Source organism: Nyctereutes procyonoides, unplaced genomic scaffold (genome assembly GCF_905146905.1).
Source record: "Nyctereutes procyonoides isolate TBG_1078 unplaced genomic scaffold, NYPRO_anot_genome, whole genome shotgun sequence".
NCBI classification, from domain to species: Eukaryota; Metazoa; Chordata; class Mammalia; order Carnivora; family Canidae; genus Nyctereutes; species Nyctereutes procyonoides.
The window spans coordinates 17,026,169-17,170,347 of NW_026575034.1; the positions used below are offsets into that span (position 1 = coordinate 17,026,169).

At 43.5% G+C, this 144,179-nt stretch overlaps 2 protein-coding genes and 1 long non-coding RNA gene across 11 annotated transcripts; 1 reads left to right on the plus strand and 2 right to left on the minus strand.

The window, feature by feature from the left end:
* Positions 1-1,369: 1,369 nt before the first annotated feature.
* Positions 1,370-7,536, minus strand: LOC129504703 (uncharacterized). Its single transcript, XR_008663414.1, has 3 exons — positions 7,200-7,536; positions 1,911-2,021; positions 1,370-1,528 (listed from the first exon to the last, which is right to left on the minus strand). It is a non-coding gene; the product is annotated as an uncharacterized LOC129504703 (long non-coding RNA).
* A 182-nt stretch (positions 7,537-7,718) lies between these two features.
* RNF141 (ring finger protein 141) lies at positions 7,719-41,565 on the plus strand. Its single transcript, XM_055317527.1, has 6 exons — positions 7,719-7,839; positions 18,511-18,705; positions 21,171-21,279; positions 28,180-28,361; positions 35,775-35,882; positions 41,202-41,565. Exons 2-6 carry the CDS (start codon positions 18,563-18,565, stop codon positions 41,350-41,352), a joined length of 693 nt encoding a protein of 230 aa, XP_055173502.1. The 5' UTR covers positions 7,719-7,839; positions 18,511-18,562; the 3' UTR covers positions 41,353-41,565.
* Positions 41,566-46,075: 4,510 nt separating this feature from the next.
* Positions 46,076-92,969, minus strand: AMPD3 (adenosine monophosphate deaminase 3). Of its 9 annotated transcripts, XM_055317521.1 has the most exons (16): positions 92,323-92,473; positions 91,111-91,222; positions 82,320-82,545; positions 71,453-71,657; positions 67,887-68,049; positions 65,277-65,496; positions 63,314-63,443; positions 59,015-59,209; positions 57,608-57,739; positions 56,933-57,096; positions 56,093-56,219; positions 53,368-53,531; positions 51,933-52,053; positions 50,621-50,794; positions 49,083-49,193; positions 46,076-47,980 (listed from the first exon to the last, which is right to left on the minus strand). In XM_055317521.1, exons 3-16 carry the CDS (start codon positions 82,538-82,540, stop codon positions 47,804-47,806), a joined length of 2,304 nt encoding a protein of 767 aa, XP_055173496.1. In that variant the 5' UTR covers positions 82,541-82,545; positions 91,111-91,222; positions 92,323-92,473; the 3' UTR covers positions 46,076-47,803. The 9 variants fall into 9 exon arrangements, with proteins under 9 accessions (XP_055173496.1, XP_055173498.1, XP_055173495.1 ...); XM_055317523.1 differs by lacking the exons at positions 91,111-91,222; positions 92,323-92,473 and adding an exon at positions 92,781-92,969; XM_055317520.1 differs by lacking the exons at positions 91,111-91,222; positions 92,323-92,473 and adding an exon at positions 92,645-92,773.
* Between the last annotated feature and the right edge of the window lie 51,210 nt (positions 92,970-144,179).

A 144,179-nucleotide genomic window follows, 5' to 3' on the forward strand; every position in this document is an offset into this window, starting at 1 on the left:
TGCCAGGTATTACTGTAGTTGTTATTGCCTGACACTAGTGCTGATGCACTGGAATCCTTAAATTCCCAAAGTTAAGAAATGTGTCTAGATAGGCTTGTGAGATTTACCAAAACAAATACCAGAGAATCCAATTTCAGAAAATTCAGAAAATCCAAATTCAGAAATCTGAATTTCAGTCAATAACAAATATTTTATTGTAAGTATATCCCATATATATGTGTGAAGTAATGTTTTGTGCATACATACCAAAAATTATTGTTTACCTGAAATTCAAATTTAACTGGGTGTCATGTATTTTATCTACCAATCCTAGTGGATGATAAGAGAATTAGTACTTCTCATTCCATTTGTGCTTAACTCTATTAGAAATGGACCAGAGGGCAGCCCTGGTGGCTCAGTGGTTTAGCGCCACCTTTGGCCCCAGGCGAGATCCTGGAGACCAGCATCAAGTCCCACCTCAGGCTCCCTGCACGGAGCCCGCCTCTCCCTCTCTCTCTCTGTGTCTCTCATGAATAAATAAGTAAAATCTTTTTTAAAATTTTTAAAAATGGCAAATATATGAAATTAGCTCACTATTACTCATAATAAGAAAAGTGAAAATTAAAACTAATCCCTGCTATACCAATTCTATCAGATTGGCACAAATTCAAAAAAATATGATAGAATATTCTTTTGACCCAGGTATGCAGAGCACTCTCATGTATTACTTTTGAGAATCCCATAGAGAGGACTTTGGTAATATCTGGGGGGAAAAAATAGTTAAATTACTTACATAAAAGGTCATTCACTGTTTAACTCTATGGGTAACAGCAACCCAAACGTCCATCAAAAGGAGTTTGGTTGAAGAAACTATGATAAATCAATAAACTGGAATACTCCATACTTGTCAAAAAAAAATGAGGTAGATCTCCATTCTTTAATTATACTAATACTAAGTGATCTTCAGGATATATTACTAAGCGAAAAAAAAAAGGAAGTTACAGAACACTATACTTAGTGTAATGATAGGACAGCAAACACAAACATTTTTATTTCTATTTATATTTGTGTATGTATTCACTTATATTTACAAAAATCCTGTAAACAAAGACTAAAATGTTTAAATATAGGAAAAGGAGGTAACAGAGGACTGAGAATGGGCATGATACTTCTCCAAATATGCCTTATTATGTAGTTCTAACTTTGGAAACATAGAAAACTTTGACATTTCAAAAGTAAACTTAAGCAATTTCTAAAAATAAAAAAACAAACTGAGGAACCACTAAAAAAAAGGAGATTATTTCAAGGAGCTCAATCACAGCTATTTTGACTCTACATTATTAGTGATACATGCTTTTTTTAATATTTTATTTATTTATTATGAGTGACACAAAGAGAGAGAGAGGCAGGTACATAGGCAGAGGGAGAAGCAGGCTCCATGAAGGGAGCCTGATGTGGGACTCGATCCAGGGACTCCAGGATCACGCCCTGAGCCATAAGGCAGACGTTCAACCGCTGAGCCACCCAGGCGTCCGTAGTGATACAAGTTCTAAGGACAAATAGAGCAGTAAGTATATATAAATTTCATTTGGTAACCAAATAGCCAATAGTAATATTGATATTTTTATTTTGAATCTATTTTCTTATAATATAAATAATTACTTAATGTTATTAGGTAATAAGATTTGCAATGTGAGATTAAAGAGATACAACTATTAAAATCAGTTATATTTAAAATCTTGTAATATTAAATTTAAATTAGGAATAGCAGTATAAACTCTAAACTGTTATTTTCTTCCAAATGTATATATTTCCAACAAACAAACAAAAAATATATATTCCCTAGCTCTGCCTTCTGAAAAGGACTAAAAGTAATGACAGTCCAATAGCTATAAATACATCTAGCAACCAAGACTGTGGTCTCTAAATACCATTCCCCATTGAAAGAATCCAGAACTCCTTGGAGGAATGGCTGGTTCCAGGTCTAAAACAGGAAATATAGAAGATAAGCCAGGAAGGAACCAAAATGCAAGAAAGCCGTCCTGTCAAAAAAAAAACAGTATGATGTGGTTACCACTTGCCAAATATGGAACTACATAACAAAAGTCATACTAAATGCTATCAATCAAGTATATAAAACCCATAAATTTGCCATTATACTAAAAACAATTAAATTCCACACATTGGACATCATTGCTAGTAAGTAGGCACTAACTCTTAAAAGAAAGAATTGGCATTTTTCTTGCCTTTCCTGAATGGACAGTATTTCAAGGTAACCAAACAGCCCCAGTTTATACAGAAAAGTTTTTTACAGAAATGACACTAATAAATAAATAATTAGAAAGTCACCATTTTTTAATCCCTAATAAAGTGGATTCAGGCTACCATCCTAATGGATAAAATGATTAGATAAAATATTGATTAGAACCCCCATGATAAGTCTTAAAGTGAGGACAAGCAGATATTGTGGGCTCTCTGATATAACATGAAGCACACAGTACCACTTATAAAGTATTCCGGCCAGAATAGTCAAACCTCTAAAGCCAAACTGCATTTATGAAAATATGAGGAGAAAAAGCACAAAGTAAATAACCCTATAAGGAAGAAAACAAATAAATCCAGAATATAGGAATAGTCCATATAACCCAATCAACCCAATGTGATAGTCTTTATGTATCAGTGTGGCTAGACTTTAGTCCCTGGTTATTCAATCAAACACTAATCTAAGTGTTGCTATGAAGCTATTTTGTATATGTAAGTCCATAATCAATTGACTTTAAGTTAAGGGAGATCATCCTACATAATCTGGATGGGTCTGATTTGATCAGTTGAAAGAATTTAAGAGCAGAACAGAAGCTGTACAGAAAAATTTTATCTGTGCTTAGTGGTTTCAGTTCAAAGAATTTAAGAGCAGAAGGCTGTACAGAAAAATTTTATCTGTGCATAGTGGTTTCAGTTCATGCCCACAAATTCCATTTCTATCTTGTCTTACCAGCTTTCCCAACTGAGCAGGCCAATTCTTTGTAATAAATCTCTTATTATATATCTCCCACTTGTTCTGTTTCTCTGGTCGAACCCCAATACATCCAGTTTCTGCAATAACTTAATCGTATGAAAAAAGGAGGGGGGGAAGACTGCTCTCAAAGGAAATTTCAAATATAACAGTCAAAATGTAATGAGAGGATCTTGTTTGGATCCTAATTCAAAACAAAGTAGTAAAAATTTACTATCTGTAAGGATAGTAGATAATCTAGGAAATTTAATTATGAACTGGCTGCTTCTAGGCCTTGTTTTCCATGTAGCAGAGTGATAAAACTGAGCTGGGTTTTGCTGTCTGGAGTAAACTGTGTCATTTCCCATTGGCCTGTCTGTGGCAACAGGGACCCAAACAACCAAGGTGGATAGTTCCCAGCTCTTGAAATTTCTGACTTCATTCCCCCTGGCCCTGTCAGAAAACACTAGCTTGACCTTTCCTTGTTATACATGATAATGGTAAGGTTTGAGTTTTGCACTTACATGAAGAGAAATGTGACTTCTTTGATCCTTAGGTTATTAGGCCTAGCTGGCTTGGGGGGAAAAAAATAGACTTACAGCCAGAAGAGTTTAAAGGAAAGAGATGTCTGATTGACAATATTAAAACACTGATGTGACAGGATGTGACAGCTAGAGAAGAGAATGTTAACTTGTCTCCTAGCCAAAAAGGTTGTCAGGGAAGTGGATTCCTGATTTCAGTAAAGTAGAAAGTGTTCAAAGGAAAAGCAAATAATGGTAGAGGTGTTGTTGGCTGGAGAATGGGAATTCCTGAGGTCAAACTGAGATAGCTAAAGCAGAGAGGAAACTAGCCTGGGGTGAGTGAAGGCGAGGCATGCCAAAAGAAAGTGGGACATAAAGAGTTTCAAAGATCAGTGGTCATAGGACATAGCAATAAAGGATTGTAGAGAGAATGGGAGGTGGTATGGAATGACAGGATAACTATGGGGGCAGGTAGTATATACAATGATCCCCAAGATCCAGGTAGATCTTTGAGACAATGAGATGGTTACATCATCCATTTAAAAGGAGTTCCCCGGGCAGCCCTGGTGGCCCAGTGGTTTACCAACGCCTTCAGCCCAAGGTGTGATCCTGGAGACCCGAGATCAAGTCCCACATCAGGCTCCCTGCATGGAGCCTGCTTCTCCCTCTGCCTGTGTCTCTGCCTCTCTCTCTCTCTCTCTCTCTCTCTCTCTCTCTGTGTGTGTGTGTGTGTGTGTGTCTCATGAATAAATAAATAAAATCTTTTAAAAAATAAAATAATAAAATAAAATGAGTTCCCAAATACTGGGGTCCATTTTGTTGATATGACCTGGCTAGTATGAGCACCAGCACCTTTATGATATAGATTTAATAAATATAATGTTTTAAGTTGCTTGGTCTGCCAGCAAGATACAAGATGGACTGAATAGTAAATATGTTTCAGAATAAGTTGATGGCTAAGATGTTAGTATACTAATCTGTCAAATAACAAGGAACTTATACTGAGATGATGGTATGGAATTGACAAGAACAGGTTAAGCCCAAGAGTAGAAATATAATGTATAGCTAAAACTTGAGGTTCTGAAATCAGATGGTAGATTTGAATCCCTGCTCTACCACTTATGAACTAAGTGACCTTGGACAATTTATTTAACCTCTCCAGGACCATTTTCTCTTCTTTAAAATTGAGATGATATCGACATTTTTTAGGGCTGTTGTTAGACTTACAAGTGAGATAATACATATAGAATACTTTTGGTATCTGACACACACGCTAAAAACTCAAAAAAAATATGACAAAAAAATAAAACAAGGAGAAATTTTAAAGAAAGTACAGGATAGGGGATCCCTGGGTGGCGCAGCGGTTTAGCGCCTGCCTTTGGCCCAGGGCGCCATCCTGGGGACCCGGGATCGAATCCCACGTCGGGCTCCCGGTGCATGGAGCCTGCTTCTCTCTCTGCCTGTGTCTCTGCCTCTCTCTCTCTCTCTCTCACTGTGTGCCTATCATAAATAAATAAATAAATAAATAAATAAATAAATAAATAAATAAATAAATAAATAAATAAAGTACAGGATACCATGACAGAATGCTTTAGGAGACAGAAAGAAATCTCTTCATATGATTTAGTCTGAGAGACCAGAAGGAATGCTGAAGCTCCTTTGACACAGAAATTCTTGAATTCAAATGCCCATTATTGTGGTATATTCATTCCTCTGGGAGATATTCTATATAAATATGGAAATACAGGACTGGGACAATAATGAAGGATAACAATTAACGATGTTGATTAGGAAATCATCTGAACACAGGGATGCCTGGGTGGCTCAGTGGTTGAATTGTCCTGGCATAATTGTTGCAAATCAGTAAGACAATAATAAGGATTATCTTAAAAACTGTAATAGAAGAGATTAGAAATTCTGAAATAGGAATTATGAAGTTATTTTGTAGCAGGCAAAGGAAACTTTTATTTTTCTTACATATAAAAAAGATGTAGGAAAATGTTTGTAAGAAATAGTTGTAAGTAGGGACACCTGGGTGTCTCAGTGGTTGAGCATCTGCCTTTGGCTCTGGGTGTGATCCCAGGCTCTGGGGGTTGAGTCCTGCGTCGGGATCCCTGTAAGGAGCCTGCTTCTCCCTCTGCCTTTGTCTCTGCCTCGCTCTCTGTGTCTCTCCTGAATAAATAAAATATTTTAAAAAGTATTTTTGATTGCAAATACAGTGTTATTTCTTCCTTTCCAATCTGCATGCCTTTTATTTCTTTGTCTGGTTGTATTGCACTGACTGGAACCTCAAACTATATTTAATTGAAGGAAAATTTTATAGAGAAATACTCCTGACTCCCAGGCCCAGATTAGGCTAAACTATAGGACTTTGTTGAATTTAATTAGATTTCTTTTTTAATTTACTAAATCATTACCTATATCTCATTCTTGGGCTTGGTTTCTCCAATGTTCCTATCTTCATCACATCTTCAAATACTGAACAACTACTGCAGGCCGGGCTCTGTGCTAGTTGTCAGGAAGACAATCCTCAGAACCTTCTCCATAAGGTATAAAAGTACACAGACAACACAGACCCTGGCCCTGATGACATCTTACCATCTTACTGAGGCAGTTTACAATAAGAGTTAAAAGCATAGGCTGATGGTTCAGGCAGCACGGGTCTGAATACAGCTCTGCTCCTTAGCTGGTTGGTTGACCTTGGAAAAGCTAATTGACTTTCTTATTTCTTCAACTGTAAAATGAAAGTATTAACATTACCTATCTCATTCGATTGCTGTGAGGTTATTAATTTATACCTTTATAGTATGTAAAACAGGGGCGCCTGGGTGGCTCAGCCAGTTGGGCATCTGCCTTTGGCTCAGGTCATCTCAGGGTCCTGGGATAGAGCCTGCTTCTCCCTCTCCTCCCCACCTCGTATTCTCTCTCACTATCTCCATCACTATCTCTGTATCTCTCAAATAAAATCTTTTTTTTTAAGGACTTAAAACAGACTTGTTTTTTTTTTTTTTTTTTAGATTTTATTTATTTATTCATGAGAGACACAGGCGGAGGGAGAAGCAGGGTCCATGCAGGGAGCCTGATGTGGGACTCGATCCCAGGTCTCTAGTGTCAGGCCCTGGGCTGAAGACGGCGCTAAACCGCTGAGCTACCCGGAGCTGCCCCAACAGGGCTTGTTCTTTTTTTTTAATGATAGTCACAAGAGAGAGAGAGAGAGAGAGAGACAGGCAGAGGGAGAAGCAGGCTCCACGCACCGGGAGCCCGACGTGGGATTCGATCCCGGGTCTCCAGGATCGCGCCCTGGGCCAAAGGCAGGCGCTAAACCGCTGCGCCACCCAGGGATCCCGAACAGGGGCTTGTTCTAATGGTCGATAAGTATCATCCATTATTAGAGGGCAGGATTAATGCATCACAGGACACATCTACAAATGATTGAAGGACAAGTGTCCTCATATGAAGAATCATAAATAGTTTAATTTAGCTGCTAAGTAGCTTAATTTAGTTTAACCTACCATAAGTGGTTTAAAACCCGAGGTTAAATCCTTGCTCTGTTGTTCACTAGCTACGAAACTTTGAGCAAACTGCTGAAACAAGGGCAAGGCCTGTAAGGTGACCTAACAGAACACTTGGCACACAACAGATGCGTAACGGACGGCAACAATACCGCCGACATCCTCGCTCATTGCTGCCACCTTACGAGGGCTTACCGCTGGGGGAGCCGTGCTACCCGCTTTCCACGGTCTTTGAGGCTTCTTGACCTGGCCAGGCTATCAGCGGCCCCACCTCACGGTAGAGTAACAAGATTACCTTTGTGTAGCTACGACCACTGGGAGGCTGGAGGCCTAACAAGCGGTGGCTTGGACTGTCCAAGCCCCGGCCAAACCCAGGATGTGTATACAGGGCGGCCTTTGTCAGCAGCTGGGCCCTGCACAGCTGCTCGGGGGATGGCGCCAGGGGAGGCGGCAGTCGGCCAGGCGGGAGCCGGGCCACCTCACGGGGCCGCGCCTAGAGGAGCCCGCCCGGCGAAGCTCTCCGCCGCCTCTGGGCGCGGCCCCCTCTCCTCTCACCGGGCCTCACGGGCTCAGGCGTCGTCGAAGGTCCGCACACTCAGAGGCGAGGGACACCGGGGAGCGCCCGGCGCCTGGGAGAGGTTGGGCGCCGTTTCCAGGCAACGCGCTGGGGGCGGGGCGGGCCCTTGCGTCACTGAGGCGCGCCCCGGGCGCAGGCCGAGCGGGCGTCGCCGCCGCCGCCGCCGCCGCCGCCTCCGCCTCCGCCTCCACCTGCGGGCCTGAGCCGTGGGCTGAGGCGGAGCTGCTGCCGCCGGAAGCGCGATGCCTTGAACCTGGGGTGAGCTGCGCGGTGCCGTCCTTTCGCCGTTCCTCTTCCTTGTTGCTCCAAGACCCCCGGGCTGGGAGGAGAAACGTGGGCCAGCCCTCGGCTGCCGAGCGGCGCTTCACTGGGCAAACAGGCCTGGCCCCGCCACCCTTTCTAGGCCTCGGCTTAGGGCGCAGCGCTGGCTTGGGAGGCGCTTCCGCGGACACTCCGGCCCCACCCCGGCAGTTTCCAGTGGCCGGGGCTGCAGATGGCTTGTCCCGTGGGAGGTGTGATTCCGGGGGAGCCTGGAGAGAGTTCATCCTCCCCGAGCCGGGAACAGCTTTTGAATCTTGCCGCCGGCGCCGACGGTGGGCCAGCGGGCGTAGCTGTTGGCCGAGAGCGCAGGTGCGCTGGCGGAGGGCCGAGGCACAGGACGGCCCGACGGCGGCCCGCGTGCGGGGAGGAAACACGCCGAGGCCGCGCTGGACAGCCCGGGTTAGACACGCCCTGCAGGGCCGCTCGCTCGGGAATGGCTCGGGAATGGCCGGGGCGGTCTGCACAGCCGGCCCTCCGTTGCCAGGTTACCCTACGCTGCCCGTCTTCCCAAAGGGTTGGTTTGTCGACCCAGCTACCTTGGCCCGGTCTGAGACAAAAATGTTAACCTTGCTGATGATTGCTAGTAGCTCTTCCCAGAAAGGAAGCCTTCCGTGTGACTTTTTTTTTTTTTCTTTTTCTGTTACTTGTGATGTGTTACGAAATGTGCATTAACCGCTGCTACTCAAATTGAACCCCAGGCCTGCTGTTGAGTTTCAGTCTACGTTCTGTCCCATTTCATGTTGCCAGACGGTTTCGTTCTTGCCTCTGGTGTATTTATAAAGCTGCCTTCGCGCGTACTATGGTTTGTTAGTCTTGGACCTCGTGCCTAAAGCTAATTCTTTTCCAGCTCTCCTCTGCCCATCCGGATCAACAATCCTAAATCCGTGACCTCTGTATTGAAGTCACTCCTGAGAAGTGATGCTTTCCGAATCCAGAACTCCAAAGTAGTACGGATTTTTCTCCTTTCCTTTGATTCTGCCTGGCTGCAGTTTCTAAGTAGTTTCCTCCAGAAATGTGTTTTTTTTTTTTATATTTAATGTGTGTAGGAGCCCGATTCTTCTTGCTCCATATCTAAATATTTAACACACTTCCCTTCCCCTTCTCCCAAAAAGGCAGGGAAGGTCCGGAGAGAATTCTTACAAGTCTAATTAGTGAATTTTTCTAGATATGAAATATATTTGTAAATACAGCAATGCCGTCATAAATCCATAGGCTTCATCTCAAGTGCCCTCTTTTTGTAGTTTTTCTTTCTAATTAAGATCTTTGAGCCCAGAACAAGCATTGTAGCTCCTGTAGTAACTGGTCTAATTATTTTCTTATGTATCTGTTAATAGCTGCTATTAATTTCTTGTTTTGCAGAACAGCTGATCCCTGCTTACAGATGTAGAGTTTGAGTAAGCAGTGAGTAATAATATAAGTAACAGTCTTAAGGATCTAGTTTTTAGAACTTAGTTTTTATCACTGATGTTAAAACTGACTTAACAGTGAAAGTAGTTTGATGATTATTTCAGTTATAAATACCATTTTTGTAAGTACAGTTGATACAAAAATTCATGGAGAACAGGTTTCAGAGAGGTTTTCTAAATATCACAGTACTTGTCAACTAGTCATTTTACTGTACTTCCAGGCTTCTTAACTTTGCTTTAATCCTTTTATGAATGGATATAGATTAAATGTTCATGGAGGTTTTTTGCTTGGTTTTGTCTTTTGTTTTGCCAGTTACCCATGATGTGGTTTTTATATCTTTGTAATGAATATTTGAACTACAACAATTCATTTGTTAGAAAAAGAAGTGATCAAGTGTATGTTACCACCCACTAGAGAATGTGGCATTTTTGGAATCCTTGATATTCTTATGAATTTCAAAATAACATTTGTTCTCTATTGAGAAAATCCTTCAATCCTGGTTTTTTGAAAGCATATTACAGGCATACCTTGGAGATATTGCAGGTTCAGTAATAGACCACCACAGTAAAGTGAGTATTTCAGTAAAGTGAGTCCAATGAATTTTTTGGTTTCCCAGTGCATTAAAAAGTTATGTTTACACTATCTTGTAGTCTATTAAGCTTGTAACAGTGTTATGTCTAAAAAAAAAAATTGTACATACCTTAATTTAAAAAATACTTCATTGCTAAAAAATGCTAACCATCATCTGAGCTTCCTTCCAACAAGTCATAATATATATATATATATATATATATATATATATATATATATATATATATTTTTTTTTTTTTTTTTTTTTTTTTTTTTTTTTGCTGGTGGAGGGTCTTGCCTCAGTGTTGATGGCTGTTAACTAATTAGGGTGGCGGTTGAAGGTTGGAACAGCTTTGGCGATTTCTTAAAGACAGTAATGAGTTTGCCTCATCAGTTGGCTCTTCCTTTCAGGAGTGATTTCTCTCTAGCATGTAATGTTATCAAAATTGGAGTCAGTTTTCAAATTGACTTTCAAACTGTCAAATTGACTTCTCAAATCCTGCCACTGCTTTACCAGCTAAGTTTATGTAATATTCTAAGTCCTTTGTTTTCATTTAAATACTTCACAACATCTTCACCAAAAATAGATTCTGTCTCAAGAAACCACTTCTTTTGTTCATCTAAAAGAAACAAGCCCTCATGTGTTGAAGTTTTGTCATGAGATTACAGCAATTCAGTCACATCTTCAGGTTCTACTTCTAATTCTCATTCTCCTGCTCTTTCCACCACATCTGCAGTTAGTTATCTTATCCACTAAGTCTTGAACCCCCTCAAGTCATCCATGAGGGTTAGAATCAACTTCTTGCAAACTTCCATTCACCTTGATATTTTGACCTCTTCCCATGAATCATGAATATTCTTAATGACATCTAGAATGGTGAATCATTTCCAGAAGGTTTTTCAGTTGACTTTGCCCAGATCCATCAGAGGAATTGCTATGTGGGGTGGTTATAGCCTCACAAAATGTTAACTAATAAGACTTGAAATTACTTCTTGATCCATGGGCTACAGAATGAATGTTGTGTCAACAGGCATGAAAATAATACTAATCTCATTTTACATCTCCATCAGGGCTCTAGGGTGACCAGGTGCATTGTCAATAAGCAGTAATAATTTGAAAAGAATCTTTTTTTTTTTTCTGAGCAGTACATCTCTACAGTGGGCTTAAACTATTCAATAAGCCATATTGTAAACATATGTGCTATCATCCAGGCTTTATTCTTCCATTTTTAGAGTATAGGCAAAGTAGATTGAGCATTTTTAAGGGCCCTAGGAAGATCAGAATGATAAATGAACGTTGGCTTCAATTTAAAGTCACCAGCTGCATTCCTCCTAATAAGAGAGTCAGCCTGTCCTTTGAAGCCAGGCATTGGCTTCTCCTTTCTAGCTATAAAACTCCTAGATGACATCTTCTTCCAAGAGAAGCCTGTTTGATCTACACAGAAAGTCTGTTGTTTAGTGTAGCTACCTCTGTGGCTTATTGGAGCTAGATCTGGATAATGCGCTGCAGCTTCCATATCAGCACTTGCTGCTTCACCTTGCACTTTAATATTACAGAGATGACTCCTTTCCTTATAAACCTCATGCTAGCTTCAAACTTTTCTTCTGCAGCTTCAATACACTCAGCCTTTGTAGAATCAATGGGAGTAAGGACCATGCTCTGGATTAGGCTTTGGCTTAAGGGAATGGCGTGACTAGTTCAATCCTCTATCTAGATCACTAAAACTTTCTCATCAGCAGTAAGGCTGTTTCACTTTCTTATGATTTGTGTTTTCCCTGGAGTAGCACTTTTAGTTTCTTTCAAGAACTTTACTTTCACATTCACAACTTGGCTAACTAATGCAAGAGGCCTACCTTTTGGCCTATTTCAGCTTCCAACATGCCTTAATTTTTACTAAGCTTAATTAGTTCTAGCTTTTGACTTAAAATGAGAGATTTGTGACTTTTCCTTTCACTTAAACACTTAGAGGCTGTTGTGGGGTTATTAATTGGCCTAATTGCAATATTGTTGAGTTTCAGGATATAGGGAGGCTAATGGAGAAGAGAGGTTGGGGAAACAAATAGTGGAACAGTCAGGATATATGCAACATTTATCAATTAAGGTTGCTATTTTATATGGGTGCAGTTCATAGCACCCCAAAACAATTGCAATGGTAACCTCAAAGATCGCTGATCACAGATCACCATGATAAATATAATGATAACAAAAAAGTTTGAAATATTGCAAGAATTACTAAAATGTTACAAAGAAATGAACAAACGCTGTTAGAAAAATGGTGCCAATAGACTTGTTCCATGCACGGTTACCATAAACCTTTAATTTTGGGGGAAAAAAAAGGTAATATCTGTGAAGCACAATAAAGCCACGTGCAATAAAACAAGGTATGCTTTTATATTTTACCAGAAAGTACTAAATTATAGGTGATATAATAGTATGACAGCTGCTAGTTCCTTGAAAACTTTTTTTTTTTTTTAATTTATTCATGAGAGACAGAGAGAGAGGCAGAGACACAGGTAGAGGTAGGAGCAGGGATCCTGATGTGGGACTCGATCCCAGGTCTCTCCAGGATCACGCCCTGGACTGAAGGCGGCACCAAACCGCTGAGCCATCTGGGCTGCCCCCTTGAAAACTTTTGATGGGAGATTTATCTTTCTCTGAATTCTATGCCAGTAGTTTGCAAATTATATTCCTATGCTATACTACTGTTCCATGGTCAAGAGGGAATTATTTTGATAATATCAAATAATGAATATTTCTCTATTTATATACATATTAACTCGGATAAATTTTTATGATTTTGTATTTTTAGTTCGTGTATTTTTAAAATTTCAACCTCTCCAAATAATTACTAGATGAATGAACAAATTAGCAAGAGTCAAAAGAATACTAAGTGAACAATAATAAAACTGTCAACATTTACTGTATCTGTTCATAAACATTTATTGCATGCTTATGTATTTACCAGAAGAGAGAACACAGCTTCTATCCTCAGGAAGCTCACAGAGGGGGATGGTCAAATGACCTAACTGATGATATGTGCTCTTTTATAAAAGAATGTGCAGAGTCACCAAAGAGAGGAACACTGAAAAACTCGTGCTGGGTGACTAGAGGGTGGCCACAACAGACTGTTTTTGTGAACATGCACCCTTGGTTTAGGTTTTATAATGCATATAGATCACAGAGTTATATTTTTATGCTAGTGATGGACATTAATATTTATCATTACCATTATTTTATGGTATTCAAAATTAACTGAAAATACCAGACCCTATTCACTGAACCAAATTAGGAACCACTGCCTAGGCTTTCTTGTATCTAAATAGTCACCTTTTAATCAGAGGAGCTAGTGATTAGGTTTCCCAGATACCAAGTGCAATACAGGATAACAAGTTAATATGTAACATGTTGCCTCAAATTATAAACCTTATTCAAAGTTAGGGCATCAGATCAAAACAATGCAGAAATAAAAGGGACCATTTTCTAACTCAGTAAGTGCAGCCTCTTTATAAATACCTTTTTGGTAGGCACATTGGTTAAATTATCGTTACATATTTTACACTAAATATTAAGATCATGTGTTTCAAAAGTTTAATTTTTTCTTTGTTAAGGAATGTAGGTATAATATAAAGTTTTCGGTCTGATTGGTTAGAATTTTTGTTGCATTTGAATTGGATTGGTCCAGGAAAGCTAGAGGGAATTTAAGTTTCACTTTGAGAATGAAATACTAGGTTAGAAGTCACCCAAGCAAAAATATTCTCTAAAATTTATTCATTAGATGAACTTCTGATCTTTATTTAAACACCTCCACAGGGATCCCTGGGTGGCGCAGCGGTTTGGCGCCTGCCTTTGGCCCAGGGCGCGATCCTGGAGACCCGGGATCGAATCTCACGTCGGGCTCCCGGTGCATGGAGCCTGCTTCTCCCTCTGCCTGTGTCTCTGCCTCTCTCTCTTTCTCTCTCTCTCTCTCTCTGTGACTATCATAAATAAATAAAAATTAAAAAAAAAAAAAACACCTCCACAGTTTGAAAACAAGCTCACACGTAAGACAGCCCGTAATACCTTTGGATAATTACGGATGATAGAAATTTCTTTTTATTTATTTATTTATTTATTTTTTTAATTTATGATAGCCACACACACAGAGAGAGAGAGAGAGAGAGAGAGAGAGAGAGAGAGAGAGAGGCAGAGACACAGGCGGAGGGAGAAGCAGGCTTCATGCACCGGGAGCCCGACGTGGGATTCGATCCCGGGTCTCCAGGATCACGCCCTGGGCCAAAGGCAGGCGCCAAACCGCTGCGCCACCCAGGGATCCCAGAAATTTCTTATTTGACCTGAATTTGCCTAATTACACTTACTGGCCATTCTTTCCACTGTAGCTATATATGATAAATCGTACTTCATCTTTTACATGAAATCTCTTCAAATGTTTGAACAAACCTGCTGGTTGTTCAGAATTGTTCTCTAGAATAAATCAGTTTCATTTTCTAGATCCATAACATCTTGTATACTCTTCCAGTTACGTTCAAATGATTAATGCCCTTTAAAAGAGTAACTGCTTAGGGCACCTGGGTGGCCCAGTTAAGTGGCCGATTTCTTGATTGTAGCTCAGGTCATGATCTCAAGGTTGTGAGATGGAGCACTGCATCGACCTCAAGGTTGGGTGTGGAACGCTTAAAATTTTTTCTCCCCCCTCTGTCCTTCCTTCCTCGTCCCCCTGTAAATACACACACACACACACACACACACACACACAGCTTTGAGTGCCAAGAGTTGATTACCAAACTTCAGTGTGGTAGACCCATTACAGAGCACAATAGGACTAGGGTCTTGCTCTAGACCTCTGCTTCTAGCAAGAGTTTAGGATTATTTTAACATCTTTCTTGTCTTTATTTTCTGTTGACATATTTTGACTGAAACTCTCAGACTTTATATTTTAGCTGCTTTTAAGCACATCTATGTGCAGTTGGCTTTTCAAAACATATTCAGGATTTAACTTTTAGTCATTTTTGACATAACTTATTCCAGTCTAGAAAATCATTATCAATTTCATTCTTGATCCTAGTATTCAGTGGATGCTATTCATTCATACCAATTTTAACCATCCACTTCCATGGGCAGACATGCAATCTTGTTTCAGGTCATCAGTAAAAAACAGTAAACAGACCATCTCTTGGTATACCAGTCTCCCTCTGCCTCTGCTTTAGTCACTGTAGCCTTTTTTATTACCTCAAAGGCACCATGCTCCTTGCTGCATTAGACACTTTCTATAGCCTCTGCCTGAAATGTCCTTTCCTCTCTATGCCTCTGCCCCTATTTAGCTAACTCCTGACTGATCTCAAATCCAATGTTGCTTGCCCAGGGTCTTTCCTGACACACCACTAACTCAAGCCTCTCTTTTATAGGCTTTTGTAGTACCCTGTACTTGTTTGGCTTAGCTTTTCTCATCTTATAATTATGTATTTATTGGTGTGATTGTGCCTCTTCCCCACTGAATCAGATGCTCCCATGATAGCAAGAACCATGTCTCTTTTGCTCACTGTTGTATTTCCACAGCCTTAAAAAAGCCATGTACCACAGTGGTTTCCCAACACCAATTTACAGCCATTGGTTCCTGAGGATGATTTTTTTTAACACATTTGAATTACAATAAGAAAAATAAGGACAAAACATACATACATATATATATATATATATATATATATATATATATATATGTAGTATACATCAGTGTGAAGTTACTGCCTTGGGAAAGACTTTTTAATATTTTTCTACATTTCAAGTTATAAAAAGTTTTTTTTAATTTTTTATTAAGTTTTGGGGATATTTTTGTCTATTTTTGGAAACTCTCTTTACTCAGAATAAAAATAAATGTGCAAACCATGGTACTTTGATATTTTACTAGACTGTGAAATCCAGAAATCACTAATGTTGAATACCCTAGAGACCGTCTCTAAACCAAGATCTTTCTCTTTGGATACAGTTGCTATGAATCCACTTGGCTATATTTAAAATACATAATTTCGCCTTCAGAGATTTTTTGGTGACCTGGATCTTCCTCAACAACTTCTTTCATTTACCTCTCTAATGTAATATTTATCACTGCCAAGTAGGCTTAGATTCAAAACAGTAATTGTTGAGTTTTCTTTTTTAGTATAACTCTACTTTTCCTTTGTTTAATGTGACTAAAAGAATAAACCTCAAATACAGTAACTTAAATTGTAATACCAAAAATAAATGTACATATTTAGGGTTACTGAGAATTCTTATTGTAAATGCTTTTATATTTCAAAGTTACATATATTTTATATTTTATAGTTAGAGCTTTCTTATTTTTTAATTAAAAATAAAGCAGACTTTTCATATAAAATTGTTACTATTTTAACTTGCTTTGTATGAATGTTAATTTGTGTGATAAAAATGATAGTTTTGGTGAGTAGATAAGATGAAATTTCTTGGGGAGAGAGATTAGATTTTTTTTTTATTGTAATTCATTTTACTGCTCTTATTTTAAGATTTAACTTCTTTATTTGAGAGAGAGAGTGGGTGCGTGCCAGCACGCACCAGTGCATGGAGCAAGAGGAGGGAAAGTAGGAGAGAGAATCTCAGAGTCCCCACGGGGGAGCCCAAGGCAGGGCTCATCTCACCACCCTGAGAAAATGACCCCAGCCTAAATCAAGAGTTGGCCACTCAACTCACTGAGCCACCCCAGCATCCCTGCTTTTTTCTTCTAATTTTTTATTACAAAGAAAAATAATAACATTAGTTATATGACTATTGTTTTAACCTCTCTGTGCTTGTTTCCTTAACTATCCTGTTTCTTCATCTATGAAATGGCTATTACAGGGATTTGAATGAGTGAATTTGTGAATACCCATAAAGTGCTTAGAAGATTGTGTGCTAAGAAGATCACAATGGGAGTGATAGAAAGTATTAGCTAAAAACAAAACAAAAAAAAAAGTATTAGCTGCTTTTACTATTAGTAATAATACTATTTGTGTTGAATAGGGATTTTAATATTAAATTACAGAATAAGTCAGCGTAGACAAAAACACTAAAACTTTATTTTCTATTTTAACTATATTTTCAATACTTGATATTCTGATAAGTCCTAATTTATAGAATAAACACATTCAAGTCTTCTCTAGCCACAGTTCATAGAAATAGATCTTTCAAGACTTTAAGTAGTTGTTAAATAAATGTTTTATAACATTTTTAAGTCAATTCAATAACTTACTGATCTATATTAGTAGTAGATTATAAAAGCAGTGATCTAGCCTTTTAGCTGAAGTATCACCTTCATACTTAGAAAACAAATTATATAAACTCTACATTTTGTTTTGTTTTGTTTTGTTTTGTTTTGTTTAAACACTGAGTTTAAAACACATGAAGAGGGGCACCTGGGTGGCTCAGTAGTTGAGCATCTGCCTTTGGCTCAGGTCATGATCCCGAGGTCCTGGGATCCAGTCCTGCATCAGGCTCCCTGCAGAGAGTCTGCTTCTGTCTTGGCCTTTCTCTCTCTCTCTCTCTCTCTCTCTCTCTCTCTCTCTCTCTCTCTCTCTCTCTCTCTGTCTCTCATGAATAAATAAATAAAATCTTTAAATAAGTAAACTAAATTAAATAAAACACGTGGAGAAGGGGTGCCTGGGTGGTTCATTTGGTGAAGCATCTGCCTTCCCCTCAGATCGTGATCTCAGGGTCCTGGGACTCTATGTTGGGCTGAGTCCAGCTCCCCACTCAGCAGGGAATCTGCTGCTCTCCTGCACTTGTGCTCTCTGCCTTTCTCTCAAATAAGTATTAAATAAATAAATAAAGTCTTAAAAAAAAAAAAAAAAAACAAACCTGGAGAAGTGAGAATGCCAAAGTGCCGTCTTTTTTATTTTCTAAGCAGAAAATGTGAGGTGGTTAAATTATCTAATATTTTAATTCTCTTAGGTTTTCAAACCAAAAACCTGTTTAATTGGCATATATTTTACAATTAAAATTAAGGTGCATATTTACAAATAAAGTAATTCAACAGCAAATGTTATTTAGCTGATGTAATTATTTCATGATTATATATCTTGGTATATCATAGTGGTTAAGAATATGAGCACTAGAATCTGAAAGCATAAGTTCAAAGTTCACTTCAGCCACTTACCATTTAATTTTAGATAAGTTTTACTTAGCTCTATTTCCCTATCTATAAAAATAGGAACATAATAATGCCTACCTCTTAGGGTTATTGTAAGAAATAAATGAGGTAATATATGGGAAGTCCTTAGTTAGGAGTCTGACATGTGGTAGGTAATCAGGAAATGTTCTTGGGAAATTTATATAAATAAGCTTCCTATTAAATACAAATACATAAGTGTGTGTGTGTGTGTGTGTAATGGTTTTGAGTTGGCAAAATTAATATAAGTGAATTTTATTTTTTCATTTAGCTATATATGTTCTTAAAAAATAGAAATATAAATCTTTTCTTTAAAAATATAGTCATTTAAATAAATTCCACCTTAGACTTACTTAAGTCTACTGAACTCTCACTTAAAGGTATTCTTAGTTTTTCTTATTTTCTTGAAGGGATGGGTATATTGCTGTTTTAATAGTGTATATAAAAGTATATAAAAGTAACTTTTATGTATATTTGACAGATAACTATGTGAAGCAACACTGTTTCTGGATTTCAAAAGACATCCTTTCATCATGGGACAGCAATTTTCGGATCAGACACAGTTGGTTCTTAACAAGTTACCAGAAAAAGTAGCAAAACATGTCACATTGGTTCGAGAAAGTGGCTCCTTAACTTATGAAGAATTTCTTGGGAGAGTAGCTGAACTTAATGATATGTAAGGCTTGTTCTTTTTCATTCTATTTTTTTCTCCCTGATATATGCCACATATGCCATGACTATCTAAGATGTAACCAGAAGTATTGATGGTAAGACTGAATGTTTCAGCATCAGTTAGCAAATATTTATTGAGTACCTATGACAAGACTTTCTATGTGGCTATTTTTAAATATATAATAGAAGCAAAGAAACCAAAGAACCTTGAAATTGAATTTTAAACACAGACTTATAAATCAATTCTTATTTGAAAGCACTAAAGAGGTACATAATAGAAGAGAATAATCCAATTAGCTACTCTAGAGAAAGATTTCTGGGATAGTCAGAAGGGGCACCCAGATTTCTATACATCAACCAATTCATCTGGTTAATAAAATAAATAAATCTGTGTTCACTGAGCATTATTTTTGCCAGAGAAATATGTAAATAGTAAGAATTCGTCACCACTGAAGAATGAGGTATTTTGTTTGCTAATATTTTCTAATTAGCTACAATCTTTAAATATCTTTAACTCTTGAATAGATTTCTAAGATGGAATTTAAATTTCTCTGCCTTCTTAGTGTGTATCTAATAGAACTATGCCTTTTCTTTGTGATTTAATCTTTATCAATTTTTATACTGATCTATGTAGAAGTTATTAAAATAGAATCTACTGTTATTATCCAGTCATGAAGAATAGAGAATGTCTTAAAAGTTAGTTATCTTAAAAGATAGTTTCTTTTTTTTTTTTTTTAAGATTTTATTTATTTACTCATGAGAGACAGAGAGAGAGGCAGAGGCACAGGCAGAGCGAGAAGCAGGCTCCATGCAGGGAGCCCGATGTGGGATTCGATCCCGAGACTCCAGGATCATGCCCTGGGCCAAAGGCAGGCACTAAACTGCTGAGCCACACAGGGATCCCGATGGTTTCTTTTAGAAAACATTAGATTTCATTTAAAAAAAAAAAAAAAAAGAATGAAAGAAATCCTGTATGGATGTAATGGATGGATCCTGTATGAATATACATGTAAATGCATAGAAAATGAACTGTAAGTATATGTACTGTGTTTCTGGGAAATTGGAAATGGCGGGCAGTGAAGGGAGATTGTACATTTTATTATGTATATGAATTGTCTGATGTTTTGTAATAAAAATATAGTCATAAAACTCTAGCGTTTTACTTTTTTCTTTTTTTAGATTATCCAAATAGTAGTATTTGAGACATTACTTCTGGGACCATACTCTTAAGGAGTAAATATGGATTAAGAATTTAATAGTATCATGAATGGAATGCTTTTTTGAGTTTATTGTTTCGACTTTTATGAAGAGTAATCAATGTCATTTGCCATCCCTTTAGAGTCTTGGAACTTATATACATAAACCATCTGTTCTATAAAATTTTGCTTTTTGGTCTAAAAATATCAGATATATATGTCATATGAAAGGATGCACAAGCTAAACTTACTGTGTAATATAGAAATGATGGTAAAAAAAAATGATGGTAAAGAATGTCTTCCTTTGATTTATTTAGCATAGGATGTTCTGACTGGATTCAGTTCTTAAAACTGATTTCCATGGGTCAGAGTTGGGCATTTCCCAAGGGCAGTGCTGTCTGAGAATTATAAAGTTAAACCTATACAGAAGAAGCATGGCTTGATAACTAGAAAACAACTGGGAACTGGCACAGACGAATTACTTTCCCTGGCAGAATTTGCTATCTAGGGCTAGTTGCTTAATTTTCAGTGGCCTCTATTTAGCTGTACATCATTTCGTTCTAAGGTGATCTCTCTGTTGGTGCTCAGAATGTGACTAATGATAAAAGGGAGCCTCAATACTTGTAAGTCTATCTTTGATCTAATTTAAATTGGCATTAATGGGAAGATACTGAATTATCCTCTAAAAGTTATATTTTTATGCTAGAATCCTGTGACTCTCTAAATTAAAATTACTCTGCTTGAGGAAAACAGCAAAGGTATATTTAAGGTGTCTCAAAATCTAGGTATATTTAAGGTGTCTCAAAATCTTAGTCTGATCCAGTCCCAAGTTACAAAAAAATTTTTTTCAAAGAGGTGTATGTTGTTGCTTAAATTAGGACTCAACCAAGAGCAAGATTTTTTTCATACTTTATACATCTGAGGCAATAGTCAAAATGTGGATAGGTGAAACCAGCTAAACTTTTAAGTACTTGATTCTTTGGATGTGTTTTTTTTCTAGATGTCTTTCTTAGACATTTAAAAACCATTGAGATGTGACATGGAAAGATTTATAAACATCATTCTGTTGATGTTAAAAACTTAGTTGTACTTTTATAATCAAAACATTCTCTATCCCTATGTTTTAAGAATCTAATTATTGCGATCATGTGTGTCCATGTATTTTCTTCGAATTTTCTTCTCTGTTTTAAAGTATTTCTTGAATCTGGTTTCATAGCTCTGTTAGTTTGTAAGACTTTTTATAAAATTAACAATTATGTTTGTCTCTTTTCAGAACTGCTAAAGTGGCTTCTGGCCAGGAAAAACATCTTCTCTTTGAGGTACAACCTGGATCTGATTCCTCTGCCTTTTGGAAAGTGGTTGTACGTGTGGTCTGTACGAAGGTGAGAATGATAGGGACATCTAACTCTGAACTTAAATTCTTTTGGTGATTAGAGCCGCATTTGATAGTGTAATATAGTACAAATAAATGTTAAGAATTAGCAAATTATTAATAAATGTTAATCCAATAATTTGCTAATTATTAACATTTGTTGACATTTATTTGTAAAACACAGTTTTGTTAGTGTTATTGCCTTCCAGGTTAACTGTTTGAATCTCACTTGTTATGTAGTTGCCATATAGCAGAGATTTTTATAATCAAAGGAGATGATAGTAACATCTTATCCTCATATGATTTTGGATTTTAGCTGTCTGTGGAATCCTAAGGTGACACCTATGTAGCTCTAAGATGACTCCTTAAAAATTAATCTTAGGAGATCACTTCTTTTTAAGAATAGGTTTCATTCACTTAATAATTTAAAAATCCATTAGAAAGATTTGGGTATTTTTAGGTTTTGTGTTTTGGTTTTTGTATGGTTTTTGGTTTGTTTTTGTTTTTAGAAATTTTTGGTTATAGAATGGACTTTTCATCATCAGTACTCCATCTTTTAGTTGGTTTTTAAATTTAGATAATTAAATGCATCAACTATGCTGAAAAATATAATGGCAGCTGTCATAGAGTATGAAGATTCGTCCACCAATGGGTAGATTACATGGATGGTTATTAACCTTTTGGAGGCCACAAACCTTTTGTTGAAAATGAAAGAATGAATTTTACTAGCCCTTCTCCTACCCCAACTCCTGCTCTAAAACAAGCAATAAAACCATCCATATGTATGTAAACAATAAATTGAGCATTCATAAATGCCCTGAATTCCATTCCTAATAAACCCTTAAAGAACTACTTACTGAGTAAGGATTTTTCTTTTGTGTCATCGACCCTAGAGTTACCCAAATAATATGGCTTGTTTTCCCAGTGGGTCGATTGCCACTACTATGCTTTAAGATAATAGGATTGATTGTGGATATTTGATCAAATTAGACATTCTAATCACCGTAAGTAGTAAGAGAACCTTACAAAGTTTAGAGAAGCAGAGACAGATGTTAATTCCAGACTTGACTAAGTGCCTGAAGGTAAATGGTACTGTTAAAGTTTACAGTTGATTTAGAGAAAATACATAGCATAGTTTAATTCCGTTCAGCTATCTGTCCACCCTAAGCATTTAGTGTGGAATGTAGGGTCTATCCACACCAAACATTTACTTGGTTGATTATTTTTAAAAGTCCAAAGTTAAAGAGCAATATAATAACCATCAGAGAACCATCATTAAAAATTTTTGCATTGTTTATCACAGAGGTAGCTAATGTGGTACTAGTGTGGGCAGCAGTGTAACTTCATGCAGTGTATAATGTGTTATAAATCATAGTAACAGAACACACATTGAAATACCGACAGCTTGATCCAACATCCTGTTATTTATACTTCAATTCCTAGATTCACAACTTGTACACCAATCACATGTTTTTTCCATTTTCTGGTTTTTTGCTTGTCTTTATTTTTGGGTTTATATTTATGTTAAATTCATTAGGGTTTTTCCTTCTTACAGTGTTATAAATACACGTACTCTCAAAAGAACTCTGGAAATCTGCAACTTTTGACTTTGCAAAGGAATAAAGTAAAGAAGAAATGAAGAACTGAGCTAAAAACTTATAAAACCCATTCAGATAGGCTCAGTATATCCATATTCCCATCATCCCACAACAAATTTATACTGCACATAATGTTCAGGACTATTTGAAAGTCAACTTCAAAGGACACAAGGTGAATTTATAAGAACTCTAGTCACAAAGGTTGTTTCTGAAAAATATACATTCTGACTCCTTTTCTTGCCTTCTGCATAGTAATTAGCTACCTGATCTTGTCAATTTTACCTCTACCCAGGTTTCACTTCCAGTCTATTCATAAGACAAATGCCGTGCCTTCTAGGAGACTGTAACTATAGTTAAGGCTCCTCTTCTCAATCAGATTACCTTGGATTCTGTGATTAATCTCCACACCTCCTGACTCTTCTCCTAATTCTAATCGAGATAACCTTTCTAAAGCACAACTCTCATCAGATGACTTTCCTATTAAAAACTCCCCAACAATTCTTCATTGGCTACAAAATAGTCCCAGCTCTTTAACCTGACATTCAAGATCCTCAACAGTCTATCAATCCAAACTATCTTTTCCGTTTTTTAAAAAATATTTATTTATTTAATCATGAGAACAGATAGAGAGAGGCAGAGACAGAGAAGCAGGCTCCATGCAGGGAGCCCGACATGGGACTCTATCCGGGGTCTCCGGAATCACACCCTGGGCTGAAGGCGGCACTAAACAGCTGAGCCACCCGGGTTGCCCCTATCTTTTCTGTTTTATTTACCACTATCACCTTTTGCACTCCACAGTCTGACGAGGCTTTAACTAATTGAAGGCCTTATAGCTGTTACTTTCCCACCTCGGTGACTCTGCTCAGAGTTCCCTCAACTAGAATGTCCATTCCTCTGTCATTTAAGTTGCCATCAGGTACAAGTCAGAAAACTCCTGTTACACTAGTTTAAAGAAAAATGGTATGTATTTTCTCACTTATTAAGAAATCCTGATATAAAGCAGCTCCTGGATTGGTTAATTCAAAGACCTAGCAGATCTTTCTTCTCAACTCATTGGATCACTATTAGCTCATGTCCCTTTCTTACACACTGACCGAGGAGCTGCGGTTACTACGATTGATGTAGGTTAGATTAACAAGGACTGACTTGTGAGTCATTTTAGGGAGTGGTAGACACCAAAACAAAATCAGGGCGCTGCTGGCAATGAAAAATGGGAACAGTGTGTGGGTAATCAGCTAATAGTTTCTGCCACACCTTTTTATTTCTGCATGGCTAAATTTGATGGCTCTTTAAAGGTCCAACTCAAATCCCATCTCATCCATAAAGTCTTCACTACAAATTCTCCTACCTTTTCTAAACTCCAATAGCATTTTATTTATACTTCAGAATTAAATTCTACATTAAGAATAAAATTATTTGCATTCTTAGCTCTCCTAGTAGATAGGAAACTCCTGAAGGCAGGCACTCTATCTAGATTCATCCTTGTATTTCTTATGGCCTGTACTGCTTTGCACATGGTAGGAACTCAGTATATGTTGAGTGAACAAAAATCTACAGAGGAAATACTCATTTTAAATGACTAAGATAGATTGAAGTTTTTCCTTGTTGATTGATACAGTATAATACCAAAATTACATTCTCTCTCCATCTTTACCTCATAAAGTACTCAGCTGATATCAAAGATGCCAGTATAAATTGTAGAGAGCTGTGGGAATACAAATATCTGGTATCTGATCCCTTGGTATTCTGTTGCTCCTCTTTAGCAAACATGGAATTAATGTTTAAGATGTTTTATTTACTATTAGTCAAATTCTTTGCACCTTAGTATCTCTAACCATTACATCTGTGTGTGATAAAACACCTTCCTTAAGATTCTAAATAGAAAAGAACAAGTTTTAAAGATATAGGCAGGGATGCCTGGGTGGCTCTGTCAGTTAAGTGGCCAACTTTTGATTTCAACTCAAGTTACAATCTCGGGATCATGGGATCAAGCCCTGCAACAGGCTTCAAACTGAGTGCAGAGTGTGCTTGAGTTTCTCTCCCTCAGATAAGCAACAGAGCTCTCATTTGTGTAGTTTTTCTTGATTTTAAGTCTACTCTAGGGGCATCTGGGTGGCTCAGTGGTTAAGCATCTACCTTTGGCTTGAGCCATTATCCCAGGGTCCTAGGATCGAGTCCCACATCAGGCTTCCCACAGGGAGCCTGCTTCTTCCTCTGCCTGTATCTCTGCCTCTTTGTCTCTCGTAAATAAATAAAATCATTAAAAAAAAAATCTGCTCTAAAGAAATGTTTTATTTTCATTCCCTGGGTTCTTTTTGAAAGAATCTATGAGAAGTCAGTGTTGATATTAGAAAAAAAGAGTTGAAATCCAATATGAAAAACTGAGAGGAAACTTCATATTTCTTCATCTTAAGCAACTAAACAACTATACCGTAACCTTCTGTATTTACAAAAAGACCTTATCTTGACTGTTTGCCATCTACTATAATGATTATCTTCAAACAATATTTGATTCATTATTAAAAATAATCCAGGGATCCCTGGGTGGCGCAGCGGTTTGGCGCCTGCCTCTGGCCCAGGGCGCGATCCTGGAGACCCGGGATCGAATCCCACGTCGGGCTCCCGGTGCATGGAGCCTGCTTCTCCCTCTGCCTATGTCTCTGCCTCTCTCTCTCTCTCTCTGTGACTATCATAAATAAAAAAAATAAAAAATAAAAATAAATTTAAAAAAAATAAAAAATAAAAAAAATAAAAAATAAAAATAATCCAAATGATGTTTAAATGAAATATTTTATGGTAATATTAGAAAGATTAATGGGCTAATTAAAATTATGGACTAAGATGGCTATTAAACTTCATGATTGTATTATTTTCATCCATCTTGTTACTTAGACCAAAATCTTGGCACCAGCTACTCTTCTCTTTTTCTCTCCTATCCCACAGTCAATCCATAAGTGAATCCTGACAGGTTTTTCTTCAAAATGTATTAAAAATATGACCAGTTTTCACCATCTCCACTACTACCACCCCCTAACTGGTCTCCCTGCTTCTGCTCTTGTTCTTATTATTCTATCTAGTCTCCGTACAACAACCAGCCTGTTCCACTTACATAATATGAAATGAAATCAAATCATATTACTCCTTAGCTCAAAACTTTCCAGTGACTTCCCATGCATTTGGAGTAAAAGCCAAAGTTACTACTATGATTAAGTGAAGTCCTATATGTTCTGTCTCCACCTCATCCCCCTACCCTTCCTTATCTTCTACCACTCTCCTTCCCTCTCTCATTCTAGTCCAGCCACCCTGAGCTCCTTGCTAGACTCCTTGTGCTCCTCACTAGGTGCACTTCTACCTAACAGTCTTTGCCCTTACTTTTCTTCCAACCTGGAATGATCTCCCCCAGATAGCCAAATGACTCATTTCTGCTCCTTTTCCAGTACTTAAATATTACCTTCCCTGTGAGGCCTTCTCTACAACCCTTCATTATGTCCTCTTCTTTGTTTAACCTTCTCCATAACACTTATTTCCATTTCATCTAATCTGTATTTTGTCTCTCCTACCTATAGAGTAGCCTCCATGAGGGCAAGGATTTTGTTTTATACACACTAGGTCACCAGTGCCTAGAGTAGTACACATAGCAGATAGTTATATGCATAATATCCACATAATAGGTACTCAGTAAATATTTGTTGCATGAATGCTTGATTACAGTAGTTTAGTTGGATAAACCTTGCTATTAAACACCAAGTTTATAGGACTTATTCCCTTATTTCTTCTGAAGTGTGCAGTTATAAAAGAAGATGGGCCTAGTTTCCTCAGCTCTGAAAATCTGTTATACAAGCCTCTGTAAATGCCTATCACCTTTAATTCTATATATTTGTCCTCTATCTCATATATAATTATTTATTACAAAGAATCTAACATTTGCATCTCCATATAGATTTTACCTCCCCCAAATATAATCAGTTTTAGAGATAGGTCTGCCATTTTCACAGTATGGAATCTGATTCATAGTTGATTCTCAATTTTTTTTCTCACTGCCTTCTCAAATAATAAACAGTTAATAAACTTCAGTTACAACTATTATTTTCATCCCAAATATTGAAATGTTGATATAGTAATTTTCTTAATATGTATCCTATCTACTTCACCTTCCCATATCCCCATTGCCATCAACACATTTCAAAACCTACTTCGTGCACAATTTTAAGGCCCTCTATATTTCTTCCTGCATTCATTTCTTTGTAAATATTTTCTGACTTTGCTAACTCTGATATGTATTTCATAGATTTCATTGCTTCTGTTCCCAGAGTATTCCATACCATCCCCTGTGCTAAAAAAAAGTCTTTCACCTCACTAATCTGTCACTGATTACTTCAGGTTCTTCCAAGAACAGTGCCCTCTCAATTTCGATCACTTCAAAAGAAAATATATGTCCCACTCTATGACTCCCTGAGTCCTATTAAAGCAGTATTTCTCCTTACCTATTACCTCACGCTTGCCCCAAATATCTCCTCACATTAAGAATATAAGCTCCAGGGGGGAGAGTTAACAATCTGTAGGCCACTAGTTCCACTTCATATTTTAAAAAGAAAAAAAAAGTTTTTTGCCAAAACTCAAAATAGCATTCTGGAAAGAATTTAACCACTTTTTGCTAGGATTTTTTTAATGTAATTTTCTTGCTTTAGTTTGCAAGTTTTGTTATAAGGTAGAACTTAAGATATTCGGGAAAGGAATCAGTTGTTTCAGTTATAATAGAATGGCATGCAGGTATTGAATTCAAATAAATCTTTTAGTTGAATTCTTTAAGAAATTAAAAAGAATTGTCAATACTGATCTCTAAAATTCATTTTTTTAGGTCTGGGAAAGTTGTCTGTCCCCATCAACTCTGAACAGGGTGATGCCTAATCAACCCTACAGGTTTATTTTGAGTATCAAATGAGATAAATGTCTGCAAGTACTTTGAATTCCATAAATATAGGAGACATGACATTTATTATTCATTTGCTCAAACTCTTTCCCTCTTGTTAGGTAATTTGCAAACCTTGAAAACTTTGATTTCCTCGGATGTTTGACTAAATATTTGTTCCCCCTTTTTGGGAAAAATTGTTCAGAGGAGGGGGATGGGTGATATAGGTGATAGGGAGTAAGGAAGACACCGGGTGTTGTACAGAAAGTGTTGAATCACTAAATTCTATACCTGAAACTAATAGTACCCTGCATGTTAACTAACTGGAATTTAAATAAAAACTTTGAAAAAATGGCCAGAGAAATTATGAACTTTTCTTTTTTCATTTTCTTTGTATTTTTAGATTAACAAAAGCACTGGCATTGTGGAAGCATCACGGATCATGAATTTGTACCAATTTATTCAGCTTTATAAAGACATCACAAGTCAAGCATCAGGAGTATTGGCCCAGAGCTCCACCTCTGAAGATCCTGATGAAAACTCATCATCTGTAACATCTTGTCAGGCTAGTCTTTGGATGGGAAGGTACATAATGCTTAAGTACTGTTTCTCTTCTTTTCCAGTATACAAACTACTGAAATTTCAGTATACTTTTGCTAGCATTCTTTGTGATATCTTAAATCACATTGCTTTTAATCTCAACTAATACTGTATCCCAGATCAGGTTTTTGATTATTCTGGGCCTCAGGGCTCAGTTAGAGTGCTAAATTAAAGAAAAATTAAAGTGGTTTACACCAGGTAATATTTCTACCAACCCAGTTTCCATGAGTGCACTCTCCATTCTCCATGCTTGCTTTTAATGACAAAAGATATTAATATCTCTCTTATAACAGGTATTTATGTTATTAGACAATTAAAGCCCTTCAGAGAATTAGGTCCAAGAATCTGGCAAAATCATTCCAGTTTTCCTTTAAAGTATCTGACTAATTAGAGCATTAAAAATTGTAAATATTGGCTCTAGGACTTGGCAGTCCATTCAGGAATGAACAAGGAGTTGGTGCACATACTGCATGTACTGAATTAACAGAAGGAAATGAAGTCAGCCAGGATTTTCTTTGATGGTGCTTGTTTACTCAGGCCTAATATATTATTGTTCTATCTAAACTTTCTTTTCCTTCTCTGTAATACTCTTGGCATGTGAAAGCTTCCACCTGTTGCCATTTGACAACTGTGACCATAAGTTAAATTTGTAAATGCCTCATTGGAAAAAGCCTTACGTGGGTCCAGACATGTTGACATCCTGTCTTATTGTCATACTGAGTGGACAGCAAAAATCTGTATTGATAGTGTCTTTTACCTTAAAATTAAGAATATGCTTAGTAAGAATTTCTCTTTTATCACTTGATTTACAGTCGCATTTTCTGGTCCATTCTTAACCAACTGGTTTCCAATACTATATTGTAGTAAAATTTTATCTCCATTTATCATTTTCTGTTTCTCTTTATAAGATTATTTGGTTTTCTAGGTTTGGCTGTACAAGTGGTACTGAAATACTGAGTGAATTTTAGAACATGATAGGCAGTGTTTAGGCTTTTCTTTTCTGTATTTTGTAAAAATACAGAAAGGTGTCTGATTTTCTGCTTTTCTTCCTCTCTTCAAAATGGTGGTTTTTTTGGTTGTTGTTCTGTTCTGCTTAAGTATCTTGAAAGCTGAGAATAGAATTTACCAAGATATTTAAACTCTGTGGCAGCAAATGAAATGAAAGTAATACTTTTTTCTTGTTGTAGTCATCTCAGTGAAAGAATTAAGGGTATTATCCCTGGAAAGTCAATGCCTGATTGGTAGGTCAGGACTACTTCTTGCCTTTGTATGATTTTTGGTTTTTAGTTATACCCTGATACTCTAGTTCATAGAAAAAGAGATTTTTCAAGTCGAAGGGGATTTTAAGAGATATTTATTTGGTTCAGTCTTATAGACATAAGAGATATTTATTTGGTTCAGTCATATAGACATACATATTTTTATTAGTGGTTTACATTTATCAAGTACTTGTAGTGTATTAGGCATTTTGATGAGTCCTTTACATGTATAAACTCACTAAATCCTCACAACCCCAACCCCATTGGGATACAATTACTGGCCTATTTCAGAGAAACTGAGGTTTATTTTTTATTTTGAAATCCATAGGTATATTTTATTGAATCCAACACAACTACTCTTTAACAAATGCCAATAATAGTTAAGAATCACAGAAATACCTCATACAGAAAAGTGGAGGTAAATAAAACATGATTTACTAATCTGAATTATATAAGATAAAACATCAGAGGTATCCAGGAGAAAAAAAATAGCCAGATTCTCCAACATGGAGAGACCTGTAGCTTTCCAAAGGTTCACAGTTGCAGATGACAACATCTGTATGAGCAAGAATCACATGAGCACTCTTGGAAGCATAGCAGTCACCTTTCACCTAATCACTACATATGCCAAGGACCTCTTCATCTTGGCCTGGAGCACCCATCACTCTCAAAGATCTGCAATTCACAGTATAAACATGGACTATACAATGTATAGTCAAGCTCTTGTACACCATACTCGCATTTTCCAGGTTGATTCAAAATTGGTCTAATAACATTCTAGAACCCAATGCTGCAGAAGTAGAAAAGATACCCTGCCAGACATTGCTGGGAAATGATAATGGGCTCTATTCATTCTATAGGTCCAAATATTGCTTTGTTGCTATTATTACTGTCTTTTTAGTTTTCAATATCTAAAAATAAGATAATAAACAAAAATCCAAATTTTCTGTTTCTTTTAAAAATTCAGAACTCAACAGTGGACAGAACTTCCCCATTGGCTACAAAGTAGCAACTGTACTCTGAAAAGAAAAGATGCATTCTCCCATTTATTCTACTTCCTACTATGTATTATTACATTTCCATGGACAGCTGCATTCACCTCCATTATTTATTCAGCTGCTATAATTCTCTTCCTTTTGAATTCTTATATAAATTTTTTGTATATTTTTATTGGAGTTTAATTTGCCAACATATAGCATAACACCCAGTGCTCATCCCACCAAGTGCCCCCCTCAGTGCCTATCACCTAGTCACCCCATCCCCCTGCCCCCCTCCCCTTCCACTACCCCTTGTTCGTTTCCCAGAGTTAGGAGTTTCTCATGTTCTGTCACCCTCTCTGATATTTCCCACTCATTTTCTCTCCTTTCCCCTATACTCCCTTTCACTATTTTTTATATTCTCCGAATGAATGAGACCATAAAACGTTTGTCCTTCTCCAATTGACTTACTTCGCTCAGCATAATACCCTACAGTTCTATCCACGTTGAAGCAAATGGTGGGTGTTTGTCGTTTCTAATGGCTGAGTAATATTCCATTGTATACATAGACCACATCTTCTTTATCCATTCATCTTTTGATGGACACTGAAGCTCCTTCCACAGTTTGGCTATTGTGGACATTGCTGCTATAAACATCAGGGTGCAGGTGTTTCAGCGTCTCACTGCATCTGTATCTTTGGGGTAAATCCCCAGCAATGCAATTGCTGGGTTGTAGGGCAGATCTATTTTTAACTCTTTGAGGAACCTCCACACAGTTTTCAAGAGTGGCTGTACCAGTTCACGTTCCCACCAACAGTGCAAGAGGGTTCCCTTTTCTCCGCATCCTCTCCAACATTTGTTGTTTCCTGTCTTGTTAATTTTCCCCATTCTCACTGGTGTGAGGTGGCATCTCATTGTGGTTTTGATTTCTATTTCCCTGGTGGCAACTGATGCAGATTATTTTCTCGTGCTTGTTCCATGTGTATGTCTTCTTGGCGAAATTTCTGTTCATGTCTTTTGCCCATTTCATGATTGGATTGTTTTTGTTTCTTTGCTGTTGAGTTTATTAATAAGTTCTTTATAGATCTTGGATACTAGCCCTTTATCTGATAGGTCATTTGCAAGTATCTTCTCCCATTCTGTAGGTTGTCTTTTAGTTTTGTAGACTGTTTCTTTTGCTAAGCAGAAGATTTTTATCTTAAATCCCAGTAGTTCATTTTTGCTTTTGTTTCCCTTGCCTTCGTGGATGTATCTTGCAAGAAGTTGCTGTGACCAAGTTCAAAAAGGGTGTTGCCTGTGTTCTCCTCCAGGATTTTGATGGATTCTTGTCTCACATTTAGATCTTCCATCCATTTTGAGTTTATCTTTGTGTGTGGTGTAAGAGAATGGTCTAGTTTCATTCTTCTGCATGTGGTTGTCCAATTTTCCCAGCACCATTTATTGAAGAGACTGTCCTTTCTTCCAGTGGATAGTCTTTCCTGCTTTGTCGAATATTAGTTGACCATAGAGTTGAGGGCCCATTTCTCGGTTCTCTATTCTGTTCCATTGATCTATGTGTCTGTTTTTGTGCCAGTACCACACTGTCTTGATGATCACAGCTTTGTAGTACAACTTGAAATCTGGCATTGTGATGCCCCCGGCTCTGATTTACTTTTTCAATATTCCCCTGGATATTCAGTCTTTTCTGATTCCACACATATCTTAAGATGATTTGTTCCAGCTCTCTGAAGAAAGTCCATGGTATTTTGATAGGGATTGCATTAAATGTGTAAATTGCCCTGGGTAGCATTGACATTTTCACAACATTAATTCTTCCAGTCCATGAGCATGGAATATTTTTCCATCTCTTTGAGTCTTCCTCAATTTCTTTCAGAAGTGTTCTGTAGTTTTTAGCGTATAGATCCTTTACCTCTTTGGTTAGGTTTATTCCTAGGTATCTTATGCTTTGGGGTGCAATTGTAAATGGATTGATTCCTTGATTTCTCTTTCTTCAGTCTCATTGTTAGTATATAGAAATGCCACTGATTTCTGGGCATTGATTTTGTATCCTGTCACTGCCGAATTGCTGTAGAAACTGAGGTTTGGACAAATAAATGACATGGCTAGAAATTGGCCTAGCTGAGATTCACATTCAGACCAGGCTGGCAATACAACCATGCCCTAACTTCTGCATTATTACTCTTTTATGTGTGCTAAGAACTGTATGACAATGCTTCTTAAACTTTGTATTCAGAGGCTTTGAGGAAGAGCTTGAGAGTCCATCAAGTTCCCACATGGTGTCACTGCTGCTAATCCAGCAATAACCCTTTGAGTAATAAGACTCTTGCCACATTTAGCCAAGTGGTAGTCCATCTTGTACACCTGGAGGTATGTGGGACTCACTGCCTCAGAGACACAAGCCTTTTCATACACAGATGGCTCTAATCACTATGAAAATTTTCCTTTTGCATTATGTTCCTCACAACAGCCCAAATCTGACTCTTGAGGCAGCATAGCCACAGACTCTAGAGCCAAATTGCCTATTTTCAAATCCTGGCTCTACTCCTAACTGTGTGCCTTTGGACAAGTTATTAAACTCTTTTTCTGCTGTTCCCTCTTTTTTTTTTTTTTTTTTTTTTTTTTTTGAGGATGATAACAATAGTATCTGCTTCATAGGTTACAACAGTGCCTGGCGTGTAATAATAATGTCTGTAAGAGCTCACTTTCATTATTTTTAAATTATTACTGTATTCGACTCATTTCAGTGGCAGTAGCCTCTGAAATCCCACCAAACAAATCTATTCTTTCTTCTAGTCCTAATATTTGTAAACATTATAAAATTATCACTGATCCTCTGTTCTGCAGGTTGAGCATCTCCAGTTCCTTTGGCTTTTGTTACATGAGTCTCTTTTATACCTGGGAGGCTTTCCCGGAAAATCCTTTATGTCACTATCTCTTTCAGTGTAGGAGGCATAGAACTGAATACTCCATTCTACAAGTGGTCTAACAAGGACAAATAGAGCAAGACCTTTTCTCCTTCCTTCTTCTGGCTACTGTACTACTAGCACAAAATCAAGTAAACATTGTACAGTTTCTACTGGCTGCTTCTGTGTTTCCTGTTCTTTCTTTTACTTCTGTCCAAAGTGATGCTCTTCTTCATAGCCCTCTGCTCCTCACTTTTAAATTCTAACCTTCAGAACTCTGTCCCTCTTTATGGGTTCAGTTATAGTGTCTTCTACTGACACCTTCCTTAGGTGTAAATTGTAAGCTCCTCAGAAGCAGACTCCAGTTCATCTGGGTCTGGTACAGAATGTAGCACCTAAGAGATGCTTAAACGTTGAACTGAGTATATCTAGAAAATGAGATGCATGTATATCTAGGTTTTCTCAGTTTCCCCACTTTGATTCAGTGGCTATATTCTTTTGTCATCAGTTTAATCTCTTAAAACATCCTGATTTGTCTTTTGCAATGGCCCTTTACCAGGCCCTAATTTTCTCCCAGGTGAATTGCTGCTGAAGTAAGAATCTGATTGGTTTTCCTCCCTCTAGAATGTCCCTATCTGCACTCCCAATTAATCTTCCTGAAGTATTATTTCAGTGGGGGTTCACTTTTCTTTTGATCAAACTCTGATTCTAGTTTGCCTATCAGAACAAGTTTAAACATATTATTTTGACATTCAAGGATCAGATCATCTCTCCTATATTTAAGCAACATTTGCTCTCAGTTTTCTCCCTGGAGCATCATGCCACGTCTTTGTTACACACATGCATCAGAGGTTTTGGGATTTTTTTTTCCTACCTCCACAACTTTATTTATTCACCTAGAATGTCCTCTGGCTATCAAAGTTCTGTCACTTTTCAATCTCATCTTTCCAACAAATTTGAAATACTCATTTGTTCCTTCTTAGCACTTACTACTTGTATATTTGACATTTGCTTATATTCTTTTTAATGTTCAAATTGACAAATTTTAAAGTGGAATATCAATGTCTTGTATAAGCACAGCAGGGAATAAAAACATATTAGAGATACCTCCTTCCTTTAAGAAGTTTATAGTCAAGTGACTATACTTTTGAAATATTTAATTTTTTAAAGATTTTTATTTATTATTTATGAGAGAACAAGCAAGGGGAGCAGCAGAGGGCGAGAGCGAAGCAGACACCCTGATGAGCAGGGAGCTTGATGCAAGGCTGAATCCCAGGACGCTGGGATCATGACCCAAGCTGAAGGCAGACGCTTGACCGACTGAGCCACCTAGGCACACCAAAACATTTAAATCTTACATAATTATGAAAGTAACACATGCTTGATGAAGAAAACCTGAAAATTGTAGAAGACCATGAAGGATAAAAGCAAATTAAAATCATTGCAAGAAACATTTACTGAGAACCTAAGACAAACTGCTTATATTCAAAGAACTTAGAGTTTGTAGATAGACCAACCAATTAACAGCCAATTAAAATTCAATATTTAAGTCCTTTAATTGAGGCAAATGTTGGTTTTTAGAGCACAGAGAAGATATTTTGAGCTGAGTTACTGAGGTTACAGTTTACCAAACTCACAAGGATATTCCAGGAAGGGAAAACACCATATGCAAAGGCACTCGACTCACTCAGGGGCACCCTACACTGAGGCTGAAGTAGAAGGCTCAACATCCTTTTCTTCCAAAAGGGTTCCTTAAGGACAAGAGACTTCCTACCCTTTGTATTTACTGTAGCACCTGATTATTAAGACTAAGTTATTCTTTCATTTATATGCCCATTATCAGCATCAGCATGGTAAGGTCCAAGGGCAAGGTCCATATTTTACAGAGCTTTGTATCCTGCATGACAAGTAAATCTATCAGTTGAATCTATTTATATAAATGTGATATGATTAAAATGGGCTGTTACTTTCTGAAAGACCTGAGTATTTCCAATTTTTGTTTGTATATTCTTTTTAATATTCACAGTATCTATTATCCAGTTTTTCTTTATGAAATTTGTACCTCTTCGTACTTATTCCCTAAATATATTTGCTATCCCAAAAAATTGTTAATTTAGTCTGATTTTGCATGAGTCATGTTTTGCTTTATATTGAAGGTACATAGATGTTTGATAATGCTTTCTAAGGCAATGGAGACAAAGTTTAAAGCATGATAACAACAGAGAATATTATTGCTCCAGCTCAGTTTTCACATTGCAGGGTGAAGCAGCTGACTGATGAGGAGGAGTGTTGTATCTGTATGGATGGTCGAGCTGACCTCATCCTGCCTTGTGCTCACAGCTTTTGTCAGAAATGCATTGATAAATGGTAAGTTATCTGCTACCCTCATGGGATAGGCAAAGGTCAAATGGGAAAGTGTACATGAATAAACTTCAAAAAAGACAAAAATATTGTGGTTAAGTATATAAGAGATTTTGTTCTTTAGTACTTTGAAATGTATGACATGCTTCCTCCTCCAGTTAAAAATATTTTTGTATTTAAAGTTTATAAAATGTGGCAATGTGTCTTAGTTTTAACAGTTTACTTTTGATATAAGATTTGTGCCTGACTTGGCTAGAATCGCAAGCTTCCCTTTTTCTTCATTTTCCTCATTTCTATATTTTTTCCTCTGTATGTGATGAAAAGGAATAACATGAATCCTTGAATACTGATTACTGGACCTGGAGGGAACTTTAGAGATCAGCTAGTCAAGTTCATTATTTTACAAAATAAGAGTGAAGCCTTTAGGTGGCTTTATAATTGACATACAATAAACTACATATATTTCAAGTATAATTTGATATGATTTAACACCTGTATACACCCATAAAAAAATCACAGTCCAGATAATGAACAAATTGATCACCCCAAAAGTTACTTTGTGCCCCACTGTAAAGTCTTCTTCCCAACCCTTCCTTCCAGTCTCTAGACAACTAACCTGCTTTCGATCACTATAAAGTAATTTGGATTTTCTAGAATTTTTATAAATGAAATCATATAGCATGTGCTCTTTTTTCATTCAGCATAATTATTTTATCCATATTGTAGCATGTTATCAGTAATCCCTTTTTTTAAGATTTTATTTATTTAATTAGAGAGAATGAGCTTGAGCAGGGGGTAGGGGCAGAGGGAGGAGTAGAGAGAGAATCCCGATCCCACGAACCTGAGATCACGACCCCAGCCAAAATCAAAAGTTGGATGTTCGACCAACTAAGCCATGCAGGCACCCCACAGTAGTTCCAGGTTTTTTGTTGCTGAGTAGCATTCATTGTATATCATAGTTTATCTATTCACCTGTAATGGATATTGTGTTGTTTCCAATTTTGGCCATTACAAATGAAGCTACCATATACTTTTGTGGACAGGTCTTTCTATGAACATATATTTTGGTTTTTTCTTGATTAAATACCTAGAAGAAGAATGTCTAGATCATATGGTGGATATATGTTTAACTTTTTAAGAAACTGCCAGCTGTTTTCCAAAGTGCTTGTACCATTTTGCACTCCCACCAGTAACGTATGAGAGTTCTAGTTGTTCTACAACTTTGCCAATACTTAGTAGGGTAGACTCTTTTTTTTTTTTTAATTTTAATTCCAGTGTAGTTAATATCAGTGTTAGCTTTGGATGTGCAATATATGGATTTAATAGTTTCACGTACTACTCAGTGTTCATCGAGATAAGTATACTCCTAGTCCCCTTCACCTCTTTCACCCATCACCCTACCCACCTCTTCTCTGGTAAGTATGGTCAGTCCTTTTAATATTAGCCATTCTAATAGATGTGTAGTAGTATTCATTCTTATTGTAGTTTTAGTTTGTATTTCCCTACTGACTGATGATGATGAGCATCTTTTCATATGCCAAATCTGTATGTCTTCTTTGGTGAAGTGGCCATTCACATCTTTTGCCCATTTCCTTATTGGGTTGTTTTCATATTAAGTTTTAGAATTCTTTCTATTGCTTCTTGGCCTTTTGGCTAAGATCAGGTGAAGTTTTAGAATTCTTTCTATATTATGAATACATGTCCTTTATCAGATATATGACTGACAAATATGTTTTCTCACTTTGTGATTTGTCTTTTCGTTCTCTTAGGAATCTCTTTGAAAGAATACGAGTTTTTAATTTTGATGAGGTCCAATTTATCAGTCTGATTTATGATTTATGCATAGTGATTTTAGTGTCATATCAAAGAAATCTGTCTAACCCAGGGTCACGAGGATTTTCTTCTATTCTTTGGGAAGTTTTATAAGTTTTAGGTTTTACATTTAGGTCTGTGATCCATTTTGAGTTAATTTTTTATAGATGGTGTGAGGTATCAATCAAAATTCTTTGTTTGCCAATGGCTATCCAGTTGCTCCAGCACGTTTTGTTGAAAAGACCATCTTTTCTTCACTAAATTGCCCCTTAACCTTTACTGGAAATCAGTTGCTGAAATATATGTGGGTCTGTTTCTGGACTCTTATTTTGTTCCATTGATCTGTTTATGTCATACCAATACCATGCTACCTTGCCTAATGTAGCTTTCTGAATCGAGTCTTAAAATTAGGGAGTGTAGGCTCTCCAACTTTGTTCTTTATCAAAGTTGTTTTGGTTATTCTAATTCTTTGCATTTCAAAATGAGTTTTAGAGTCAGTCTGTCAGTTTCTACCAAAAAAGCTGTAAGGAATTTGGTTGGAATTGCATTAAATAAATAGATTGATTTGAAGAGAGTTTTCTTAAGAATATTTGGTTTAAAAAAAAAAAAAGAATATTCGGTTTTCCAATCTATAAACCCAGAATATTTCTTCATTTATTTAGGTTTTCTCACATTTCTCTCATCAATTTTTGTAGTTTTCAGTATGGCATATCTTTGACAGATTTATCCCTAATTACTTTGAATTTTATACAATTTAAATAGTATATTTCAATTTCTGATCAGTGGTTGCTAGTATTTAGAAATACAATAGATTTTTATGTATCAATCTTACATTCTGCAAACTTATTAAACCCATTTACTAGATCTGATAGCTTTTTTGTAGATTCCATAGGACTTTCTTGAATGTCTGAACATCCTTTTTCGAAAATATTTTTTCTGGATATAGAATTCTAGATTGATACTATTTTTTCTCTCAGTACTTTAATGATGTTGCTCCACCCTCATTTTTCTTACCTTATTTCCCATGAGAAATATGCTATCAACACTTATCTTTTTGGCCCTGTAGGTAATGTGTTGTTGTTTTTTTTTTTAATTTAAGATTTATTTGTTTGAGAGAAAAATCATGGGGCAGATGGAGAGGGAGAGAAACAAGCAGACTCCCCACTGAGTGCAGAGCCCATGTAGGACTCAATCCCAGGACCCCAAGATCGTGACCTGAGCTGAAACCAAGAGTCAGAGGCTTAACGAACTGAGCCACCAGGGAATCCCTGGTAGTGTTACCATTTTTCTTTCTGGCTGCTTTTAAGGATTTTTTCTTTATCATTAATTTTGAGCAGTTTGATTATGATATGCCTTCCAGTAATCTTCATGTTCCTTGTGCATAGGGTTCATTGAGCTTCTTGGATTTGTAGGTTTATTGTATCATCAGTTTTGAAAAATTTTGAGCCATTATTTTCTTAAGTATTTTTTTCTGTCCTCTCCCTTCTTCTGGGACTCAAATTACACATATATTAGATCACTTCAAGCTGTCCCATGGTTCATTGCTGTTATTTTCCTTTTTGAAATAATTTCCTCTGTGTTTCATTTTGGATAGTTAAAATTACTGTCTTTTCAAATTCACCAGTCTTTCTTTCTGCAATGTCTAACTTATCATTAGTCCAATCCAGTGTATTTTTTGCTTCAGATATTACAGTTTTCACATCAAGAAGTTCGAGTTTTTAAAATGTCTTCCATGCCTCTATTTCATGTTTGTTCTGTCTTCTAATGTTTTTAGTACGTAGACTACAGATATGATAACTGTTAATCTTCTTGCCTGCTAGTTCTAACATCTGTGTTCACTTGGTTTTGATTGGTTTTGATTTTTTTCCTCTTCATTTGGGGTTGTATTTTTGTGTTTCTTTTTATGCCTGGTAGTTCTTGACTGAGTGCCAGACATTGTGATTTTTACCTTTTTGGGTACTGGATATTTTTGTATTGCTATAAATATCTGTGAGCTTTGTTCTGGAATATAGTTACTTGGAAACAGTTTGATCCTTTTGGGTCTTGCTTTTATGATTTGTTAGGCAGGACCAGAGCAGTGTTTAGTTGAGAGCTAATTATGCCCCCCTAATGAGGCAGGACCCTTCAGAGTACTCTGCTCAATGCAGGAGTTAGGAAGCTTTCCAGTCTGTCTGGTGAGCAGGCAATATCCCAAGCCCTGTATGAGTTTTGGGTACTGTTCCTTCAAATCCTTTTGGGTGATTCCTGAGCCTCAGGTAGTTTCCTCACATGCACATATTGATCATGACTGCCGAATATACTCTAGGGGGACCTTCAGTAGATTCCAGAATTCTCCCTTTATGCAGCTTTTTGCACTTAAGTACTTCGGTACTCTGCCCTGTGAACTCTAGCTGCCTTGGCCTCCTGAGAGTCTCAGCTGTGTCTCTTCAACTCAGAGAGTCTGCCAGGCTCCATCTGGACTTCTTCTGTTTACTCTGCAGCCTAAAACCTCTCAAGGCAATAAGCTGGCAGTTATAGGGCTCACCTTCTTTGCATCCCATCCTTGGATGATTGCCTTGTGTTGTCTGATGATGTGTTGAAAGCCTTGTTTCATGTATTTTTCCAGTGTTCTAATTAAGTGGGAAGATAAATCTGGTCTCCATTGGCCAGAAGCAGAAGTTGACTCTTAGAATCGTGACTTTTGTGCACAGAAGAGAACATGTAATTATCTTAATAAAATATCTCTGAGGAACCAGAAATGAATCTGAATAATATATGCCAGCTCTAGCTTTCACATTTAGTTTTTGGAACAGATTTCTAAATTTTTGTACAAAAGCCAAAGAACAATTGATATAATTTAATTACTTTGGTCTCACTTTTCACTGAGAAATGAAGAGAAAAACATTCTCCCTGCATCACATGTTTCTGGCTCAAATGTGGTATTTTTGAAATTTCCAAAATAATATTTGTCAAGACAAAAAAAAATCCCTTCGGAAAACATAATCTCATTCAAGTGTTCATATATAAGTTCTTTCTCTATCAGAAAAGTTATTCTGCATGTAAGGTTCATCTTCTGTTCTAAACCTTGAATGCTTCCATTCCCTTGTTTTTAGCTGCAGAAGACAGGGAAAAACTCAAATGTCCTCTGCCGGAGACTAATTAAATGAATTCTGGCCTGTCCATACAGTGTTCTGTTTAAAAAGAACAGACAGCTCTAGCATGTACTGCTACATAAGGGCCTATATGATATACTGACAAGTAAAAATAAATAAATAAAAACAGTAATGTATATATACACACAACCTTAATCATGCTTAGCCTATCTCTAGAAGAATATGTAAGAAACTAGTAAAAGTAGTTGCCCCTGGGGATAAGAATTAAAGATTAGGGTGGAAAGAGATTTATTTTTCACTGTATACTTTTGTTGCTATTTACTTTTTTTAAAGCCATGTACATGTATTACTTTTCGAACACACCTATTTTTTAAAAAGAAGAAAAAGAAAACAAACTGTTCTTTATTTGACTCTCTGATAGGAGTGACCGACACAGGAATTGCCCTATTTGTCGCCTACAGATGACTGGAGCAAATGAGTCTTGGGTGGTATCAGATGCACCCACCGAAGATGATATGGCTAACTATATTCTTAACATGGCTGATGAGGCAGGCCAGCCCCACAGGCCATGACCTTGGGGTGAAGGTCTTCTGTTGCTATTATGAGCTACAAACACTTTGGTCATGGGAGAAGAATGCAGGGATATTGTGGCACAGGCACAGAGAAATCAATTTTCCCTTACCCCCTTATTTTCGCTATTCTGACAATTTGTTCCATTTCTTTTGATAAACTTTCCATGTCTTCCATTTATAGTAAACTAAAATTTGCTACTGTTTTAGACCATATTTTTCTATTATTTATCTGTTCTAATATATATTAGAACTAATTGCTCTTGAATCCTTTGCTGAGGTAACAGCAACATTTCCAGAGGCTTCTGAAACACTATTTTTCAGGGCAGGAGTATTCTGGAATCTATTTAGTTAGGTTTAAAATAAACCTTGAATGTTAAAAAGTTGTAGCCATCTGAGAGAAAATTTGAAGTGACTGAAAATGTAGAATATATCAAAGTGCATGTTACTACTTAGTCTTTCTGCTGGAATCTAAGGAGTGTGTATGCCCCCTTGTGGTTAATTATTGCTCCTTTAATAATTTTTACTTGAAATGATCCACAATTATTTCATAACTTTAGCAGTGTGTTTTGGAACTACATGTTTTTTACTTAAAAGCCTCCCCCCCCCCCATGCTGTCTAATTTGGGTGAGGACTATAAAGCTGGGTGTGACTTTGCCTTGTAAATGGATTTCTGCTGGGGAATCTTCTTGGCTGTTCGGGAAATGGCTTTCCCACAGCTGGGAAAGTGTTTTAAATAGCTTTTGATAATGCTCATTCATCTTGAAGTTTCAGAAGGAAATTTTTCTTCATCACAAATCCTGAATTTTGTATTTCCAAATTATGATAAATCATTCAATATTGGTTCGTGGTGCTTTTATTTTCTTAACTTCAAGGCATCTTTCTGATGTTTCAAAGTCTTCAAATTTCTTACATTATTAAGAGAAGAAAATAGGGTATAGCCTTTTAAACATATGTACAATAAACACCTCTGAAAATTAGGAGGTAATTTGGCTTTCTACTATTTCACTGTACTTCCTTTGAAATACTCTGAGAAACTGTAGTCATGATGGAATTATGATTTTCAGTGACACTTCATTTTTTTAAAATCTTGCTTATAAAGTAAAATTTTTGTTTTATGTTAAACATTAACATTTTAGCATATAATAAAACTAAAACCTGATGTCTCCTTTAAAAAGGTATGTTGACATTCTATCTAACTTTTCTGACTTATTAATGGTAAGTTGCAGATATTACTATTTTCCAAAATACCAAAGTACACCTTTAAGTTGCTGCTTGTTGATGGTGGAATTTTTGGATACTAGGATTTTAATAGGCATGCAAATTAAATAATTCATTTCTATAAAAAAATGTCTGACCAAAGGTAGCTTGATTTGACCCAAAAAATACTGGTAATTAATAGGCTGACATTCATGATGGAGAGAGCTCAGTACCAAATAGCTAAACACTCACTATGGATATTTATACAGGCAAGGTATCAGGGAATCTGTCGTATCAACCTGGCAACGCATTTGATGGTTTGTGTGACCTTGAAAAAGTCCCTTCTGCTAGTTTGTTGGTTCCTTCTTTAGAAACTGAGATTTTTCTGTGGTTTTCATATTTTATTTCAGCAGTAGAACCTTTTTTTTTTTCAGGTAAAATCTTACTCAGAACCCCTACACATACATGCTACCTACCCTGTCCCACACACGCATACCATCCCTCTATACGAAAGTCATATTTTATTAATATAAATGTCCTTATGGAAATTTTATATGCCATAATATATTTTATAAAGTCAACCGAGAAAAACATGTATAATACATTGGTAATATCCAGGATATTTGGATTTGGTGAGTAATACAGCTACATGATGGCAGTTGTTTTTTAAGTTAATTTTTTTTCAAAAAACAATTTTTTAATTAAATTCAAGTCAGATTTGCAGAACCTAGAATCTCCTCCATCAGTCTTAGTATTCCATGAGACATATTTTGAAAACCTTGGGATAGATGATGTCAGACTTTTCCAGCTCTAAGATTCCAAACTGTCCTTTTGGATTAAGCTTGGTTAGTTTAACCCAGATTGCCTAATTGAAGACTGTTTCTGAAAATGAACAAAGTTGCCATACAGGGTTTTGGATCTTTCCAGGTATAGCTGATGATCTTATCCCTCAAAATCCTTCACCTTTCAAGGAATTATTTGACAGTAAACCCAGCGACTTGATGTTGCCCAAACCTTTTTACTTTCCAATATGAGCTCCAGGTCACTAACTGATCTACTGTGAAATAGAAAGTGTTTTTATTAGTCTTGTTAAATAAATGAGCACACAGTTGTTTTGCCCACTCCATTATACTGGGTGGTAATTCTTTAGATGTGAATGTTAGGTAGGTTCTACTATTATAACTAATCATAAAAGTTGTAAATTTGCTTAACGGATGAAATGTACACTTTTGGAATACTGTATAGCTTTGTCTTTTTCAAATATGAAGTACTTAAATGCACTTACTAAGATAGGAAATATGATGTGTGCCTTGTAGGATCTGTGAAATGTTTTCATGAAGTCTAAGGAATTTGTTTTATAAGTTATAAAGTTAACTAACTCAGTAACAAGAAGTTTACTCATATTGTAATGCTATAGAACTTTAGTTTGAGAAAATGTACTTGACTAGGTACTGAATTTAGAAGTTGAGAATAATGGTATCTGCTTTATTCTTAGGACAAACTGGTATATTGTGCAATAATCTTTAGCAAGTAAATTTTAGATTATTGAAGAGACTTTTTTCTTACCTAGTTTCACATTCTTATATACTAAATGTTTATATTCCTTAGAGGACTATTTTGTATTGTGCTCTGGGGAGTTGTGATGTTTGTGTGCTATGTTTTAAAATTCATCTCAAATTGGATTCAATTTCCTTATACCTAATATATATCTGAGTTATAAGGCTGCTTGAAGATACCTTTTGGTTCTGTGATTTTTAACACTGGAAAGTTGGGATTCATTAAAAGGCAATCTCCAGAATTTGTATTTTTAACTGTTTTTTTTTTTTTTCATTTTCTTCATTAAGTCAAACTTACTTTGTCTATCCAGGAATAAGAAAACTAGTTGAAGATTAGGGAAATCAGCTAATCACCCACATTATGATGGGCAACATAATGACAATATGATACAAATAGTAAATAGTTGACAACATACTTTAATTTGTTCTCATGTCTTCTTACCCTGTTGGACAGTAAAAAGTAATAGATAAAATACTCCACCCTATGGTAGTTTTGATGTTTACCTTGCAAAATCATTTCCAGAATTAAGGAATATAATTAGAGAAGCCAGTTAGAATCTTAGTGCTGGGAAGAGGAAAGCCATAAACAGTAGTTTATCATTGAATTTGCTGATGTACATCATCTGGAAGAAGTACACATTTTAGTACCAAGAGACATAAAAGCTTCCTCAGAGATATAGTTTGATAATCTTGCAGCTGTTATAGCCTTACTCTCTGACATCCTTGATCTTTCTGATAAAATACTTACTTAAAGGAAAGGTTGAAGATTTTTAAATTTCCAAGAAACTGTTTTTTCTGATTAATGTCCCCTCATTGCGGTTAGTTATATTTGTTCTTTATAACAGTCATAGTTCTGGTATCGAGTACTTAGTTGTATTACCAACATATCCCCTTCAGTTGGGTCTACAAGCCCCAAAAGAGGTGAGCATTGTTTCACCAGTGCAGCACTCAGAAACAAGCAAAGAGAAAGCCAAAGGGTTGTGCTTTCAACTCTGCTTTATTCCAAGATAAGAAGAAATAAAGGCCCAGAACAGGCCTTGGTACATACCCTCCCAGGGGCTGTGATTTGTTTTCATGTGGCAAAGAGCAATGTCGTTAATCATTTCAACAGCAGAGTTTGAAGTAATATATACATAAACTTGAGCCTTTTAGAGTAAGGGATACATGCCTGAAAATGTGTTCTTTTAGAAACATGAGCTAGTGTACACTTGCCTTTGATTCCAACTGTGAACACAAAAGAAAGTGGAGATTTATCACCACCACCCCCAAAAGCCAGTCAGGTACAAAGATGTGATGAAAGTGCAAAGCACTATTCAAAAAGGTGTCTGAAAAGATTGCAGGACAGGTAAAATCAAACAAGTTTTGGCTAAATAGACTCAAGTAATATCCAACTAAAAGGAACACGTGTGGCTTTGCTCAGAACTGTAACAGGGCAGAAGTTAGAGGAAAAAGATAGCAAAGGTTTACCTTCTGGGTCTACTGAGCTTCAGTTTAAAAGTTTTGAGTATTTCTTTGAATGTCATCCATGTCTGAGTCTTAGTAAAAGATAAATTAGTAATTATTATTGATAGCTTTTCATGATGCCCGATCTTTTTTTTAATGTTTTTATTTCAATATAGTTGACACACAATGTTACATTAGTTCAGGTGTACAACGTAGTGATTCAGTTTCTCTGTACATTATGCTCTGTCGCCACAAGTATGGCTAGCCATGCTCTGTCACCATATGACACTATTACAGTATCATTGACTCTTCCTTATGCTGTGCCTTTTATTCCTGTGACTTACTCATTTCATAACTGGAAGCCTGTTAGCTCCCCTCCCCTTCTTATGTTATCCATCTGCCCATCCCTTTCCTCTGGCAACCAACAGTTTATTCTCTGTAGTCTGATTCTGCTTTTTGTTTGTTTATTCATTGGTTTTGTTTTGCTTTAAACAGTATTAACTTGAAATAATTTTAAATTATTGAGCCATAGTCCTAACAGACTTTATTTAATAATTAAAAATAAATACTTGGTACAGATAAAATGACAATGAAAAACTATAATAATTGCTATGTTAGGACAAATGTATACAAATGGGGGCTTTTCAAAAATAATGCCTAAGGTAAACACTGGGTTTTCGGTTAATTTCATCATTAGCTGGAAGAGCACACGTCTGCCTAATAAACAGACTACATTTAATGTCCCGTATGCTAAGTTAACCAGTGGAGGAGATAAGCATTATAAAGTCACAGGACAAGACCATCTAAATAAGCATCTTCACAAGCAAAAATAGAGTTCTTCTAAGTATATAATAATTCAGAAGGGCTTCTCATAATCTGCACTTGCCCACAGAGATAGACAGAAAGGTCCTTGAGCAGCTTGTTGAATACTTGGAGCACATCTCCTTAAAAAGTTGCTAAAAGAGAAATTCATTCAGTTATTCAATGTACATTTATTGAGCACCTACTATGTACCAGGCACTAGTAACACAGATGAAGAGTACATTGGTAAAGCTTAAATTCAGATTGGTCTTCAAAAATGCTTTCTGATGAATCACTAAATTCTACCTCTGAAACTAACAATACACTATATGTTAATTAACTGATTTTAAATTTTTAAAAAATGCTTTCTACCTGGCCCCCTGGGACCACTTGTATCTTCTGAAGAAGTCTGCATGTTAGGTAAGGGAGAAATTCCACCTTTTAAAAAAAAATGCAGATGTTATAGTGATTAAAAAAAAAATCTAACATCTGTGAGGCCTAAGGACTGGATTAGGAGTGGGGAAACTAGTTCTGCTCCTGTTATTATCTTTGTGACCTCAAGCAAATTTCACCTCTCTGGCCCTAACTCTTCATAATAAAATGGTAAGTGGGCTACAATCAGAATATTAGAACTAAAAGGAACAGAGATCATCTAATCCTATGTTTTCCACAGTCCTTAGTTCAAGTGAAAATATGTAGAAGGCCCAGTGTAAAAGTGATGAAAGCAGAGTTGCTTGGAAGAAGGCAGCACCCAGAATCTCCCCAACCCTGGAGGAGGATTCACAGAACAACATTTGAAAACCACTCATCTAGTCCAAACTCTTTTCAGATAAGATAACCAAGACACAGAATAGGAGCAATTGGTTCAGTGTGCACATTTGGCTTCCTAAATAGAAAGGAGGGCAGGGGGCTAAATAAAACTGTAAGAAATTCATAAAAAATGCAAATTGTCAATAAGGATGTTTTCTATTTTAATTCTCTCAAAGTAGTTCCTTTATGAAAGGGAGCTTTGAAATTGGTTTTGTTTAAGGCAGCCAGCCAGCCAGAGGCTGAAATGAACAACTACCAACTAGCCTGCAGGGTCGATAGCGGATTTTGGCAGAAAACCACACAGACCTCGTGTCAGTAGGCACTGGACCTCGTAAGATCCTGGCCCCAACAATGCAAGCACTAGCAGTTTCAAGAGAAATATTTGGAAAATTTGGAAGGAGTACAGACAAGTGTCCAGCTCCCAGATCCCCAAGGAGGAGTCACCATCTATTACTCAGAAATACTAAACAGAAGTGGGCATGTTAGATCTTAAAGTGAACAGTGCAACCAAAATCACTAGTTTGAAAGTTCTTTAGAGGCATCCTCTCCTTGGAGGACGGTCCTAGTTTGGTATCTTGATCACTGTTAGTCACAGCTGACTTGAAATTAAACCAGAAAGTTGAAATGCACGTCCACTGCTGGACCTATTTGGTCAGAGCTGTGATCTCTTCTGATTTCATGGCATCAGACAGGAAGCTGAGCTCATTGCATAAGGTCTCATATCGGAAGGCCATCCGGATCTGAGCAACATTTGTCTTTCGAATATCATTTCCTTCAGGTCCTTCTTTATAATAATTTTGTCCCAGAAACTTTTGCTTCTCCTGTGGAACCAGAGAAGTACAAATGAAACCATATACCTTAGGTTCATTTTCTGTATCCACATGGCGACTTTGACATTAGCCACCAAATCAGACCAGTCCCCCTGAAGTTGATCCTCCACCAGGACATCATTCCCCACAGAGTTCTTAAAAATTCCTCCTGGCCTCTGTCTTCAAGGATGTCACCCTGACACCCACATTCATTCCCTTCATTTCTGACTATGCTTTCCTTGCTCAGAAGGGAAAAATAAGACCTCCAAGAGCTGCTGGCAATGAAGAAGGCAAGATGAAGGCGTGAAGACTTTTACTCCCACCTGAGAGTTGACACAGGTGTTTCTGGGGAGGCCCAGTCTTAGGAAGCAGGTCTACATAATTGAATCTTGAGCCTTTAGCTCTTCTCTGCATCGGCATCCAGTAAGAACAGCACCAATGCAGCCTCTTCCTGTACCAGTGACATCACCCAGGGGAGGTACCCAGGAGAGCCTAAGACCCCGTGTAGAGCCATGGTTCTCAAACCTGGCTCCACATCAGAACGCCTAGGAAGCTGTTTAAAAAAAAAAAATGCCTGATGTCTAGGTCCCTTCCCTACAATTTTTTATTTTTTATTCAATCTAGGTATTCTTCACTATCCAAGAAATACTGAGTGCCTTCTCTGTGCCAGGGACTATTCTAGGCCCAAAGAGATATAATGCTGAACAAAACAGTCTAATGGAGCTACTGTAATGGAACTCACATTCTAGAAGGAAAGACAGGAAAACACATAACCACATATTATAATATCGATAGTAATAAATGCTATGAAGGAAAACAGATTAAAGGGACAGAGACTGATGGCAAGTATGTGGCTACTGTAGAATGGTGATCAGGGAGGGCTTCTCAGAGGAGGTCATATGTGAGGGGAGGTCTCAGAGGGTGAGAGAGCAGCCTTGAAAATTCAGGGGTCTCCCCAGGTTTCTCTAGGACATGAGTTTCAGTGGAAAGATACCCTGCTTGTCTTCACTGATCTCAGCACCTGGAAAGTGCCTGGCATGCAGCAGGCGCCCACTGTACATGTGTTGCAGGGACAGGAGGGACAGAGGGCAGCCAGCACCATCACACCCCATACCTGATGTGAGAGGCCACTCTGCAGCACACTGTTCCTGGCAATTTCACACAGGTCACACGTGCTCAGCTTCCACACTTGAGCTGCAATCGCATATTCCTCCATAAGTGCTTCCTAGATCCCCCCCGAGAGCGAATGTATTAGATAGTAGGATATCCCTTTCAATCCCTCACATATTTCTAAAGCTAGAAACATCAGACAGACATTGCAGATTTAATCTTTCTTTAATGTCTGGCACCTGGATAACCGGACAACATTCCCACTGCCTCCCTCTTAAATGACGAACTCGTAAGAGCATTTCTGGCAAATTCTCAGGTTTCTGAAGAGAGATATATCAAAGAACACCTACACATGGACTTGCTGAACAGCACATGTCTGAAGCCCTGTGTCAGTCATACAGATGCCAGCCTCTGCTCTACTGCGACAGTCACCCTGGTCACGTACACGTTAAGTACATGCTCTATAGCTTTACTCTTTATTTAACACCACTTTCTTAAGATTGTCCAAAAATAAAAATCTGAAAGTATAAAGAGCAGGGATGGAACATAAAATAAGAATGAGAAATGATCAAATAGTGAGACAGTAATCCCAAAAGGACTTAGGTTTGGATTGTGCTTTTGCGTCATCTCCTAGGATGTGAAATGTCTGCCATTCATCACAAGCTCTTCCATTACCTGTTCTTGGACACGCAACTGCCTCTGTAACCTAGAGCAGCAGTTCTCAAAATAATGAACCAAGGTCCCCAAGGCCTTTTAAAAGGTCGTCCCTCTCCCAACTATGTATCTTTGTGAGACAAGATTTTCTTCATACACTTGGATAAAAACAAGGCATCACAACAGATTGAAGGTAGATGCAGATTTGAGAGTCCTACTGTCTTCTATTAAACCAGACATTAAGGAGATTCATAGAAATGTAAAACAATGCCATTCTCAATGCCATTTTTCTGTTTGGGGAAAATACGACTATTAAATGAGTTAATATTTTTCAATTTTGCATGAGTTAAACATCACTAGATATGTAATCAACAGCTTTCTGAGACCAAAGCTTAGCCTGTCCTGGAAGACTCAGGCACTTCTGTTTTTACTAACCAATGGCTAGTCCCCAGGCATGACTTTACCTCTCCCTTCCCCTTCCCCTGCTCCACAGATCCAGAGTATTATAATAATAATAATAACAGTATTAACAAAATGTTAGCTAACATTTTGAGTACATGCTATATTCAGACACTCTATTAGACTCTGGTTCATTTTCTTAATCCTCAACAATAAAGTAGAGGTAGACATAGAGACAATTTCATCCCTATTCTACGGATGAAGAAGAAGAAGATACAGAGATCAAGTAACTTAACCAACATCACAGAAACAGTAAATGCCAAAGAAAGGGGAAATAGAGAAGGCAAAAAATTAAACTGTGTCTTTAAGGGCTCAAGAACTCCAAAGACAGGACTCCTGGAAGGAACACTTTTCACTAACCAAGAACTTACCCTTTGCCTTCAGTGGGCACCAACCCCCACCCCAAAGGCAAACTGAGCGTGTGCTCACCTTTGTGTAGTGGAATTGCATGGGGTCATCGGTGGAGAGAGAAACATGCAGTCCCTTGTGCAGGAATTCCCTCAGAGGATTTTTGGAATATTCAAGGAACAGACTGTTGTTGCTAAGAGGAGACATGGCAATGGGGATCTGAGCCAGGTAGTAGAGATACTGCAACACCGGACTCTGTAAAAGAACCACCAAACTCAGGTGATGGGTGCCAGTAAGGGGAGGAAGGAAGGGAGGGCAGGAACATTCATCAGTGGAAACCGGGGGTCTGGATAGTGTCTGTGCAATTCCCTAACCAAGTGTGAGTGCCCCAAAGCCAGGGCACCCAGACCCCACCTCTACGTTCACCTCATATGTCACATGCCCATCTCTTCCTGGGCTGCCCTCCACTCCATCTTGGCTCCAGACAAGACCCAGCTCAGGGCAGAAAGGCAGCTGCAAGGCCCCAGGCTACCCCTAGCCTACATAATTTGCTCCCCTCCTTCAGGCACTGCCCCCACTGGGTCAGCCCAGGAGATCCCCATTTTTGTTGTTGTGTTGCTTTGACCACAAACATTCAGGCTGAGTCTGTAAATACTCTGGCTCCTCAGAGATCGGAAGGGGAAGACCTAACTGGGCTAGAGTGGTGTTCTGATGTAACACTCACCCCCACAGGATTGTGACACACCGTTAGACCTTCCCAGGATCAGGGCAGAAGAGGAGTTTGAGCAAACATCCTTTATGGAAGTGATCCAAAATATGGAGAAGACAAATGGACAGAGTTTATGGTTGTATTATTTACACAAGCAAAAAGTTGGATGGACTCTGTCCAACAATTGGAGACGAGTTGAATCAATTATAGACCATCCAAGTGATGGGTCATCCTCCCAACAGCCTTTAGAATGAGGAGCATAGATGCTATGTTGCAGCACAGAAAAATACTTATTCAGAGTTAGGAAGCAGAAACAACAAAATCTGTGCTCATAAAAATAAGCACATTAGAAATATGCTCTGGTAAAAAAGATGAGCATTATAAATACCAAAAAGCTAATAATGGCTATTTCTTTTAAAGCAATAGCAATAAGGGGCTTTTTTCTCCACCTCTCCGTCTTTGGGAAAATCCAAATTGCAATGTGTTTGAATATATTCCTTTCATAATTAAGTACAAAACCAAGATAACTACATACAGCCCAACCCAGAAAAAGGCCCCAGCCTTTTAATGTCACTGGCCAGAGCCTCTCGAGGGCAGAAAGGAGCCCAGGTGATCCACTCCCCCCTAGGGAGCCCAGAGTAGGACCATCCCTGCAGGGTCAGCTTCCATGAGTGGCCTGGTTACCTTCTTGAGGAGCAGCCCGTGGGAAATGTTGTCAGCAGTAAGGAAAGCAGACACCAGGTGGGTGATGGAGCCGGCCTCCCCGCAGTGAGGCCGGAACAGGAAAGTGCTCAGGCCTCGTTCCCTGCAGAAGTAAGGCTCTTGGTCAGCAAGGACCCCTAGTTCAACCTACTTCGGCCCCACAGGCCTAGGGCCCACAGCCCCAGCTCAGGACATACTCGAGGGGAGACGGTTGCCCATGGCAGAATGAACACAACTGACGTGGGGGGCACGCTGGAAACTACTCCTCCCAAAATACAGAGAGCCAGGTCCAGAGATCTTCAGAACCAAGAGATACCATCCCCGAGGAAGAGAAGGGGGGGACCTAGTGGTAGAAAGAGACTCTCCTCTGTCCCCATTCACTCCTCACCTACCCCTTGGAGACCAGGTGCACAGACCTTCAGTGCAGCAAAAGCCACGAGAAACCATCAAGTCCAACTACTTGGTCATAAAAATGAACAAACCCAGAGAGTAGAGTCAGGCATTGGAAACCCCTGGGCAGGTCAGCAGCAGAGCTAGAACCCAAGCCCCTACCTCCAGAAGCTCGGCCCAGACTGCCCCTCCCCAACACCAAGCCATCCCTTTTTAATCATGGTCCATCCAAAACCTTCCTACTCACAGACTACACTGGCTTAGGCTGAGCTAGCAAGGCCCCATGGCCCAGCGGGGGCAGGAGAGAGGCAGACTTGCAAGGGGAGAATGAACAGTCGAGTGCTGGCTGCCCTGGGCACCCAACTCCCGCCATTACATGCCCCCCATGTAATTTGCATTGTTTGCATTGGTGGGAGTCTGTGCAGGTAAGACCATGGGACATGAGTTCCGTGTGGGCATGGATTTAGTCTGTGTTGTTCCCTATTATATGTCCCGTGCCTAGGACAGTGCCTGTCACATAGCAGGTACAATCATGTGTTACATGCATAAGTGCAGGTATGAGCACTGTTGGTATAGTGGAAGGAACACACCCCATTTCTTTTTTTTTTTTTTTAAAGATTTATTTATTTATTTATGAGAAACGGGGCGGGGGGGCAGAGACACAGGCAGAGGGAGAAGCAAGGCTCCATGCAGGGAGCCTGATGTGGGACTCAGTCCCAGGACTCCAGGATCACACCCTGGGCTGCAGGCGCGCTAAACCGCTGTGCCACCGGGGCTGCCCACACACCCCATTTCTGTGTCATATCAGAGATAGACAGGTACACATGTAGGTGTTGGTATGTGTATGCACACGCGTGTACAGGCAGAAGGTTTTGCTGCATTGTGTGTACGAGCTTGTCTGTGGTACAGTGGCATGCCTGCATGTGCATGTGGCTCTGAATATGTGCCCTGTGTTGTGTGCTGGGGCATATCCCTGTGTGTGAGGTCTGAGGGCACACAGACATGTGCAGGGGCTGGGTGCACCCACCTGCGGAGGTTGTTGAGCACCATGATGTTGGCATACATGTAGTACAAGTAGTAGCTGTAGGGCGGGTTCTGCTCACTGGTCCAGATGTCTGGGCTGGGGCTCTTGTCTGAGAACATATGGTCGCTGTGCTTGGACTCATCATCCACACTGTCAAACCCTGTCACCTGGGCAGAAAGAAGGGTCCTGCATCAAGCCAAGGCAGATGAGCTGCCAAAGGCCTTGGCGTCCAGGCCTCCCGGGTTCATACCTCAGCTGGGGACCACAGAGCCTGAGGCCACATTTCTCCCAGGGATGGGGAGTGGGCACAATGCCCCAGTCTGTCCCTCCATGGCTTCTAAAAGTATCCAGGAGACCAGACTGGAGAGTGCCAAGCCCCGGTGTGTAGTAGTGATGAGTAAGGGAAAACTCAGGCTGGACCAGGTGGCCAGTGAAACAGCCATACCCCCTGCCCATCTCTCTGCTGCGCCAAGGAGGCAGCCAGGGCTGTAGGGTACAGAAACAGCTATGAGGGGAAATGGGCCTACTGGGCGGCAGGCTCTAAGCACTTACCACACATCAGCTAATATAACACTCAGAGCCATCCTGTGAGGGAGGGCCTGGCTGTGAACAAACCAGGCCCGAAATGCTTAGGGAGCCTGCCTATGCAAGACAACCAGGCTCTGAGCCTAAATGGGCTCTGGGTCTCGACTGGGGCTGCAGGTGGAGGATGCCCCTGGGATGCACCTTTGGGGCCACAGGAAACCAGCCTGGATTCCTCACAAGTCAAGGTGGGCCCCATCCAAGAGGGCCCCTTGGAAGGATGAGCTGCGGTTTCCGGGAGGGAGGTGCTCTGCTCCCTGACTCCTCCCTAGGAAGTTCCCCGAGCCTCCTGTCCTACCACAGCAGCTACACCTCAGCTGGGGCCCAAACTTTGCCCCTAGTCACTAGCTTCCTGGTCACCTGGTCCCAGACCTTAACCAAAGACCTATACCTACGGAAGATAGGGCGTCTCAGCCAGCACATGGGGCAGTTCTGCTAACATGTCTACCCCTTTCACTCAGCCACAGCAGCACTTTGGAAGGTGCTTCTGCAAGACTGTCCACCCTGCTCCACAACTGACCCAAACTGGGGACCCCGGCCAGGTCTGCCAGTGTCTCCCATTCCTATATGGGCAGTAGGTGCCTGGAGGAGCAAGGGACCACAAAGGTCTCGGCAGAGTCTTCCTGTCACAGAACCACGTGTCCCAGGCAATAACCGAGTTGCTCCCACAGCTCCCAACTTGGCCTGGATGGGTCTGGGGCCAGGGAAGCCATGCCTTAGCCCCATGCCTTAACTGAACTCTCCAGGGCCTGGCCTGGAGGTAACAGCCCCTCATCTGAGCTCTGTATCCAACAGATGCAGGGCCTCAAGCACAAAATTGTCCAACTTCCAACTGCTCCTCCTCCCCAAGGCTGTTCTTCCCTGACTTGTGACAGTGACCTCTGAAGGCATGCTAGACCCTTCCCTCTGGCTCACCTTCAGGCCTTGCCCAGGTGTTGTCCGTGCTACAGCTATGCCCACCTCATGTCCACAGGCCCTAGGCTGCCATCCACATATACCTCACTTGTCCTACCTGGGAGGGCCATGAGGATAATAACACCTGCTCGGGAGTCAGGCACCTGTCTACATAAATTCCAGCTCCACCACCTCTTAGCTTCATGTAATTTCCTCGTGTGTGAACTGGAGCTAGGAGCTTCATAGGGCTGTTGTGAGAATTAAATGAGATAATCCATGGAGAGCACTTAACAGTGCTTAACACACAGCAAGCACATGACGATTCTGCTTAGCATTAACCCCAATAAAATGACATGAAATAAGGTAATCATGAGGCTGAAGTGAGATCATGTCACAGCATAGATCACAGGGGCAGGCAACAAACACTCAAAAGCCATGAGCTGTTACCACCCCCCCAGCATCTCTCACTGCTGGAGGAGGGCCCCTGACTCTCATCTTGTCCCTTTCTGCCCACCTCCAGCCACCTTCTGTTCCAGGCCTTTTTCCCCACAACATCCGGAATGGTGTTTGCCTAAAACATAAAGTCAGTGATTTCCCTCCGCCCGTTCAGACTTTTCCTGGCAGCCCCCCAGCTCTCTGGAATCTTCCCTACCACCCTCCATGTCAGACCCCCAGAACCCCCACAGCATACTGAGCCCGCTTCTCACAGTCTACAGCCATCTCTATTCTGAGAACCCAAAGGGAGAGATCAGCTCCTGCCCCACTCCTACCTTTTCTAGGTAACCTCTCCTCCATCCCTTCTTCCCCTCTCCCATAACTAGCCAGATAAATCTGTGTTGTGGGGCTCATGTACTCAACCAAACATGATGTGAAAACTCTTATTCCAAGGTCAAAGCAGGAACACTGAAATGTCTGCATTTCTAAAGACCTGGGGCTGCTGCGGGGAGCTGCTGGGGGCAGGAACTGGTCCTTCCAGCCCCATCCGGGCAGGAACTGACTCCTCAGTCTCTCCCCATCTCCCCACCACTGTCTTCTTGGCACCCCACCCATGCCCCAGGGCTGCCCCCGAGGAGAAGGGGACTCCTCCCACCTGAAGCCAACTCGTTATTTTAGAAATTCTGTTTCTTGGGACCAGTCACACCATGCCTAGGGCACAAGAGGAGAGGATCTGAGAAGAAAAACCTGACCCAACCCTCTTGGAATCTTCACTTCCCTTCACCACTGTGCTCATCGCCTGGAGCACCACACTTACATATTTAAGGAAAAGATGAAGCTCCTGGTGATCTTGGGGGTTGATTGTGGCCTCAAAGAGGGGCAGGAAGATGTTCTCCAGCATCTTCCCAAAGCTTGGCAACAGCTTCTTTGACCTAAATATGTCACTGGGGGAAAGGAGAGACTTTATTATTAAAGTGAACCCAACAGCCTCCTTGGCCTGTGGGAGATCAGTCCCATCCCTTTCTCAAGCAGCTTGTGTTACCATCTAAACACCCAAAGTAGAACCAGAGATGTGGCTTGAGCACAGGTCCTTCTGCTCCTCTCCAGCTCTCAGCAAGTTCTGCAATACTGGGCATTGGTTTGCAAATTCAACACCCATGGGTGATGCCCATCAGAGAGCTTTCCCAAGCTAGAGGCCATGCTGAGAGTGGGGTATTGGCACTCAGGCTGATGCAAGGTCTGAGAGATGAATTAAATTTCTCAGTGATCCAAACTCTGCCACTCAGCTCCATTCCCCTAAACCACAAATCCCAGTCCACTTAAGGGACCATGAGCCCCACATTGGCCAGATGGGAAAGGTCAGCAGTCGTGAGTCATAGCCATGGAGAGGGCCAGCAATGTGGGCCACCACCAGGTTACTCATGCCCGGGGGCTCACACAAAAATATAATCCTTCCTCAAACCCCGATGAGAAGATGGGTAGTAGTTCCTACTAGGCTTTGCAGTTTGCTCTTCAAGCCCCCACTCCCCGCTAAGGGAAGGAGAGGCCCGAGGTGGCACCGAGACCAGCCCCACCAGCAATAGTACAGACTCAGCAGCCCATAACAGGCTGTGTCCCCAGAGGGCATGGACAGACAGCAAGCAGCCACCCCACTTACTAGATCCGGGGCACCTGGATGATCCAGCGCATGTTGGGGGAGTAGACCTTGTGCTGGATGAACCAGCGGGCCAGGTTGGGCCACTCCTCAGGACTGCGGCCGTAGATGGAGAGCCGTGGCTCTGAGTACTGGTACTTGCTCTCCTCCAGCTCCCTGGCCACCTCCTAGCACCAACAAGAGCTCAGGTCAGCCCAAAAGCACCCAGCTGCTGGGTCCTGCAGCTCCCTCAGCCGCCCGATGCCAGGCCGGGAAGACCCGATCTACGTCGGCTCGCTGCCGTGTAACCAGTCCTCCACCTCAGTAGAGGCCCCTTCCAGGGGAGAGGAAGGCCTCTGCAGTCACGCGCATAGCCAGGCCAGGCAGCAGAAGCATCTCCAAATGGAGCTAACCTGGCCCCAGCCAAACGCAGGCCACAAATGGACAGGGCAGTGAGCCTGGATGCTGTAAGCGCCGGGGGTACCGCCCCCCACCACCCCTGGGCTGCAGTCAGCCCCGGCAGCACCACAGCACAAGCCCCCTGGGCACCCCGGCCTTGCCCCAGTGGGATGGTGGACCGACAGGGACTCCAGGGCAGGGGGACGGGATCAGGAGGCCATGAGGCGCCCCCACGCTGCCGCTGCCGGCAAGGGGGTGTCAGCTCTGGGGAGGGCTTGGAGACGCCGAGGGCTCACTCGCCTTGACCATCCGAGCAAAGTACTCTCCTCCCAGGTAGTTCTCCGTTTTCAAATACAGGTCGCGCAGCTCGCTGGCCCCCACAGGGTTGTACTTGGAGTTGAACTTGTCGAAACGATGGAATGTCTGCCGGCCCTGGAGAGAGACTGCCGGGCAGATCAGCGACCATACATGCACATTTCCCTCTCCAGGCCTTTACAAGGTGGCCATGCTGACAGATGCAGGTCAGCTCCCGCATGAAAGCTTGGAAAGTCCTGGAGCCAGGACGCCTGTCCTCGCCCGGTCAGCCTGGGGGTCCTTTAGTGAGGCCCTCTGTGAAAGATCCAGGGGCCTCGCACCCCAGGGCACCGTGGCCAGGGGCACAGCTGACTGAGTGAGCTGAAAACACCCAACTACTGAACAGTCGGGAATAAAGGGTCTCAGTTCCTGCTTGGACTTCATAAGGCACTTTCTCCACATGACCTCATTCGGTGCTTTATTTGTTTTATGAAGATTTTTTATTGTGGTAACATACATATAACACAAAATTTATCATCTTAGCCATTTTTAAGTGTACAGGTCAGTGGTATTCAGTGCATTATGTTGTACAACTGTCACTACCGTGCCACTCCAGAACTCTCTATCTTATAAAACTGAAACCCTGTACCTGTTAAACAGTACCTCCCCATGACCCCTTCCTCCTGCCCCTGGAAACCAACACTCCTTTCTGTCTCTGAATGTGCCTATTCTACATGCCTCATACAAGTGAATTGTACGTTAATGGTCCTTTTGTGTCTCGCTTTTCTGACTTGGCATCATGGTTTCAAGGTGTGAGTACTTCATTCCTTTTTAGGACTGAATCCTATTCCACTGTGTATTTACCACATCTTGTTTATCCATCCACCTGCTGATGGACACCTGGGCTTCTACTTTCGGCCCTTGTGAATAATGCTGCTCTAAGTTTTGAGGTGCAAGCAGCTGTGTAGTCCCTGCTTTCAATTCTTCAGGTTCTATTCCTAGGAAAGGAATTGCTGGAATATATAGTAATTCTAGATTTAACTTTTTGAGGAGACACCATACTGTCTTCTATGGCAGCTGCACCATCACTTAGTGTTCTAATAACTAGTGTCAATAAGGCACATGGCATTCACCATTTTATAACCAAGGAAATAAAAGCTTAAGTGAATTGCTTAAGGGTACATGACTCCCAACAGATACAAGGGGAATTAGAACTGGGACCAGTCTGACTCCAGGGTACACACCATCCCCCTGTCCCGTGGCCCTGTTATTCCCTGAGGCCAAATTCTATGGCTAGAAGACAAAGAGCTGCTTACGCAGCTGGCCTCTCCCCAAGCACAACCATAGCTCTTTTCCAGGGGGCTGAGAGACCACCCAGGGTGGTGTGAGGCACAAGGGCAGAAGCTCACTCACCGCATGGACGTCCAGTGAGTCCACAGTGAGGTCATACGGGTCCATGTGCAGGCTGTCGAACACCTGCCGCAGGGTGATCTTCCGGCCCTGCTTCTCCGCCACAGCCCTGTCAGGTTCTGTCTGGTACGTGTGCTTGATGAAGCGCAGCAAGTGCTTCTGGTTCATGCAGGCAGCCGCATGGATGTGTGTGTCCACCTGCAATGCAGTGCCCACCACCCATGAGCCAGGCCACCTCCACTGGCAGTAAGAGTTGGGGTGTCCAACCCTCAAAGTGGAGTGCAAAATCTCAGCACCCGTGGCCCCCACCAATGCCTGGATCTACACCCCTCCCCCCAGTTTCTCCTCTAGACTTTGAAATTGGTCCTCCCGCTAGCTTCACTGCCCTACCTACCTCATTACAGCACCCAGAGAGCTTTTTAAAATGTAGGCTGGGTCTGGCCATTCCTCCTCACAAACCATCAGTGGCTCCCAAGTCTTTAAGATAAAGCCCAAGCTCCATAGCTTGGGATTCAAGGCTCACTTCCAACCTTAATTCCCACCTTGCCACTGCTCACTCTCTGCTCCAACTCTGATAAACCGCTAACAGGTGCTCAAGGCACTGCATCACTTTGCCCATATGTCTCCTCTGCTTGGCATGCCTTCCTTGCTCCCACCGATCATCCACCTACCCCAGATTTCTTACAACTTTCTCCACTTGGAAGCCAATCCTGATCCACACCTCGCACCCCCAGCACATTGGCCAGTTGTTCCCTCACCCAGCCAGGAAAACTAGCACAGACACTCCCATTACTGTCACATCCTCACGATTCACTCTACAAAGTCCCTATCTCCTCTGTCCCTAAACTGGGAGCACAGTCATCAAAAGACAAGGACTTCATCTGATGCATCCAAGTCTCCAACGCCTACCCCAGGGCCTAGTATGACATATTTGTTGAATCAGTGGATGGATGAATGAACAAATGGTGATATCCGCATCCTCATAGAACTCTAAGGGCCCACCGAGTGCCCCACACAATACCATTCTTCACATTGACCTCTCTTGGGGCATTCCCTTCAGCCACTAGCCCTGAGGAATGGAGCCCTCGCTAAGCTGAGGGATGGCCTGAAGTCACAGTGGGCATCCTGACTCCCCTTGCATGAGCCCAACGGGCTTCAGAGAGGTCCCCAAGGAGATGGCAGCAGGCTCACAGGCCAGGATGCTGCCAACCACCAGATTGGCTCCGTAGGCTGCCAGGGCTGGGATGAGGAGGCAGTTGACCGCTGGCCAGGGAATGCTGTCCACAGCTGGCCAGGCATCTCCAACTCATGCCAAACCAGACATTTGATCTATGCAATCTCTGTGAACATTATACAAGCCAGCGCATGTCATTGGCCACATCACCGACTCATCGGGGCCCTTCTTGCCATTAATCCTGCCACTTCCAACCAGAAAGACAGGCCACTAGACATCAGAGAAATAAAACAATTGCAAGCACAAAAAGCTAAGACATCACCCAAAGCAGTGTAAATGGTCAATCACGTCAGGGACAGGCTGGGCTCATGTGGGATGCACAAGTGGTCAGCCTGGCTTAGCTCAGCCAGACACAGCTGGACTCAACTACCTCAGCATGACATAGCACATTCTGCATTTTCTCGTTGTGTCCTCTAGCATACCAATGACACACTGCAGGGGGTGCAGCCTGTCCTTACCCCCACAAGTCATAAGATGAAGGAGGAAAACAACTGGACAATCCAGGAAGCATCCAATCCAAACTTTAGAATGTCCAAGGTGGTTATTTTAGGAACAAGTAAAAGAACTTGTCATTGGAGGTCAGTGTTTTCAATTCACCAGAAGATACAAGTGCATTCCTTGCTTTTACCTCAGATCCGGGCCTAAGCAAACAGTACGGTTTACAAACAGGGCTGGCAATACCCGGCCCCGGCGCCAACACTGACCATTTCCACATGCGTGTCAGACATCAATAATTGATTGCAGCACTTTCACTAGGCTTTGGGAGCAGCCACTGCCAACTGGTCAAGTTTGGCACAGAAGATGAAGCCTATTTGCTATGCCTGATATGACACTTAAACCAAAGTGGAGAAGGCCTAATCTTACCCAACTCTTAGGCAGTAAACACACTCAGCTCTGGTTCTCAGCTCTGAACAAAAACAAATGTCTTATTACACAGTCCGGCTGGCTGGGCCTCGTTGTGTCATAAGCCATGCCCTGTTGTGATGTTGCAGGCACTTTCATAAACACCACCCCCGGACCCATGGCCCCTCACAGCTTCCGCCTCAGAGCACGGCTCTGGCCTGTCCTCCCAACACTGACAGGTACCTTGGAAATACGGAGGCCACTCTCCCAGCCCACCCTGGGTTTCAGAAATCCAGCTCTCCTCCCAAAGAAGCTTCCAGGGTAAGATAAAGCAGCCAGGACCCGGGAGGCAAGGAGCGGCAGGCAGAGGCCTGACTTGGAACAGATCCGGCCCGTGTTTATGGACTGCTGTGGTGCCAGAGAACAGGACACTGAGTCACAACACAGGGGTGAAGGTCATCCTTATCCGGAGAACACATTAACCCCCAGACTGACAGGGAACGCCTAGGGGTAGGCAACCACAGCCCCCACCAGGACTCTCTCCCGTATCACAGCCAGAGGGCAGCTGGTTGGCCCAGGAACACCCACTGAGGCCCCACCTCAGAAGCAAACAATGTCTGAGCCAGTGCAATTGCAAGGATACCTCAGCCCCAGGCAGCAGGAAGCAATGGGCCCAGAGCATTCATACACAGGGCAGGGCTGCACTGGGCTGGCCAACGAGCTTCCTCAGACACCCACTGGGCAGGTGGGGTGCTTCAGGCAGGGCTGAGAGGAGCTGGCGTAGTGCCTGAAGCACCCACCTGTCTGAACACCTGAGGCTGGGAGAAGAAGCTGTGTTCAAAGGTGAAAATACCAGGCAGGTGATTTCTAACACATCCTCTCACCTCTGCCTAGAACCCCCGAGACATATCCAAAAGCCCCATAGCCCATGAGCTGAAGCCAACTCTCTTAAGGTTCCATCCAAGTGAGAGTCCATGCCAGACCCCAGGCTGCTTCACAGAAGTAACCTCGGGGCCCCCCTGGAGGAAGCCTTCTGTTCATCACTCTGGGTATCCCCGAGCAGGTCAGGGAGACCTGGACTCCACATCCTCCCCTGACCCACACTCCCTTACCAGAGCTGACCCCAGGGAGGGGCAGTCCTCAAGGGGTCACACCTGGGACAGAAGCCCCTATGGAGACCAGGACCCCAATCCCCACCCTTCCCCCATGAGCTTCTCTCCCAGAATACCACCGTGCCCCCTCCCTGCTCCCTGCTTCCTCTGAGAAACCCGGGGGCCCCCGTCAGGGCCCAGAACCTCACCTACCTCTGCCACCTGATGCTCCCCACAGCCCAGCACCACGCTGTCCCCCGGCACCGAGCTCCTGTCAAACCGCACCACTTGCTGTCACACCACGCACTCAGCATGGTCTCTCCTCTCATGGCACAGCACTCTCTCCCCTGGTCTTCGGCATACGCTGCGCCCTCTGCCTGGAACCCCATCCCTTCCGTTCCCTGGCCTCCCACCCCTGCCCAGGTGCACTCTTTACATCTTCTCAGTTCTGGGCTCTTCCTGGACGCCACCCCTGCCACAACACTTCACACTGAGAGGACTAGGCTAAGAACATCTAGGACATGGGCAGTGGCTCCTGTTCAACATCCAACACCCTAAGCTGAGCACTGATATTAGTTAAATGGGAGGAAATTGGAAAAGCTGGAGGCCATGACCCTTTAACACACACACCTGCCCGGGCTGCAGCCCCCAGGCCCAGGCTAAGGCTGCTCACCCAGCCTAGGGGAGGGGCAGAGACAGGAGCACTTCGGTTGCTCTTCCTTACCCATACCTGATCCAGAAGGAACCAAAACCATGAACTCCCAACCCAAAGAGGTCATAACAGCCTTTCTCTCTCCATGATGAACTTAAGACATCCTCTACCTTAAAAGCAGCCTGGCCTCAAGTCTTATGACCAATTAACAGACCATACCCTATTTTCCAAGGAAGAGGGCACACTGCAACAGGTACATAACGTGGACCAAGGTTTCCACCTAGAGTCATACCAACTACCGTCTGAGGCATGGCCCGACAGAAAGAAGGCAACGCTCCAATCTTCCTTCTGCATGTACACATCACACTCATCTGGCCAAGGAAGGCCACACAGGGGACCAGCCCCAGACTGGCTCACGGCATGCCAGTGGGTTGGGAGGGGGACTGGGAGGGCTGGCTCTCAATTCTGGCCCACTGACGCACCTTTCTCACATTATAGAAGTCTCGGTGGGGGTTACTCTTCAACTCTTTGAACTCAGACATTTCATTTAACATTTCATGAAGGCTGAACTTGGATTCCAGAAAGTTCAGTCGCCGGTGACAGTATGTTTTCCTGCAGGTGGGGAAGGGGGAGAAACCACAGTTGAGAAGTCCCATCAAGCTCTCCAGTCTATAGACCTCCAGTGGCCATGGAGACCAGCCCTCAGGTGGAGGGTCAGGATGCAGTAGGGAGGGATGGGGGGGGTTCCAGCTTTCTGCAGACCCAGCTGGACTGTGGAACCACCTTCATGTGTTCTCCAAAACAAATGGAGAATCAACTGGGGGCAGTGCAAAGCTGCCTTCGGGACCTTGTACAGGTTGTCTGACATCTAGCTTTATGTGCTTAGGCAATTCATCCCAAATCTGTTTCCCACAAGTAAATATGGAGATGGCAGTGTCCAAGACTGAGCAGAGTAGATGCTCAATAAAAGTCTCCTCATCCCTTCCTGCTTCTGCCCAGAACTTGAGTAATAGAGCCAAACTATATAAGGCGAGACCTGCCCACCTTGGCATGGAGAGGAACCATCTTGTGACCTAATGATGTTTCCTAAACCCCAACCCCTAAAGACCCTGCAACTCTGAGGTTTCAGGACAAGTGGAGGAGGTTTTGTATGACGGGTAGATTAAGAATGTAGGGATGTTTGTTACTAGGACAGAAATCTCTGTAGGGACTGATGCTTCCACCAGCCAGCAAAGGCCACCGAGGGTGGGAACACTCACTGCTCCTAGCCAACTCTCAGCCCACACCCAGCCCAGGGGCCTGGCCATGTGCCACAAGCCACACAGAACTTTCAACCACAAGTCACGCCACCCTACTTCCTTGTGACCCCCAAACAAACAGCAGCTCCCTTGGCATGCAATCACTCGAACTTTCATAAGGAGCAGCTGCCGACCCTGGAACAGCACCATCATGTTGACCGAGGCAAGCCCCAGAGCACATCACAGAGGAAGCATGAAGAGTCTGAGTCAGAAGGGATTTCAAAGGCTATCTCACCCAGTCCCTTCCCCAGGAGGACTGGCCTGGACAGCCTCCCGGACAGGACAACCACTGCTCACATACCTCCTAGAACAGCCGGAGTCCTCCCACCTCTCCCTCCCAAGGCTTCTCCTCAAAGCTCCTCCTCGCAGGGCAGAGGCGAGCCTCCTGGGAATTGCATTTTCCCCTCCAAGATCTTAGCACTGCCCTCAGATCAGTGAGGCCCAAGACCCACTCCGCCCATCCTCCTGCGGTCCTCTCCTCCCTTGGAAACTGGCGTCACACCATTCCCAGCAAAACCCTGAAGGCAGGGCAAGAGAGGCTCCTGGGCAGTGACCGCACCCTTCCCCTCCCCCAGCTGCCCAGTCCTGGCCAAGCACTCGGCACAGCCACTCCACGGCTCAGGGCCAGGCTGCCGAACCTCCTGCTGATTAGCTGAGGGGCTCACCAACAAGAGAGGGGCCAGATGCAGAGATAACTGCCCGCCAGTTTAGCTCAGGCCAAGCCCACGAGCATCCTGGGGGCCATGGTACAAAGTTCCCAGGCCTCCTGCACTCTCCCCTCCAGAAACATGGAAAACCTAACACCTAAAGCAACAGTCTTCATCTCTCTTCTACCATCTATGATGCCCTGGGCTGATTCTCTACCAAGGTGCTGCCCTGCCTGGGGAGAGGGAGAACAGCCGCTTTAAGGTAGCCAGGTGGCCACCAGCAAACAGAAGTCCACCTCTGGGATGCAGAAGAGACAGGTAGTACCAACTCTAAGAATGTGCCAGCCTATGATGGGAAATTGTTGCAGGAACCCACAAAGCACTGGGGAAAGGGGAAAGTACTCTATTTCTGGGATGACTGAAGTGCAGGGAAGCCCAGAATATAAAGGGGACCTGGTTGGCCTTTCCCAAAGAGAGGCACTTAGGGAAAGCTGGCTTACGTGGGGCCATCTGTGATGAGAGCCAGGATGTGGCTCATGTCCACCGTGTAGGTCTCCAGGTCAGGGTAGGGCAGGCTGTGGGGCTCCTGGCGCTCCAGCATCTTCTTGTTATCATACACGAAGAGGATGCCTCCCTGCATGCGAACCAGGTAGCCCAGGTTGGGGGGAGCATCGTCCAGACAGTAGGGGTCTTCCTGGGGCAGAGGGGGAGGGTGGAAGTCTGCAAAACAGGATTGAGTGATGGCAATGTGCCCTTGACCTCATGAGCTGACATGAGCTCAAAAGTCACATTTTCAATGAGGACCATCCTCATCATCTCATCTCAAACCCAACTATTTCAACTACCCCCACCTGCCCTCACGTCACCTATCTCCCTCCCTGTTTTATTTCATCTCCCTGGCATTTACCACTATGGAAAATAATGTCGCTTACTTATCTTGGGTCGTAGATGTTTGGTTTGTTTACTATTGTATCCCCATTTCCTAGAGCAGTCCCTGGCCCATGGCTGGCACTTCAGTAAATGTTTTCAATTTAACTGAAATGAGCTTCAGCCTCCTGGACATGACAGGGACGCCAGGCACATTAAAAAGGGCCACTGTGTCTTCTCCTAATAAAATAACAGGCAGCACCTGGGACTGCCCAGTGGGAATAATTGTCCCTGTCCACCCACATCTTCCTGAGTCCAGGGCAGCCAAGGAGCTAGATGGAAAAGCCCCCCACCTCCCCAAATAAACACAGAATAGGCAGCTTATCTCCCACAGAGCAGGGAATGGCAAGGACAGAGCTATCTGTCCCCACAAATATTAGCCCACAGGAGGCAGAAAATGCCTCTTGGCCATTTCCCAGCTATGAGACTGAACAAACCACTCCACCTCTCGGATCCTGCTGGCTCATCTGAGAATAACACACCCTGCCGTGATGGGCTGTTGTAAAAGCTGCAAAAGTAGGTATAAAAAATGCTTTGTGGGGCGCCTGCATGGCTCAGTGGTTGAGCATCTGCCTTTGGCTCAGGACATGATCCCAGGGTCCTGGAGTCAAGTCCCGCATCAGGCTCCCTGCATGGAGCCTGCTTCTCCCTCTGCCTGTGTCTCTGCCTCTCTCTGTGTGTCTCTCATGAATAAAAAAAACCTTAAAAAAAAAAAAAAGAAATGCTTTATGACAGTAATGCCCGACTGACTCATCAATTAGAGGATATTATTTTCATTACTCTTGTAATGAGTTCTCCTGATTCTTGATAAGCTCTGTCTCTGGCCAAGGACAAGATTATGCTAAATAGCAGTAGATCTGGGGGCTCCAACTCTGCACACCAGCCAACTCCACATAGGGTGCAGCTGCTCAGCTGCCAGCCCAGGCAGGGGAAACCCTAGGATCTTCATCAAAGAAAGCAATCAAGGCAGGGTGACCTGCCTGGGTGTCCTCCAATTAGTGCTCGGAACAGACTGCCCCAGGACAGAAGTGAGGCTTCGCAGGGGCTGAAGCAGCACAGAGCCAATGTTCCCCCATCAGGCACAGCCCCAGGCTAGCTCAGGAGTCCCTAAAGTGTGCCAGGGGCCTACATGAAACCACGGTGTCTGCCTCACTGCGCTCATTCCCAGGCCCCCTGGATACTCTGTTTTGTATAAAGTACACATTGGACGGTCGGTCCTGTCTGCTTTTGCCAAAACTGGGATAGGTGGCATCAACCTGCCTCAGATAGAGAGGGAAATGAGTCCAAAAGGGCTGAGATTTAACCAGGTTCCAGGTGGTAACAGATGCTCAAAGTCCAGGTGTCAGAGCTTCAAGGAAAACCCAGACAGGAGACCCTTGGCACCTAATTATACCCAGAGGGCAGCCAGGGGCCTGGGCACTGGCACAGACCACTAGGCCCTTGTCTGATCCCCCAGGACCACCTTTACAGATTGTGGTTTCTTACTGTCTTCATTCTTATTACCTAACTTACAGCCTTTACTGCTCCTAGGTCCTTCACAGGCCGGACTCCCCCAGAAACCATCCTGCCATCCCCGACCTCCTCTTCCCCAAATTCTGCAGCATAAACGCAGCTACCATTTACTGAACACTCACTAGGTGCCAGAACTACACTAAAAGTACTTCAGATGCATTCTCTCATTCACTCCTCAGAACAGACCCAGGACATAGATACTATTCTCGTTTTCCAGGTTTGGAGAAATATCTTGCCCAAGAAAGTAGTGGAGCTGAGACCAGAATGTAGGTGTGTTTAACTCCAGAGCCTACTTTCCTTGTCCCCAGAACATACCCCCTGCATCTACCCCGACTCTATATCACCCCACCAACAAATTCAGCATTTACTGTCTGATGGTGCTGTTTTAAATATCCAGGGTGAGGTTGCCATTTTCTCTGGAGGACTCTCAAGCTCAGGGACAGTCTTTTGCCTCTCTCTTAACTTCTATGGCTCAGCTCTACCCACGGCAGAGTACACAGTGTACACAGAATCAATCCTCGGGGAAACCAGCAAACATGGGTATAGGAAGCCAAAACCAGGACCCTATCCTTAAAACAGCAGCTGGGACAAATACATACAGCCAGTAAAAAGTCTTCACCAATTCTTGGGTGCTCCACTTAAGGATCCCACATGTACCCACAGTGCCCTACCTGGGAGGCCCTCCTCCGGTGGTGCAGCGTCTACCCGCCGATGACCCAGGTACCGGGCTGTGGTCCGTGGGAAGCGGTGGTAGGCAAGCCTGGCATACTTCTCCCGTATCATCAGGGCCTTCGCCAGGCTCTTGGCAGCCTGCTCATAGTCCTCTACAGTGATCTGCAGAAGAGGGTGTGCAGGGAAGAGTTCACATAGCAGGCCTGAAACCACTGTCCTTAGCAAGATCTACTGCAAAGATGGCTTTCAGCTGGCAGCTAAGAATTTGTGTTTCGGGAGCATTCCCACCACTTGCTGAAATATGAGCAGCTCACCCAGCCCAAGCTGTTTGTACAAACACTACGGTTTTTGCTGAACACCTGATTTTCTCTGGGAGTCTGGAAGACAAGGTTTTTATTAACCTGCTGGAGACGAGAAGGAAGGCAGACACTGCAGCCTGCCCACCCACGGCCAGCCTCAAGTGCTGCCGGTTAAACCTCAGCCCTGCTGTTGCATCCTGCACACAGAGAGGCAAGGCCTGGACCATAGCTCTGACGATGGTGAGTGTCATCACTTGCCTTTCAGAAAACATACGGGCTCTCGGAAGTAACTATAAAAACTCTGCATGCTCAGTCTGCTGCTTTGCCATCCCTTGGCTTCTGAGTCGTGGGTTAATCACCCAATTCACCCAGTCATCAAGCACTTATTGAGAAGGGTTTGATTTCATTTTAGTCCTCACGGCAACCCATTCTACCCATGGGGAAACCGTGACCCAGAGAGGACAAATCACTCGCCAGAAGTTACCAAGTCAAACTTCAGATTCTTATCTGACTGGGTCCCAAAACCTAAGCATGTTCTTAGAGCTGCCTGGCTCTTAACGATGGAAGAGAGAAATCCCCACCTTCTGGTGGGCTCATTTATCTCTGTTTGGGAAGGATGTGTGCGGGAGAAACCCGAACATGTCTGAGGAGACAAGCAGCTAAACAGACAGTCATAACAGGACGTAAGTGACACAACACAGGGAGGTACAAGATGCCGGGGGAGCGTGGGGATGGGGTGTTCCTGGAAATTTCCTCTCTGCTTTAATTAAAAATCACTTTTAGTTTTCAAATATTTTAAACATAGAGAAGACACCCATGTGTCTACCTTTCAGAGCTAAAACTTTTAATGTTTTTCATTACTGTTCCAGTTCTCTTATATATTTGGATAAATGAATCATCACAGAGGCAGCTAAAACTCTACCCTCCCCACTCCTCCACCCTACTCCAGGCTCAGAGGAAGGAAGTTGGTATATATCTTTCCCAGTCATGTTTTTTCACTTTTAGTAAATGTTGCTCCTCGCTTTTGTTAAGAATGTAGCTTCTCCTTTCCTGATTCCACATGTCCCCACGAGGGTGTGTTAATTCCATTTTACATCTTCCAGCGGATGGCTTCTGAGAGCAGCAGGAATAGGGGAATGAACACAAACACCTCAGAACTTTAGACAAACATATGTCCCTGCGACTGACAAGCCAAGCACTTTGCAGAGCCAATGGACTCAGCATGGCAAGGGGTTTAGGCCATGGCTAAAGAGATCAGAGAAGGTGCCCAGGATCCCCGTGGACCAGCAGCCACCAGCCAACGTATAGATAACTGTGGGCCTCATGCACAGCAGCAGGCCCACTAGGACCCAAGGTGATGTGCAAGGTCAGCCTGCCTCTCATGGACTCACAGCTCTACAGCTCTCTGGGAACCAACTGCCCAGGTCAGGGGCTCCATGCCAGGAGACTGATGGAAAGAAGCTAGCTACTGCACCAGGCCAACATCCTCCCATTCAGCGGCTGCCAGTTTACCCCTACTCCCCCTTCCCCTGTTCTCCTCATATGTCAGGGCCAAGTAGACACTAAGGACTCCTGGTCGGGATGCTGCATCTTCAGAGAAGGCCTGCATTGTTTCCAATCCAACAAAATTCCCATCCATAAGAACTTAAAGTGTGGTAAATCCATGCAATGGAATAGTACACACTTGTAAAGAAAAAAAGAAAAAAGAAGTTCTTTATCTATTGATATGTCATTATCTCCTAGATATACTATTAAGTGAGAAAAAGCTAGACTCAGCATAATGTGCACAGTAAACTACCATTTGTATAAAAATAAACAAGTTATACATGCTTAGTTAATTGTAAGTACACAGGCCATCTATGGGAGAACACACAAGAAACCAAAACCAAGGGTCGCCTCAAAAAATAAAATATTTTGCGGGCATCTGGATGACTCAGTCTGTTAAGCATCTGACTCTTGATTTCAGCTCAGGTCATGATCTCAGGGATGTGAGATGGAGCCCCGCATCACGTCGGGCTCCACGCTCAGCAGAGAGTCTGCTTGGGACTCTCTCTCGCTCTCCCTCTGCCCCTCCCCTCCTTTGGGCGCATATGTGCTCTCTCAAAAAAAAAAAAAAAAGGGGATCCCTGGGTGGCCCAGCAGTTTAGCGCCTGCCTTTGACCCAGGGCGCGATCCTGGAGACCCGGGATCGAATCCCACATCGGGCTCCCGGTGCATGGAGCCTGCTTCTCCCTCTGCCTGTGTCTCTGCCTCTCTCTCTCTGTGACTTATCATAGATAAATAAAAATAAATATATATAAAAAAAAAGAAGAAGAAGAAGAAGAAGAGAGAGAGTAACAAGGACAAGGACAATTGAGGTGTGGGTAGCAGGCTCAGGGCCAGGGGGAGAGAACCAAACTTAACCCTGGCACTAAGTGATACTTCTCTTCAAGAAGTAAGCAACAAAAATGCAATATCCACCCAGGAAAATGAGCACATTTTCTGTGATAAAGTGAACTAACTTGGTTACTTGTTCACTTTCTCATCAAGACCCCCCTGCCTGGTTGGGAAGGTCGAGCCTGTATTTAAAGATACTGAGCGGGGAATCCCTGGGTGGCTCAGCAGTTTAGTGCCTGCCTTCTGCACAGGGCATGATCCTGGAGTCCTGGGATCAGGTCCCACGTCAGGCTCCCTCCATGGAGCCTGCTTCTCCCTCCGCCTGTGTCTCTGCCTCTCTCTCTCTCTGTCTCTCATGAATAAATAAATAAAATCTTTAAAAAATAAAAAAAGAAAAGAAAAAAAAAGATACTGAGCAGAAGCCCATAGATGGAGCGCTAAACCAGCAATAACTGATCCCACACAAACCAATCAACACCTGGACTTCGAAGTCCACTCAACATTTGGAAACCTTAAGACATGCAAGCTGGCATCTTCCTCAGGGGGAGCTTCCTCTCTTCCACAGAGAGCAGCATTCTAGATGCAGAGAACACAAGGAACGTGCAGGCCATGGCCACGGTGTGCCAGCCTGCATCCCCAGGCCCCCCTCACAGGGTGAGTGGTGCCCGAGACACACTCATCCACACCCACAACCTCCACTGAGACCCTCCTTCTCTTCAGACTCCTGTGCATCCTGCCCACCGCCTCCCAGACACCCACAGACCGGACCAGGCTTCAGCACTAGGCACGTCCCCAGTGACCCAAGGACCCCGGCCTCCGCACAAGGTGCATCGCCCCTCACTCAGTCCCCAGGGGAGCAGATAGAGAGTGGGGAGTGGGAGCCACCTTACCCCAGCACAGTAATCTCCGCTGATGGTGACCCGCTGGAACTCGGGCATGGCATAGGGCGCTGGCGTGGGCTGGGAAGTGGCTCCAGGGAGCACAGGGGTGGTGGGAGACATGACCGGACTGGCTGTCGGGGGACCCTTCCAATCTTGCTGCGTCGGCATTTGCAGAGACAGGGACTGGGACCGAATCATCTTGAAACTTTTCTTTCTAAAAGCCAAGGACAAGGAAAAGTGGGAAACATCAGCCACTAATTAGGGCAAGTGATAAAGAGTCTTTGTTATATACGTGGCGGGAGAATTTCCCTCTGATTAATCACTGGTACTGGCCCTATCATTAAGAAGCTGCTAATTATGCCTTCCTCTCACACACATCTCTGCCTGAAATACAGAACAGCTCTTCAGACACCCCTCCCTGTGGTCACTAAGAATGGCCGTGGCCTGTGTTTGAACAGCACTGAACATTGGAGAAAGCAACTGTCTCGGGAGACAGAGGTCAGACCACACGGCAGGGGCCTAACACCAAAGCCAGGAGGAGTGAGGACCACGGCAAGTCACCAAACTCTAAGTCCCAGCATGTGAGCAGCCTCAGGAAGGACAATGGACAGGGTCACAGATGACAACCAACCTGTATTTTACAGAGTTTAAAATTTGGGGCATTGGAAAAAGGAGAGATCGTGACCACCAACTAGTCCCGCCTCTTTTTATTCATGAAGGAGTCAGGGGCCCAGAAATAGAAGAGGGCTTGCTTGCTCGGGCCCCCTGTGGCTCAGTGGTTGAGCAGCTGCCTTTGGCTCAGCTCAAGGTCCCAGGGTCCTGGGATCATGCTTGCTTCGACAGCACAAATACTAAAACTGGGATCCTGGGATCAAGCTCCCCGCCAGGAGCCTGCTTCTCCCCCTGCCTCTATCTCTGCCTCTATCTCTGCCTCTCTCTTGAATGAATAGCTGAATGAATGAATGAATGAATGAATGAATGAATGATATGAATAGATAGACAGACAGACAGACAGAGGGATCCCTGGGTGGCGCAGCAGTCTGGCGCCTGCCTTAGGCCCAGGGTACGATCCTGGAGACCCGGGATCGAATCCCACATCGGGCTCCCGCTGCATGGAGCCTGCTTCTCCCTCTGCCTATGTCTCTCTCTCTCTCTCTCTCTCTCTCTCTCTCTCTCTCTCTCTGTGTATGTGTGTGTGTGTGTGTGACTATCATAAATAAATAAAAAAGTTAAAAAAAGATAGATAGAAAAGGGCTTGCTCAAGGTCACATGGCAAGGTGGCAGCTAGCCCTTAGCCTCCCCCCTCTTGGGGACCCCACTCCACCCTGTCACCCCTGCTGCTCCTTCCCCGAGCCTGACATGTGCCATCTCAGCCGCTGCTACTGCTGGGCAGGCACGGGCTTGTATCTATATTATGGGAAAGAGATCAGTCAGCATCACTTTCAGCATTTTTTTTGGACCTGTCACCTTAGCACCAAAAGATAATTTCACAAACCCTTGGGGAAGAGGGCACAATGGTGGTTTAAAACGCCACTCGCTCATGCTTATTTGCAGTGATTCGTGAACACTCACCTTCCTCATTAACTAAAGAGTAATGCTTCAATGACACCACCCCAAGTCCTAGGTTCCCCAGGAAGGGAGTTAAAGGTGAACAATGAGGGGAAGCCATGAGCATTACCCTCGCCCACGTCTCTTTCTGCCTTAATGACCCCAGTCCCCCAGCATTGCAACCCAGCAGTGAACAATGCCAGAAACTAGCTGAGGGTCCAGCAGGATAGGCAAGGCCTACGGCCACCAGCAAAGGACCCAGTGGGCCACCAGAGCCCATAGAACCTCTCTCTTCTCCAGGCACCATGATACTTAGAAGGGGTATTGAAACTACTTGATCTCCAAACTGGCCTTATGAGTCACTCAGAAGCAGTTATCTTCCTCCTGATGCTTGGCCGGGTCTCCTCACAGGCCCACTGCTAATCTTCCAGGAGCCACATTTACCTCCTCTCTCTATCCACCTACCACTTGCCACGGCTCTCTGGTCCTTCTCCGCCCACCTGTGTTATCACCTCCGTGGGGCCAAATTCACACCTGGAAAGGAGAGGCAGGCCCTTTTGAGGAGTTTGATGTTGTGCTGCCCTTGGCCCTGCATTAGCAGACGTGCTGACTTGTTTTGGAAACTCAGCCTGAACTCCAGGAGCCTCCAGCCCAGGCTCTCTCCAGCCTGCCATCCATCCATTCCACAGAGCTGAGCTAAGCCTCCTGCCCCAAGGAAGATGTCCACTCACACCAATCATTCCTCAGAGGCAGATTCACCTTGAGCAATAAAGTTCTCACTTTGTCATCTTTTGGACGTTCACACCTACAAGAAGAGCTATTACTTGGGCTCCCTCTAACATTCTGACCGGTTCGGCTGGGTCCCATGAAACTCTGGTGTTTGTTTCACTCACATGCCTGCCAGCTCATTGTTTTTATCTCTTTGCCAACTTCACCCCCCATGCCTCAGCCAACGCTACCTGAGGGCTGCTCTCACCAAGGAGAAGCAAGATGATGTCTAAGGTGAGCAACAGGTAAGAAAGGTAATAAAGCCCACGCCTTCAGGAAGCTGAAAGACTGCTTAAGCCAAGAGCCCACCAGGCTTGTCTTAGAAACATCCATATTCATCTGCCGCAGTGAGGAAGCCAGTACCCACCAGCTGTGCCCAGAGAATTCTTCTTGAAGATGTCCATTATGGGGGCATCTGGGTGGCTCAGTTGATTAAACATCTGACTTCAGCTCAGGTCATGATCTCAGGGTCCCAGAATTAAGCTTCGCATGGAGCTAGCTCTGAGCATGGAGTGGGGAGTCTGCTTCTCCCTCTCTATCTCCCTCTACCCCTTCATTCCCCCACAATCCCAAGGCCAAAATCAAGATTCTGGCTTCACTGAGCCCTTATCTGGAGACTCTAGAAAAGAACCCACTTCCATGCTCATGCAGGGTGTTGCAGAACCCAGTTCCACGTGGGCATAAGGCAGAGGTTCCTGTTCTTTGCTGGCTGTTGGGCAGGGGTTGCTCTCTGATTCGTGCACACAGCCCGCTCTGTCTTCAAAGCCAGGCATGGCTGCCTCTGGGGCTCCAAACCTCTCTTACTTTTCCTTCTACAACCAGCCAGAGAGAGCCCCTTATGCTAAGGGCTCGTGTGAAGTAGATCAAGCCCACCTCAGTAACCTCCCTATCTTCAAGTCTGCCATGCCATATACTACAGGATAATCCCAAGAGTGATTTCTCATCATATTCAAAGGGTCTGGAGATTCCAGAGGGCCATCTCTGAAATTCTGTCCACCACAGGCCCATATCTAGCATCTGTTCTAACCAGTCAAGACTCAGCCTATGAGGGTGAAGAGCAGCAACTGCATAACTGAATGTGTGTGTGTGTCCACACAACTGTCTTTCTTTCTCTCTCAAGATTATCTGAAGCCCCACATGTGTAACAGTAATAAAAGAAATCACCCTAAGCTTTATCCAAAGTATAGAACCAGGGGGTGTCCTGTCTGGAAAGGATTTTAAACACTACCCACCCCAGTCCTGTCACTAAGGTAGCCTCTGCTAAAATACCTCCACTGATAAACAGCTCATTACATTTCTGAACAAGACACCAGCCATCAATCATTTATTCAAGAAACATTTACCAAGCACATGCTCTGGGCCAGGCCAGTGCTAAGCATGCAAACAAGGTGAACAAAACATGATCTGTTGTCACTGTTAGAAAGCACTTCCTTATGATGGGCCAAGATCTGTCTGTCCACAGTCCCATCTGTTATACCTCGTGCTAGCCCTTGGGGCACCAGGGTAAGCCAGTTCTCTCTGCCACAGCTGGCAGGCCCCCTCCTCCCCCACCCACATATCCACCTGGCAGAAACTCACTCCTGCCAAAGAGCTGGCAGGGTGTGGGGCTGTGAGGACACCAGCTCCAGGCCAAGCCTGAGGGCCCAAGGGGCCAGGAGCAGCTTTGTCCTCTCTGAAATGGATGGTCCTTCTGGGTCACAGAGACCTTCTTGCCCAAACAGGCCCTCAACACAAGGACATGAACTGATCACAAGGGTTGTTATTACAGTACCTCTCAGCACCTGTCTGGTACCCCTCCTGCCCCAGCTCTATAGCCCTTGGCTGTCCCTGCCATTCACTGTGTCCCCATCCTTACCCTGTCCCACTCCCCACTCCTCCTCAGTTCCTGGGCACCCCAAAGCCTTCCTGTAATAACATTTGATTCACATGCTAAACCCAAGTTAAGACCTCAAGAGGTCCTCCTCAATCTTCTGGACAACAGCTACCATCTTCCCAGGGACCTTCTGAAGCCCACTGCCTGTGTAGTCTGTCCAGAAGACTTCAAGGCAAGGAAAGTCACCAGAGCAAACTTTTCACCAGACTCTCAATGGGGTACAGTGAGTCAGGGGGCCACATGCAGACCTCACTTTATTCAATAAAGTATCAAATACCAGGTCCCAGGAGTAGACAGATAGAAAATATACCCCAGATTCCAGGGGCTGACTAATGATGGCATAGATGGCCAGACAATTCAGCAGACTGTCATCACACAGTGTGGTTGGTATGTGAAATGCTCTGGATATTTGGGGACCCTCGAGGAGACACCTAATCAGATGGGCGTGGGAGCAGTGAAGCAGCATGGTCAGAGAAGCCTCCCTGCATCATTCCCAAAAGGAGAGGGGAACACTCCAGAATGGGCAGGCTTGTTTGAACCCTTCCCATACATACACACATACTCAGACCATTCTGGTAGCTTCTACCCCTCCAAATGAGAATGACCACTTTAAAGATTTGGGGCAAGAGTGACAAATCTTCACAGCATGGAGATTTATTAACAGTTTGAATCTGAATGCCATTAGGTGGGGTAGGCATTCCCTACTTTCAGAGGTTTATCTATCCCCATTGCTTCCACCATCTGCACTGATTCATATGGAAGTGGAGACCTATGGTCTAAAAATGGGAGCAGTGGGACACCTGGGTGGCTCATTCAATTAAGGATCTGCCTTCAGTTCAGGTCATGATCTCAGGGTCCTGGGATAGAGTGGTGCATCAGGCTCCCTGCTGAGTGGGGCATCTGCTTCTCCCTCTCCTTCTGCCCCCCCCCCATGCTCATGCACACTCTCTCTCTCAGATAAATAAATAAAATCTTTAAAAAAATAAAATAAAAAGGGGAGCCATGATTGAGACTCGTGGTCCCAGCCTATCCAGAAAGGAGAACACAGATACAGCTGACTCTGGTGCATGCTCATGATAAGCAGGCTCTACAAGAAGGGATGGCAGGGCCTTGGGTACCACAGAGAGCACTTACTCTGTGTGTGCACCAAGCGACTAGCGGCCTGCCCAGGTGGGCATAGCTTTGATTTGCACACTTGAAGCCTATCAGGTGTAAAGGCTCAACCTCCACCCATCTCTCCCTTCACTTCCCTCTGATAACTTGCCCTTGCCTGTCGCTGTTCTCCTTTGTGCCCTCCTGACTAAACGTGGGTCTCCATTGCCTGCCAGCAACCTTCCTCCCTCTCCCCGGTCCTTTCCAGATATCTTTCCTCCCAAAAACCCCAGAGGTCAAAATAAAACACAATCATTACTATCTTTTAAATTTAGGTCTACTACTCTCTATGCCTAACTTTAAAAGCAGATGAATCAAACTGTTTTAAATGAAGCTTCTCGGGGCATCTGGGTGTCTCAGTCAATAAGGACTGGCCTCTTGATTTCAGCTCAGGTCATGATCTCAGAGTCCTGGGATACAGTCCTGTGTTGAGATTCATGCTGAGTGTGGACCCTACTTGAGATTCTCTCTCTCTCTCTCTCTCTCTCTCTCTCTCTCTCTCACACACACACACACACACACACAAATAAAATATTTTTTGTTAATTTTTTTAAAAAATAAATGAAGTTCCTTTGATAATTGTCCTGAATTTAAAAAGTTACCTAACCCTGATTTAAGAAATTTCATTAAATAAAATGATTTGATAACACCATGGCTGTACTATGCACAATTCCTAAGAAATATCCATTTATCTCTTTTACTTGGGAAAGTAGATAATTCTAGAAAGTTCTAGATAGTTTCTAGTTTCTAGATAGTTCTAGAAAGCTACATTTTTTCAGACAAAATCTGTCCCCCTTATGCCCTAATAAAAAAAAAAAAAAAGAAAGAAAAGAAAAAAGCTATGGTGTGGCTTTTTTAATGAAATTCATAACTTCTCTATCTTAATCAGAGCGTGCTGAACATAATTTAAAGTTCTCTCAATGACTCATAGTCATCGTTGTGTTACCCAATGATGAACTTAGAGGCATTTTGTCCCAAGATTGCTGTGTTTCGAGTTCTTGGGTCTGGTCTGCTTTTCATGACTTCCTCTTTCACTGTTGACTGTCAAATAATAATGATGACAAAAACAAGAACACTAATGACGTTCCAAGCATTGTCCTAAGTAGTCATGCTTATTAGCTCACTTAATTCTTGCAAGGTAGGTGCTTTTATTATCGTCACTGTGCAGATCAGGAAATAGGCCCCTACAGTTAAGAGCCTCACCTGAGGCCACTCAGTACTAAGAGACAGGCTGTCATCTGAACCCAGTGGCCCGTCTGCCACACCTGAGCTCACAATTACCACACACCACTCATGGAAATCCCTCTCCCCCCTTCTAATCTCCTTCCTTAAATCTGTCACATGATAAGAAACAAGACAACAAAGGCTATTAGAGCCATGTGAAGAATAAATAGGAGATGGGATGGGAGTACTGGGGAGATGATGGCTGAAAACTATAGGGTCTCTTTCGGGGATGATAAAAATGCTCTAAAATTGATTGTGGTGATGTGAGCATAACTCTGAAAATATAATAAAACTACTAAACTCACACATTAAATGGGTGGACAGTATGGTGTGGTATGTGAATTATATCTCAATAAAGCTGCTTAAAAAGAAGTAGAACTGAGGAGTGCTGATGCACATTTTGGTTGCACATTCTTCAAGCTGCCATCAATGTTGCCCTCAGTTGCAACTTTGTGCTTTCGTAGAGCAGGTGAGCTCCAGGATAGGTAGGATGATAAAATTCGAAGTGAACAAAGGATAGCTTCTTGGTACCTCTCACCTTCTCCTGTCTGCTTTTTCTCTGCCCCCTAACTTCGATTCCATAGATCGTCCGTCCCATCATCTCACCTTGACCCACCCCCAGGTTCCAACAAAGACCTGGCCAATGTCATGTTCCTAAGGCAGCAAGGCCCTGTAGCAAGGTGTCCCTGCTAGTCTTGTCATCCGGCCTATAGCCTACAGAGAGTGCAGCCCGGAACACTGGCTCCCTGGAGTCAGACCCCAGTCCAGAAAGGTCATGTCTGAACCCAGCTCAGCTTTTCCATCCTGGAAAACCAGCATCTATGTCTTAGGTGCTCATCTTTCTTATTCACGATCCAGCCTTTCTTCTTTTTATAAGAAGCTGTTTTCCTTCCTAGTTTTAGTTTGTGCCTTTCCACTAGACCTACATCATCCTTTTCTTTTTTCTTTTCTTTTTTTAAATAAGAGAGAAAAAGGCAGTGGTGGTAAAGAGAGGCCTTCTCTAAGCACCAGGAATATTCAGGCTTGTCAGAGGAACCAGGATGAGGAAAGGCTTTTTACAAACTGGATGCCGTTTCTCATGTCATGGTTTGAAACACAGACCCACAGACTCTGGGTATCCAGAGATGTGCTGTTGGCTCCGGGCCTGTGGACTCCTTGCAGGACGGCTCCACATGACCATTTATATTCCAGAATGCCAGGAAGGAACCAGAAACAAAGAGGAAGCTGGGGAGAGGGTTCCTCCAGGGACTGTTCACATCTGAACATTTGCATAATGGTGGCTCTATGAGGCAGAGAAGCTGAAAGACAAATTAGGGATGAATAGCTCTGGAGAACATTGGGACTTCCGACAGGTAGTGCAGGGACCAGTCTGTCCTTGGCAGAAAAGAAGCCAGTGGGCAGAGAGGAGCTTTGGCCCAGCTTCTCTTTATTTCATTCAGAAGGCTGGTAATGACATGGTAATTACACCCTGGGGAGCAGCACCCAGCATCATTCCAGCACGTACAGGTGGAATCAAAGACTCCACCCCTGGAGATGGAAGAGCCTCATGACCAAAGTGTGTGGTTCTGGATTCAAAAGACCTGGGTTCGGGGTGCCACAGTGGCTCAGCAGTTGAGCATCTGCCTTTGACTCAGAGCGTGATCCCAGGATCTGGGATCGAGTCCCGTATCGGGCTCCCTGCAAGGAGCCTGTTTCTCCCCCTGCCTGTGTCTCTGCCTCTCTCTGTTTTTCTCTCATGAATAAATAAATCAATCTTAAAAAAAAAAAAAAAAAGTCCAGGGTTCTAGTCCCTGCTCCGTCACTTCCTCACTATGCCTCCTGGTGCAAGTTAACTAAACCTCTCTGAGCCTTTGTTTCCTAATCTGCAAAATGGAAGTCCATAAGATTATCCAACTAATAAGCCTGACGTGGAGAGTAAAGAACGAAGCAAGCCGTGTGGTCAACACCGAGCCCACAGAGGGCAGGGAGGTGGGCAAACAGGGCACAGTGACAGGGGGCTTACTGCGACCCAGGCACCGTCCTAAGCCCTTCCCAGGTCGATTCCCTCATTCCTCACTACGCCCCGCCAAAGTAGCTACTCTCACCATCCCCACTTCGTAGGTGAGGAAGAGCCTGGGGCACGGAGAGGTTTCCTAATTTTCCAAGGTCATAGAACGTACTAGTGAGGGACAGAACAAAGCAGTCCAGAGAGCTGTAACCACCCTGACGTAGTATCTGCGGTGGCAGTGAGGAAACAGGACATCTTTCCTCTGCCACACATCCACTGCTCGCCACCACGGGCTAAGACCTGTGGATACAGCAGGAGCCAGATGCAGATCTCCAGGGGCTTCCATCCAAGGGGGCAGATAGATGCAAGCCGAGACCACCGCATCCTAGTTAAGTAGGGACAGGACATAATTTCCGGAGAGAGGCCTACAGCAGAATTTCTGGAAACCATGGAGTGCCGTTTGGACTATGAGTAAGAAGGTTTCCATCTTGCTGTTAGCCTGGGCTTTTATAAGATAACAACTTCTTTTTGGAGCTCTCAGTCCAGTGTCACCCTATCATGGAAAGTGGCCTCAGAACCCACTATTCCTAATAACAAAAAAATCCCAAGATTGCTTCTCTTCTCATTATTAAGGGTGTAAAATGCTCGATTCATAAGACACAGAGGGTCCTGCACACCATTCAGTTCATAAGGCCAGCCCCCTATTAAGTCACTGCAGGGTGGATGAGGGTCTCTGCTGTCCTGCTCTTGACCCTCCAGGGATGAACTCACAGCTGGGCCTCCAGCCACTGCCCCCCACCTAACACAGGCTGGTACAGTAGACTGTGGGCACAAACCACTCCCTCACTGCATGGGCTCAGAGCCCCTCAGGGGAAGGAAAGCTCTTCTCTTATGGATGGTAAAGCTCTGTTCTTGCCTTTACACCAGTGCTCGACTTTTTACTTCTTTCCCAAAAAGTTAAGGAAATACTGAAATTCTAGACTACCAAGAAAGCAAAGGGCTTGCCTTTGAAAAAAAAAAAAAAGGAGAGATCTCAGGAAGGACCTGATTGATGACTGGGTGGCAGACAAGGCCCATGTTATACTACGTTTGTTAGCTCTGAGGTCTACAGCATGCTGGCTGGGCAGGCACCCAGCTAAAGCCCCACTAGACACTTTCTCAAAGCTCTTTTCTTCTTTAATTCCACTCTCCTGGGTGAGATAACCTGAAAGGATGACTTCACATTGTACTTGGATTACAGGGAACCCAAGGCCAGCCCTGACTACCCTCTAGGCTGAGGGTTATCTCTCACTCTCTCTCTCTCTCTCTTTCTCTCTCTCCTCTCTCTCCCCTTCAACTCCTTATTCATCTGCTTCATAGCATCCATGCTAGGCCTGTTTGTCCTCAGATCCACTCCTCATCCTCCCGTGTTTCCAGCTTTGTGGCAGCTGGCTTCTGGCTAGGTTTGGCCAATGGCAACCACTGGAAGAAACTGGAAGGTGCCAGGAGGAATAAAGCCAGGTATCTCCTGCTTCCATTTCTGCTTGGAAGCATCTCATGCATTGGAAGCATCTCTGCAGCTGTGGCCCCTGCTACTTGGCTCATTTTCCATTGAAAAGGCCACCACAGTTCCAACTTCTTCACCCTGGGCTCCAGCGACACCATCTCTTCCCATCATTCCTCCAGCCAGAGAAGTAGCTACTTCCTACTGCCACTAGTCTCTGGCCCACCTCCCAGTCCTCTGCTTATCTTCTCAGTTTCCTACCACCTCGGTAACCATTCCCGGTATTAACATCTGATATCCAGTAGTTGTGTGGTTTCTGTTTTTCTGGTTAGACCCTCACTGATACCAAGCACTTATCATAACTTGCCATGTTTTATTTAATCTCTCCCATTACTTAATTACTGTCTGGACCAGCTAACCGTAAGCTCTCCGGGGCAGGGACTGTATTGATCTTGCTCATTAGTGAATCCTCAGTGCCCGGTACAGCACCTGGCAAACTTATTTAATAATGCCAAGCACTTGTCAAGTGATGAGAAGAAGTAAAATTGATGCTTCCCACAAAATCCTCAAACTTCCGAGAAGAACACAGAAATATCATTTGCGAACAGTATATCTTCACGCGAACGATTTGTTACTCAAACACCAGCAGAGAAAAAGTGGGTGTTGATCCTTCAACCCAATGCAGGCCCTGAAACGTCCTTCAGGAAGTAAGTGGTGAACTAAATGGTCTCAGTTAAGAAATAAACTCAGCTCCCAGGGACATGCCAGCTTATCTCAGGACACACACACCCCCTGGCCTCCCTGGGCCTGTGCACACATGAACTGGATCATGGGGACAAACCTTTTCGCCGTCTCCACAGACTTCTGCTCCGCCAACTCCTTCTGCAGCTCCCTCTCCTTGGCCTCCTTCTGCCCGATGGGGCAGTCCTCAGGGACGGTGAAGAGGGACAGGGCATCTTTGCTGTCCTCTTCACGGAGCACTTTGGCAAACACCTTCTCTGCCAGCAGCCGGACTTGCTCATCCACCTCAGAGATGTTCAGCTTGGGAAACTGGCGCGGCATCTCGGCTAGCAGAGAAAGAGTGAGCGTTAGCCTTTCTGAATTCCTGGACGGCCTGAGTCAGCGGGGTCGGGGGCCAGAAGGTCCTAACACAAGGGCCTGGCCCTGGAGGTCAGCTGTCTTACTCAGGAATTCCCCAGACCAAACTCAGCATGCCAGTTTTAAAAACAAGCTCCATGGGGCCCCTGGATGGTTCAGTAGGTTAAGTGTCCAACTCTTGATTTCGACTCAGGTCATAGTCTCAGGGTCATGGGATCAAGCCCCGTGTTTGGCTCCGCACTTAGCACAGTCTGCTTAAGACTCTTTCCCTCACCCTCTGCCCCACCCGCACTCTCTATTGCTCTCAAATAAATCAATAAATCTTTAACAAAAAACTAACTCCCTAAGTCATTGGGTGTGAAGAGTGTAGTGCCACTCACATTTCATGAGAAAGCAAATGTTCGGAAGTCCAAGAATGGACTAACTACGTGTGCTTCTGTTTTCCTGAACCCAGGGGATCCACAGCACTCCTGGCTTTGTTTCCATGACAGGGAAGGGAGAAGAGAGTTCAGGCGCCCCTCCCCTCCTACAGACTATCCGGAGGCCCTCTGGGTACAGCAATGACCAAACCTCACTCCGCACAGCACAGAGGGGAGTACCAAACCCCAAAGGTACAATGACCTAGCCCAAGGTCCCACAGGATGACCATGGTGCTCTGGGGAATCCAAAGTTTCATTCTCCATCACATAAAATAATTATGTTTTATTGTTCAGAAACAATTATTCTTTCTGAAAAGAAAGAATCTGCCATCGTGGTTCTACCATCTGCCAAACTTTCTGGAACTTGGAACAAGGCACAGCAAATCAAATAACTGCTTAGAGGCAGGGATACTCTTTACCTTTCACAGCCCAACTGAACACTCACTTCCTCAAAGAAGCGTGCCCTAAACACTTTTCTTCATGCTGGCTCCCTCCTATCAATAGCTGGCCTCAACTACCTGGTTGGCTCCCTTCTTTTCTTTCTGTCTGTCTCAACATTTATATAGGATTTATTAAGTATATTCCTTCAAGCCCAGTCTATGTAATAACTTAGTTAATCCTATTATTCACATTTTACAGATGAGAAAGTGAAGGCACAGTGAGCGAACATGGCCAGGTCCCACTTTTATTAAGTGGGCAGAGATTTGTGCTGTTCTCAGCCTTTGGCCTCCTTGCCCCTTTCTTCTCTGAAACTCTCTGCTCAGGGATCTGAACCCAGGCAACCATGTTCCATGTCTGTCTTCTTAACCACTACATCGTGGTGCTTCTCTTTGTCCATTTGGGCACCAGGGCAGGTCTCCTCGCTGTCCCCAGTGTCGCATTTACAGAATGGAGGAATATTGCATCCTGTCAACAAGCCACCTCCTCTAGGAACAGCCCTGGAAGAAGAGTGTCCTATACCTATCACCATAGTTTCTTTGAGGAAGGTTTATTGCTTTTTTAAGATTTTATTTATTTATTCATGAGAGACACAGAGACAGAGGCAGAGACAGAGGCAGAGGGAGAAGCAGAGGGAGAAGCAGGCTCCGTGCAGGGAGTCCGACGTGGGACTCGACCCTGGGACTCAGATGCTCAACCACGGAGCCACCCAGGCGTCCCTTTGAGGACAGTTTATTTTTTTTTTTTTTTATGATAGTCACAGAGAGAGAGAGAGAGAGAGGCAGAGACACAGGCAGAGGGAGAAGCAGGCTCCATGCACCGGGAGCCCGACGTGGGATTCGATCCCGGGTCTCCAGGATCGCGCCCTGGGCCAAAGGCAGGCGCCAAACCGCTGCGCCACCCAGGGATCCCCCTTTGAGGACAGTTTAAAGAGAAAGGTGGTTTAGTCAGCAGAGAGAAGATGAAGGTAAGGCAGGGCCCAGCTGCCGTGTGGCCCGGAGAGGAAGCAATTACAGGGCAGGCAGGCCTCACCAGGCAACCTTACAACAGTCACTCTCTGCGCCTCATAGTTTCTCCTCTGCGAGATGAAGGGAAGAGACTAAGCAGTCTCCAAGGCCTTCTCAGTTCTAAGTGCTGCAATTTCTAGGCACCAGAGAGGTTTCCAGTGCCTGGGGAGGCTTGCTGTCTCTGCGGCCCATAGGCCTGATTCATGACACAGGCAGGAAGGAAGAAAGCCAGCTCGTAACACATGTCAAAGAACATCTGTGGATCCCTTGACTGTGAAACCAATTTCCTCCTCCTCTCCACCCCCAGGGCCATGCCTTTCCTGGCCCTCTCTCCCCTCCAGGAGGTTCAGTGGGAGGGCGCCGCTGAGAAGGAAGGAAGTTGGCACACAACTGTTCTGGTCTGTGGCAGTAGAGAGCAAGACAGCAAAGGCCTGGCCTGCACAGAGGAAGAGGACCAGAGCTAACTGCGAAGATGTCCACATCCTGATAGAGCCTACAGAAGGGGAAGCTGGAAGCCCTCAGAACAGGGCTCGGAGAGGAAGGGACAGGGAGAGAAATGGAGAAGAAGACAAAGAACTGTAGACAGGAGGAGCTGTTAGGTGAGAACAAAGCTGGACCCCTGACCCCCCAACCCTAAGGCCGCAGGTCAAGTACAGAATTCCAAAACCTCACAGGGCATCTCAGATGTAGACATCAAATAGGGCCCAGGCAAGAGGCAGCGGATGCCATAAGGCATACACACCATTTGACAGAGTAAACCCACTTCCAGAAATGGCTTCTAAGAAAAGAATTTGAAGGAAGGAAAAGCGCAAAGATGTTTACCTGCACTATTTTTATGGTTGCTTTAAAATGTCCAAATGAGAGAGAGCATACTCACTTGAAAAAAGAGTTAAGCAACCAAAACTATAATTATGAGGACAGTGTAATCCTCTAAAAAATACTGGGAAATGACAGCAAATGAAAAAATTAATACATAACACTATACCCAATGCTTTGATTACGATAATATGAAAATGTATCCCCTCAAGGATAGGGCTGTAAGAGAGACAGACACTCAAATGACCAGTTGACAGGATTGCCTGTGTATGAGGCAATATCTGATTTTGATCATTGATGCTGTTATAATGTCATTTTTTTTTAAAGATTTATTTATTTTAGAGAGAGAGAGAGAGAGGAGAGAGAGAGGGCACAAGTAGGGCAAGGGGCAGAGGGAGAGGGAGAAGCAGACTCCCTGCTGAGCAGGGAGCCAGATGAGGGGCTCCATCCCAGGACCCCAGGATCATGACCTGAGCAAAAATCAAGAGTCAGAGGCTTAACTAAGTCACCCAGGGGCCCCAAATGCTGTTATAATGTCATTTTTCACAAGCACAAAGAAGACAGGAAAAAAAATAGACTAAAGAGGTTTTGTTGTTTTTGTTGTTTTTGTTTTTGTTTTGTTTTTTTTTAAGAAAAGAAAACAAGGGGAAAAAAAATCAAACTTCTCCAACCCAGGTTTTGGTAATCAGGGTCCTCTCCCAGCTAACCCACATCAGAGACAGGCCACCCAAAGGAATTACGCCACTGAGATCTATATCTGCATTAGCTCTTGCCCTGGACAGAAAATGCCGACCACCACCTTCCTACCCCCTAGCCCTTATCCCTACAAACATATCCAGGCCTGAATCAGCCACAGCCCACCAGGCCTCCTCAGAAATGGGCATGGTGGGGGGGGTCCTTTCTGTCTGAGGGCTCTTATATCAGATCCTGCCGTGTTTTTCTCTGAAGCCTTTTTTACCTTGCTGAAGTCAACTAAACATACTTTTCTGGATGCACCTTTCAACAAAAGATCTTCCTTTTTCCTTAAATAGTTTGTATCATCCCGGGTTTCGGCACAAAAACAACAACAACAACAACAAAATGGTTTTTATCAGCCTTTTCCAGAATGGTTCTTATGAAAAGTCGATACTTGTTGCTGGTGAACCAGGTATTCTGGTCAATTACCAGGGAGATGCTACATCCCACAGCTCCCCACCCCAGACTCCCAGAGCACATCAAAGACCTGAGGATAGGATCACAGAGTAGCATTTGCCCATATAGATCCTTTTTGTTGCAGACCCATATCAATCTCCTGCAGAATTACTACTAGTGTCTTAAATAAGTGGTGGAGACTTCATTTCATACCTTAGTATGGACCCAGTAACCCAGTCGGTGGGCCTTAGGAGCCTGTTATCCGCCTATCTTCTGGACATCCTTGGCAGACAACTCCCACCTGCCAGCCCCTCCCTCCACGGCTCGTATCTCGTCTGAGACCCAGAGACACCTGGCAGGGCAGGCATGCCCAGGAAAGCCAAAGAGAGCGTCAGCTCCAGCTGCCTCTTCAAGCCTGGCTTTCAACCGTCTGTCAACCGTTTGTCAGCTGAAGCCAGCAAGCCTGGGAGGCTTAACTCTAAATTCAATCAGCTAGGGTTTGGCTTATCTTGCTGTTAAAAAACGACACCCTCTGAAGAGCTTGAAGGATTGTCCCAAAGTCAGAAAGCTATAAAATGCCACCGGTGTCAACAAACAGTAACTTTTCATGGCACCCCAGGCCCTCGCAACAGGAAGCACGATACTACTTAAACCCCTTCTCACACCAATGAAGCTGTTTCTTGCTCTTGCCAGACTCCCATTGTCAGAACCCATGACACAGACCTGAGCCTGGTGCTGGAGTCTCCATGGCTGATCCTGAGGATGCCACACCGGCGACGCACTCAGGCCATGGGCCGTGTGCGCCCAGGAGGCTGAGCTGAGTCAGTGTGAGTGCAGCTAGCCGGGTCCTGCCTGCCGCTGCTGGGGTGGGAGGTCTCTGATTTGCATATCTGTAAGCAGCCTTGAGCAAGAGCAGGAAATGTCCGGGCTGGAAACTCTTCCATGAATACGAAATGGAAGTGGAAAATTTCCAAAGGTCCTAAAAGGCCCAGGTAATGCCAACTACCCACAGCTGCTGTAGCTGAATGCGGTGTCCTCGCCCTGTTTACAGACCTCTCCAAAGCAAGAAACGAAAGCCACTCTTGCCCCAACACAGCAGTACCTTCAGCCTCCCTGACCAAGCACAGAAGGTAAGCCACAGCCTCTCTGGAATGACCAGACCCCTGAAAGCCGAGCAGGAACATACCATACCATCACCTTTGCTGCTTCCATTTGAACCCCACCTCAGGCCTGGCCCGGCAACCAGGTTCGTTTTACCAAGGGGATTGTCTACAGTACAACCTGCCCTGCCTTTCCTCAGAAGGCCCCCCAAAGCAACCTCCCTGAAGCCACCCCAGGACTGACAGGGGAAGTGCTGAGCCCAGATGCCAATAGAGTTCCTCCTTCCCCTCCTCCTCTAAAAAAGCCAAGGACTATTGAACTGCTCCCTCCTTTCCCAGGAAAAGACAGAGACTCAGGGACAAGACTCCTCAGTACAGGAGCAGGCTTAGGATGAAAAGCTGGCATGCCTTGTCCCACTCCTTCCTTTCTTCCCTGGAAGAAGCTGACATCGCAGGTGACTGGACAGCCTGACAGGCTCTCCCAGAGTATCAACACATATGCACGCACACACACATACACAACAGAAAAGAAGGATGTCCCTCCTGACCCACCTGAGGCCCCCCCCCCCCCCGTCCTCCCCCTCTTACTGCCGCTCTTGGTTTCCACGTGGGCCTCCAGCTCTGAGTAGCCTTCTGAGCACTGGCTGAACTCGACCACCCTGCCACCACCACCTCGGCTCCCCTGGGGACAGTGGAGCCACAGAAGCAGCCCTCTGAAAGCAAGGCTCAGAACCAATACAGTGACTTAGACAAATGGTGTGGGTCTGGGAAATAACCGTGAGCAAAATGGCTATTTCTGTGGTGCTGTTGAAATCCTGGGGACAGGAGCCCAGAAAGGATGGGTCAGTTGTTTACCAGGAGGCTAGCTCTAGCCCTTGACTTGGGCCTGAGTCACCTCCTCATGTCCAATCGTGAGATTGTGCCTTCCTGAGCCCACATAATGATTCCTGTGTGTGCAGAGCAGGATTACAGGGTTGACACATGATCCTTGGGCTGCTGCTGGGCTTTAGCTACCCAGAGATTACAACCCACCTGTCCTCACAGCTGTTTCATAAACAGTACAATTGGCAAGCTACAAGCAACCTAGAGGGAGGGTAATATTTATTCATTAAATAATTAAACGAATTTAAAGCATAAGGGGAAAAGGTCCAAATCCTTAGTACTGTTCTGCCAGAAGGGAGGAGGGGCAAGTGATTCCTTCTGCTGACATGTTCTGGGGAGGGGGAGGTATGATGGGGGCTGCGGTGATAGCATCCGAGCTCATTCATCTGAGAATCTACCTGGATCCAATTCAGGGAATTCTATTCTGCACCTGTAAGCAGACCATGGATAGCCTCAGTCTAAACAAGCACTTTCCAAAGTATAGTCTGTAGAACATACAAGGTCAGAAGGCTTGGAAAATACTGCATACACATAATACTTTATGGAGATTAAAAAAAAATACTTTATGGAGATTCATGCACAATTTCTAAAGATTTTTTTAAATTTGTTTTTTCAAGAGAGACACAGAGAGGGGAGAGAGGCAAAGACATAGGCAGAGGGAGAAGCAGGCTCTCTGCTAGGAACCCAATGTGGGACTCGATTCCAGGATCCTGGGATCATGCCCTGAGCCAAAGACAGATGCTCAACCACTGAGCCACCCAGGTGCTCCTTTTAAAAAAAAAAAAAAAAATTTATTCATGAGAGACACAGAGAGAGATAGAGACACAGGCAAAGGAAGAAGTAGGCTCCTCTCAGGGAGCCAATCACATACAATTTCTATTAGCAGATTCCAAACACCAGAGAGTCCTTTAGTAAAGAAAGCGATTTGACTCTGTTTAGCCCAACACACTTATTTGACCCTCTGACCACTGCCACCATAGGAAAAAACACCTATTAATATCCGTGGCACAGGCTTTGGAAAATGCCTTTCACCTGAGCCTTTATTTTCCAACATAGAAAATGCTGTCTTCCCAAGGCCCAGGTATGGATGTGAGACCCATTCCATCAGGTCTAGACAGAGATGGGCAGCAGCTCAGCTAAGAAAATATAGGTTGGGACAATGGCCAAGGGTCCTGGTAGAGCCAAAAAGATAGAAGAACCTTGGGAACAGTGGGAATTTAGGAGGAGACTGTGACTTTGTCTTGGGAGGGCAAATTCACTCATGACCTAAAATGAGGATAATAACAGTACCAACCTCATAGGTTGTCATGGCAATTAAATTAGTTGGCATATGAAAATATGCTAGAATAGGCTTCGAATAGGACCTGGCACATAGTATGTGCTTTGTAAGTATTTCTCAACATCACTGTCATCATGATATCAGGTACAAGAGAGTCCAACTGGGAAAACAAGCATGAAGTTTCATCTAGACACTGAATCAATATTCAATATTTTATTTAATATTACTTATTGAGCTCCATTATGTGCCAGATACTCACTCAAGCTCCCATTTGGGAGCAATGAGAAGGAAACCATGTTTAAATGTGAAACCAGATCAGGAGAAATGGCCTTCTTCTCTATGATTCATACTTCTTGCTGACTTTGCATGGCCAGAGCTCCAGCCACCAGCCCATCTTTCTATGCTCCTTTTATATCAAAGCCCAAAGATCGGATCCCTGGGTGGCGCAGTGGTTTGGCGCCTGCCTTTGGCCCAGGGCACGATCCTGGAGACCCGGGATCGAATCCCACGTCGGGCTCCCGGTGCATGGAGCCTGCTTCTCCCTCTGCCTGTGTCTCTGCCTCTCTCTCTCTCACTGTGTGCCTATCATAAATAAATAAAAATTAAAAAAAAAAAAGCCCAAAGATAAGGTCTCCTCTCATTGATATGCAGTCAGCACTGAGAAGATCACTGAGAAGAAGCGATTAATACATTGGGGGGTGGGGGGCACAACCAGGAAGGCCAATGAGTAGTTTTAGGGGAGAAAAGGTATCTCCCTGCTTAATCCTAAGGCTATATTTTACCTGCCCATGATACTGTCAAGATCTGGGATTGATTTTGAGACCATCTGAAGAGTGATTCACGGAATGTAAGGACAAGAAAAACAGGTCTCATGTCTCAAAGAACTTTTGCACCTAGCTGAAAGCTCCTCAGTCAGTCCTTATCTAGGATTTCAGAAGGACTAAGAGTGTGCTGAAGGTGGTACTAAGAGGCCCAGGAATCTATCCATGTAAATGCCATGATTCTTAGACAGGGCAGCCCCAGTTCCATCATCTTCACAGCAAGCCAGTCCCTCAGAATTTCACCCAGAGTTGTAGCCAACTCTTCTTACTCCAAACCTGCTGCCAACACTTACGGAGGCGAGAGCTGACAGGGACTCTGCTTGCCTGGCTCAGTAGCTCAACTACCACTCAGCACTGATGCCCCACAGCCAGGAGTGGAATTTCTCCCATGAGGGCTCCAGCCACCATCAGCTTTTCCCTGAAGCTGACCAACCGTTGGCCACCGCATCAAGACAGATGGCCAACATGGGCTCAGGACCATGCTAAAATTCCTTCCTTCCAGATTTCACCTGGCTCCTTTCCTAATTTGTCACCCCCTCCCCCCCAAGCTTCCAGACACATACAAAGGATCTGACAGTTTGGGGAAATGACACTGTAGTTATTAGCAAGCCCGTCCTATTCCAGGGTCTCTCAAAACTTACCCCAGAGGCCTCTGCCAGCCAAGACGAGCCATTAGGAGCTCCACTGGCAAAGCAGCCACCAGGAAGTTCAAGGGCAGAAAGCAGACTTTCAGAGGCCAGTACACCTCCCATCCTGGGAGAGAGCCAAAGAGGTAAGGATGAAGGCCTCAAATGAGCCCACACCCTGTCATTCTGTCCATCTCCCTGCCTTCAGGCGGAAACCCACCCCAGCGGTGGGCATCCGGCCAGTCGTCCAACACCTAGAAACTTGTCCAGGGGCTTGAGTGGCAGCACGTCCCGGGTCCCTTAATTTCTCTAAACCTTGCGAATCCAATGTAGGCCTCCGGGGAGCCGAGATGAGGCTGGCTCACCTGAGGTCCCGGGGCCCAGGCCGCCGCAGAGACGGCGGCAGGAGCAGGGGCAAGGCCCCGGGCAGGGCGGAGTCGGGGTCGCGGTCGGGGTCGGGGTCGGGGTCGGCGCCGCCACCAGGGCGGGCCGGGAAAGCTCCGACCTCCGGGGGCCGCGGCTCGCGTCAAGGTCAGCAGCGCAGCTTCGCGCGCCCGCGGGGGCGGGGGCGGGGGCGGGGGGCGGGGGCCGGGGCCCCGCCGAGGGCCCGGAAGGGGGGGCCCGCGGAGCTGGAGCGCGGGCGGCGCGGGGCAGGGCGCACGGCGAGCGCGGCGGAGGGGCCGCCCGCACCGCAGCCCGCAGCCGGGGAGCCCGGGGCCAGGCCGGAGCCCGCGGCGCAGCCAGCGGCGGGGGCGGGGGCGGGGGCCGAGGTCCGCGGGCGCCCCGGGCCTGCGCGGCCGGAGCGGAGAGCCACCTCCCCACGGAGGCAGCCGGCCGGCCGCGCGCCGCCCAGGCGGGGCCCTACCTGGGCGCGGAGCGGAGCGGCGACCACGGGCGGCAGAGGGGCGCGGGCCGGGCCGCCGCGCAGGTCGACCCGCCGGCCGCCAAGCAGCCCGCCCGCCGCCACCTGCGCGCCCGCGCGGCGCTGCCCACCGGGAACCTGCCGCCCCGCGCCCCGCGCCCCGCGCCCCGCGCCCCGGCCGGAAGCGCGCCCGCCGCAGCCCGGGGCCAGGCTCCAGCCCGGCTCCTCCGAGCTCGCCTCCGCCGCCGCCCGCCGGGCCCCGAGAGCGCCTCCCGCCGCGATCCGACTGGCCCGAGCCTCCCCCCGCGCCAGGACGCCTCCCAAGGGGAGACCCGGGGGCACGGCCCCCCAAACAGGTGACTTACTCCCGGTGGCTGAACGGACCCGCAGGCATCAGCCGGGCGTCAGCCTGGTCGCTCGGATCACCTTCCTGCCCCTCCCAGCTCGCGCACACACACGCACGTACACACTCACACTCACATAATCCTTCTCCAACCCCCTGCCCTCCAGCTTATGCACCGAGTCCCGACTGACCTAGTTGCTCAACCCCCTGGGTGCCTTCTAGCCCCTTACTCGCCTCTCCCCAGCACTTGAACCTGCAGACCACGCCTTCCTTCCTGGATCGCTTAGACGACTAAAGTTTCCAGAGTTGGCGCCCGCCGCTTTCCTTCCAAATTTCCTACATACCTTGGTGACTACAGCTCCGCAGCCTCCAAGGCCGGGCTTTTCATCGCGATGTTCCCCCCCCAGGTCCCGCCGCAGCCTGTCTCCTCTGTCATTGTGCGGGCCCAACCTCCTGCCTGCTAATGACTTTGAACTTCACCTCCAAGCCAGAATGTCCTAGAGCTGCAGATGGTATATCCAGCTTCCTGGGGTCCATCTCCACTGGAGGTTTGTAGGCCGAATCTCAGACTCCCAATTTCCTCCCAGGAACGTGCCAGAACCTGCTCCTGCTCCTGTGTTTCCAGTGTTAGTGAATGATAGCACCACCTCCCACTCCAGACCACACTGGGGAGCCATCCTTGACTCTCCCGTCCATCTCTCACGTCCAATTTGTCATCAAGGGAGGAAATGGAACTAGTCATTAGTGAGCACCCACTGTGACTTCACTGTGCCAAATGCTATCGAGTAATTGCCTCATTTAAGCACCAGGTTTTATTCCTTCTACCTCACAGCCTGGTATTTACAATTTACTTATTTATAAATGATACCACATGTAATTGTATGAATATATTACATATTACAAAGCATACCTAAAACTGTCAAAGGATGTGGTAAAGATAATACTTCATTTTTAATGACTGGTACAATATGCCTTGTCCTTTTACTTTAAAGTTCTTTGCAAAAAAAAACGGTTTAGGGAGAGCAACAGGATTAAAAATGGTTTTAATATATCTTAGTTTAATATTTTATGAAACTACAAAGTACGCTTTTAAGTTCAGTTAATGCCAATACTTAGTCCTAATGGCTGTTATTGTCCACCCCTCCCCCCCAAAAAGGATATTTCACAAAGATAAATAGACCCAAATTCTATCTTTGACTACACTTAGTAAATCCGAATTCTCTTCTAAATTCTATATACCAATTTTGCAAATGTGAAATTCCACCGGAAAGCTCTTCTTTGTCCATGAAGCCGGCATTTTCATGATGTTTTCCTGTTATTTTTGTGAATATTTTTAACAACAGGATTTTTTTAAACTCTTGAAACACTTCATTTGGAAGATTGTAAAATGGATTTAAAAGTATATTTCTTAAAAAAAAAAAAAAGTATATTTCTTGGGGATCCCTGGGTGGCTCAGCGGTTTGGCGCCTGCCTTTGGCCCAGGGCACAATCCTGGAGTCCCAGATGCAGTCCCACATCGGGCTCCCTGCATGGAGCCTGCTTCTCCCTCTGCCTGTGTCTCTGCCTCTCTCTCTCTCTCTTGAATAAATAAATCTTTTTTAAAAAGTGTATTTCTTAATTATGAAGACTATAGCTGGCACAGCTTGCTTGCTTATTTATTTATTTATTTATTTATTTATTTATTTATTTATTTATTTATTATTTCTTTATTTGAGGTGGGAGCAGAGGGAAAGAGAAACCAAAGCAGGTTTCACAACTCAGATTACAACCCCTAGCTGAAACCAATAGTCGGACTCTTAACCCACTGTGCTACCCAGGTACCCCATTAAGCGACTATATATGTTTTTTTTTTCTTCTCAGATTTTTATTTAAATTCCAGTTAGTTAACATAGAATTCAATGTTGGCTTCAGGAGTAGAATTTAGTGATTCATCACTTACATACAAACATATAAGCATACAACTACACATCCCCCAGTAGCAATGTCTATATGGGTGACGACACACTTCCTTTTGGCATTAAAATCACATGATAATGAAAATAGTTCCAAACATCAGTTTTCAAAAGTCTTTCTCTATAACATGATTCTTTCAAATCATAATTATATTCAATACAAAAATATAATCTTTATCTGAAAGGATACATTGTGTGTGTACACGTGTGTATGCATGCATCTGTGACAATCACAAGCCAGCACATCAGAGATCGGCAAATTTGGATTACTTGGTTCTTTTGTTAAACTCATCTTTAAATTCCACAGATTTTAAGTTCTTTGCCTTGAGATGACCAGTAAACCTTTGAGTAATATAAAGAATTTCATATTCTCATTCCACATTTCATTAAAAAGTATTGTAAAGGGCACCTGAGTGGTTCTGTGGTTGAGTGTTTGCCTTTGGCTCAGGGCATGATCCCGGGGTCCTGGAATCGAGTCCTGAATCGGGCTTCTCACAGGGAGCCTGCTTGTCCCTCTGCCTACGTCTCTGCCTCTCTGTGTGTGTCTCTTATTAATAAATAAGTAAAATCTTTTAAAAAACCAAACAAAATAACATTTTTTTTGTATTGGTAAGATTTTAAGATTTTTTCAAATTAGCCATATTATTGACATCCTATAGTATTTTGTGCCCTTCCAACTTCAATTACAAGAAAGAAATTATAACTTGAGAACAAATGATACAGTTGATAGCCCCTCACTACTCCCAACTCCCAGTTTTGTATTCCAGGCAAGGCAGCCATTCTATCAGTGCTTACTTTTACACATAAAAACCACAGCATGTTGGGGTACCTGGATGGCTAAGTTGATTAAGCATCCAACTCTTGATTTTGGCTCAGGTCATGATCTTCTCAGGGTCCTGGGATGGAGCCCTGCATCCGGCTCTGGGCTCAGTGGGGAGTCTACTTGAGGATTCTCTCCTTCTGCCCCTCCTCTTGCTCATGCTCTCTCTCTCTCAAATAAATAAATAATCTTAAAAAAAAAAAAAACAACCCCACAGCATGTTATAAGCCATTCACATTGTAAGCATCTTTCCTTTAGTAGAACACAAAAAGTATTTATGAATGCCATCATTAAAAAGTGTGGCAAAGGTGTAAGGGGAAACATGTCAGCAATGTGCACACACATCATGTCTTCTAAACCTTTTCTTCAAATCTTCAACTGTGTTTTCTGTGTGTCATTCAATAGAATGCTTTTTTTTTTTTTTTTTTTTTTTTTTGGATAGCCATCCCCTCTCTGCACTAATTCCATCACTTTAACAATGGCAAATAGAACAGAGGTTTTTTTCCCAATGACACTGACTGACATTTTGCCTTTTACTATTAAGTAAAAGAGATTTTACTCAAAAGAGATTTTTAAACATGTTTATTGCATTTAATAATAGCCCAGAAAAGTACACAACTCGGTACTGCATGACTTGAAATATTGCTTTTCAAAAAATTGTAGAGATTTGTCTTCATGCTCTGGTTGTGTAGAATTCCCATGTCTTGCTGATTATGAATGGCACATTTATATTATTATTAGCTAATACCTTAAGGCCCAATATACTTTCAGGTTAGTTGTTAACTACAGTGATGTAAATCCATATTCCAAGTAGTCTCTTCCATAAATTTGAACTTTTTTCTGTCTACTTCCTTCTCAGAGATATCATCATAATGGATCTCATATGAGTTTTAAGAAATTGTTAGCTCTGCCATTTTTCTGAGTTTGATTTTGCTTGCACTATTCATATTATTTTAAATCTGTGGGTTTCTTTGCAGGAATCTTTTCAACCCACTTCTCTGTTTTGTGAGAATTAGTTTAGTTAAATGATAATTAGATGATATAATCTATCTTTCTACCACCTGGGATACAAATAATTCATAATACCTTGTGATTCACTTGAAAGCAACCGAACCAGTGAGGGTGCCATAGTCACCCCCTTCTCTGTGTAGTAGAACCCCCTTTTCCCTGAGGACACCTTAGCTATGTTACATGACGTAAACACCTGAAGCAAGGGTTGAATTAGGGTACCTGTGTCAATCCATATAGTAAATATAGGTGAATCTTAATTTCTTTAAGTCTAAAACATAAATATAAATAGAAGTTTTAACTCTTCTTTTACATGCCAGTGGATCATCCTACACACCCACTTTGAAGACCATTGATTTAATCCATCCCTGCCATTGCCTCGGTTCCATGTGAATATCACCTAACTGGTTTCTGCCAGTACAACCTCCTCTCCAATCCCTAGCAGTACCACCAGTCTCTTCTCCATGCTTCTACCACCGGTGGCAGACATCCTGAGTCCTCTCCTCTCTTCTTCCCATGCTCCAGTCATTCAGACTTGAACACCCTGGAAAGCACTGGGATCAGAGCTGTAGGTTACCTCCAACAGTGCCCTGAGTCCTAATAGCACTGAAAGTTGGTGTTATTCAAGCATTTTTGGCAACCCAGAGGTATTTGGGATCTGTGTTCCACCCTCCACCCCACTAATGCTCTCCTCTGGGTGATTGTCACATAATGTACACCCACATCCAAGATGGGCATGGCAGGCTTCAAATACCCAATTTCTCTCTTTCCTTTTACAGTTTCCTGGGCTACAAGAAACCAAAATCTCCCCCCAGGAGGCAATAAGAAAGGCGCTCTGCTTCTGAGTACTTTAGCAGAGTCTTATCAGATACATCCAGTTTTCAAACCAAAATGCCCTGGGGCCTTCTGTTAATTGAGTGGACTGAAATCATGGCATATGGTCTGACAACAGGCAGAAATAACTATATCAGGAGTATATGGTGGCTGGAAGAAGAATGCCCAAGGCAGTGCTCCTGGCTGTGGGCACAGAGAGTGTTGTGGCCACTGCCGACGCTGTAGTATAATGAGAGGACAGCCTTCCCCCCACTTGCTTCTCACTCCAATTTGAGTTTCAAATCCTTCCTCCAGGAATTTAAGTCTCTGGACATCAATCAGCCCTGAGCAAGCTGGAGATGGACAGAGGGCAGAACAGTCTCCTTATAGTTAACAGCCAGTGCCTTCTTTCTGAAATGGGTTTCTAGAAAGGAGAGAGTCAAATCTGAGTACTTCAAAAATTAGGGTGAATGAGAGTTGGGCCCTAGACCCAGAGCACATGAACTGGGTTGGAAATGGAGCTATTGTAACAGGGAGAAGAGGGAGAGGGGAGAGCTCAGGGGTAGGAGGTGTTGAGTCTTGGGGTAGCTGGAGACCTCAGCCTTAAGAGTCACTCCTGTCAGCACTGCAGTGAAGGAAGGTCAGTCAGTGGGTGTTTGAGGCTTGGGCCCACAGCATATGACCACAGAATGCTCTCTCTCTCTCAATAGTCAGGAGGCTGACACTCCCCAGGACATGCCTGTGTGCTCATACGCACATGATCTCTGTAGTTAAATTGAAGTCTGGCAATTAGCAGTTCCCTTCCCCATCTAAGAATGGCCTATTGTCTCTGTCTTCCGTCCAGGACTCTGTACAAGATAATCCTAGGCTATTGTTCCAGCTCACCACTAGCTCATTCCCAAGTCTGTATGTCTTTCATATTCTCCAAAACTCTACCATCAGCCATGACACCATTCTAGTGAGACTATGCAGTTGGACTTCTACAATGCAAGTCACAGCTTCAGGCAGTCTTGCACATTTAACCCATTGTCTGAACTGCCCCAAACTCCCTTCATCTTTTACCCTATAATTTGAAATTCAAATGTCAAATTCTAGCATGATTGTGGCCCTCTAGAATTATTTGGGAGGGGGAAGAGGGTGGTGGGCAGAGAAGACCCTCAGATGAGGCTGTGACCTCTGTCTCCCAGAGATGCAGTCCTCCCCCATTACTCCCCCAAGGTGCATATACACAGACATTCCCCTTTGGTGATACTCATTCCCAAGTTCCCTCCTGGCAGCAGCTTTTAGCATTCCCCCATCCAGGCTGTACTCTTCCCAATCCCTTGTTCAGAACTGCCTGCCCAACCATTCAGTGAGTGATAGGATCAAAGGCTGAGCCAGGAGCAAGAGTATGTAGCTATCCTATCCTTCAGTGTCTACTTTCTAGTCGAGTGTCAGGCTTCAGACAGTACCATCAACACCCAATCCATCCTCAGCTCAGTGGGTTCTACCAGGAACATCTGGAGGAATGGGAGCAGCTGAAATTGTATCAGAAGGAAGAATAGGAATTTTTCCAGTTCCTGAAATCTTGTTATTTGAATGAGTCTAATGATGATCTCACTAAGGATAAATAATACCTCTGGGTAAGGAAAGAGGACTCTGTATAAGAATTTGATTTCGGGGGGATGTGAGGGCGATCTGGCTGCGATATCTGTCACCCCATTGATCGCCAGGGTTGATTCGGCTGATCTGGCTGGCTAGGCGGGTGTCCCCTTCCTCCCTCACCGCTCCATGTGCATCCCTCCCGAAGCTGTGCGCTCGGTCGAAGAGGACGACCATCCCCGATAGAGGAGGACCATTCTTCGGTCAAGGGTATACGAGTAGCTGCGCTCCCCTGCTAGAACCTCCAAATAAGCTCTCAAAAATTTGATTTGGGGGGCCCCTTGGTGGCTCAGTTGGTTGAGTGTCTGACTCTTGATTCAGCTCAAGCAATGATCTCAAGGATCATGAGACTGAGCCCCACATGGGGCTTTGTGTTCAGTGGGAAGTGTGCTTGAGAGTCTCTCCCTCTCCCTCTGGCCCTCCTCCTGCTTGTGCTCTCTCTCTCTCTCTCTCTCTCTCTTGCTCTCCCTAAAATAAATAAATCTTTAAAACAAAAGAATTTGATTTGGGAAACCAAAAATTAAAAAATTATGATGTTGCATAACATTGTGAACATAATTAATGCCACTGAATTATACATATAAAATGTACATGTAAAATTATACATGCTAAAATGGCAAATGTTCTGTTCTACATGTTTTACTACAATAAAAAAATTGAGAAAAAAATCAAAAACTGAATTTTTAAAAAGCTATTACTTCAGAGTTCCACTGTTTCTTTGCATCATTAAGAAGTGTGAACAGGGCAAATGGCTCTTCATCAGCTATCCAACTATCCACAAACCTTCAGGAAAAGTGGTTTAAGAGGTTCTCTGAGGGAACAAAGAAGGAAGACTCATGTTCCACGCTGAAAGGACACAGGAAAGAAAGGAAGGCAGTTGCCAAAAAAAAGAGGATTAGTGCTTAAAGAGGAAAGAGAACACAAAGGTCACTATGACACAGAAGCTCCTCCCAGGAATCTTCAGAAATCTTGGAGAAAATACAAACCGCTAACAGCTCACGGTGGGCAGAAATTCTCGTTACTCATGATTTTTCTAAAGACTGAGTCTTTGAGAAAGAGAAAGAAATAAACTACTTGGAAGTCACCAGTACCCATCATCTGTCAACTGTTCCCCAAAAGTAAGTTCCAGTCACTGGTCCATCTGCATATTTCATGTCTACATCACATTCCGGGTAATCCTCATTTAAGCCAGATCAATTCCTAGTGATCTATGGCAAAGCTCAGATCCTTTATAAATAAACATAGCCAAAATGTGCCTTACCAATCATTTAGTATTCCCAAATGTATTGATTGGCATTAGGTTCAGCTGAAGGTAACCAAGATCTAAAATGAGATAAATAAAAGTTTCTTTCTCTTTCTTTCACTAAATAGTTCAGAGTTGGGAATTATGGACACTTCACAAATCCTCAGACTTCATCCAGCCACCACTCTACCATCCCCTGAGTATGGCCCTCATCCTTGAGGGAATTAATCCCCCTTCCTTTGCTAAGAGCCTATAGCTAGATCTTCAGCCATTATATATATATATATATATATATATATATATATATATATATATATGTATATATATGTATCATAGAGCAAGAAAGAGGAAAGACAGTATGGTAGTTCCATTTTTTGTTTTTTGAGTAATGTCCATACTGTTTTCCATAGCAGTGTGCCAATTTGCATTCCCACTAACAACGCACAAGGGTTTTAATTTCTCCACATCCTCACCAACACTTGTTGTCTTTTGTTTTCTTGAGACTAGCTATCCTAACATATGTAAGGTGGTTTTGATTTGCATTTCCCTGATGATTAGTGATGTTGAGCATCTTTTTACATACCTGTTGGCCTTTTGTAGGTCGTCTTTAGAGAAATGTCTACTCAAGTCTTTAGCCTTTTTAAAAATCAGGTTATTAGGGGTGTTTTGCTATTGAGTTGTATTACCATATGATCTAACAATCCCACTTCTATGTATTTATTCAAAATAATCAAAATCAGGATCTCAAGAGATAGCAGCATTCCCATGTTCATTGCAACAATATTCACAATAGCCAAGATGTGGATGAAATCTAAATGTCCATCAATGGATGAATGGATGAAGAACATGTGATATACACATACAATGGAATATTATTCAGCCTTTAAAAAGAAGGAAATTTGCCATATATACCAACATCGGATGAACCTTAAGGACATTGTACTGAGAGAAATAAGAGAGTCACAGAAGGAAAAATACTGCATAACTCCACTTATATGAGTTATCTAAAATAGTCAAATTCATAGAAGCAAAAAGGAGAATGGTGGTTGACAGGAGCTGGGGGAAGGGGGAAATGGGAAGTTGCTAATCAACATATATAAACTTTCAGTTATGCAAGATAGAAGAATTCTAGAAAAGAAGAAGATTTCTAGAGAAGAAGAATTCTAGAGAAGAAGATAGAAGAATTCAGCTGTTCACCATTGTTCCCATATATAACAGTACTGTACACTTAAAAATCTATTAAGGCAGTAAGTCTCATGTTAAGTATACTCAAAAGAAAGAGAAATAGGGAGGGAGGGAGGGCAGGAGGAAGGAGGGGATGAAGAAGGAAAGAAATGGAAGGAAGGAAGAATAAAAGTCAGAGGGCATGTGCCAAACGTCTTTTAATGAAGCCATCATATCACACTTCCACTTAACCTCCCACTGGCCAGATGGAGCAGCTCTGTAGCATCACTGACCAATGACACTGGTGTTTCTTCTCTCACATATAACTCTGCTGAGGCATAGCCTTCCTTTCCAAATAGAATTGCCATAGTTTTTCATGATTAACTTGATGATACCAAGCCTAAAATCTCACATCAAAGAAAGCAGAGAAAAGCACCAACACAGTGCAGTTTAGATCTCCTCACCACCTCAGAACTTCTCCTGGTCAGTCTCAGTGTGCCATGATATCTGCAGAGTTGGAATGGCCACTCCAAGATCCAAGACCTCTGACTCAAGTGAAAGCCTTTTGGCAATTTAGGGGGAATCAAAGAAGGTATTTGTCTCTCATGCTAGGAAGGCAGGATTTCACCCAAGTAAAGTCCTGGTGTCAGCAGATACCATGCTAATGTAGCATACTCCCACTTTATTAGCGTAGTGTCAGAAGAATGTATTTACAGAGAGAAATGCAGGCAAAACAGGCCCAGAATACCAGAATTATGTTATGCTTTACCTTCTCTTCTTGGGAAGCCAGTCTTAACTTGGCATGCTTTAAAAGTTGTGTAGGCAGTCACCTATCAAAAAGCTATTGGGCATCTGGCCGGTGTCAGGCACTGGGTGAGCAACAGTGTGGTCAGAACACAGCCCTTGGCTTCATGGAGGTTATCAACTAAGGAGCAAGACATGACACTGATCAAATGACCACCTGAAAACATGACTTCCAATAGTGATAGTTCTGTAAAGGAACAGTGCAAGACTTATAACAGGGCATAATGAGAAAACCTGACCTTCTTCTAGGTATGAGGAAGGAGAAGAAGGTTCCAGACACTGGAAACAGGATGTGAAAAGGCCCTGGGAGAATTTAGGGGAACAATACCTCAGCCATTTCCCTCCACTTTATTTCTGTTGTGTATTCATGATTGCTTATTCTAAGTTTACACAATAAAAACTCAGTTTCCAATGTCTATAAATTCTTTAGTTTACTGAAGGAAGTACCACATGGCCTGGGTAAATAAAACCAGATTTAGTGCTCCAGGGTGGTGTGTTGTTTTTTTTTTGTTTGTTTTTGGTTTTTTTGTTTTGTTTTGTTTTGTTTTTTAATTAACTTTTCTAAATCCTGTCACTTTTCCAACACTTATTAAATTTATAACAAAGCTATTTTAAAATTCCTAATGCCTTCCTCCCCAACCTCTTGTTGTGTTTTCTGAATATTTCCAGTACTGTCTCAAAACATTCCTTCCATGAGAATATATTCTGAAAGTCAGTGAAGAATGCCCTCCCTGTGCTGTTCTGTAAGCATCTTCATTTCTTCTGCCAAATTTATAGAGGAACCCACTAGTGCCAAACTCTGCAGCAACTCCAGTGCCAGGTACCACCCATCCCATCCTACTCCTTCCTCATGGGCTCTGACTTTAATCACTCATCCAACCTGAATCCATCCTTCTGCTCAGCTCTTCTCCTGAGAGCAAGTGGAATAAGATCTGGGTGATTCATGGTCCTGGGCTATTGTCTTACTTTATTAGCCTTTCTGTCTCCTACTAGCATCACCCTACCCTGCTTCGAATTGGATCTATCTAATCTCTACCTATCCCAACATGTTAGGTCTAAATGCATTGCCAAATTCCATTCCTACCAAGGACCTCTGAAGTATGACAATGAAATCACAGTCTCTATCCTTACCTGTTGTGTCTTCCTCACACATCTCCCCTGCAGGAGTCCACCATTTAAACCTCATCCTCATCCTCTGTCTCCAGAGCTGGCTGATGAGAGCCAGAGTCCCAGGGGGCCTTCCCAGAGCCATCAACAGAATAGCACTGTATCAGTAGTGTCTTAGTAGCAAATGGATGGTACATTCATGTTGGAATAATTGGTTTAACAGATAATTTAATAGAAGGACTATTTACAAAGATGTGGGAAGGGTGTAGGAAACCATGAGGATTTGTACAACACTCAGGAGCTAGCAACATCAGGGTGTTACCTTCCCGGGCCTGAAAGGGCAAGTCTGAGGAGGCAGCAACACTAATTACCTGCAGACTTCCAATAAAGGCAGACTCCAAGCCAGGTCTTCTTCCTCACAGCATTACTTATGTATACACACCCCTCAGTAAGCCCCGATGCAGGGGTTAGTCTTCTGCATAGGGCTTTCCTGTCTCTAACCTGGCCTGTGGGCCTTCCTATGAACCTGATGGCTGTAGGCACCTGGCTGAGCCTACCTGCTCCCCCCACACCCCACCCTGGCCCAGGTTCTCTCTCCTCCTTAGCTGAGGATCTGGGAAGAGTGCTGAGTTACCACTTTGGCCCTCTGATCTCCCTTGCTTTTTGGTTAGCTGGTGATTGGTTCTCAATCAGACTGAACATTGAAGTCATGGCCAGTTCTTTTCTTTTAAAGATCTTATTTATTTGAGAGAGAGAGAGAAGACAAGTGGTGGGCAGGGAGGGGCAAAGGGAGAGGGAAAAGCAGACTCCCAAAGCAGACTCTCCCACTGAGCAGGAAGCCCAATGCAGGGCTTGATCCCAGAACTCTGGGATCATGATCTGAGTTAAAGGCAGACACTTAACCAACTGAGACACTCAGGTGCCTCTATCATGACCAGTTCTCATGGCAACTCTTCAGACCCTCCTTTTCCAGACATAGTTTGGTTCAGCTGACAGTTCAGGCAACTGTGTGCAACCTGTTTCCTAGGGTTATCCATCAAGAAGGTGGAGGGTCTTGGGCAGCCCGGGTGGCTCAGCAGTTTAGCGCTGCCTTCAGCCCAGGGCGTGATCCTAGAGTCCCAGGATAGAATCCCATGTCGGGCTCCCTGCATGGAGCCTGTTTCTCCCTCTGCCTGTGTCTCTGCCTCTCTCTCTCTCTCTCTCTCTCTCTCTCTCTCTCTCTCTCTCTCTGTATCTCATGAATAAATAAATAAAATCTTAAAAAAAAAAAGAAGAAGTTGGAGGGTCTTTCCACCATCCCTTCCCTCCTCTGTGGGTCACTATTGTGGAAAACACAAAGGAAGGAGTTTTGATACTCCCAGAGAAACTTCAGTGAAATCACCCTGCTTTTATTCACTTGACATTATAGCGTCTCCCTCTGAGGCAGGGCCAGGGCAATGCGAACAACATTCACAAGCTGGACTCTTTCCCAAGGGTCCCCTGATCCTTCTGACAACAGAGTACTGCCTGCCGCCTCCCCACAACTGCTCCAGACATACACAGATGCATCTGAATCAGGCAGTCCTGGTTCTCAGAACACCAGGCTGTCCCACAAGGACCATGGCTCTGTTACAGTTTGGTAAGGGACAGCTTTGTCCAAGCAATTACTCCACAGACTCTTTTTTTTTTTTTTTGAGCGAGAGAGACAGAGACAGAGACAGAGAGTATGCACGTGTGCACGCTACTGATTGGGAAGGAGGGGCAGAGAGAGAAGGAGAGAGAGAATCTATAGCAGACTCTGTGCTGGCACAGAGCCCCATGCAGGGCTCAATCTCCCAACTGTGAGATCAAGACCTGAGCTGAAACCAAGGGTCATAGGCTTAAGTGACTGAGCCACCCAGGCACCCCTTCCACAGACTTTCTGAATATTCTTTCTGTTCAACTGTCAGTGCCAAAGTCATGTGGCCAGATCTGTTCAATGCTCTCTGTGCAGTGGTTGGGATTTCAGAAAGTTGCTCATCCTTCTTATACCCCTTAGGACTGTTCATTGGGTTTTTAAATAGGAAAAAAAAAAACAACAACACAGGAGCTGATATGAGACAAGTCCTCTTATATCAGCCAACATGGGCTAAGCTATAGCAAGCAATACAAAACAAATAAACGAGATAGAAAACTCAGTAGCCAAATACATCAAAGTTGCTTCTTACTTATATCACAAGCCACTGCAGGTCAGGTAGCTCTTCTGCATGGTTTTCCTCCAAACAATGACTCAGAGATTCATGCAAGTTCCATTCTACATTTCCACCATTAGGAGTCTCTTACTATTTGCTGTGTGGGAGAAGGGAGATGATGTGGCCAATAATACTACTAACACAGTGCCTAGAAGAAAACATATACTTTTAAATTTATACATTGAAAAATAAGAAAGGTTGATAACCAATGATCTAAGATTCTAACTCAAAAGCCAGAAAAAGAACAGAAAACTAAGCCCAAATAAAGGAGAAGGGAAGCAAAAAGGAGCAGAAATCAATGTTTAAAAAAGACACAATAGGGCAGCCCCGGTGGCGCAGCGGTTTGGCGCCGCCTGCAGCCTGGGGTGTGATCCTGGAGACCCAGGATTGAGTCCCACATCGGGCTCCCTGCATGGAGCCTGCTTCTCCCTCTGTCTGTGTCTCTGCCTCTCTTTCTCTGTGTCTATGAATAATTAAATAAAATCTTTAAAAAATAAAAATAAAAAAATAAAAAAGACACAATAGAGTAAATCAACAAAGCCAAAATCTTAATCTTTAAATAGATTAATATAATTGATAAACCCCTAGAAAGGAGCACCTAGTTGGGGCAGTCGGGTAAGTCCCCCACTCTTGGTTTCAGCTCCGGTCACGATTCCAGGGTTGTGAGATCTAGCCCCATGTCAGGCTCCTCACTCAGCACAGAGTCCTTGAGATTCTTTCCCTCTTCCTCTCCTGCTCCCCCTGCTCCTCCCCCACTCACACATGCACATGCTTACAAGCCCTCTCTCTCTCAAATAAATAAATAAATAAAATACATCTTTTTAAAAACCCTAGATAGACAAATCTAGAGAAAGTAAAAGGGGAGTAAGACAACACAAATACCAAAATCAAATATTAAAAATGAGATATCACTATGGATCTTACATACATTAAAAAGATAATGAGAGGATATCATAAACAACTTTATGTAAATAAGTTGATACTCTGTATGCCTGCATTTATGCCAATAAATTGGAAAATTAAGATGAAATATATGAATTCCCTAGATGATAATTTACCAAAATTACAAGAAGAAATTTTAAAATGCCAATAGTCTCATATCTATCAAAGAAATTGAATCTGAAATTAAAACTCTTCCCACAAAGAAAACTACAAGTTCAAATGGCTTCACAAAAATATAAAGTGTAAGTAATACTTATATAAACAAATGCATCCAGAGAATAGAGAAAAAGATATCCAAACTCATTTTTATAAGGCTTGCAAAACTTGATACTTTGATACCAGAAAGACATTATAAGAAAAGAAAATTATTGGCCAATATCGCAGGCTGGGAAATTTAGAGGAGTGTATGGTGAGCCCACTTGGTAAGCAATTAACAGTCTCCACCAAAGTATACTCTTCTGGTCTTTAAACACCTGTTTGGGGACGTCTGGGGGGCTCAGCAGTTGAGTCTGCCTTTGGCTCAGGGCGTGATCCCAGGTCCGGGGATCAAGTCCCACATCAGGCTCCCTGCAAGGAGCCTGCTTCTCCCTCTGTCTGGGTTTCTGCCTCTCTCTCTGTCTCAAATGAATGAATGAATAAATAAAATATTTTTCAAAAATAAACACTTGTTTGTTCCTTTCTTCCCACAAGTAAAACATCTTCAACTGGTCCTTGTGGAAGACAATGCAAAGTCCAATCCAAACGCCATTGCGTTTCACAGTCCTCCCCATCAAGAACAGAGGCAACTTCTCTTAAACTAAAGACCTAGGAACTAAAAAGACAGGTTGTCTGCCTCATACCCATGCTAACCTACAACAAACAATAATGGATCAGAAACAGGATAACTGGGCAGCCCTGGTGGCCCAGCAGTTTAGCGCCGCCTTCAGCCCAGGGTGTGATCCTGGAGACCCGGAATCGAGTCCCATGTCGGGCTCCCTGCGTGGAGCCTGCTTCTCCCTCTGCCTGTGTCTCTGCCTCTCTCTCTCTCTGTGTCTGTCATGAATAAATAAAATCTTAGAAAGAAAGAAAGAGAAAGAAAGAAAGAAAGAAAGAAAGAAAGAAAGAAAGAAAGAAAGAAAGAAAGAAAGAAAGAAAGAAAAAGAAGAAGAAGAAGAAGAAGGAAGAAAGAAAGAAAGAAAAGAAAGAAAGAAAAGAAAAGAAAAGATAAGAAAGAAAAGAAAAGAAGAGAAACAGGATAACTTCAATAAACACTCCCATTCAGAAAGGTTGAAGATAGAGGGCACCTGAGTGGCTCAGTCAGTTAAGCATCGGACTCTTGATTTCAGCTCAGGTCATGATGTCAGGGTCATGAGATCAAGCCCCATGATGGGGCTCCCTGCTGGGCATGGGGTCTGAGCCTGCGTCGGATTCTCTTCCTCTCTCTCTGCCCCTCTGCAACCCCCCCACACACACACACACACTAGTGCTCTCTCACTCTCTCTCCAAATAAATAAATCTTTTAAAAAAAAAGAAAGAAAGAAAGAAAGAAAGAAAGAAAGAAAGAAAGAAAGAAAGAAAGAAAGAAAGAAAGAGGAAGACTGAAAGATCCAAGAGAGTCAGTGTTCCACAGATACACTGGTATCACAACGCTAAAATACCAATGGGCAGATATCAAGACTAGCTAGCCTGGGGCAGGGACTCTCTCATCTATTTTCCTTTGTGATCTTGGCATCAAGTTCTGAAGGGCTTCTTCCTGGACCCTTATTCTCCTTGGCTACATCTAAAGAGAGAGCTGGGGAGAATGCTCTCCCTAGGGACAGTGCAACTTCCTGCCAGAAGTTGTTTTAAGGCTTAACTAACGAATTTGGGCTTTTTACACAAACTTGTGGTTTCTTTGACAAAACAGTTTCCTCAAAAACTTCTTAAGTTTCTAATCTATTGGCATCCAGACTGTTCCACTTGCCAATACCCATACTCAATGTTCTTTTGTAAGACATAGTCTCCAAATTTGCTTTATTCTTTTGCCTTCTTGCCCCCAGGCTCTCTCTTTCAACGTTATAGTGATTTCCTTGAAGCTAGCTGAAACAAGGAATACACATTTAATCAGAGATTTTCCATGATTCACTTTAATCAACTAAAACATCTTCTTGGGCCTTTGTCATGCAAAGCCTTTTAAATTTCCATCTCTTACTTTTTGGGAACTAGAAGCAGTCAGCTTTTCTAAGTCAACTGGCCTCAATATCCTGGACTTTGTCTATATCATTTAATTTCTGCTGACAAAACAGCCAAACATATTCTTTTTTAATTTTAAATTGGGATATCCTTCACATACCATAATGTTTCCCCATTTAGAATGTACAATTCAGTGGTTTTTAGTATATTCACAGAGTTTTGCAACCATCACCACTATCTAATTTCAGAAAAGAAACATAACTGGGGCACTTGGGTGGCTCAATCGGTTAAGTGTCTGCCTTTGGCTCAGGCCATGATCTCATGGTCCTGGGATTAAGCCCTGCTCAATGGAGAGCCTGCTTCTCCCCCTCCCACTGCCCACCCCCCAATTTATGTGCGTACTCTCTCTCTCAAATACATAAATAAAATCTTTTTTTAAAAAAGGATAAAAGAAACAACCATTAGCAGTCACTCCCATTTTTCCTATCCAGCCATCCCCCAGAAATCACTAACCTACTTTCAGCCTCTATAGATTTGCTGATTCTAGACATTTCAGATAAATGGAATCATATAATACGTGGTCTTCTGTGTTTGGTTTCTTTCACTTAACATCATGTTTTCAAAGTTCAACCACATGGAAATGTGAATCCATACTTCATCACTTTTTTCTTTGTGTGTATATGTGCTTTTATTCAAGTATAATTAACACACAGTGTTGTATTAGTTCCAGCTGTACAATATATGATTCACCAATTCGCTGCATTACTCAGTGCTCATCAAGATAAGTGTGTTCTTAATCCTCTTTATCTATTTCACCCATTTCCCTGTCTGCCCCCCTTCTGGCAACCACCAGTTTCTTCTCTGTATTTAAGAGTCTGGGGTTTTTTTGTCTTTTTTTTCTTTCTTTGTTCATTTGTTTTTTAAATGCCACATATGGGTGAAATCATATGATGTTTATCTTTCTCTGACTTATTTCACTCAGCATTACACTTTCTAGGCCCATCCATGTTGTTACATATGGCAAGGTCTCATTTTTTATGGCTGAATAATATTCCATTATATATATAAAATCACTTCTTTATCTATTCATCTACAGATAGACACTTCGGTTGCTTCCACATCTTGGCTATTATAAAATAATGCCGCAATAAGTATAGGGGTGTATTTTTTTTTAAGATTTTATTTTATTAGGATCCCTGGGTAGCTCAGCGGTTTAGCACATGCCATCGGCCCAGAGCATGATCCTGGAGTCCCGGGATCGAGTCCCACATCGGGCTCCCTGCATGGAGCCTGCTTCTCCCTTTGCCTGTGTCTCTGCCTCTCTCTCTGTCTCTCATGAACAAATAAATAAAACCTTTTTTAAAAAAATATTTTATTTATTCATGAGAGTCACAGAGAGAGGCAGAGACATAGAGGGAGAAGCAGGCTCCCTGCAGGAAGACTAATGTGAGACTTGATCCCAGGACCCTGGAATCAACCACTGAGCCACGCAGGCATCCCAAACACAGGGTTATATATATCTTTTTGAATTATTTTGTTTTCATTTTGTTTTTAAAATATTAATTACTACTTTGTTACTTTTATAGCTGAATAATATTCTATTATATAGATATAACATATTTTATCTACCCCTCTGTTTATGGACTTGTGGGTTGTTTCCACTTTGGGACTATTCTGAATATTTCTACCGTGCACATTTATGTACAAGTTTTTGTGTAGACATATGTTTTCATTTTTCTTGGAGAAATACCTAGAAGTAGAATTGGTGGGTCATATAGAAACTCTCTGTTTAACATTTGGAAGAACTGGCAAACTGTTTTCCAAAGTAGCCATACTATTTGACATTCTCACCAGCAATATATGAGACTTCCAATGACTCCATGTTCTCACCAGCACTTGCCATTGTTTCTATTTGATTATAGCTAGCTTGGTGGGTGAGAAATTGTATCTCATAGTTTTCATTTGCATTTCCTAATGACTAATGACGTCGAACATCTCTTCATGTGCTTATTGGCCATTCATATATGTTATTTGGAGAAATGTCTATCAGATCCTTGGCACATTTTTAAATTAGGTTATTTCCCTTTTTATTGTTGAGTTATAATCATTCTTTATATATTCTTGACACTAGACTTTTACAGATATATATGATTTGTAAATATTCTCTCCTATTCTTTGGATTTTTTCACATTCTTTATAGTGCCCACTGAAACATTTCATAGTGTTTAATTTTGATGAAGTCTACTTTTTCTTTTGTTGCTTGTGCTTTTAGTATTATATGTTAGAAACCATTGCCTAATCCAGGGTCATGAAGATTACACCTGTTTTATCTAAAAGTTTTATAGTTTTATCTCTTAAACTTAGGTCTTTGATAAATTTTGAGTTAATTTTTGTGTGAGATTGGGGCCCAATTTCATTCTTTTGCAGTTTGTTTTCCCAGCACCATTTGTTGAAGAAACTATTCATTCCTCATTGGAAGGTATTGGCATACTTGTCAAAAATCAATTGATCACAAACGTATGGATTTACTTCCCGACTCCCAATTCTATTCCATTGATCTATGTGTCTATCCTTATGCCACTACTACACTGTCTTAATTATTGTAGTTTTATAGTAAGTATTGAAATCAAGAAATGTGAATCCTCCAAGTTTGTTCTTCTTTCTCAAGATTGCTTTGGCTAACCTGAATCTTGTGCATTTCCATATGATTTTTAGGATCAGTTTACCAATTCCTGAAAAACTCCAGCTGAGATTTTGATAGCAATTACATTGAATCTGTAGATCAGTTTGGAGAGTGCTGTCACCTTAATATTAAGTCTTAAAATTCATGAATACGGAATGTCTTTCCATTTATTTAGGTGTTTAATTTCTTTCAACAATGTTCTGCATTTTTCAGTGTACAAGTATTACACTTCTTTTTGTTAAATTTATCCCTAAATATTTTATTCTTTTTGGTGCTACTACTGTAAATGGAATTCTTTTTTTTTTTTTTTTCTCGTTTGAGGGAGAGGGAGAGAGGTAATCCTAAGCAGGCTCCATGCCCAGTGCAGAGCCCAAGGCAGGGCTCAATCCCACCACCTTAAGATCATGACCTGAGCTGAAATCAAGAGTTGGATGTTTGAGGCACCTGGGTGGCTCTGTTGATTAAGTGTCTGCCTTTGGCTCATGTCTGTCATGGGATCAAGTCCCACAACAGGCTTTCCATGAGGGGCCTGCTTCTCCTTCTCCCCTTGTCCCTTCCCCAGCTCATGTTCTTTCTCACAAGCTTTCTCAATACAAACTAATTTTTGCATATCGATCCTATATCCTGCATTCGAGTTTTTTGTGGATTCCTTTGAATTTTCTATATTCAAGAAGATGTCATCTGCAGAGATCATTTTACCTCTGTTCAAATCTAGATGCTTTTTTTTTTCTTGACTAAGTCCTCTGGCTAGGCCCCACAGTACAATGTTGAATAAAAGTTGCAAGAGTGGACATTCTTATTTCATTCTTGATGTTAAGGAAAAAGATTTCAGGCTTTTGCCATTAAGTACAGTATCAGTGGTGGAGGTTTTGTAGGTGGTTTTTAGATTACAAAATTCCCTTCTAGTCCTAGTTTGTTGAGCACTTTTTTTTTTAAGATTTTATTTATTTATTCATGAGAGACACAGAGAGAGAGAGAGAAAGGCAGAGGCACAGGTAGAGGGAGAAGCAGGCTCCATGCAGGGAGCCCGACATGGGACTTGATCCTGGGTCTCCAGGATCAGGCCCTGGGCTGAAGGTGGCGCTAAACCTCTGAGCCCCCTGGGCTGCCCTTGTTGAGCACTTTTAATCATGAAAAGGTTTGGATTTGTCCAATGCTTTTTTCCCATTTCTTGAAATGATAATGTGGTTTTTGTCCTTTATTCTATTAATATAGTATATTACATTTATTGATTTGTGTATGTTGAACCAATCTTGCATTCCTAAGATAAATCCCACTTGGTATATAATACTTTTTACAGATGGCTGGACTTAGTTGCTAGCATTTTGTTGAGGATTTTTGCATCTATATTCATAAGGGATATTAATCTATAGCTTTCTCTGCTTGGAATATTTTGCTCTGCCTTTGCCATCAGAAAAATATTGCCACATAGAATGACTTAGAAAATATTCCCTCCTCTTATATTTTTTGGAAGTATTTGTGAAGTATTGATATTAACTCTCCTTTAAACATTTGGTAAAACTTCTCAATGAAGACATCTGTCCTTTGTTTTTCTTTGTGGCAATTTTTTTTGATTACTAATTCAATCTCTTTACTTGTTTCAAGTCTGTAATATTATTCTATTTCTTCTTGGGGCACCTGGGTAGCTCAGTTAGTTAAATGACTGACTCTTGATCTTGGCTCAGGTCATGATCTCAGGGGCCTATGATGGAAACCCTTGTTGGGAGTCTGGGTTCAGTGGAGAGTCTGCTTAGGATTCTCTGCCTCCCTCCCAGCGCCTCCCCACTGTTAACTCACACTATCTCTCAAATAAATAAATGAATCTTTTTTTAAAATTTCTATTTCTTCTTGAGTCAGTCTCAGTCGTTTGTCTTTCTAGAAATTTGTTCCATTTCATCTAGGCTATTTAATTTGTTGGTATATAAGTGTTCACAGTATTCCTTTATATTCCTTTTTTATTTTTGCAAGGTAAGTAGTAACGTCCCCTCTCTCATTCCTGACTTTAGTAATTTGAGTCTTCTCTTTTTTTTTTCTCAGTCATTCCAGGTAGAGGTTTGTCAATTTGCTGATTTTGTTGATTTTTTTTAAAGATTTTATTTATTTATTCTTGAGAGAGAGAGATAGAGAGAGAGGCAGAGACACAGGCAGAAGGAGAAGCAGGCTCCATGCAGGGAGCCCGACGTGGGACTCAATCCCAGGTCTCCAGGATCACGCCCTGAGCTGAAGGCAGCGCTAAACCGCTGAGCCACCTGGGCTGCCCGATTTTGTTGATCTTTAAATAGAAAAAGCAAAAGAACAAAAATCCTTTTGGTTCTGTTAATTTTCTCTATTGTATTTCTACTTATATTTTATTTATTTCTGATCCAATCTTTATTATTTCCTTCCTTCTGCTTGCTTTGAGTTTACTCTTCTTTTTCTAATTCCTAAAGAAAGTTTAGATTATTGATTTGACATCTTTTTTCTCTTTCAATATAAGTGTTTACAGCTACAAATTTCCCTTGTACTGCTTTCATTATATCCTGTAAGCTTTAGTATGCTATGTTTTCATTTTTATTCATCTCAAAGCATTTTCTAATTTCCCTTTGGTTTCTTCGACCATTGATTATCCCGAAGAAATATGTTTCATTTCCACGTTTGTGAATTTCCTTCTGTTTTTTATTTCTAATCTCATTCTTTTGTGGTCAAGGAACATATATTATTCTAAACCTTTTAAATGCATTGAGACTTGTTTTATGGCTTGACATATAGTCCATTATAGAAAATGTTCTATGTGCACTTGAGAAGAATGTATTTTATGATGTTGTTGAGTGGAAGTTTTTGTTTTTTTTTTGCTGTCTATTGTATTAGGTTTAGTTTGTTTATATTGTTGTTCAAGTCTCTACATCCTTTTTGATCTTTTAAGTCCCCTGGATATCCTATCCATTATTGAGAGTGGGGTATTAAAGTCCTCATCTCTTATTGTAGTATTGTCTCTCTTAATTCTTTTAGTTTTTGCTTTGTGTATTTTGGGGCTCTGTTGTTCGATGCACATGTGTTATAATTTTTATACCTTCTTGATTGGTTGATTCTTTTGCAGTTAAAAAAAAAAGACTAAATCTGTTCTTCTCTGTTTCTAGTAATAATTTTTGTCTTAAAGGTTTTTTTCCCCCCCAATATTAGTGTAGCCATTCCAGCTTTCTTTTGGCTACTATTCGCATGGTATATGTTTTTCCATCCTTTTACTGCCAACCTATTTCTGTCTTTGAATCTAATACGCATCTCTTGTACACAATACATAGTGGATCATGGGTGTCTGTTTGTTTGTTTGATTTCTTTTTACCCATTCTGACAGTCTCTGGACAATTTTATTCTGAGGTCATCTTTTTCTTGTAAAACCTTGTGAGTGCAACCCATAGCAGCCAACATGCACCACTAATGTTCTGTTTTTCCATTTCTTCTCCTAGAGATGTCATATAAGTAAACATGCATTCTGCCTCCCAAGTTAGACCAGTTGATAATGTTTCAGCACCACAGAACATGCACTGAGACATTACCAGTCTCCAACGTTAGTTTTCCTCTCAGACCATTAAAGCTGTTAGAGCAGTGCCCTACTTTGAGATACCAATTTGTGTATTTGTACAGATCTTCCTTAACTTACAGTGGGGCTATGTCCCAATAAATGCATTGTAGGTTGAAAATATTATCAGTTGAGGGGCACCTGGGTGGCTCAGTGATTGAGAATCTGCCTTTGGCTCTGGTCGTGATCCCGGAGTCCTGGTATCGAGTCCTACATCAGGCTCCCAATAAGCAGCTTGCCTCACCCTCTGCCTATGTCTCTGCCTCTCTCTCTGCATCCCTCATTAATAAATAAATAAAATCTTTAAAAAAAAAAAAAAAGAAACTATCATGAGTCGAAAATGTCCTACATAACAGCTTAGCCTAGGGTACCTTAAATGTGCTCAGATTGCTTACATTAGCCTACAATTGGGCAAAATCAACTAATGTAAAGCCTATTTTATAATAAAGTGTTGCATACCTCATATAATTTATTGAATACTGTACTGAAAGTGAAAAACAATGGTTGTAAGTGCATCAGTTGTTTCCCCTACTGATTGCATGGCTGACTGGGAGCTACAGTTCATTGCCACTGCCTACCATCACAAGAGAGTATTGTACTACATATTGCTAGCCTGGGAAAAGATCAAAATTCAAAGTATGGTATCATTTTTACACCATCATAAAGTCAAAAAAATTCTAAGTTGAACTATCGTAAGACAGGAACTGTCTACACAATGTTTATATTACAGTATTATAAGATTCAATATGATAATAAACCCCAAAATCTAAGTGGTCTAACCTAACAAAAGTTTATTTCCCACTCATGTCACCATCCAATGCAGGTCAGATAACTGACTCTCTCCAAGCAGCACCAAGCAACTTACATGTAGCAATTTTGCCATCTCTGAGATCTTCACTTTCTGAAACCATAGGCCGGAGTGATAAATTGGCTGATAATGCGGGGAGTATTGAAAATAATACATATCACTTCAGCTTGCACCTAATGGGCCAGACATAGTCACATGGCCCCAACTCAACTACAATGGAGATGGAAACTTTACAGGAACACTAGTAGTCTCCATCATACCCTTGTCCCCTAAACATATCAGAATTTCACCTTCAAAACGGCCAGAATCCACTATTTTATAAATAAGGCCATTCAGAACTGGAAGGAGTATCATGGTTAAGTTAAGGGGTGGGTTCTGGAGTCAGGCTGTCTGGGTTCAAATCTTAAATCTACTACTTAATAATTACATCACCGAAGACACCAAATTAACCTCTATAAGCTTCTGTTTGCTCATCCTGTAAAGTGGGATTAAGTAGTACCTACTTTTAGATCTATTGTCAAGGTGAAATGAGGCAACCTATGTAAAAACAGCACAGTACCTTGCACACAATAAGTATATGACAGATGTTACCAATTATTAGTTAAAAAGCTGGAAAATAATGAGACAGGAAATAAAACCATACAGTGAATGCTATTGCTGTTAACATTTTCCTCTGCTTGCCTGATTGGAAATGTGTTTGGGAACTCTGAGCAGTGGCAGGAAAGTACATGGCCAGACAAGGCGCTAATGGGCTTATTTATATGAGATGAACAGTGTCTGATAATGGTATTAGCTCTTACAAGTGCATGGTCCAAGCCAGAGAATGCTCCCTGAGGACCTAGAGAGGAAAAGCTTAATTGGAGTGCAATTTAAATCTCATCACAACTCTACCCGAAGAATAGAGCTGCCAGCACAGTGGCAAGAAGCTTGGACTCCACTTTGACTGCTTCTGATATTCCAAACCACATGGCTCTGCCAAGCCCAGGATGAGGGGCCAGAGGGAGCCCAGTAAGTGCGAATCTATTGCTTTCACTCTGAGGGAACTGGACTATGTGCTCTTGTTGCTGCTCCAGCTAAAAGATGAATTCGCAAGGAGCTCAGAGAAATAGAGTACTCACCTGAACTGAGTGTGGTCAATCCGGGTCTTCATCTGAGAGGTATTTGAATTCAGGGTCCTCATCTGAGAGGTGATAAGAGCACAGTGGTTAAAAGCATAGGTTCTGGAGTTAAACTGACTGAGTTCAAACCCAACTCTGACCCTGAATTAGCTGTATGAATCTAAGCTAGTCATTACTCCAAACGTACAGGTTTTTAATCCATAAGTTGGGATTTATATTATTTTGTTGGTTGTCTTCTATTTGCCTCTCCATATCCACTCTCCCTCCTTCCCTGCACACCTTGACTTATGTCCTAGGAGGCTGGCCTATAAGAACCGAAACAAGGGGGGCACCTGGGTGGCTCAGTGGTTGAGCATCTGCCTTTGGCTCAGGTCATGATCCCAAGGTCCTGGGATCTAAGGTCCTTAATTCCTGGACCTTGGGATCAAGCCCCACATCTGGTTCCCCACAGGGAGCCTACTTCTGCCTCTATGTCTCTGCCTCTCTCTGTGGTGTGTCTCTCATGGATAAATAAATAAAATCTTTAAAAAAAAAAAAAAAAAGAACCAAATCAAGGGACTCTACTGCTCTCTGGCTTCTGGCTGTCCAAAAAATTGTCAGGTGAGAAGAATAAAATCTTGGTATTTATTTCCCTAGACCCCACACTGCTGGATTACTGCAGGTTGGTTGGTACCCTCTCCCAAAGACCACAGCCTTTTCTTTATAGCTTTTCCACAGGGTCCAAAAACCACTATGTCATCTTTCCTCTTCAGGCCTGGCATGGTAACAGTTACCCACTATCACTAGCCCCAAGATACTCTAATATCCCTTGTTGCTTCACTAAACTCTTCCTATTTGATCCCCCTTTAAAAAAAAAAAAGATTTATTTATTCATGAGACACACACACACAGAGAGAGAGAGAGAGAGAGAGAGAGAGAGAGAGAGAGAGGGTGAAGTAGGATCCATGCAGGGAGCCTGATGTGGGACTCCATCCCCGGATTCCGGGACCACACCCTGAGCCTAAGGCAGGCACTAAACCGCTGAGTCACAAGAGATCCCTTCATCCCGTTATTAGGTGTTCTTCAGTTACCCACTTTTGAGTGCCAAGACCTAGACTGGGAAAACTACACGCTTTTAGTAGATATATCTTTGGGTGGCTAACTGGTTCACAGTGACTCCCTTTCTCTGAAAACAGCCCTTATACAAACGTAGCCATCCCTTTATTACATGTCCCTTCAAACAGATTGGTTCGAGGAGATACCTGACTCAAGGTGGGCTAATTAGAATCTCCCTCCAAGAAATGTGGTTTTTGGGACAAAGATAGCAGCAACTAGCAACCAGTAGGACTGCACCAGATTTATCCCCAAATTTACCTTCTAAAAAGCCTACAAAAGGGCAGCCTGGGTGGCCCAGCGGTTTAGCGCTGCCTTTGGTGGTGGCTATTATGGTAAGCTCCCAGTAATCTGCAGCATTTATTTTCTATAAAAGTGGAACTAGTAAGAGAATAGGAAGACAAGCCACAGATTGGGAGAAAATATTTACAAAAGACACATCTGATAGAGAACTATTATCCAAATTATATAAAGAACTCTTAAGGGATCCCTGGGTGGCGCAGCGGTTTGGCGCCTGCCTTTGGCCTAGGGCGCGATCCTGGAGACCCGGGATCGAATCCCACGTCAGGCTCCCGGTGCATGGAGCCTGCTTCTCCCTCTGCCTGTGTCTCTGCCTCTCTCTCTCTCTCTGTGACTATCATAAATAAATAAAAATTTAAAAAAAAAAAAAAGAACTCTTAAAACTCAACAATAAGAAAATGAACCCAATTTAAAAATGGATAAAAGACATTAACAAATATCTCACCAAATACAGATGGCAAATAAGTATATAAAAAGGTGTTCAACAACACATTTCATTAGAGAATTGCAAATTAAAACAACGATAAGAGGCACCTGGGTGGCTCCGTTGGTTAAGCAGTTAAGCAGCTACCTTCAGCTCAGGGCATGATCCCAAGGGTCCTGGGATGAATCAAGCTCCCTGCTCAGCGGGGAGCCTGCTTCTCCCTCTCCCTCTGCCTCTCCCCCCTGAACGTGCTCTCTCTTTCTTAAAAATAAATAAATAAAAATATTTTAAAAAATAAATGAGATACCACTACATGTCTATTAGAATGGCCAAAATCCAAACACTGACAACACTAAACACTGGCAAGGATGTGGAACCACCAGAACTCTCATTCATTGCTAGTGGGAATGTCAAATGGTACAGCCACTTTGGAAGACAATTTACACTTTTTTACAAAATTAAACTTACTTGTATTATACAATCCAGTAGTTGTGGGTGTTTTCCCACATGAGTTGAAAAAGTCCACACAAAAACCTGCACACATTTATAGCAGCTTTGTTCATAATTGCCAAAATTAGAAAGCAACCAAGGAATCCTTCAGTAGGTGGATGCATAAGTAAACTGTGGTCCATCAGTCCAATGGAATAGTATTCAGCTCTAAAAAGAAATGAGCTGGGATCCCTGGGTGGCGCAGCGGTTTGGTGCCTGCCTTTGGCCCAGGGCGCGATCCTGGAGACCCGGGATCGAATCCCACGTCGGGCTCCCGGTGCATGGAGCCTGCTTCTCCCTCTGTCTGTGTCTCTCCCTCTCTCTGTGTGACTATCATAAATAAAGAAAAAAAATATTTAAAAAAAATGAGCTATTAAGTCATAAAAAGACATAGAGGGAAAAATGCATATTTTTTCAAATGTATATTATTAAATAAAGAAGCCAATCTGGAAAAGCTATATATATTATATAATTCCAACCACGTGACATCCTAGAAAAGGCAAAAGAATGGAGACAATAAAAAGATTAGTGTTTTCCAGGGCTTGGGCTGAGGGGTAGGAATAGTCAGAACATAGAGGGATTTTAAGGCAGTAAAACTACTCTCCATGATACTATAAGGGTGGATACGTGTCATCATGTCATTACCATTTGTCAAAACCCGTAGAATGAACACCACCAAGAGTAAACACTAAAGTGTGGACTTTGGGTGATTAATGATGTGTCACTGTAGGCTCATCAGATATAACAAATGAACCACTCTGGTGTGGGATGTTGATAGCGGGAGAGATGGGTGAAGGCAGGGGGTTTTATGGGAATTCTCTGTACTTTCCATTCATTTTGCTGTGAACCTAAAACTTCTCTAAAGAAGGAACAGGTATGCCTGTGTGGCTCAGTGGTTGAGCATCTGCCTTTGGTTCATGGAGTCCTGGGATTGAGTCCCACATCAGGCTCCCTGCATGGAGCCTGCTTCTCCCTCTGCCTACATCTCTGCCCCTCTCTGTCTCTCATGAATAAATAAGCAAAATCTTTAAAAAATACAAATATATAAAAAAGGAAACTTGCTGATTTTTTTAAGTGGAAAAAGGTGGAACTAATAATTTCTTCACAGATTTTGTGAAAACTAAATGAATCCATGTGGTCTCTACTAAACTCTGATAGGCCCGCATAGGACTCAGGTCTAAAAAGTTAATCTGGGCAAATCTCAACCTGTTCTAATGTCCTGCAAGAGAGATAATGTTAACATTGTCGGGGATCCCCGGTAGCTCAGCGGTTTAGTGCCTGCCTTTGGCCCGGGGTGCAATCCTGAAGTCCTGAGATCAAGTCCCACATTGGGGTCCCTGCATGGGGCCTGCTTCTCCCTCTGCCTGTGTCTCTGCCTCTCTCTGTTTTTCATGAATAAATAAAAATCTTTTTTAAAAATAAATAAATATTAGCTATTCCTATATAAACAGTTCTTTATTAAAAAAACACATTGTCACAGACTGGGGCACCTGGGTGACTCAGTTGGTTAAGCGTCTGACTCTTGATCTCAGCTTGGGTCTTGACCTCAGGGGCATGAGTTCAAACTCTATGTTGGGCTCCAAGCTGGGCATGGAGGCTACTTTTAAATAAATAGATAGATAGATAGATAGATAGATAGATAGATAGATAGATAGATAGATGAATGAATGAATGAATGAATAAATAAATAAATAAATAAATAAATAAATAAATAAATAAATAAATAAATAAATATTAAGAACAATAACAATGCCATAGACTGGTATAGTCCAGGAGTGGACATGATACTTGGTCTGTTTGAGTTTCCTCATTTGGAAACTGCTCTCTCCCTCTCCCAAAGGAGTCATGTGAGACTGTCAATCAAGTCATGAAGAAGCAACTGATTAAGTAAGCCTGAGAGAGCACTCTGTCCCCTGGTCACAGGGAAACTCCAGATACCAAAGCAAAGACCAATTAGAATTCTTCTGCAGAATCAGCTGAGTTACAAGGAGTCATCTCTCTTCTTTTAAGGTCATAAACTGAAGGATAATTAAAGCCTGCAGTCTCTGAGAGTCTTTCCACATGTGGGGAAAGTGTGCTAGAAAAGAAATCCAGCATAGAAGAAAGCCAGCCCAAGACAAAGAGGAAAACAGAGAAACAGATTCCTGGTGAATTTGAAGCCTTCATTCAGCTATGCCTGAAGCTGGAACCTTTTCATTTGCCTATGCTGATTTGAGATGGATACCTGTTATTTGCAGGTGTAAGATAATCCTATCATTATAGAAGCTTTTCTTCTAAAAAGTTTACTTTCAGAATGATTTCCTTTGTGTGTGTGTTTTTTTTAAGATTTATTTATTTATGACAGACATAGAGAGAATGGCAGAGACATAGGCAGAGAGAGAAGCAGACTCCCTAAAGGGAATGAGATGATCACAGGATCTGGGATCCAGCATCAAGCTCTGAGCCAAAGGCAGATGCTCAACCACAGAGCCACCCAGGGGTCCCAATTTCCTTTGTCTTAATAAAAGTCCTGAGAAATGATTAGCTACAGAAATTTTTCTTTTCGTTCTTCTGGTAAAAAAAAGCTAACATATTAAGAAACTTTTTCAAATTTATATAGCAAGTCAATGTTGGTGCCAAGTGTAAAACAACCAGTCCCATCAGGTCCTAATTATGACTTTTGTGAGGTCCAGACACTTTTGCCTTCATGAGCAACTTCTATAAAATGACATTTAAAATTGCATTTTATGAATGCACTGGTATACAGATAAACATGATCCAGACTGGCTCCATTGTTATATATTATTTTTATATTATTTTCTTTGTTCTGTTGTTTTTTTAAGGTTTTATTTTTAAGTAATCTCTACACCCAACAGGGGCTCAAATTTATAACCTTGAGATAAAGAATCCCATGCTCCACCAACTGAGCCAGCCAGGCATACCTTTTTTGTTCGTTTTAAAAGAAACCAAAACATTTGGCCCTAATGTGCCAAATGGGGAAGATGACCCTGAGTCTTGTTTACAAAATAAAATAAGAAGAAGTTTGGAAATGAGATAATATATGTGAATATACTAGATACTCTGTTGATCATAAGTCACTGGACAAATGTTTAGGACTATTAAGTACAAAAGGGTGCTCTCAAAAGGGTAACGTAAATATGTGGCTCATGTATGTGGTCGTGAAATGGTTAAACAGCAAAATCTCAAGGTTTTGTGGTAACAAATAGAAAATGCTTAATGGTGGGAGACCAGAGGATGGTAAATCAATGACTTTTGGCAGTAAGGAGCCTTTTGCAAGTCAGCATACACCCCTGTCACTGGGCCCTGTGCTCATGGCATGGCCCAGCTCATGAGGCACTGCCACAGAGAAGCAACCTTGGGCACAGGATAAAGCTGACATACACTTGGATGTGCCAAGGTCCTACTCTCCAACTGGACCAACCTGGTAGAAGCCACTAAGAGGGAGATGGGCCAGGGACCAGCTTTGGGAGCAAGGCTAGAAAAAGAGTTTTTACCCAGGTGGCCATAGATAGGGTGGAGCCAAAAGTATGGACCAAGTGTCAGGTGCAAAAAGGTAACATGAGGTCAAAGATGGAAAAAAATGCCAGGTCAGGAATAGGAGGAATAGGGAGCAAGTCAGAACCCAGTGCGAAAAGCTGTGGGAAGAGGATCATGTCCAAAGCCATGAACAGAAGGCATGTTTTAGGGGCCTGTTTTAATGTGCTTGACTCCATGGCCCAAAGGCAGTCCCTGGTATCCCAAGGAGTTCATGCAGAGTCAGACATACTGGATGACATTAAGCCCTTTCAAAAACATAGTCACTGAAATTTTACTCCTTTACTATGAACTTTGAGCAATGGTTGTTGGAGAGACGAGAGACTGGGAATCCTCCACTATTGATATTAGACCCCACTCTAAGGAAGAAAATGGTTTCAATGTAGGAATGTGGTATGCAGACAGCTTGAGATGTAGACGAGGACTAAGAAATAAAACCAGGTGCAGGTAAGATAACAAATGAAGAGGATGCCAGCAGAATCAGGACAGAGATGATGTCCTCTGTCACATGTGGCTATAGTGGTCCCAGTCCCCTAGCAAAGAGAGATTGGCATCAAGAACCAAACAACACTTCATCTCCTCTGTGGTTACTTGTGCACGTGCATTTGCTTCAGTCCACTTGTATAGTTTCTTCCCCTAGTGTCCACTCAGTCATTCGAGACTAGCCTCCATGTTCTCATTGTCCTTAGAGAGCTCTGAGAGTAAGCCCCTGTCCCAATTTGGTAATAAGAGACCCTGGGTGTTATAGAAAGAACTTTGGACAGGTAGATTCCAACAGGCAGTCACTGCTTGGGTCCTGGTGGCCAGATTGAGAAGATAACCACTCTCCCCCCTCACCTCCTTAGAAACTATAGAACAAGCCACAGCATTGGAGAACAAGACCAGAACAGCCCTTGTTACTCTGTGGGTGTGCCACATATTACATAAGCACATGGATTAATTAAGAAGCAAGGTCAAGACTCAGATCTGGGCCAGACATGAAGTGGCCCAAGAAACAACAAGTACTCAGATAACTGAGGACATGACATAAGAACTTGCCAGGCAGCTGCACTGTATGTCAATAAGAATGTGTTGCTGAAAGATGCCCAGTCTCTGCAAGATGACTGAGCCTTTTCTCGTGCCCGCCTCTTCCTGTGTCGCTAAAGGAGTGACTGTCAGGCCCCAGGACTGCAGGCATGGTGGGAGGGAGGTGGACCTCCTCAAACACACATGGGGTGAGGGCTGGAGGGCCATGATGGGCCATGCTCACCACGGCAGCTGCAGCTCCTTCAGATGACCTTTGGGGAGAGCCTGCCCTAGGTTGAGAGCAGTGGTGGATAATGCCGAAGTTTCAAAAGCTTGGCCCACTCCTTCCTTGGTGATGAAAAAATTCTATAGGAGCGTTCTCACCCCTCTGGAGCCCCAATCACTCATAAAGACAGCACACTCAGGTGCCTGGCTTCTCTCTTTGCCTTCTTCAGTTTTTTATTTCTCCTTTTTATTATAAACATGTTTGTTGCTATTTTTATTTTTATTTTTCCTCAACCCGAAAATTTCACTAGAAACCACTAGAAAGGGCAGCCCCGGTGGTGCAGCGGTTTAGCGCCACCTTGCAGCCTGGGGTGTGATCCTAGAGACCGGGGATCAAGTCCCACATCGGGCTCCCTGCGTGGAGCCTGCTTCTCCCTCTGCCTGTGTCTCTGACCCTCTCTCTCTGTCTCTATGAATAAATAAAATCTTAAAAAAAAAAGATATTTTTTTAAAAATTAAAAAAAAAAAAAGAAACCACTAGAAACACAAAGGAAAGGAAACCGTGATGAATAGTCACTTCCCAGACTACAGCCCAAACTCCTGGGAAGAGTCTGTGTCTTAACACCTGCCCTGAGCTGTAGACCACAGACATCAATTCTAAGCTGGAGGCAGAATGGGCTTCTTCTAGCCATTCTGTTTAAAAAACAGCCACAAAGGACACCTGGATGGCTCAGTGATTGTTGTCCTCCATCAGGTTATGATCCCGGGGTCCTGGGGATGGAGTCCCACATCAAGCTCCCCATAGGGAGCCTGCTTCTCCCTCTGCCTGTCTCTGTGTGTGTGTCTCTCATGAATAAATCAATAAAATATTTAAAAATAAAAAAAATTAAAAACAAATAAAAAGAACCACAAACAGACATCTGTGTGTCACACTTCTGGACTCCCCTACACAGAGAAGAGCTGAAAATCGGTACCAGTCGCAAACAACACACCCTGTGCTCCCTCTGGCAGCCTCAGGGCCTCCCAGCCATTCTCAATCCCACTCTTCACTGCAGCACTTGATGGAGCTGACCGACCACGTGGAATATTACCCAAAAAATCTGTGAAAGAAAGTTGCACAGAAAGTTACAGAATGCCACAGTGGAAAAATGCTGCTTAGCGGGGCAGAGGAACAGAGCAGAATCTTCGCAGGGCCAAGCCACTGAGCCGCCCCCAACTCCTCATCTTCACCTTTACCCTTCCACTTCTGCTCACTGACCCTTTGTAATTGCCTGGTGTCATGTAACATGCGGCCTGAGATGAGGAAGGGAAGTAAAAGTTCAAGAGACACACTAAGAGGTCCCTGTCTCTGGAAACAGTCCCCACTCTTAGTCCCTTTAGTTTAGCGGGGCATTCATTCATTTGTTGCACAGATATTTATTGAGCACTTAATACATTCCAAAAGTGTAGTAAGTGGAGATACAAAAAATGAACAAAACAGACAAGGGCCCCTCCTTACAGAGTTAATTTTTTAGTAGAGAGAGTCAGATGATATGCAAGTAAAGAGAGCAAGATAATGCTTGCTATGAATTTATAAAACACAAACAAAACAAAGTGATAGTCTAGGGAGAGTGATTTGAGAGAAGGGTTGCCTACTCTAGAGAGAATAGACTAGGAAAACCTCTCTGAAGAGTTAAATACGGGCTTCCCCACGAATATGGAAGAGTTGTGGCTACAATGAATGTTGTGGGCAGAAGGAAGAACAGGTGAATAGGTCCCGGGCAGAAACGGGAGAGCAATAGAAAGGCTAAGTGTGGCGGAAGCCCGTCTAACAAGAGAGGGTGGTAAAGGGAGTTTGCGAAGAACAGAGGCCTTGCTAAGAAGCTTGGGTTTTATTTTAAAAGCAACAGGAAATCACTGGAGAATCTTAAGCAAGGGAATGGCATAACCTGATAGACATTTTTCTAATATAAACTCTCATATTTTATTTGCTAATGTACACATTTTTTTTTTTTAGATTTTATCCATTTATTCATGAGAGACACAGAGAGAGAAGCAGAGACATAGGCAGAGGGAGAAGCAGGCTCCCTGCAAGGACCCTGATGTGGGACTCGATCCTGGCACCCAGGGGTCCCTCCCCCAGTGGAAGGTTGATGCTCAACCACTAAGCCACCCAGGCGTCCCTGGTTCCAATCACTGAAACCCAGAAACCCTCGTGGCTTTGAGGTCAGGTGAGAAATAGAGCTGAAAACAGGATAGGGAGAAAACTCTTCATAAGGAAGTACTGACTGAGGGCATCTGGATGGTTCAGTGGTTGTGTCTGCCTTTGGCTCAGGTGGTGATCCTGAGGTCCTGAGATCGAGTCCCTCATCGGGATCCCCGCTGAGAGCCTGCTTCTCCCTCTGCCTGTGTCTCTGCCTCTCTCTGTGTGTCATAAATAAATAAATAAATAAATAAATAAATAAATAAATAAATCCTTTTAAAAAAAAAAAAAAGGGAAGCACTGACTCCTCCAGAGCCCCTCCCTAATCCTGCCCTGCCGGTGAACTATCCTGGTGAGAAATAAATGGCTTAGTCTCTGCAAAAATTAATCCAGGGAGATTTAAGAATAGAGGTACAGGGGCACAAGGTAAAGATGAGGCACTGTATTGAAAGAAGGGTAGGTAAGCAAAATGTATGTACTGTTGGACCCTGGCTCACGGGTGCCAACGTGGCCCGGTGGACGCCCCAGAGACTCAGACCCCAGACAGGCAGATGCAATTAGCAAGAGGGTTTATTGAACGTTTGCGCAAACGGGCTCTCCGCCTCCGAAGAGGAAAAGAGCCCCGATTAGCAATTACAGGTGTCTTTTAAAAGGCAAAAGGAAAGAAACTTCCTAAAGACAAAAGAACAGCGGGAGTCGCATGGCATCCAGGTTGATTTTGGGGAGGGTCAACATGAACCTATTCAGGGACATTCCAATCAGGGTGTGGGGGGGGAAACGGTTTTCTTATTGTAAACAGAATGCTTTTAGTTGCTAAAATTTCAGGAAGAAGACTGGATGGGCTGCCTCTGGATTAGGGCTGGCCCTACTTACAAGGGGGGAGGTTTCTTCAGTACTAAGTGGTGAGACTCCTCTCACCCCCCGGGCTCAGCAGCAGCCAAGCTCATAACTCGCTCTCTCTGCAGCCAGCTGAACCGCAGTGGGCTACACCCATGCCAGGCTGGCGGTCAGGGTGGCTGTGTGGAAGCAGAGGAAGGTGGTCAAAAGGAGAGGAGAAGAAAGCAGCAGAGACGAAAGATGCTGCTGCCTCCGGGAAACGGCAGTTTTAGGTTTCAGCCTCAGGCCAGGAGCAGGCATTTCTTCCCAACCTAGGTGGCAAGACTGCCCAGTGTAACCTCCCCACAAACACCTTTACTGGAACAGCTTGAGGGACTCTGACCTCTACCTCATAGCCAGATGATTCTCAACCAGGACGAGGGGCAACCTATGAAAGGCTGCTTTTCCAGACCCTGTCCAAGCCCCATTTGTAGTCTTCTTTAGTAATCATCATGCAGAGGTGGCCAGCTGAGCTGAAGCTGCCTGCCCCTTCCTCAGGGACTCGTGGCCAGGAATAGCCTAGGGCAGGTCGAGAAGTTCTGGGAAGGCAAGCAATGACCCTACTTCATAAGAAGGCCAACTTGTTAAACAATATTTGTGTAACCATCACATTTTTTTAAAGATTTTATTTATTTATTTGACAGAGAGAGAGAGAGAGAGCATGAGCCGGGGGAGGGGCAGAGGGAGAGAGAGAAGCAGACTTTTGCTGAGCAGGGAGCCCGACTGGGGACTCCATCTCAGGACCCTGGGATCATGACCTGAGCCCAAGGCAGACAGTTAACCTACTGAGCCACCCAAGCGCCCCCTAACTACCACATTTTACCGACTGCAAAGGTAAAGCACAGGAGAGTTAAACAATTTGCCTAAAGTCCCAGAGCTTAATTATTGAAAGAAATGCTTGGGTGTAGAATCTTGTTTCCTGACTTTTGGTTCCCAATATGCCTCACTTTTCCTCCCATCATGCTCAAGGACCACTTAGGTGGGATTCGGTTATTTCCGTGGCCCTACTGAAACCAAATCACTAAAACATGAAACCTTAGGTTCTGCTTTGTGTAGAAGACAACATACTGAATGCAGTATCCAGTGACATGGGTTCTAGTCCGACCCTCTCCCCTTATTCTGTGGTATCACTTAGGCAGGTCACCGACCACTCTCTGGACCTATTTCTTCATGTGTAACATGTGGAGAGAGTGACAGTACTAGGAGTGGAGGAAAGAATGCAGATTCCAAGGCCTGGGAAGGTAGCCTGACTATGCCTCTGACACTCAAGATTTCTGAAAGGTCTTCCTGTTCATTTAAACATTGACATGAGAGACGCCTGGATAGTTCAGCAGTTGAGTGTGTCTGCCTTTGGCTCAGGGCATGATCGAGTCCCACATCGGGCTCCCTGCATGGAGCCTGCTTCTCCCTCTGCCTGTATCTCTGCCTCTCTCTCTGTGTGTGTCTCTCATGAATAAATAAATAAAATATTTTTAAAAAATTGACATGAATTTTGGATCTATTCCTCTAGGTATATTTGTTTTAACATAAACATGAGTGGGAGTGGTATTCCTCACAAATAATTCATATAAAACTGATGCTTCAGGAAGATGGTCCATATTTATTCCAATATTACTTATCCTTGACATAGCATTACATGTCCCAATTTGAGAAGTCCAAGGCAAGAATGCTAAGAGAGTTGTTAGCTCTTTAAATTCTTTAAAATGCTGCAAACTTCAACAAGTACAATCTCCATTCTGCCAATATGGAAGCCAATATCCCCCAAACCATCCATTCCTAGAATAGAAGTCAAATCTTGTGCTCTTAAGCTGCTCCAATACCAGAGCTGTGGCCAAGATTCACAGGGGTGATCCGGTACGTATACTGCATTTTAGCTCTGAGACCAGAGCAGGCATGGTGTTAAGTGAGAGCCAGCCCCTCCTTCAGACTAATCTGTACCCAAGAGACAACCACAATCTAATACTGGTGACAGCCGTTACCGTGACTGTCACGCCAGACAGCCTTGTTTTGAGCTTCTCTCTCATACTCCAAGGCTTTCTCTAGGGGCTGCAGTCGGGGTGGGGGAGTCTTGGGAGGAGGAGGAGTGCATAATCCCCCTAGACTGGAATAGTGGAATGTGTGCCTAGCGCAGGACAGTCAGCAGTCTCCTTTCCTGGAGGCTCTAGTGAAAAGCCATAGTATTTAACACTTTCAGACCCCCCAACAATGCTGACCAAACATCACATGGTAGGACCCTTGGGAGTTCTTTTTTTTTTTTAATTTTTTTATTTATTTATGATAGTCACACACACACACACACAGAGAGAGAGAGAGAGAGAGAGAGAGAGATTGGCAGAGACACAGGCAGAGGGAGAAGAGAAGAAGGCTCCATGCACCAGGAGCCCGATGTGGGATTCAATCCCGGGTCTCCAGGATCGCGCCCTGGGCCAAAGGCAGGTGCCAAACCGCTGCGCCACCCAGGGATCCCCCCTTGGCAGTTCTTAAGCAAAGGTGTGTGTGTGTATGTGTGTCTGTGTTTGTGTGTGTGTTGGGAGGGAGGTCAGCCTCGGAGGCTAGTTTCGGAGCACTGGTGTCAAAGCTTCCTGCCCGAAGGGAGGGATCAGAGCTCTCTCTCACCTCCACGCCTTTGCAAATGCGGTTTCCTTTACTTGAAATTACCATCTTCCTGCCTCCCCACCCTGCATCTACAAAAGCACGATTGCTCTAGGAAAGTGTCCTCCAGAGCCCCACCTCCAGGCAGAATTGGAAGCCCCGCCCCAAGCCCCCCCCCATCATTTTGTACAGTTCTCTATTAAAGCGTCTGTCACCTGACAAGTCAGCTGCTTTCTGGCCCATCCCCCTCCAGTTTCTAGGCTTTGAGCTCTCCGCGCCAGACACAGATCTGATGTTAGAAGATCTCCTTTTTGTGTTCCCTGTGAAGGAAGGAAAGCAGTGCCATGGAGGGCCAGGCTGTGTGGGTCCACCACCAATTTTCCAAGGCCTCACAGGTGCCTCACTCAATCCCCAAAATACTGGGCCTTAGAGGAATCCCCTTCCCACCACCTGAAGTTGCCCTTTCCCAGAGCAGTTATCCTCTGGAGCCTCCCCCCACCCAGAAGAAACCTAGGGATTGAATTCTCTCTCCTCAGGCCCCAGAGGTGAGAGCCTGGGTCTCTGGGCCTCCATAACTGGGCTCCACGGATGTTGAAGGAGCTCCCACACTCCCACTGAGAAGCATGTTCTCCCAGGAGAGGCAGCTGGCTTCCCTCCCCTGCAGGGCAGGTCCCCAGCAGGAAGCCCAGGGCAAGCTGGGGCACAGATCTCACTCCCCTTCACTCAGCCTCCTGCTTTCCCCAGCCCTCTCCCCTATCAGTGCTCCTGCCAAAGCCCCTCACTGTAACTCTAACCTTGTTCCTGTTCCTGTCCCTGTCTCTATCCCTCTCCGCCCTGTGCTCTTACAGGGTTCCCTTCTAGGTCCTCAGGCCTCCCCACCCCTGAAAGTCCTATTGGTAAACACCACAGAGTGTTCTGGAGTACAGTGACCTGCAGGCCTCCCCAGTGGCCAAGGGCCCTTGAGGACATGGCAGCAGGGGCTGGCGAGAACTCCCAGTTTCCAGCCAGACGGCACATACCGCTAGTAAGCTGCTGCTTCAGTTTCAGCCAACAGACATTATCAATGCCCACTCCAGGTCTGGCCCTGTTCTAGGTCCTGGAGGGACACGCAGAGCCCAGCCCAGCCCCAGAAGGGAGGCAGGCCTAAGAACCCACAGTTACAATCTATCAACTACACAGAGAAGACACCAAATGAGTGGGAAGGGCAGAGGGAGTGAGGGAAGGATGCAAAGAAGTCAGAGTAGCCGCCCCACCCCAAGAGCAGGACACTGAGGCTGCCTTCCAACAGGGGAGCAAGTGAAGGGAACTAGGGAGTTTCACTTTTCCCCCAGCTAAACCACCATTTCTCCCACTCAGCTGACAAACAGTGGCCCCAGGAGAGTCCTCCTCATGTCCAGGGCGGAGGGGAAGGCCAAAAGCTGTGCAACAACCCCCTCCTGGGATACCAATTCCTGATTTCACCCAAAACCCCTAGGAGTAAAACCAAAAGAACTGCACTCTGACAAGGAGGAAATAAAGGGAATCAGGAGAGGAGGCAGAGGTGCAGAGGAGGGTGAGACATAGGCCCAGGATGCTGGAGACAGGAAGCAAAAAGCAGAGTTGGCTGTGGGTATCTGTGAACGCAGTGTGAGCTACAGGTTTGCAGATGCTAAACATCACACATGTCCAAAGAGGCTTCCTCGGCCCTTTCCATGGGAGATGCTGCTTCCCCGGCCTCCCTACCCTGGGTACCACAGGAGTGGCTGCAGTGAACTCTCCATCCAGGGTCAAGTTAGCTCTCTGAAGGGGCTCCCGCCCTGGACTTTATTCAGGTAGTCACTTCACACACACCCTTTTATAGACCTCAAAACATGAAATTTGATTACTCATAACCTTAGGTTCCTACCACATTCTTATATCAATGTATGGCCTTCATTCATTATTTTATCTGATGTCATGCCAAATGATTTCTGAAACCTTATTTAAAAGTCAAATTCAAATGACTGAAAGACAAAAATATGTTTGTATATTATGGATAGGGGTTATGCTCAGGAAGTTAAAATAGATGAGCCCCTTCAGGGACTGGGAGAACTTCTGAGTTCCATGCAAAATACAAATAGAAACTAAGAACATCTCAGTAAAGCTAAAGGTCATGGTTTCTTCAATTACATTGAAACTCAGCAATCCAAGGATCATCCCTCTCCAAAAGTCCTGCAGCCTCAGGATCTCTAGAACAGCTGGCAAGCTATGCCCAGCCAGCCAAATCCAGCCCACCACCTGTTTTGCAAGGCCTGTGAGCTAAGAATGGTTTTTACATTCTTCAAATGGTTAGGAAAAAAGCCAAAAGGAGAATTTTATTTTGTGACATATGAAAAATACATGAATTCAAATTCCAACATCCATAAATAAAGTATTGGAACACAAGCACATTCGTTCACTTGTACTGTCCCATGGATGCCTTCACACGCTACAGTGCAGAGTTAAGTAGTTGCAACAGACAGGGATGACCCAAAGCCTAAGATATTTCCTCCCTGGCCCTTTACAGAAAGGTGTGCCAACACCTGCTGTAGACCAAAGTCCAGAAAAGAAATTTACAACCCCTGTATCTGATTGCTCTCACTTCTTTCCCCCTTCCCCTGCCTGCCCCCCTCATTTCCCCTCTCCTTCTCCATATTCCTCTTACAATTGGCTGGGACCAAGGAGTGGGTGTTTATTCATTTCCTTTATGTAGGCTCTTCCCCCTTTCTGACTCCAGCATCATGAGTAAGGCTTAGAGACAGGCATAAGATCCCTCCCAAGGCCAGAGCTTTCTTCTGGGCGTGCCTTCAATGGGCCACGGGTTTGCAGTAAAGCAGTGTGGCGATGCCCTCAGCTCTCGGATAAATGGGCAGCTGAAGCACATGGGCTGGTCACTACAGGGGAGAACCGCACCTACAGCTCCTTGGACTGTGGCCCCTCTGGCGGCAAAGGTAATGATCTTGCCCCAACAGTGAGGGAGGCCTCCACCATCCTGACAAGGCAGCTGCAGAGTGGGCTCCCTCCCATTGTGGACAAGGAGGCGTGTGTGTCCTGTGTGCCCAGGGATCGCAGAGCACGGGCCAAGAGGGGTAAAGCAGGGCAAGGAGAGCAAGAGGGAGCTCCTGGTGGACACGGAATCTGACAGCAGCCCTGAATCTCTCTCTTCACATGTAAATACATATAATTTATTGTCCAAATTGCTACAGTTTTTTCTCTTCAAATCTTTAATGAGGTATAATTTACATAGAGTAAAATGTACCCCTTTTAAATATATCATACTATGAGTGAGTGATCTACCAGTGTAACCACTGCTACAACCAGGACAGAAAGCCTTGCCACAGGGCGCCTGGGTGGTTCAGTGGTTGAGCGACTGTCTTCAGCTCAGGTTGTGATCCCAGAGTCCTGGGATCAAGTCTCCACAGAGAGCCTGATTCTCCCTCGGCCTGTGTCTCTGCCTCTCTGTGTCTCTCAAGAATAAATGAATATTAAAAAAAAAAACAACAACAACCTTGCCATGACCCCTGAAAGCTCCTTCGTTCCCCCTTTGTAGTCATCTTCCACCACCACCACCCCCACTACTGCCCCAGACAACTACTCATCTGCTTTCCATCACCGCAAATTAGTTGTGTCTGTTCTAGAATTTCAAATAAATGAATCAATCATACAGCATGTGCTTTTTGTATCTGGCTTCTTTCACTCGGGATAATGTTTTTGAGATTCATCCATGTTATGTGTCAATACCAAACTGATGCACTTTTTTATTTCTTTTTTGAGTGAAAGGTGCTATGAATAGTCATGTCAGGTCACAAGGCCTAAGTCAGAACCTCCAGGACAAATCAAGACAATGGTTAGTCTATGTGTGTGGGCAGTTTTTATCTTTTGTAGCAAATGGACTTTTTTAGCCAAAACTAAGCTGACTGTGGGGCACCTGGGTGGCTCAGTTGATTAAGCACACAATCTTGATTTCTGTTCAGGTCATGATCTCAGGGTTGTGAGATAGAGCCCCATGTCCGGCTCCACAATGGGCAGGGAGCCTGCTTAGGATTCTCTCTTCCTCTCCTTCTGCTTATTCCCTCTCCCTTCCTCTCTTTCTGCTTCTTCCCTTTCCCTTCCTCTTCTCTCTCTCTCAAAAAAAAAAAAAAAAATCTAAGCTGGCTGCAGAGTGATTGTTCTAAAAACGCATGTGTATTCATCATTATTTCAGTATACTCAAGTCAAAAAGATTTGATATAGGGGTGCTGGGTGACACAGTCAGTTAAGCATCTGACTGTTGATTCTAGCTCAGGTCAGGGTCATGATCTCAGGGTCCTGAGATTAGGCACCTCATCCAGCTTCACGGTCAGTGGGGAGCCTGCTTCTCCCTCTCCCTCTGCTCCTCCTCCAACTCATTCTCTCTCTCTCTCTCTCTCTCAAATAAGTAAGTAAAATCCTTAAAAAAAAAGGGGGGGGGGGAGGATTGATGAATTCTAAATCCAGTGCCTTACCACAAGAGACTTCAACACCACACATGTCAACGGAAAAAAAGAAGCCTATATTCTTTAAATATATTATCTTCAACTACTAAACTTTAAGTGGCTATAAAGTTTATTTAAAATCTTTTATCACCAACTTGTACAAATGAAATTTCCTGTCAATGATGATTACCAAGAATTTGAAGAAATCATTAAAAATCTTGATCAGGGCAGCCCGGGTGGCTTAGCGGTTTGGCACCGTCTTCAGCCCAGGGCGTGATCCTGGAGACCTGGGATCGAGTCCCACATCGGGCTCCTGCATGGAGCCTGCTTCTCCCTCTGCCTGCCTGTCTGTCTGTCTGTCTCTCTCTTTCTCTCATGAATAAATAAATAAAATCTTAAAAAAAAAAAGCTGTTACTGCAAGCAAATTCATGTTTAACTATATAATATTTGAAATGGGGGATCCCTGGGTGGCTCAGAGGTTTAGCTCCTGCCTTCGGCCTAGGGTGTGATCCTGGAGTCCCAGGATCAAGTCCCACATCAGGCTCCCTGCATGGAGCTTGCTTCTCCCTCTGCCTGTCTCTCTCTCTCTCTCTCTCTCTCTCTCTCTCTCTCTCTCTTTCTCTGTTTCTCATGAATAAATAAATAAAATCTTCTTAAAAAATAAAATAGGGGATCCCTGGGTGGTGCAGTGGTTTGGCGCCTGCCTTTGGCCCAGGGCGTGATCCTGGAGACCCGGGATCGAATCCCACGTCGGGCTCCTGGTGCATGGAGCCTGCTTCTCCCTCTGCCTGTGTCTCTGCCTCTCTCTCTCTCTCTCTGTGACTATCATAAATAAATAAAAATTTAAAATAAAATAAAATAAAATAAAAGATTTGAAATGATTTTATTTAGAATTTTATGCAAATCAATATTAGTATTCTCCTTTAGTTTGTATCTTACTATAATTATATAGTATTATATTCTATATTATATAGAATTATATAACATGAAGAAATGTTATGCTAATGTTATGCTATTCATTAAGCCCCATACACGTGTCCCCAAGCCTCCTTCAGTTTACCCCAGGGTGCTGTACACATATTCTCATTTTCTATGGGTAATGGTGTGACAAGGAAAAATTAGGTGGCACAGCCCCAGACTATGGGAAAAGCCACAGCCTGAGTTGGAAGCCTTTTGTTTTATTTAAAAAGTCTCTCCTGCCCTCTAGTGATAATCTTTGTGGCTGGATCTCCACAGAGAAACCGTGATAGAAGGGTTTATTAAATATTATCAGTTTTATATTTGCAAAGATATCATCCTTATTATGCAGACATTATGCCTGCCTTGGGTTCTGGCAGGTGAAAGCCTTTGTGGCAATGCCCTGGTGCTCCATGGGCCCTGGAGAGATCTCATATTCCATGATTCCACCACTCTTCTCTGCCTTCATCTTCACTCCTACAGCTTAGGAAAAATCTCTACTATCCCTGGTCAGAAGACACCTCTTACAATCACCTAGAACCACCAGCCTCAGAACCCCTTCCCAACCCCCCCCCCCAAGATGCAAAGACCACAGGAAAAGAGAGGGAAGATGAAAGCTCCCACTTCTGTCCAGCAATCTGATATCAACAAGCAAGCTCCAGGCCACAGGCATCCAGAGGATCTGCAGGTCGTCTTTACACACTGAGGATAAGGGGGCCAGCTTCACTGTAAACACTCTGCACATCCACCTCATCGTCTAGGTGGAGACCTGGACTTTCAACCCCCAGCAGCAGCAGGTTGCAAGCGGCCCCCAAAGAGAGTACAGAATCATCATCCATCAACTAATACATAAAGTATCATTTTTAAGATATCAATGTAGAGTTACATAAAAATTCCATGAAAATTGAAACATTTAAAAGTTGAGGATAATTTTGGGGGGTTCTTTTTTTGGCTTTTTTGGGGGGGTTAGTTGAGGATAATTTATGCAAGCAGAAAAACTTTGTTGAGGACAACAGAGCTCATCTGAAATGAGAACCACCATTTACTACTGAGGTAATTTCAATGATGCTGTGAGTGCAAATTCAGCAAACTAAAAAATTCTATTTAATACATACTGGTATTCAGTTCTATCCCATGTCCATCCTTGGAGCCATCTCCAGCCTCTCGTCCATCTGGAGACCTCTGAAGACCAGAGGCCCTCACTCCTTGTCCAGCTCCCACCTTTCCAGGCTGAGACCCAGAAGACCATTTTGGCTAGGGGAGTTAGAAGGAGGGAGTGATCATTTCATGACTGCTGTGATGAAGGGCATCAGAAGGGCACAGGCTTTCTCTCCCAGCCTTTGCTTCTTAGCAGGACCTTCAGAAGCCCACACCACCTGCCCAGGGGCTCTTGCCAGAAGATTAAGTCCCAGTCTTGGGGTCTAATAATTCCCTTTGCCCTAGACTTTGTAAGCAGGCTTGCCTTGGGCTGCAGAAGTTGACAGTAATCACCTCAACCTCTTCCTAGTCATAGACACATGTGGCACCACAAGGCAGGTACAGTAGTGGTCAGGTGGGCTGGTTCTGGGCGTGCCTCACTTGAAGCCATAAAGCAGCTCTCCTGAGCCCTGCTGGTTGCCAGTCTCTGGATTAGCACTGGACCCACTAGACCTTGCACCAAACAGCAGTCATCAGCAGATGTGTGCCACTGAGTCACCGTGGAACAGAGTTCTCATGATTTCCTGAGGAATCTTCCCCAATCACGTTTTCCTTTCTGAAGACAAACTTTATCACAGGTTCTTAATTGGATGAGACAAATAATTAAACACACACGTGCACACACACACATTTCTAACTGACTCAAGCACAGAAAGGGCCCATGAAACTGAAAAGTCCCAGGGATGGCTAACTTCAGGTAAGGCATCTTTTGGGGCTCAAATGATGGCATTTTCCAGTCTACTCTGCCTCTGCTCTGCTCTTCCCCTCACTGACTTCAATCTCACATTTCACATCTAAGGGAGAATGACTGCTAGCAACTTCAGGCCTTCATCTTCCCAGATAAAAGGCCAGTGGGGAAAAGTCTCTTCCCCAAAGCTCCTGCTCCAGTCCTGAAATTCACTCTACTAGACTGCTGCCGAGCCATGACAAACTGAATACTGTCATCAAGTAACCACTTCCGTGGGTCAAGTCCACATTTTCAGAGAATTCTTTGTCCTCCTAGCTTTCCTTCTCTTCCCTGGGCTATCCACCTAGAGGCCTGCCCCACTGAGCCTGTCCAGGCCAACTTGCCCTCCCTGGTTTTCATAATCTACTTCTCTGTGCCTGCTTCACCACCTCCAAGTTTAGGCCTGAATTCAGGGACTGGGAGAGCTTCTCCCAAAACAGTTGGGTCTTTTAGCAGCAGGCAGCCAGAATTCCCAGGAAATTCTGGGAAAGACAGAGCTTCTCCATATTCAAGTACCCTCAATGTGCCCCTGACAGCCTGCCTGCCACAGCAGCTCCAGGTGCAGTATGTGAAGGACTGGGAAGTCAAGGCAGAGTAAGAACAGTTCAGGAGGCATCCAGCTCCGTTCTAGATGGCTCAGACTGTGGACAGTCTTAAATACGATGCTGAGGCGCTGAGACTGTTCATCCAACAGTCCCAACAGACAGACAATAGGCAAAAGCCTTGTTGGATGGATAAATGGATATATGAAAAAACAAATAACCTGAGGCCCAAAGATGGAAAGTGACTTGCCCTACATCACATTGCAAACAAGTAGAAGAAACAAAACCAAACTCTAAGTCTCCTTCTGCCTGTCCTGGGGCCCAGGCTGCCTCCATCCCAGCAGGGCTCTTTGGGAAAAACCCAAAGATGATCAGACATCAGTTTCATTTCTCAGGGTCTCGAGACCTGTGCCCCTGAGCCTGGAACAAAAGCAGGAGCCTAGGGATTAGAAACTTGGACACGGTCAGCAGGAACCAGCACCTGGGAAACTTCAGGAAGGTGCAAACTGGCACCTAATGCTGAGACTAGGGAACTTGAGTGAGCGAATTCTCTGGAGATAAAGTAGAGGATGGGCAGAGAACCAGCCCAAAGGTCAGCTACATTTTGTTCTGAGTGAGTCCACCCAGAAGACAGCCCATGCCTGACAAAGCCCAGACCTCACCATCCTGGTGGGGGTGCAATTTCTAAGGAAGCTTTTTGAGATGAGGGGGCAGGCATTTCTCCTGCTGAGCCAGGCACAGAGCTCCAGGTTCCCATTAAAGAGGCAGGGGCTGGGATTGAGGGTTGAGGGGAAGAGCCTTCTGCCTCTGGTTTAGAGGAGCCTGAAACTAATCTAAGGAAGGATAAATCAAGACTTCAAAGATGGGGGATCCCTGGGTGGCTCAGCAGTTTGGCGCCTGCCTTCAGCCCAGGGCGTGATCCTGGAGTCCCAGGATCAAGTCCCACATCGGGCTCCCTGCATGGAGCCTGCTTCTCCCTCTGTCTGTGTCTCTGCCTCTTTCTCTGTGTCTCTCATGAATAAGTAAATAAAATCCGTTAAAAAAAAAAAAAAAAAGACTTCAAAGGTGAAAAAAGGTCCAGAATTTCCATAAGAGCAAGAACTTTGCATCTGTCCCACCACCATATTCCCCAGTGCCTGGAACAGAGCCTGACACATAATAGATGTTCAATAAATATTTTTTGAGTAAGGCAGCCCCGGTGGCACAGTGGTTTAGCACTGCCTGCAGTCTGAGGTGTGATCCTGGAGACCCTGGATTGAGTCCCGCATGAGGCTCCCTGCATGGAGCCTGCCTCTCTCCCTGTGTGTGTCTCTATGAATAAATAAATAAAATCTTTTTAAAAAAATTTGTTTAATAAATAACAGATAAATATTTGTTGAATAAATAAATAATAAATATTTGTTGAATATTGTGCGGAGGTTTGAGGAAGCAACTTTTCACTCTTTCTGCTGCCCACAATCCCCTCTCTACTGCACCCCCTCCATTATAATAAAAATCTCTGGCAGGAATCAAGTCAACAGCATTTACAGTAGTTCATTAAGAACTTACCGTCCTCGGAGTGGTGGCCCGCCCCGAGGAGGACATGTCACCTTAGCTCGCCAAACATGTTTGATGGATGCAAAAGGTACTAGGCTGGAAATCAGGAAATTTAAGTCCTAGGGACAGCTCAGGTTCAGTGAGGAACAGATGTGAAAAGCCACCTTCAGAACATTTTGACACTTAATCGTCCTATTATTATCCCCATTTTATAGATGTGACAAGTAAGATGGGGGGTGGCACTAGATCCCACGGCCGGAGCCGCAGCGCAAGCCCGCAGGCGGCTTCCCCGCCGTGAGCGGGTCTCAGAGCACCGGGACCCCGTGGGGTGGAGGCGGCGAGGCGCACAGGCCCGGAGGCGCCCCCTGCCGGCCCTCGGGCCGCGGTGCAGCCGCCTGGAGGAGCCTCGGGCCGCTCGCTGCGGCCGCGGGGCTGGGCGTCGGGGGCTGCTCCGGCACTTCGGCACTTCGGAGGCCACTATCTGGTCTAGATCTTTCTATCACCTTTCTCTAGAACAGAGTGGAAGAGTCGGGCCCAGAAAGAAAGAAAAGGGAAAGCAGAGGCCGAAGAAGAGCTGCCCGGCCCCCTCCCCGCGCCGCGGGGGGTGCGGAGCCCCAGGCCTCCAGGGTCCCCTGTAAACCCGGGCAGGAGAACCCAGGAGGGGCTGCGGGGGGCCAGATGTTGCAGGCTCAGGAGCCCCACAGATGAGCAGGACTCGAGCCTGTCCCCCCAGGAGGTACAAATCTCATGAATGGGGTCGTAGACAGGGTCACCTTCCATCCAGCCTGAAAAGTGCCGCGAGGAGGCAAGTCCGGGCAACTGGGAGAGCGCAGGGAAGAAGGGGAGCATGGAGTTGCCACTGCCAGGATGTGTCAGAGGCAGGAAAGAGCACATCCCGGGGTAGGGCACACAGTCACCATGAGGAGGCCTGCCACCTCCACCAGCTCTGGAGGCCCCCTTCAAGGGCACAGCCCCCAGCTCTACACCTTATTTCTACCTGGCCTGCCCTTGAGCCTCTGGATGACCTCTGGGTTCCAGACCTCTCTCTCCCAGTTCTCACAGTGCAGGTCAGCCATGCACCCTCTGGCTTCCTTGACTTCCGGTCCCTCTTCTCTGATCCCCAGACCATTTGCCAGTGAGGACTGCACTTACGGAGAAGTTTGACTCCACGGCAGTCATGATCTCCATCTACCAGGGAGCCTTCCCGAAGACCCTCATTCAGCCCCAGGGTCTCCCCACTTTTCTAGCCAACAAGCAACCCCTCTCTTCTCCCCCCTCAACCCCCAAAACATTCTTTGCCAACCTCAGTATTTTCAGAATATCCTCTCCATCTACTCTACTGGGGCAATGGTCCATCCACTGACACTCCCTCAAATTCTCTTCCTTCAAATCTGTACCTCTCTCATCTAACATTCTTCCCTCCTAACTGACCCCCCACCCCCATCTACTCTTACCCATGTCGTGTACGTGCTTCACCCAGCTTCCTGATATGGATATCCTTCCTAATATAGATAGACAGACTCATATGAATGTGTGTGTGTGTGTATCCTCTTGGTTCTATTTTCTCTAGAAAACCCTGACTAATAATACAATCCTTCTCTCCAGTTCATCCAGAGAGGAACATAGCCCAAGCTTCCTTCCTGAGGAAATTCAAATAAGTGTGAGATCATTATGGAAGTCCTGGCAGTGCTATGGCCTTCTTCTCAAGCACCAAGGATCCAACTTGAGCATCACCCTGCTGGCTTGTCCTGCTCCTTGTAATCCCTTCCAGGAATAGATTGGCTCATGACCCAACACGGAAGAGGTCCCTTGTAGTGATGAGACAAGATTATGAGAAAACGGATTTAATTTAAAGAAAATGTCGATAAGTGTAACAAACATTCATTTTGCAGATTACATATCAATGCTGAAGAGTCACCAAAAACCTCTGTTCTCATCAGATTTAGTCACTTATGCACTCACTCAACAAATATTTATTGAATTTCTACACATTCCAGACACTATTTTAGGCTCTGGGAATGCAATCGTGAGCAAAAAGAAAAAAAAAAAGAAAAAGAAAAGAAAGAAAAGAAAAGAAAAGAAAAGAAAAGAAATACATTCAAGCATAGAAAAACAGACAAGAAAACAGATAGGTATAATATTTTACAGGATGATAAAGAGCTATGAGGAAAAATTAAGCATGGTAAAGGGATGGATAGAGGAGAAGGACATGAGGGAGGTGTCTAATTTAAGTAGAATGCCTGCAGAAAGTCTTTTTGTTAAGGTAGCATTTGAACAGAGGACTGAAGGAAGCCAGGGAGTGAGCTGGGCAGGTCTTGGAAAGAAGAACTTTCCAAGCCAAGGGAACAGCAAATGTAAAGACCTTGAGGCATGATGTGCTGGCATGCTTGAGCGGCAAGGCCAGTATGGCCGCAGTAGTGTGAACAAGAGAGATTATAGTAGAAGTAGTGGGAGATTACGTTAGATAGGATCATAATTCGGTGGTAAGAGGGGCACCTGGGTGGCTCAGTGGTTGAGCATCTGTCTGCCTTTGGCTCAGGTCATGATCCCAGGGTCCTGGGATCAAGTCCTGCCCACATCAGGCTCCCTACAGGGAGCCTGCTTCTCCTTCTGCCTATATCTCTGTCTCTCTCTGTGTGTCTCTCATGAGTAAATAAATAAAATCTTTTTTTAAAATCCTGTGATAAGAACTTTGGATTTTACTCTGAGAAAGATGAAGAAGCCAATGGAGTGTTTGCCCAGGGTTGGTGTAGTCACTCCATTAAACTCATGAGGTGGACAATAAAAGAAAGGGGAGAGGCAGTTTTACTGTCCAGAGCTCTGTGCCAGCATTTCCTGGGCACCTCTGTGACTGAATTCTCAACAGCCATTGTTTTGCCTCCAGGTACGGTTCGTTGTCTTATCCTCAGAAATGGGACACGGTTCAACCTTTGGGAGAACCACTTGGCAACTGGAGAAGGGTAGTGAGGGAGAAGGACCACTAGGGGGCGACACTTCGACTATCTCTACCAGTTTATGCCTGTGCTTTCAACATTGCCTCCACCATCCTTTCTTCATTATAATCTTTATTTTTTTTTAATTTTTAAAAATCTCTTTATTCATGAGAGACACAGAGAGAGAGAGGCTGAGACACAGGCAAAGGAAGAAGCAGGGTCCCCACAGGAAACCAATACAGCACTTAATCCCAGAACCCCAGGATGACAACCTGAGCCAAAGGCACCCACTCAACCACTAAGCCACCCAGATGCCCCTTTATTATAATCTCAATTGTTGTGTCAACATACCACCTTGAAAACTGTGTTTTAGACATGTGCCCAAGGAGACAGCTGCCTCCCTTCTCCCTGTCCACCTGAGTTCCAGCTCTACCCTGAGTCTCCTTCATCAGAGTATCTCAGCCTTGAGGCTTGAAGAAGTATCTTCTGGGGTCAAGGCACACAGAAGCTTCTCTGCTCCTTCCTCACTTTATATTCCCACCATCAGTATTCTACAGCTATAGCCAACACTATTGTCCCGTACCCACCACCTCATTCCATTGTGAGGTAAGGAGTCAGGAAATAAAGATATGAGAAGGATAAGAAACAGAGAGGAAAGGGAGAGGTTAATCAAAGAAATTAGGAGCAGGCACAGGAGGGAGGAGTTAAAGCACTTCACCCCTGAACAGGTAGCTCAGGAACCCCTGCATGTGGGGAGCAGGGAAAGGACTCTGCTTTCCCAAATGTGACCTCTAAAGTCAAGAATGATGGAGCAGGAACCTCTACTAGAGGGTCCTTGAGGTCCAGGCATAGTCTTCTATCCCAGAGTGTTCAGCCATAGGGAGAGACCAGAGCCCCAGGCAGGAAACATTCTTCCTGGAAGCTAGGGAAGCACGCCATGTCCTTCTGCCCCACCAAAATTACATTTTCTCCTCCCTTTCTAATTCTTTCCTTCCTGCTTTGAATATCAGACACGTCTGAGTGCCCCCATCCCACCCTGCTGTCCCTCCACACATTGCGTGAAGCTATGCATGGATTTTTCAGGGGTGAAGAATTACAATGACTCAGCCTGGCCACCTGCATCCATTTCCCAGCTTTTTTGCCTCTGGTGCATCCTCGGGATGTCCTCCACACCACAGAGCAAGATGTGCCATCTCTGCCTTTGCTGAATCCAAATTCAAGAGAATTTTTCCATGATTTGTCACTTTCAGAGAGGGCTTACATAAAAAGTAGTTGTTTCCAGGGCAAAGCAAAAAATAATCAATGGAATTTAGAACAATCCTAGGAAAGCCTGGTCCCAGTGGAGAAGAAAACATTCTCCTGCCCCAATTGAATCATTACTCTTGCATAGTCCTGGCCCTGCAGGAACTCAAGAGCCTTCTATTAGAGGGGTGTTCTGGGACCCCTCCCTGACCTCCTTCCTCAAGACAGCATGAAAGATATTTGCTCTGGTGCAATGCTCCAAGGAAAGCAGAAAGCGTCCCTCCTGTCTTATCTATTCTCCATGTGCTAACAAGTCTGATTTATGTAACTCCAGCCCAAACCTCTTGGATGAGTGACAGTCTGATGTATCCACCTGCCTACTTGACCCATTTGGATACCTAATGAAGATCTCAACATGCCCAAGTCTGGGGCACCTGGGTGGCTCAGTCAATTAGGCGCCCAACTGTTGATTTTGGCTCAGGTCATGATCTCAAGGTCGTGAGATCAAGCCTCATGTAGGGCTCTGCACTCAGCAGGGAGTCAGATTGAGATTCTCTTTCTCTCTCTCTTTCCCTTTCCCTTTGCCCTTACCTCTTCTCTCAAATAATAAGTACATAAATAAATCTTAACATGCCCAAGTCTGAACTCTGAATTTCCTTCCCCTAATCTTTGAAGCTTCTCTCCTTTCTGTCTCATCTCCCAGTTAATGGCACTACTACCCAATCAGTTTCTGAAGCCCGAAACATGGGAACAAATGTGGAGCCTCCCTCACCTACCATATCTGATCTTCTTGTTCTGTATCCAAAATGTGTCTTCAATTCCATGACATTGGATCAAGCCGCCATCACCTACCTCTCTGCTAAAAGCCTACAGTTGTTCCTGCTTGTTCTGCTTCCATGTGGCTCCTCTCCAGTCTACTTTCCACACAGCAGTGAGAGTAACTGATATTAAAAATTTCTATTTTTGTTTATATTTAATATTCATATTTTATAAATGACATTTTAAACATATAAAACAGATCACACCAATCCTCGTCTACGTTATGTCCCTTTCCAACTTCCTCACCGTAGCCAAAAAGGTATGCGCTAGTATGTCTCCTGCCTGCTTCCCTGGTCTCATTTCATGCCACTTCCTTGTTTGCTGTGCGTACTTAGGCCACACTGCCTTTCCATTTCAAGAACACATTTTCTTTCCCACCTCAGGGCCCTAGCATTTTTTATATCCTGCTGTCTGTACATTTTTATGCCTCTACCATAATCGTTCAGATCTCAGCTTAAAAGTCACTTCCTATGGAAGCCTACTGTCGACATCCTTTCTGAATAGATCCTCCTCTAGTTCCTTGTTACTCTCTGGCCATCCCATTTATTTCCTATACCATGTTTCCCCAATTAGCAGTTAATTATATGTTTACATGTTTATTCTCAGTCTCCACCACTTTCGTCTGTCATCCCCACCAGAATGAGCCCAGGCCCAAAGGTGGACACTTCAGTGAGTCCAGCGGAGAAGTACTGGGGAGACAGAGACAGAGCACAAAGCTTCTGGAGGGAAGAAACC

Bases quoted from the DNA above. Each gene is read 5' to 3' on its own strand.
- RNF141 (XM_055317527.1), top strand. From the start codon at position 18,563: ATGGGACAGCAATTTTCGGATCAGACACAGTTGGTTCTTAACAAGTTA. The intron at 18,706-21,170 runs GTAAGGCTTGTT...GTCTCTTTTCAG, and splicing joins GTAGCTGAACTTAATGATAT to AACTGCTAAAGTGGCTTCTG. The intron at 21,280-28,179 runs GTGAGAATGATA...TTGTATTTTTAG, and splicing joins TACGTGTGGTCTGTACGAAG to ATTAACAAAAGCACTGGCAT.
- AMPD3 (XM_055317517.1), bottom strand. From the start codon at position 87,135: ATGGAGACTCCAGCACCAGGCTCAG. The intron at 82,546-87,110 runs GTCTGTGTCATG...TTTCTCTGCTAG, and splicing joins GACTCCAGCACCAGGCTCAG to CCGAGATGCCGCGCCAGTTT. The intron at 50,795-51,932 runs GTAACCAGGCCA...GTTCTTTTACAG, and splicing joins ACGGGCTGCTCCTCAAGAAG to AGTCCGGTGTTGCAGTATCT.